The 124658-nt window shown below is 46.1% G+C and overlaps 3 protein-coding genes, 1 long non-coding RNA gene and 1 pseudogene across 6 annotated transcripts; 4 read left to right on the plus strand and 1 right to left on the minus strand.

Annotated features, from left to right (window-relative positions):
• Positions 1 to 943: 943 nt before the first annotated feature.
• LOC139048753 (ubiquitin-conjugating enzyme E2 D2-like) lies at positions 944 to 27455 on the minus strand. Its single transcript, XM_070523316.1, has 3 exons — positions 27295 to 27455; positions 16114 to 16367; positions 944 to 1729 (listed from the first exon to the last, which is right to left on the minus strand). The coding sequence occupies exons 2-3, from the start codon at positions 16330 to 16332 to the stop codon at positions 1481 to 1483; spliced, it is 468 nt and encodes a 155-aa protein (XP_070379417.1). The 5' UTR covers positions 16333 to 16367; positions 27295 to 27455; the 3' UTR covers positions 944 to 1480.
• Positions 27456 to 40657: 13202 nt separating this feature from the next.
• Positions 40658 to 50926, plus strand: LOC139048427 (ubiquitin-conjugating enzyme E2 D2-like). 3 transcript variants are annotated; one of them, XM_070522813.1, is made up of 3 exons: positions 40658 to 40850; positions 43166 to 43409; positions 50358 to 50926. In XM_070522813.1, the coding sequence occupies exons 1-3, from the start codon at positions 40813 to 40815 to the stop codon at positions 50607 to 50609; spliced, it is 534 nt and encodes a 177-aa protein (XP_070378914.1). In that variant the 5' UTR covers positions 40658 to 40812; the 3' UTR covers positions 50610 to 50926. The 3 variants fall into 3 exon arrangements, with proteins under 3 accessions (XP_070378914.1, XP_070378915.1, XP_070378913.1); XM_070522814.1 differs by having other exon boundaries at positions 40659 to 40847; XM_070522812.1 differs by lacking the exon at positions 40658 to 40850 and adding an exon at positions 40886 to 41071.
• A 4709-nt stretch (positions 50927 to 55635) lies between these two features.
• LOC139049235 (piggyBac transposable element-derived protein 4-like) lies at positions 55636 to 57849 on the plus strand (annotated as a pseudogene).
• Positions 57850 to 65171: 7322 nt separating this feature from the next.
• On the plus strand, positions 65172 to 69734 carry LOC139048428 (uncharacterized). Its single transcript, XR_011507694.1, has 4 exons — positions 65172 to 65246; positions 66453 to 66506; positions 67569 to 67759; positions 69094 to 69734. It is a non-coding gene; the product is annotated as an uncharacterized lncRNA (long non-coding RNA).
• A 47508-nt stretch (positions 69735 to 117242) lies between these two features.
• LOC139049236 (uncharacterized) lies at positions 117243 to 122993 on the plus strand. The gene is made up of 3 exons (XM_070524605.1): positions 117243 to 117338; positions 121754 to 121913; positions 122505 to 122993. Exons 1-3 carry the CDS (start codon positions 117243 to 117245, stop codon positions 122867 to 122869), a joined length of 621 nt encoding a protein of 206 aa, XP_070380706.1. The 3' UTR covers positions 122870 to 122993.
• Positions 122994 to 124658: the final 1665 nt, after the last annotated feature.

The raw sequence follows: 124658 nt of genomic DNA on the forward strand, positions 1-124658 counted from the left end.
GGAGCTTGTTGCCTTCCGAGGTGCCGTTGATTATATTAACAGCCAACCGGCTAATCAGTGTGCAATATGCTGCGATTCGAAGGCGGCCTTACAATGTCTTCTGTCATCTCTTCGTCGCGGGTCCTGTGAACAACTCGTGTCGGAGATACGAGAAATGCACCATCACATGATCACGAAAGGGCACGACGTCGTGTTTCAGTGGCTGCCTGGCCAATGCGGTATCTCCGGCAACGACCTCGCTAACGAAGCTGCTAGGAAAGCACACGAAGGAGCAACCCTTGTTTCTATACTTTTATTGCGGACAGACGCAGCCCAACACTTAGGCAAGCTAGCGCATTCTTTTGACATTGGAAAAGTGGCACACACCTGATTTCACTCAACATCGATTGCATTACCTCGATCCATCTATGCAACTGCGGCTGTTACCAGGGCTTCCGCATAATGAGGAAACAATGCTGTGCCACTTACGCTTGGGCGTCGCATTCGCGAATGCACATACGTTTTTGAATGGAATGGCTGATAGCGCCGAGTACAATGCCTGCGGTGTCGAGGAAACTATAGAACATCTACTGTGCTATTGCGCATCTTTTGAAAATGAAAGACAAGATCTCTGTACAGCTCTCAACCAGTTAGATAAAAAACCGTTCACCATGAACAAGATCTTGGGACCATGGCCTCGTATATCGCAGCTACAAAAGGCCGCAAAAGCGTTGCTGCGATATTTGAAAGCTACAGGATCGAGTCAGCGTCTGTGATCCGGACCGAGTGACTGAACGATACCCCCAGTGGACTTTCTCTTCTTCTTTTAATCTTTCCGTCCCCTTTTTCCTTTCCCCAGTGTAAGGTAGCCAACCGGGCTCAGTCCTGGTTAACCTCCCTACCTTTAATTTATCATTTGCTCTCTCTCTCTCTCGTCTTTCATCGACTTCAACGTGAGTTTGAATGGTGTTCCAGTGTTTTTCTTCTAAATTTATTTAGGACGAAGCAAAATAAAGAAGAAAACAAGCCCGGGTCAAGGGTGTGGGAAGCGGGCGGCGAGATTTAGGTAAGATTTGAGTGTTATGCCGAATGATTACGCACTCCACTACATATGTTTTTTTTTTTGAGCGCAGGAAGAGACATGCGCAACCGGAAACGATGCAATTTGCGCGTCGGCGGTCGTTATTTCTCCATTCATTTCACAGAAGGTAAGTGAGTACTTTTCGTTAGATCGCTAATGAACAAGCAAAAAAAATATATAAAATTATATATATATAGCAGCACAGGCTGCTCCATGGCTGCTGCGAGTATGTAGGTGCCTTACACAAATTTTGCGTGTGAGCCCTAAAGAATTTCGAAACTCAAGAAAATAATCTCTGAAGGAGTCCACCAAAACACTGACTATAGCACAGCCGTGCGCCATGCTTCCTGGAGTGGTGCGACGCTGGTCTGCATGCGCGATGTGAGGGCGTCGACAATGCCACCATTGTTCGCCGTCGTGTCACTCCATGGCGTATTCCTTGGTCCACTTCCGGGCAGTGGCGTTGTACTGAGCGCAGTTGTTCTTGTACACGGAGGCGACGTCCGGCACGAGTGGGTCGTCTGGGTTCGGCTCGCACATGAGCACGCAGATGGACAGCAGCACCTTGGCGATGGACAAGGCCGGCGACCACTGCGACTTGAGGATGTCCAGGCAGATGTCGCCGTGCGTGCTGATGTTCGGGTGGTAGATTTTGGTGATGAACTTCACCTGCGAGGTTGTTGGCATCGGCCGAAGGAAACGTAAAGTGAGAGAGAGAGAGACCGAAAAACAAAGCAATCCCCACTTCATGTTATGAAAGTGTATAGAGTGTCTCAGCTAACGAAGCTATTGAACGAAAAGGAGTTAAAAAATGCGTGGTGCAAGATACAATTATAAGACCTACAGTATTTGGTCGTCAGAGATCGGACGCCGTAGGTCCTGTAACTGTGGTTTGCACTGCATTTTTAAATAGTTTTGTTGTCGTTGAAGAGCTCGGGTAACGGTAGCTGAGACAAGCGGTGTAGATGTAGCAGATAACGTACACATGCGAGTGGTCCCGCATTTGCTGAATTCACGTCGAACACGAGAGGAGGGTGTCGAACCGCAACTTTCCCTTATTATTCCGGTTCTCGTTCCCGTTCAGCGAATCGGCGCTGATTCAGCAACGTAGTGGAAAATATAACAGTTCAAACCAGTTTGAACCGGTTCGTGTCCGTTTTCATAACCTACGTTTTCATAACCTAAGCGGGCAAGTTGAAAGTGATCGGTGGTGAGGTGCGCGCAAATAAACGAGGACTAAGGAAATAGCAGATGATAATATTTATATTCTCCCGTAGAACTGTTACGTTTAAAACGGTCATTATTTTTGTTAGAAGGTAGAAGCAGCGGCTCTGTTGTCTACACTGGCTTGTGGCGTTCACTGCGTTCCGTGTAGTGTTATGCGAACCTTCAATACGGACACCTTTATTAATGTCATCCATCTTGCGAGTTTAATAGGCCGCCATGATGACATTACCACATCAAGATCATTTGTGGCATATACGTTCTACATTAGATGAAACCTTCTATTATGATAGACTTGTTGATTTGTTCGCTGCGCAATGTTCCTGAGGTCTTATACAGCGTGGTTTATCTAAGTGAAGTCCTCTTATCAGACAGAAAATTGCTAAAGGCAGATGATGAAAATTATTATGCGTGGGTTTTTATGGCGGTAGGGCCAATGATGGCCAAATAGTGCCAGGAAATGGTGTGATGTAGTCGATGGTGCGGTCAGTCGAAAACGGTATTTGTGACAAGGCTGTATAGCAGCCTAAATGTATTCGCTACAAATAACGTAAAATACGCTATATCTACATTTAAACAATGACGATAATATATGAGGTGCACTATGAGCATAAATGGTAACGTATGAATGATGACAGACTAAAAGATGAGCGCCAACAGCACTACTGCCTAAGTGCCGCCCTTAAACGCAACGGCGTCGAAGCACGTGCCATATCAATTAATACTCTCGCAGCAACAGCCTCTAGTCAGAGGTCGTGCTGCGATGTCATCGGTTGATGATCGCCTATGTGCTAACATCATGTCGAAAGCTTACAGGGACTCTAAAGTCAGATACTAAGTCGATGTGGACTGTTCAAATATCATTCCAGAAACCTCGCAACACTTGTTTTCTGCCAAAAAATTCTAAGTTTACGAGAAAATTGTATCCGAAGGGTCTGAATGCCTTTTCTGAAATTCAAATCTCCCGACACCCAACCGGGGGAGCGGTGACGTTGCATGCGCCATCACCACCCTTTGCTGCCCTCGGTGAGTATAACAGCGCCCGACAGACGGCGGCACCGAGCCAAGACAGAGCGGCGGATTCGTCCCTGCAGCTCTCATTTGGTCAAGTGTCGTAAAGCGTACGAGCAGCCCGCGACATCACTTGGATGTTTAATTCTCTGCTACTTGCAGTTTCGGTGAGTTTCGCCAGCCAGGAAAACCAGCGCAGCACTACGCGATCAGGAAAGTACTGAAACATGAAAGCGTGGACGGCGCAGAGCCGAGCGAAAACAAAAAATTCCGACCCCCGCGTCGCTGTCAGCGGTAATTTTAATTAGTACTTTTTTCAAAGAAGCTTAGAATGAAATTTTTTCTTTGACTTTGACGGTTGTGATTTCCTCTTCCTTTTTCCATGGAGGACAGGAGCGAGAATAAGCAGGGTGCTCACCGTCAGAGTTTGTACAGTGGACTGGGTCGTTGTAGTTGTCCGCGGGGTGGTCATGGGACGCGCACTTTGCACAGGCGGTATGGCCTCAGCAGCTCTGAGAGCCGCGAGCGAATCTTTGGCACTTAAAACATCGTCTTGGATTTGCTATGTACGGTCTGACGTTCATTTTCATGTAGCATGTTTCAATGTTATCGGGGTGTGTGCTGGCGCAAAAAGGTGAGAATTAGGGGTGTTGTGGGATTTTCCTAATCGTCTCGACGGATCTTAATTCATTGGACATTCGTGACACCTTATTCCTTTCAGCCCTCTAAGAGCACTTTCTCAGTCAATTCTAGCAGGTCCTGTTGGGAAACTACACCTCGTGTACTGGTGAGGGAACGATGAAGGATTACTGAAATTGGGATTTCGCCAAAGGATACGAGATTTGTCAATTTGTCATGTTGGACTTTGTCAAGAACTTCAAGGAGTACGTCGTCACTGGTTGTATCCGTGGCCCACAGTATCAGTGAGGCACTTCAAAACAACAAAAGTAGATGGCGTTCTTAGTCTTTTGATGAGTTTCAGTATGGATCACGTGGAAATGTGGGAAGATTTCTTTGCTGTTGACAAAAAAATTTAATGATTCATGGGTGCGCCCTCGTTTCAAAAGAGCACGATAAACAGCTTTGGGAATTAGCTTGAAGCCATAATGATATTCAAATTTCGGCAGCTGTGCCAGCCGCCCGCCACGGAGCCCAACAAAGGGCCGCGACAACATTCTGTATATGTAAGGCCTGCCAGCGTCAGCAGTAGACGGCCACTATAACCCAATGTGATATCACATAGGTTGGCTATTTCACGCACGGTTAACCCTCCCGGCCAGGTAGATCGTAAGTGATACGGAAGTGAATAGAAGAAAGGAAACCGGGAAATCAAGAGAGAAAGACGAAGAATAGAGAGGAGGATAGGAAAAGCCAACTACCGATTTTCCCCGGGTGGGTCAGTCCGGGGGTGCAGTTTACGTGGAGCCGAGGCCAAAGGGGCGTGTTGCCTCCGCCGACGGGCCTGAAAGATCCAAACACTCATCGGCTCAACCCACAGGATGCCCTTTTGCCCGGACATGGCTAAGCCGCGTATGGTGAAACGCCGGAGAGACCAAGTCCCATGTGTTCAGGTACGTGGTGTCGCAACACACCAAACGCCTGGTGACACAGACGACCCTGAGGGGCTCTGAAGGCATCAACGCATTTGTACCGCTACTTAAACTTGAAACTACGGGACATTCGTGGATCATGGATAAACGTTTACCACGCGTTGTGCTCGAAGAACTCATTTAAGGGACTTTTTGAAAACTTCGTGAGAACATTTTTTTGAAGAGTTTGAGCGCGTGTCTGTGGGCGTATTTGTCGTTTGTCGTTCAATGCTGGACGTGGAATGAAGAACGTTGGACAAAATTAATATAGAGCCAGCGACGACACGACGATAGCGGCGAGCACAATCGGTAGTCGTCGAAATATTTCGGCGAGGGCGAGTCGTTCCGCTACTACGACACATATCAAGGTGCACTTCAGCGCAATCGCTGGTGTTCGCGTACATTCGAGAATCTGCTACACTATTGGCATCGCTGGCGTATACTGATTAGATGTCTCTTCCGGTACAGCATCGACAAGATTATTTGAAAAAAGATGTCGAATACAGTATGCATGTCTTGTGCCGAGCGTCAAATCGATAAGAGTAGCAATGCTGCGACCAACGGTCACCGTCAGGAAAAGAAAGATGCACGCGTTATATCGTAATTAATTTCACGCAACGTCTGGAGCAGCATGATAAGTTATCAGCCAGGCGAACATATCTAGCTTTTCAATAAAGAAAACACATTTCTCGCTCCTGTTTGGTCGAACGCAGTGATCCCTATGTGCTTTTATTTTGCGTCATATATAGCACAGTATTTCCTGTTTCGAGGCTTCGGAGAAGCACAGTGAATGTTGCGGTGGTTCCCGTAATGGCGAAGCGAGCTCATTCAATCGGAATGCCCGTATTGCTTGCCGCTGTGTAAACAACCTGTCATCTAGCTGTGCCATAACTGCTCTTTTAACGTGCTCCAATAGGTCCTGGGCAGGGCAGGCGGAAATTTTATTGGTGGATATCCCACTGTCCAGTGATGTGCCGACGTCCTGCCCCTAATGTAAGGGCGTCTTCAGTGGCGGAGATATTGTGGAAAGTTTTAGTCAGCTATAACTCGAAGCCGTTGGTCATAGCTGGGTGTTACTTCACACGTGCTCTATGACACCGCGGACGTAGACCGCGGTGTCCCAGGTTCCAAGGCGTCCCCGGCTCTCAGCTAACCGGGTTGCTACCTTGCCGGTTTCCAACTTGCGTGACGGGTATTTTCAGTGGCTCTGTCGGCCGCCGGTTCGGCCCACAAAACAGCAGGCAATCTGCCAGTTTTCCTATGTGGGCCCATTATAAGATGCGTTGCAAGCGCTCTGTTTGGCCTACTACTGAACTGTCGCAAACGAATTCGCCTTTCATTATTTAGCCGTTCATTGAGAAAGGTTACCTACAGCCAGCATAGCACAGTTATTTTTCTTACTGACCTTCGATACTGAGTATGAAGTTTCTGGCTAAATGACAGGCAGGAAGCGTGATTTGCTTGTTTATAGTAAGAACACAGGAATGGGAAGAAACATTTTGGCGCGGTACTCGTTTTCTTTTAAAAGCACGGTCAGAAGAGAGAGACCGACGCAAGTTCTCTGGCTGCAGTGGTGTCACACACGTGGTGTAATGCAAATGAAATGCGCACATATGGCACACATACGCGAACTGTCTACCAACTCCAAACGAAGCCATTGATGGCTCGGGATGAACTCACTTCCAGATTTCTGTCTGGCGTTTCCCCCCTCTTCCTGAAAATGTTTCTGAAATATTTTTTCTTTTCGCTGATTATGCTTATTCTTGATGTGTCTAGATTATTTACATAACAAATACACGTTTTCTAGGGTATTTCTTTGTGCTGTTATGTTTTCCTGCGTTCCTTAAAGCACTCGACATTTTTTTGTAATCTAGACTTTCATATATTTAGTGCTGTGCTGAGGTGCTATAACGTAACTATTCCAAACTTTTCTATTCTAATTCTGCAATCAGCCCTCCGCGATCGGCCAAAAACTTTTTTTGGATCACCCCAACTTCACCTGTCTGTCACGCAACGTCACGAAAACCGCGATAGCTCCCCATCTGATATGACATGTAAACACTGATTATGCCTCATTTGGCCGAACAAAAGAAAAATTGTTATGTCTGATTTGACACCTTTTCGTCATTAGCCCTCGGCTATAGGTCAAAAGTTTTCGGGCTGCACCCCCTTCACCTGTCTGGCACACGCGAAATCATAAAACCGCAAGAACTCACCGCATCAAAGTGACGTGTACGCGTCAAAGGTGCATTAATATGCCGAACAGAACTGAATTTTCTTCTGAATAGCAGCAGGCTGCCCCGTTCCGAAAGGAATAAAAGATGACTGCCGCCGATCGCTCAGGCAATGGCTACTCGCACCTGCCGAGAGCCTGGGTTTATTTGCGTAGAAAACTTTTTGCGTGGCTGTGTAACGTTTTCGAGCACTTTCGGCACGTTTACGACCTCGTTCTGCCAACTTTTCTGTGCTGAGGATCAGTTTTAGCGTCATCCATGAGCTTCTGTTGCATGCCGCCGCGATGTTGGACCAGCCACCGCAAGCTAAGTAAGGGAAAGCGGTCCAAACGCAGAAGCCGGTAACACGCTCTTCACTCGGTTATCGATTTTCAGTGCAGTGGCTCGGCCCCATCGAATCCCTCTCCACTTGAGCGTACTCCTTGCCTCTTGTCAGCCAATTAGATAAGACAAGCCGCTCAGTGTATTCAATGTTATTAGTTTTCAAAGCAAGCAAAAGTGACCTCCTATGAAGGAGGAGAGCGTTTGATTGGTCTGTTCAGACAACCCTGCGGGTCACAGCCCGATGCTTGCGTCGGCGGTTGCGCAAGTTTGACGTCAGGAGAGTGGAATAAAAACATATTGGAATAGTTTTACGTTACAGGGCCCCTGTTCACAAGCTAATAATATGCCATACGACTAAATTATTTGCAACAGAAACAATGGGACGATTTTAAAACTGCACCTAGTTTCATATGAAACTGCTGATTAAATTTCAATCATGCTAAGTCTACATTCGGCGAATCGCCAGGTTATATATATATTTTGTGATGTTTACGCATATGCATATGGTACGTTTAAAGAAAAAGGCGACCCTCTCCTTTTCGCCTCTCTAATCTCGGTGCCGTCTTTAAAGTTTTTCTGTTTCTTTTTTTTTTCGCCAAATGCGACCGCCCTACAAGCTAATGAAGGCAAAGCTTTAAGAAGAGTTATGCTGTTTACGAACGATAACAATATTGCCAAATAGTATACGTACGAAAGAAACGAACTACTGTATAACAACTACTGCATAACGTATTATTTCAACAATTTTACGAAGGGTTTCTTCTATATTTTCATTTTCACAACGAAGCCGTTGGTGCTGAAGGCCGACGTGAGACGGCGTGGGATCGATATCGCAAGTAAATGCTACACCACGTGTATCGGAGCCACCAATTTCCTTTGAAATGCAATAATAAATAATTGTAATATAAATATGATGATGATGATGTGTAGTGTTTTATGGCGCAAGGGCCAGCTTTGGCCAAACAGCGCCATGACAAGTGGTAGTGTTAACGATGTATTATGGAAGATGTGACTTGGCTGTAAAGTGGCCTAAAAATAGTCGCTGTAAAGTGCGTAAAATTTGCGTGCTATAAAATTATGGCGATGACTAATGACGGATACTATGTACATTAAAATCCATCGTATAAGAATGATGCAATATAGAAAATATATAAGATTCTAAAATTCACTAGAGCACCACTGCCTCGTTAGAGCCCTTGAGACACAAGGGCCTAGAGGCATGTGCTACACTAAAAATTTATCACAGCGGCATCCTCTGGAAAGAGGATGCGCTACGAGTTTAATGGTCTTAATATATGTAGGACAACATCATTTAAAAAGTTGAGGATTACCTTGGTGTCAAAAAGCGGTTCCTTACCAAGAAACATAGCCGGGTGTAGAGGGATGTTGTGTTGGTAAGCAAGCGGAAAATGTTTCTTTCTCTCCGTTTCGGCTTCCCGACACTCCAGGAGCACGTGGAGGACGGTAAGCCTCTCGCCGCATCTACCACAGATTGGGGGTTCACTTCCGGTAAGTAGATAATCATGGGTGCCAAATGTGTGTCCTATTCTGAGGCGACAGAATAGGACATCTATTCGCCGAGATTTTGTTGGGGAGGGCCAAGAACCTAACTGTGGTTTTATAACGTGCAGCTTATTATTTATTTCTGCGTCCCACATGCGTTGCCAGTGGTTTCGCAGTTTCTTTTGTATGTAAGGTTTCAGATCTGTGAGAGGCACCAAAGCAGTATTATTAACAGCAGGGAGTGCAATTGACGTAGCCATCTGGTCTGCCAAAACGTTACCTTCAATTCCCCTGTGGCCGGGTACCCAGCATATGATGATTTGCTGGTTAGATAGATAAGCTTTGCACATGTCGGAATAGACCTCAGTAAGCACAGGATTTTTATGTTTGTAGGGTGACATCAAGGCCTTCACCACACTTAGGGAGTCAGTATATATAACGGCCTTTTGGAGTTTTGATTTCTTTATATGCTTTACAGCCGACCATACAGCGTAGGCCTCTGCTGTAAAGATACTTGTTTCTGGATGTAGTACATCGGATTCCGAAAAAGAGGGACCGACGGCTGCATAGGATACTCCGGCACGTGACTTGGAAGCGTCTCTGTAGAACTCTGTGCATGAATGCTTGTTCTGAAGTTCTAGGAAATGCATTCGAATTTCTACCTCTGGAGCATGCTTTGAAACTTTTAGAAAGGATACGTCACATTCTGTGACCTGCCAGTCCCAAGGAGGTAATAGCTTGGTTGGGCGCATTAAGCGGTGCTCCAGGAGTGGGACATGCATATCATCGCTAAGCTCCTTCACACTCAGCGTAAAAGGCTGTCTTATAGACGGACGGTTTCGGAAAATTGTAGCACACGTTATATCAGTGACAGTATTAAAACATGGATGTGCAGGAGTAGAGTGCACTTTGAGAAAATACGTAAAGCTGATGTATAATCTCTGCAAGTGGAGCGGCCACTCATTCGATTCGGCATATAAGCTTTCGATCGGGCTTGTTCTGAAAGCGCCAGTTGCTAAGCGGATGCCCAGATGGTGGACAGGATCCAGCATCCTTAGTGCGCTCGGGGCGGCAGAGTTGTACACTACGGCACCATAATCCAATCGTTACCGAATTAGGCTCTTGTAGATATTCATTAGACACTTTCTGTCACTACCCCACGTAGTCTTAGATAGAAGTTTCATTAGGTTCATTGTTTTTAGACATTTTTCTTTCAGATATTTAATCAGTGGTATGAAAGTGAGTCTATCGTCAAGTATAATACCTAGGAATTTGTGCTCCTTGTTTACAGGTATTTGGTGTCCACACAGTTCTAAGCAAGGATCCGGGATCAGGCCTCTCTTTCGTGTAAAAAGAACAACAGAACTTTTGTTAGGATTGATTTTAAATCCATTTTTCTCTGCCCATTTTGATACTTTGTTCAAGCCATGCTGTACCTGTCTCTCGCACACTGCGAGGTTACAGGACTTAAAAGCTATTTGAATGTCGTCCACGTAGACAGAATGGAAAATGGTCGGCGGTAATGAAGCACGAAGCGTGTTCATCTTCACGATAAAGAGCGTGCAGCTAAGCACGCCTCCCTGGGGTACACCAGTTTCTTGCATGAAAGGACGTGACAGTACATTGCCGACTTTTACCCGGAATGTACGATTGGACAAGTAGTTTTTTATTATGTTTAGCATATTGCCATGAATGCCCATTTCTGACAAGTCTCTTAAGATGCCGTAGCGCCACGTTGTGTCATAGGCCTTCTCCATGTCGAGGAATATGGATAAGAAAAACTGCTTGTGTACAAATGCTTCCCGGATATTTGCTTCTACACGTACAAGATGGTCAGTTGTGGAGCGCCCTTCTCGGAAGCCGCACTGATAAGGATCAAGCATTTTGCTCTGTTCAAGGAAAAAGATGAGTCGCCCATTTATCATTTTTTCAAACACCTTACAAATGCAACTTGTGAGGGCTATTGGGCGGTAACTTGCCACTGAGGAAGGGTCTTTTCCTTGTTTCGAAACAGGGACCACAATGGCTTCCTTCCACGCGATTGGAAGGTACCCTGCATCCCAGATGGTGTTGAAAAGTGTGAGTAGTGTAACTTGCGTATCCGTGCGTAAATTTTTGAGCATTTCATACATGATTCGAATCGATCCTGCTGCGGAGCTCTTGCATGCGCTCAAGGCAGCTCTCAATTCAGCAATACTAAAAGGACGGTTGTAAGGCTCATTCTCTCGACCTTTTCTCGTTAATGGCTTACGTTCTTCTGTTTGTTTGTATTTGAGAAAGGATTGTGTATAATTTGTTGGACTTGACACGCTCTCAAAATATTCCCCAATTGAGTCTGCCTGATCTTGTAGGGTATCGCCTTCTGTGTTTACCAAAGGGAGTGCATGTGCTTGTCGCCCTCTTATCTTATTAACCCTGTTCCAGGCTTTCGCCTCATCTCTGAACGAGTTAATACTCGATAGAAACTTCTGCCAACTTTCTCGTCTGGCCTGTCGGCGGGTTCGCCTGCCTTCGGATTTTGCTTTTTTAAAGTTGACTAGATTCTCTGCAGTGGGAGAAGCGCGCAGCAACCCCCACGACCTGTTCTGTTTTTTACGAGCGATCCTACAATCGTCGTTCCACCATGGGACACGCCGTTTGCAGGCCAAGCCTTTTACTTCTGATATGCATTTAAATGCGACATCTATTATGAATGGTGTAAAAAGCTCGACTGCAGCGTCAATTCCTAACGAAGACAGGTCAGCCCATGTGATACTATGGTTAGAGATCGAAATTTCTCCCAATCAGCTGTCTCAATCTTCCACCTAGGAGCGTATGGTGGATATTCGTTTTCTTTATATGATCTTAGCAGTATAGGGAAGTGGTCGCTACCGTAAGGGTTGTCGGTAACTTCCTATTCAAGTTCAGGCAGTACAGACGGGGAGACTATACTAAGATCTATTGACGAAAAGGATCGGTTTGCAAGAGAGTAATATGTGGGTTCTTTCTTATTGAGAAGGCACGCTCCAGAAGAAAAAAGGAACTGTTCAACAAGGCGACCTCGCGCATCTATACGAGAGTCGCCCCACAGGGAGCTGTGTGCATTGAAATCGCCAAGAAGAGCATAAGGTTAATTCTGGCAATTGATCGATCAAGGAGGGAAATTCATGTTTGTTCAGTTGGTAATGCGGGGGTATGTAAAGGGAGCAAATGGGGACGAGTTTGTTTAGTAGGACAACTCGAACCGCCACTGCTTCAAGGGGCGTTTGTAGCTGTATAGCTTGACACGCAATACTTCTATGAGTAAGAATCGCAACACCACCCGATGATGCGACGGCATCATCGCGATCTTTGCGAAACGTAACATACGTACGGAGAAAGTTTGTGTGTTTAGATTTTAAGTGTGTTTGCTGTAAACACAGCACTTTTGGATTATGTTTGTGGATGAGTTCTTGCAAATCATCAAGGTTTCTAAGGAGACCTCTGATGTTCCATTGAATGATTTGTGTATCCATGTTTAAGGTAAATTGGTGCTGTGTTTACGGAAACGGAAGTGATGTCTTAGATTACAGAGCTCTTGCGAGGCCCTGTAACCGGGGTTCTGCCTTTTTTGGAGCGTTCGAGGGAGCCTCGCCGCTCCTTAGGCGCTTGGAGCGCCGTGGGGATAGGTGTTGTGTCCATTGCCTCATGTGAGGCGCCGGACACGCGCTCTTGAGAGCGAGAAGTTTTTCGAGAGAGTCTCACCTCGGAAGGCGAGACCCCTGCGCCCACCAACCCGGAGGTCGATGGGGCTCCCTGAGGGATTTGGCTGCGCCGGCTGTTGCCAGCGCTGGAAGGGGCCTGGGAGGTTGGGGCAGCCTCGGCTGCGCCCACTTTCGGGGTCGACGGCCCCGTCTGCTGTGTTGGCGTAGCAGCGTCAGCTGCAGCCGCCGGGGGGGGGGGGGCGGATGGCGTCACTGCCGCCTCACTGGATGTGAGTCGGACAGCCGCCGGAGACCGTTGTGGCGCTGCCCCCTGACGCGCCACATCGGCAAAGGTGTGCTTTGGCAGGAAGGATACCTGCCTGCGTGCTTCTTTGAAACTTATATTTTCTTTTACTTTGATCGTTACAATCTCTTTCTCTTTTTTCTAAGATGGGCACGACCGCGAGTACGCGGCGTGCTCCCCATCACAGTTCACACAGTGGAGAGTGTTTTCACACGATTCAGCGGAGTGCTCATGAGCACTGCATTTTGCACAGGTTTGGCGGCCGCGGCAGTTCGATGAGCTGTGGCCAAATCGCTGGCATTTAAAACATCTCAGAGGGTTTGGGACATATGGTCTGACCCGGAGCTTCACATATCCTGTCTCAATACTCTCAGGGAGCACACTTGTACCAAAGGTGAGAATTAGATGTTTTGTTTTGATTTCTTTTCCATCGCGCCTTAGCAGAATTCTCTTAACATTGATTACGTTTTGATCACTCCAGCCTTCTAATAGTTCAGCGTCCGTAAGTTCCATCAGGTCATCATCCGAAACTACACCACGGGTGGTGTTCATCGTGCGGTGCGGGGTAACTGTGACTGGGTCATCTCCAAATGATAGAAGGTTAGGCAGTTTCTCGTGTTGTTTTTTGTCGCGGAGCTCCAAAAGGAGATCACCGCTAGCCATCTTTGATGCTTTATATCCTGGTCCAAATGCCTGAGTTAGAGTTTTTGAAACAACAAAAGGCGAGATTGTTCTTGCTTGTTTTCCTTGTTTTTCAGAATGGATTACATGGAATCGCGGGAAAGTTTCTTTTTGGGGTCCAAAAAATTCAAAGATATCTTCGGTGCGCCCCCCTTTCAGGGAGCGATCAGATAGTGGAGGGAAAGAACTAGCCATAAGTGGGAGTGTATTTTTCGGCAGTAGCGCCAGCCACCCACCATGGAACCCAACAAGGGGACGCTGCAGGGCCTGCAAAACAGGGCCTACAAGCGCCAGCTGTACGCTACCGCTATAACCAAATATGATATAACCAAGGTTGGCTACTCACACAAGGTTAACCCTTGCTGCCAGGAAGGTCGGAAGTAATAAAGAAATGAGAAGGAGACAGGAAAGGTGGAAAGTAAGGAAAAGACGAAGGTTGTAGGGAGAGAGAGACAGGAAAAGGCAACTACCGATTTCCCCCGGGTGGGTCAGTCCGGGGGTGCCGTCTATGCCAAGCAGAGGCCAAAGGGGTGTGTTGCCTCCGCCGGGGGCTTAAAGGTCCAAACACCCAGCATCAGCTCAACCCCCAGGATCCCCCTTTCCCCAGACACGGCTAAGCCGCGCACGGCTACACGCGGGAGGGTCCAACCCTCGTGTGCTCGGGTACGTGGTGTCGCAACACACCAAACGCCTGCTTGCGCGGACGCCCCTGCGGGGCTTGTAATATAAAGGTTACCTTGCGTATATATCATTCGAATAGACAGCACATATGCGTGGCCCATTTAATCAGCAATTTGTTATCTTGATTTATCCCGTCACGTGATACAAGCTCCACGTCCGAGGTCAGCTAGGAGTTAGTACGACTCCGGCAGTGCGAGCTGGTGCCGTGGCTCAGCGACACAGGTTGCTTGGCAGCCTCCAAGAGGCCACATGGTTAGGGTTTTGGTGATGAATGACCATAAAGAACAGCGAGCAAACAGACCTTTAAAGGGCCCCTCACCAGGTCTGGCCATTTTGAGCTGACAAGCGTAGAGCGTACACAGGGCGCTCACGATCGTGTCCGTTAGGAATTACATCGCAACGCGCCGCAGAAAGAGTTGTAATTTCAAACTAAACGCCGTTTGCCCCTCCCCTCACGGGTCTCCAAGACCGGGGGGGATGACGTAGAACAGTAAATGCGCCTACTGTGAAGTCGCCCATAGCGACATGTGACACTTCGAGAATTATTCGAGGCAACATCCGTTATTTGTGTAATCTGTTGTTGCAACAGACGAATTGAAGTTTAGAATAAAACGCACAAACCGACTGTCTGCGTGTTCTTTAACTTCGCACCGCAGCAAGGGAGATGTAATTCTGTTTCTCCTGCTTGTTCCCATGTCGTGCAAACGATATCATTTTCTGCCGTGTTCCAGCGCGCGGTCATGCTCTGTGATCCGCGTGTGTCTGCCTCAGTTCACGTGTAGCAATGACATACCGCTACTCAGGTGTTCTCGTGCACAGCGCGCAAAATCGTGCGCTGCGCTCAACGGGAGAGAGAGAGAGAAGTGGTTCTTTACGAAGAAGGGATAGGTTGACACTGTCTTCTGCAGCCCTTGAGGAAACATGGCTCAGCACCAACTGGGAGGGCAGAGTGGGGGAAAAGAAGATAGGATAGGAGAGGGTGAAATTGTCGCCATGACGGGGGTGAAGCAAACCGGTAGGCCGGAGCTCAGTGGGGCTGGCCGGGGTGGGATGACTTGTCAGACAGGTCAATCGTGGATTGTCAAGGGAGGACCGCATGGTTTGGCAGGTCTGGCGAGGATGCGATGTACCAGTTGCTGAAGAGACGCCACAGTCTCGCCGAGATCCCCGTCGAGTCGAGAAGTTCGACAACGCTGAGCAGTGCCGAAAGCTAGTTGCGGTGGGAAGAGAAAAGTATGTCCTCCACTCTGGCAGCAGGAACACTCAGGCAGCCAAACTCCTGAAGGAGAAAAACCCAACAGTTCGCGCGCCTGACTACCAGGTGAAGTGCGCTGCATAGTGAAAGAACGAGAGAAAAAAAATAATAAGGCGGGGCCCGTGCCGTATGAGTCACGCGATCCTACAGCTCTGGTATGGGAGAATGCAGGGAAGGAATTTCGCTTGCAGAGGCTAGACGGGGAAAGCAAAAAAGGTGTCCTTGTTGGCGGTGACGCTCGCTTCCTGAAATCATGGGTTCGAGTACTGAAATGTTTCTATCTCGGCCATAATTTACCAATTAGATTTTTTTTTGCTTAGAAACGCCCCCAAGAGTGTAACAACTTTCCAGCGCATAGCCAAAATTTACTATGTGGCCTAGTGAGGGGCCCTTTAAGTACTTGCGACGAAGGGGGCAAAAGATCGCTCACAGAACTTCGCTGCCTTGGATGTATCAGTGGCTGAGGTAACCATATATCTGCAAAACTTTTTATTTGTTCCTGTCGGCTATCTTATTGCAAGGCGTAACGATTTTTGCAGGAATCATTGGACAGGAAAGAGCTAATGATTGCGACTGCCATGTTACCTGCGGCGGCTTGAACGGGTAGTCATTGGGGAAGAAGATGCTCAGCTTGAAGACTCCTCCCTCAAAAGGGGTCTTCTCGGGTCCCGAGATGGTGGCCTGCCAGTTGAACATGTCACCACTGTCGTTGAGTCCCGCCGAGCAGTTGGACGGCGGGTCGCTCGTCATCTCGTCGAGCTCTTTCTTGATGCGCTGCAGGGTCGCATTGGCTCCTGGAATCATCTCGCCGTGGCCCGCAGGTCTTACGCCACCATCGCCTGTGTAAGAAATACGATAATGCGTGCAGGTCCAACGGGATGGTGGAGTTTGAATGACATGAAGCTTGTGTGAGTTAACCGGATAGCAGGAGACGCGGACGACACGAACAGAACCTTGTCGCCTGTAGCTGTTAGGTGCCCGCGTGATGAGGATGAAGACAGTGTATTACGCTTGTGCAGGGAAACATGTTGATCAAAGGTGTATGCGCACAGGGCAGCAGGGCACACAACTCAATATACGCAAGGCTTCATGCCCCTTATGTCAACGCCGGCCGTCCATTAACTAAGGGGCGCTAGAAAAGAATGGGCGCATACACGTTTCTAGATATACATTTGACAAGTATAGATGTGCGGCCTTGCGTAGTGCTTCTGTATGTCATTGTAACTGTATGTAACTCGACTGTCTTCGTCTTCAATGCGCTTAAAACAATCTGAACTATATATGCAGTTCCGAAGTTGTATTTTTGAGAATATACATAGTGACACAAAATATTATCGTCATCCTCATGATCTCTCAATAAATAAATAAATAAATAAATAAATAAATAAATAAATAAATAAATAAATAAATAAATAAATAAATAAATAAATAATATGTTCATTATAGTGCCAAGGAAAAGCTACGGAGACTTCGTAGTCGGAGTCACCGAAACGTGGCTACATGACGAAATCTGCGACACAGAAATATCACCACCCGCTTCTGGTGTAGTTCGGGATGGCCGTAAATATGTAAGAAAATGCGGTCGTGTGGCACTGTTCCTGTGGTCGACCTCACCTTTTCTGTGCTTGAAGGGTACGATGAACTTGAGGCAGTTTGGTGTAAGGTTAATCTTCATAAGAAAACTCTTTTATTCGGTATTGTCGATCGCCCTCCAGGATCACCTCCTATAGACCTTTATACATTAAGAAATTTCATGATCGAACATAACGCTTTTTCTGCTAATGTTATAATAATGCACCACTTCAATGCTCTTGGTATAGACTGGCCAAGTCTATCTGTATCTGATCCCTACGTCTGACTGTACAAATGGTTGATCGACCTTTCACTTTCATTTGGTGTAAAGCAGATCATGGATTGCAGCACCCGAGGGGCAGCCGTTTCGGACCTTTTTTTGGTAAGTACGGTTTGCCGGATCACAAAGCTGTACTAGTGTTCCTTTCCTTTAGCGTCCCTGCATCTAGTTGCATTCATGCTAGTTTTTACGACTTCAATCATGCTGATGTCTCAATTATTGAAGTGTTATGTAATTTTAACAGTTCGAACAACTTAGCTAGTCCTGCGATGTTAATATATTAGTTTCGTTCTTGCAAAATGTTGTCCTTAGATGCATCCGAAGCTTTGTTCCTCTGAAAACTAAGAAACAAAACCCAAAGGTCGCTTGGATGACTAGACAATTACTACACATGTCCCATCGTATTTCCAGATTGAGACGCCTGAAGCGGGCGAGTGACATCCGTGCTACAGCAGTTTCATATTGGTAAGGATGAATATCGCGTTAAGTCAAAGGAATTTAAACATTTTTACTATAATGCTACTTTAATTTATAGCGCAGTAATCCTAGAAAATTCTGGAGCACAATTTTTCCTGAAGTAAGCTCTAGCAATACTTTTGTCGTTAACAATGCACCCTCTAGTGATTCTAAGCTAATCGCTACAGCTTTTACCGAGCATTTTTAATCTCTTTTCAGAATAGACAACCATGATATTCCTCCTTACAGCAGTGATGTGCATCCCCTTATCGAATAAGCCTATGTCTCGGAGGAAGGTGTTCTTAATACGATCCTGAACCTTGTTACGAAAAAGAGTTGCGGCCAAGATGAGAGTCCTAATACTCTTCTTCATCGTTATTCACGATTGTGTTGTCGCTGCCTAATACTCATATACAAGAAATCACTATCAACTAGTATAGTCCCTTCGTCATGGAAACAGCAGTAGTTATTCCGTTATATAAATCTGGCGACAGACTGTTTAGAATTATAGGCCGATCTCTCTAACATTCTACTCGTGCAAAATGTTGGAACACATACTACACAAGCATATTTCAGACTACCTTGTTAATAACAATATTTTATCTAACTTTCAACATGGTTTTCATCGTGGTTACAGTACTACCAGTCAACTGGTAGAATTTAGTCCCGACATTGTTAGTGCGCTTGATTTAGGTTACCAAATTCATTCGATCTTTATTGACCTCTCCAAAGCTTTTGATACAGTTACTCACTCCAAGCTTTTATGCAAGGTTCATTCAACATGTAACAATCCTTCTCTTGTTCACTGGATTGCAAGTTTTTTCAACGGCCGTTCACAAACCGTTTATTTCAGCAACACTAACTATTCTGCTGTTTGCGCACTGGAAAAAGTGCCTGATGATAAATAGCTGGCTCTTTATTTTACTCATAACATGTCCTGGTCTCATAATATCAATTACATATGTACTAAAGCACTTAAAAAGGTAAGCTACCTACGGCGTACTCTGTGCACCGCTACTTTAAAAGTTAAAGTAATCCCTCACAAAACAGTTATCCGCCCACTTTTGGAGTATGCCTGTGTGGCATGAAATCCACGTAAGAAATCAGACACCATGAAGTTAGAAATGGTTCAGAAAAATCTACCATCCATCCGACAGCAACTTTTCTCCGTCTTCTAAACTTTCAGAGTTAAATCTAATGACTCTCAGCATCCGTCTCAACATAGAATCCCTAAAGCTTTCGCACTCATTGATTAACTCACTAAGCACTTCTTCCTTTAGTACATACATACAATTTGATGAATATTCCTCATCTAAGACGTATCACCACCTTAATATTGCACTATATCGGTCCCCAACTGATACGTTTCAATATAGTTTTCCCCCTTTAACCATTGAATATTGGAACTCGTTGCCCGGTGCCATTCACTCTCTTCTGTTGGACGATTTCTTGCTTAAACTTGAATGTCATTGATCACATGTTTTTCTTTTTTCTCTCTCTAGTGCTGCTTACTTTGCACATTTTTGTACGATATACGACTGTATATTTCTCCACTCCTGCCATAGCCCTAAAAGGGCGACAGTATGTAAAAAAACTAAAGAATAAATACTGGTGGATTCAAGAATACGCGAGACAAAATGTACGAAGAAGACAAATGACGTAGACAAAACAAAGTGAGATAGAGAAACCAGGGAAATAGAAAATGAGGAGGTGGCAGTAGAAGGGAGGTATAATATAATAATATTTGGGGTTTTACGTGCCAAAACCACTTTCTGATTATGAGGCACGCCGTAGTGGAGGACTCCGGAAATTTTGACCACCTGGGGTTCTTTAACGTGCACCTAAATCTAAGCACACGGGTGTTTTCGCATTTCGCCCCCATCGAAATGCGGCCGCCGTGGCCGGGATTCGATCCCGCGACCTCGTGCTCAGCAGCCCAACACTAGAAGGGAGGTATGGTGAATAATATATGATGCATATATATATATATATATATATATATATATATATATATATATATATATATATATATATATATATATATATATATATATATATATATATATAGCGAGAGGGATATAATGAGATATAAGATATAAGATAATAAGATATAAGATATAAGAATAAGATATATAATAAGATATATAATAAGAATAAGATATAAGATATATATAAGAGGGATATAGCGAGAGGATATAATGAGCGAGAGGGAAGGGGGTTAAAACTGAGGGGCCTGATTTTTTAATAATCTTAGGAAAACATAGGGGGAATTTCCTTGTGCCTACTAATTGAATTAAAGATAGATTAATGCCAATAAAAGCGGATGAAAAAACAACTTGCCGCAGATCGCACGTCTTCGCATCAGGCGTGCGATGCTCTAACCAACCTTGCTACCGCGGCACGGCTTCCCCATCCACTTTCTTGGGTATTTATGCGTTACTGCTAGAATTAACTATCCTTGGGTGTGTTAGCCAGCACCACCACTCAGAAACCTTGGCGGAGGAAATGGAACATCCTTTCTGTTGAAGTCGTCACGAGTACGTGATCTTCCTGGGTGAAGGCAAGTGGAAAGAGAAAAAGAAGAGTCAACCGAGGGACCCAATAAAAATCGGGCCCCTCGGTTAGCCCCCTTTCTTCTCGTCCTTATATAACGAGGGTCTCGAATCCAACAACATTGATTCCTTGAGGTAGCATGTGCGGGCTTATTGATCAGTTGCGTTCACCCAGAAAGATCACGTGCTCGTGACGCCTGTGGCAGAAAGGATGATGATGATGATATGTAGTGTTTATTGGCGCAAGGGCCAAGTGTGGCCAAAGAGCGCCAAGGCAGTGTTGATAAGTTCGCAATGTAATTATGAGTTCTATGGGGTTAATGTAAAGTGGCTGTATAGGGGCCTTAAAAATAGTCGCTCTAGAGTGCGTAAAATCTATATGTAATAAGATTATGTCGATGACAAATGACGTGTTCTATGTGTAATAAAATCCATCGTGAAAGAGTGATACAATACAGAAAATATATTAGATGGTGAAATTACCTGGAGCACCACTGCCTCGCCAGAGCCCTTGAAACACAAGGGCCTAGAGGCATGTGCTATATGAAACAGACATCACAGCGGCATCCTCTAAACAGAGGAGACACTACGAGTGTGTGGGGCTAATAACATGTAATACAACATCTTTCAGGAAGCCCAGGACTGCGCTGGAGTCAAACAGCGGTTCTGGGCCTAGTAACAGTAAGAAGTAGTAAGAAGTAGTAGTAAGAAGGCCGAGGTCCTTAGTTAACTTGTTGGGACTTTCCGGGCTCTTGCCCAGACAAGGACTCACTGAGGTGTCCCAACTTATTAAAAGAATCCATACCTAGTGTTTGGCGCATGATAGCCTAAGCTGCTTATGTGCCATTAACCCCAACTCAACTCAACTCAACCCTAGTAACATTACTGGATGAAGGGGGATGTGCTGGCGGTATGCTACGGGAAAATGTTTCTTTCTTTCAGATTCGGCTTTCCGACACTCCAGAAGGACGTGGAGGACGGTGAGCCTCTCCCCGCATCTACCACAGGTTGGAGGCTCGTTTCCGGTGAGTAAAAAGTTATGTGTGCCAAATGTGTGTCCTATTCTTACACGACAGAATAGGACATCTGTCCGGCGTGATTTTGTTACGGAAGGCCAGAATCCTTACTGTGGCTTTATCACGTGGAGCTTATTATTTGTTTCCGCGTCCCATAGCCGTTGCGACTGGTTCCGTAGTTTCCTCCGTAAGAAGGGCTTCAGGTCTGTGACAGGAACTGCAGCGGTGGGATTAGCAGAATGCGATGCAACTGACGTGGCCATCTGGTCCGCAAGAACGTTACCTTCGATGCCCCTATGACCAGGCACCCAGCATATGATGACATGCTGATTACCTATAGACGCTTTACACAGAGCAGAATAAAGTTCGTTAATTACCGGATTTTTGTGGTTAGAGAATGCCATCAAGGCCTTCACAACACTAAGGGAATCCGTATATATGACTGCTTTCTGGAGTTTCGATTTCCTGATATGCTTCACAGCCGACAGTAGTGCGTAGGCCTCAGCCGTAAAGATACTAGTCTCCGCATGCAGTACATCGGTTTCCGAGAAGGATGGCCCGACGGCTGCGTAGGACACCCCGTCGTGTGACTTCGATGCGTCTCTGTAGAACTCCGTGCAGGAGTGTTTGTGCTGGAGTTCCCGGAAATGCATCTGGATTTCAATCTCTAGAGCGTTTTTTGTAACTTCCATGAAAGATGTATCGCATTGTATCAACTGCCACTCCCAAGGAGGTAGCAGCTTGGCTGGATGCATTAGGCGAAGTTCGAGGAGTGGAACATGTATTTCATGACTAAGCTCCCTCACACGCAGCGAGAAAGGTTGTCTTACGGAAGGACGATTACGAAATAGTGTAGCATATGTCATATCATTAATGGCGTTAAAGCAGAGATGTTCGGGATTAGAGTGGACTTTCAAAAAATATGTTTGGCTGATGTATGTTCTCTGGATATGAAGTGACCACTCATTCGATTCTGCATATAAACTTTGTACGGGACTCGTTCTGAAAGCTCCAGTGGCTAAACGGATACCCAGATGGTGAACAGGGTCTAGCATCTTTAGTGCGCTCGGGGCGGCAGAGTGATAAATGACGGCACCATAGTCTAGTCGCGATCGAATGAGGCTTTTATATAGATTCATTAAACACTTCCTGTCACTACCCCACGTAGTCTGGGATAGAAGTTTCATTATGTTCATTGTTTTCAGACATTTTTCTTTAAGATGTTTAATGTGGGGGACGAAAGTGAGTCTGTAGTCAAGTATGACACCTAGAAATTTGTGTTCTTTGTTTACAGGTATCTGTTGTCCACACACTTCTAAGCAGGGATCCGGAACCAGGCCTCTCTTCCTTGTAAACAAAACACAAGAACTCTTATGAGGATTGATTTTGAATCCATTTTTCTCTGCCCACCCTGACACCTTGTTCAAACCATGCTGTACCTGTCTCTCGCACACTGCGAGGTTACAGGATTTGAAACCTATTTGAATAGACGGAATACAAAATGGACGGTGGTAAGGAAGCACGAAGTGTTGTCATCTTAACAATAAAGAGTGTGCAACTGAGCACGCCACCCAGGGGTACACCGGTTTCTTGTGCAAAAGGACGTGACAGCACATTGCCTACTTTCACCCGGAAAGTACGATTGGACAAGTAGCTTTTTATTACGTTTAGCATATTACCATGAATGCCCATTTCTGACAAATCTCTCAAGATTCCATAGCGCCAGGTCGTATCGTACGCCTTCTCCATATCGAGGAATATCGATAAGAAGAACTGTTTGTGTACAAACGCGTCACGAATATGTCCTTCGATACGTACAAGATGGTCGGTTGTGTAGCGCCCTTCTCGGAAGCCACACTGAAAGGGATCAAGCATTTTGTTTTGTTCAAGGAAATGGATGAGTCGCCGATTTATCATTTTTTCAAATACCTTACACATGCAGCTTGTGAGGGCTATCGGGCGGTAACTTGCCACTGAAGAAGGGTCTTTCCCTTGTTTCAAAACAGGGACCACAATGGCTTCTTTCCATGCCGTTGGAAGGTACTCTGCGTCCCAGATAGTGTTGAAGAGTGTAAGTAGTGTTACTTGCGTGTCATTGTGTAAGTTTTTGAGCATTTCATACATGATTCTATCGGATCCCGGTGCAGAGGTCTTGCATGCGCTCAAGGCAGCTTTCCACTCGGCAGCACTGAAAGGGCAATCGTACGGTTCATTCTGTCGGCATTTATTGATGAGTGGCTTGCATTCTTGTATTTGTTTATATTTTAGGAAGGGTTGTGAATAATGATTTGAGCTTGATACACTCTCAAAGTGTTCCCCCAGTGAGTCGGCCTGATCTTTCAGTGTATCGCCCTGTGTATTTACTAGAGGGAGTGAACATGTTTGCCGCCCTCTAATTCTATTTACGCGGTTCCAGACTTTCGCCTCATCTGTAAACGTGTTAATACTTGATAAAAAGTTCTGCCAACTTTCTCTTCTTGCCTGCCTGCGGATTCTCCTGCCTTGAGATTTTACTTTCTTAAAGTTGATAAGATTCTCTGCAGTGGGGGAAGCGCGTAGCAACCCCTACGCTTTGTTCTGTTTCTTACGAGCAATCCTACATTCGTCGTTCCACCACGGGACACGCCGTCTGCATGCCAAACCACTTCCTTCAGATATGCATTTAGATGCGGCATCTATTATGAACGCTGTAAAATACTCCACAGCGGCATCGATTTCTAGAGAAGACATATCAGCCCATGAGATTCTAGATAGATTTCGAAATTTCTCCCAGTCGGCTGTATCTATCTTCCACCTAGGAACTTGTGGGGGAAATTCATTTTCTTTAGATGTTCTTAGCAGTGCGGGGAAGTGATCACTCCCGTAAGGATTGCTCGTAACTTCCCATTTGAGTTCAGGCAGTATAGACGCGGAAACTATACTAAGATCTATTGACGAAAAGGATCTGTTTGCAAGAGAGTAATATGTGGGTTCTTTCTTATTTAGAAGGCACGCTCCAGAAGAAAAAAGGAACTGTTCAACGAGACGACCTCGCGCATCGATGCGAGAGTCTCCCCACAAGGTGCTATGCGCATTGAAATCGCCAAGAACAACATAAGGTTCTGGCAATTATCTATATATGATTGAAATTCATGTTTCGTTAATTTGTAATGTGGGGGTATGTAAAGAGAGCTAATGGTGATGAGTTTGTTTAGGAGAACAGCTCGAACCGCCACTGCTTCGAGAGGCGTTTGTAGCTGTAAATGTTGACACGCAATGCTCTTATGGATAACAATGGCGACACCGCCCGATGATGCGACAGCATCATCGCGATCTTTGCGATAAGTTATGTACTGTCGGAGAAAGTTTGTATGTTTGGATTTTAGGTGTGTTTCCTGTAGACACAGCACTTTTGGATTGTATTTGTGGATTAGTTCCTGCACATCATCAAGGTTTCTAAGAAGACCTCTGACGTTCTATTGTATTATCTGTGCATCCATATTTGGAGTAAATAGGTGCTGTGTGTACGGAAACAGAACTATTATTTACAGAGATTTCAGAGATTAGATTACAGAGCTCTTTCGAGGCCCTGTAATCGGGTCTTGCCCTTTCTGGAGCGTTCGAGTGAACCTCGCCGCTCCTTAGGCGCTTGGCGCCCCTGGAGGATAGGTGTAGTGTCCATTGCCTCTTGTGAGGCGCCGGACACCTGCTCTTGCGAGCGAGAAGTTACCAGGGAGAGTCCCGCCTTGGAGGGCAAGACCCCTGCGCCCACCAGCCCGGAGGTCGATGGGGCTCCCTGGGGGATTTGGCTGCGCCGGCCGTTGCCAGCGCTGGAAGGGACCTGGGAGGTTGAGGCAGCCTCGGCTGCGCCCACCTTCAGGGTTGATGATCCCTTCTCCTCGGTTGACGGAGCAGCGCTAGCTGCAACCGCCGCGGGGCCAGATGGCGTAACTGCCGACTCTCTGCTTGAGGGTCGGACAGCCGCCGGAGGCCGTTGTGACGCTGCCCCCTGACGCGCCACATCGGCAAAGGTTTTCTTGGGCAGGTATGATACCCGCCTTCGTGCCTCTTTGAATGAAATATTGTCTTTTACTTTTATAGTTACAATTTCTTTTTCCTTTTTCCATGAGGGGCACGACGGCGAGTACGCGGCGTGATCCCCGTCACAGTTTACACAGTGGAGAGAGTTATTACATGCTTCAGTGGCGTGTTCAAGGGCACTACATTTCGCACATGTTTGGCGGCCTCGGCAGCTCTGCGAGCTGTGGCCGAAACGCTGGCATTTGAAACACCTTAGGGGATTCGGTACATGTGGTCTGACACGGAGGTTGATGTACCCGGCCTCTACAGACTCGGGCAGAATACTTGAACCGAATGTGAGTATTAGGTGCTTCGTTTGAATTTCTTTACCATCCCTTCTGATCTTAATTCTTCTGACATTGACAACCTTCTGCTCGCTGAAGCCCTCCAAGAGCTCAGCTTCTGTCAGCTGGAGCAAATCGTCATCAGACACAACGCCGCGGGTGGTGTTCAGAGTGCGGTGAGGAGTTACTGTCAATGGAACATCCCCAAATGACACTAGACTGGGCAACTTTTCGTATTGTTTCTGGTCATGTAGTTCTAACAGGAGATCGCCACTTGCCAGCCTTGATACCTTGTAGCCTGGACCAAGGACATCAGTTAAGGACTTGGAAACTAGAAAAGGGGAGATATTTCGTACTTGTTTACCGGATTTTTCAGAGTGGATGACATGGTACCGTGGGAAGTTCGGTCTTAGACGGCCAAAGAACTGGAATACATCTTCGGTGCGCCCTCTTTTTTGAGGGCGATCAGGAATTGGAGGAAAGGAACTTGCCATAGAAAAATGTAATTTTCGGCGATAACGCCAACCACCCACCGTGAAGCCCTACAAGGGGACGTTACAGGGACTGTAAAAACAGGTCCTGCAAACGCCAGCTGTACGTTATCACTATAACCAAATATGAGATAACCTAGGTTGGTTATTCACACAAGGTTAACCCTTGCTGCCTGGAAAAATTGGAAGTAAACGGAAGCTAGGAGAAGACAGGAAAGGTGGAAAGTGAGAGAAAGACGAAGGCTGGAGGGAGAGAGAGAGACAGGAAAAGGCAACTACCGATTTCCCCCGGGTGGGTCAGTCCGGGGGTGCCGTCTGCGTGAAGCCGAGGCCAAAGGGGTGTTTTGCCGCCGCCGAGGGGCCATAAAGGTCCAAACACCCGGCATGGCTCAACCCCCAGGATCTCCTTTTTCCCGGACACGGCTAAGCCGCGCATGGCTACACGCGGGAGGGTCCAACCCTCGTGTGCTCGGGTACGTGGTGTCGCAACACACCAAACGCCTGCTTACGCAGACGCCCCTGCGGGGGTGGCAGAAAGGATGTTCCCCATCCGCCGCCAAGCTTTGTGAGTGGTGGCGCTGGCTAACACTCCCAAGGATAGTTGAAAAGGGGTCTTAGGTACGCATGAAGTGTGCAGTTTATTCAGGGAGAATGCGTCACCTACCACCAATCCCAACAACGGGACACGGCAGGGTGTGTGGTTGAACAAGCCCTACCATGCCAGCCGTACGTATGTACTTAATCGCTATAACCTTATATGCTATTGCTAAGGTTGCTTATATCACACCCACCAGGTTAACCCTTGCTGCCTGGAGAATGGGAAGCGAAAGGCACTGAAGAGAGGACAGGAAAGATTGAAAATGAGAGAGAAAGACGAAGATTGAATGAACGCCTCATTGACGCATTACGGCGGTGGAAGTATGGTGTGTCGTTTCAATGCTTCAATTGTAATAACATTAACGGTGGCATTTATCGGGAGATTGATTCTGCCGGATTGCCCCCCCCCCTCGTATTTGAACTCACTACTATACACGGCTTTAACGTTAGCCACATCACCTGCTGAGCGCCTTGATCTCGTAGCCGGCCGCTGAGAAGTGCTTCCGGAGAATGGCGGAGGCCGCTCACATGGCCGTCGATGTCGAGGCCCCGACCCAGTGGACGCGTCACCGCCGCCCGCTTCCTCGTGCTGTTGTTTTGGTTGTTTTTCAAACAATCGCACTTACCCACTATGGGGCTTCGCCCAATAAGCCCGCTGTTTTAGGAGTTGATGATGACGATGATTTTTATACTATGGCGCATACTCGCAATGGTGTATTGGCCAAGAAGCAGGCAGTAGAGCTGAAATATAATTAAGAATAAATAAATAAATACGCGAATAAACGAATAGAAACAAGAGGAATCGTGCAGGAGTAACTGAAGATGAATGAAAGAAAACTCGGAATTTTCATGACATTTTCGAGACACAAGAAGGATAGTATCAAAGCAGCGCACTGTCTTTTTGTGTTGCACATGAAATTGCAAATTGTGAAGCAAACGTCCGTATGGCTCAAGTGCAGAGCCGAGGCCCATATTCAAGATATAATTAGGGACGGCAACACAAGTCGGCCGTGGCGAAATGGAGCCTAGGAACGTCTTTTTCCTTGTGGTGAGAATCGACGGAAATGAGAAAAGATATAATCCATTGTCTGAGCTTCATGACAAAGACATTATTATGAGATATTATTAGGAGGTCCCGATACAGTCTGACTATGGGACCTCCTTCTGTATATTATTCTTTATTATAACCTGTAATCTCTAATGAATAAATCAATTTCAATTTCAAAACAGAGAGGGGACTACATCAGGCCAACTCTGTGTAAGCAAGCATTTAACTGCGGAATGTGGCCTCGCACAAATGAAATAAATGAAATAATAGATGAAACTTCATATTGCCATGGTGAACAGCATTCAAAATTCAGCACCAGCAAAATCAATCAGTCTGGTAATAAACCTGGAGCCCGGAGTGCGACTGGGTCCAACTCGGCTCTCAATGAGACTGCTGAGGCACACTCTCCTCCTGTATGCCATGACACTCATGATCTTTTTGTATACATGTTCTCTAAACTGCTGATTGGGCAAAATAAGTTGGCTTGAGACATTGCTGACATCAAGTCATTTCAACTTGCAGTCGCTTGCCGTTTTGATCCTTTAGAATCGCGTGTTGGTGCATTAGAATCCTCAACTAATGACTCTTGTTCAATTTGTGAATTGCGTGCTGAACTCAACTCCGCATATTCTGAAATTACCAAGCTGGTCTTAAAAAATAATGACATAGGAAATCGTTATCGAAAAAATAATGTTATGAAACACGGTATTTTGGAAAACCCCAATGACAGCCCTGCCACACTGTTGTCCAACGTTACGTCTGCATTTAGCGAGACCTTGAAGATGAGTTGTCCCCTCAATGAACGTGCCCGTAGACTTGGTAGAGCACGCGCTGGTCACACTCGTCCTATTATTCTAAAGCTTTCTGACTTCAACGACAAAACCGTGGTTCTGAAAAACAGTTATGAACTGAATGGCTAAAATTTGTTCGTTACAGAAGTTCTCTCTGCAAGAATAATATCTATCCGGGAAAAAATCTGGAGGGGGAAGCATCAATTTCTTGGCTCAGAGCCATCAACAATGGCTCTGTCGTAATGTTAAAAAATGATCATGCGTTCATTGACAAGGTTCGTTATAACCGGGAGGACAGTTCAAACACATTAGTAAATGTAGCTGTCCAACCATTACCTTAAACGCCTGGGTCTTCGACTCCCGGCTCGTCCACTGCTTTACATCCTACTGGCCATCTCCACAACCTCATCGTTTTGGACATTACCGCTCACATTGCTGTTAAAAATGTCAGGCTTACTGTCTCTTATTTTAGTTTATTGCCCTCATGTTATAGGCATCACTTAGTCATGGCTACATAGAAATATTTTTGACTCCAACCTTACTCCACCCGGTTTTATTGCTGGGCGCCTAGACAGGATCCAGGGCACTGGCGGCGGCGTCGTGCTGCGTATCCGTTCTGATCTTCGTTTTTCTGTTTTGCCCTCGCCACCGGAAACAGAAACCATGGGTTGTAATGAAATGCAATGTTCAACCTACACGGCAGCCATACGGTGACTAATTTTTTTGGGGGGAAACACCTTCAGCGGTCAAAAACGTCACGGCACCTAGCTGTTCGACTTTTGGAACGTCCATTATGTCACGCGACCATGTTCAACCCAGTGTATGAGAGCATCAAAGAACCTTTATCGTCACACCTGCCTCTCACTTTTCTAAATAAGGGATGTCTGTCTGCTACGTGCATGAGGCCTCTCAGATAATAAACGGAACCATTATTGCGCGAGGCGGATTGGCTCACATTCATTTGGCTCGCCCTCGTATATTAGAAATGCGAAGATAAGATAGAATATACATATGCGAAGATACAGCTTGAGAAAGAGCAAAAAAGTGTCACTGGGAACAAAGTTCACTGCACGTATATACAAAAACCTTGCAACAAGATATTTAAATATACGTCTGAATCTCCAATAAATCTACGCATCTAAGAAAGAATCACTGTACATAAAGCGTCAAACAAGGCAAATAAACATGTCGCGCAATCACACACAGAGATTCACAGATCATAGAATCCTAAGCCCTCCCCTCCCCCCCTCCTCTCTCCGTTCCCCCTGATGCATCGCGCGCGACGGAAGGCGGCACTTGTGTGCGCTTTCCTGCCTTGCGCACACAAGACTGAGCCACCATCGACGGTTCACCCCATGCCCCCCCCCTCCCTCCCCACTACGCTTTCATTTGCACATACAGCGTGTGGCGCGCGGTGACGATGTTATATATGCCTTCGACATTACACGAAACAGGAGGGCGATGGCAGGAATGCGCCTGGAGTATCCATATAATTGATATTGCAATAATATAATAACAGTATCCGGCAAATGAAGCGTCCCGCTGCCCACTACTTACCGCAAAATAAAAAGTAACAAAATCGAACTTTCACCACGCGAGAATTATCTGCGGCGCAACAATGTTTTTTTTTAAGGCCGGGGCATCGAAATGAAAAAAAAAAACGAGAAGGAAAGCATGTTGGCCACAATCGAATGCCTTATATTGTTTGGGCACCTAATGTGGCTACCGAAGGAATGTCGAAGAAAACATGAGACGCTTGGTCCACAGAGAATCATACGCATACTGCCAGGTGTCCTACACCGGCGAGATAAGACTTTCTGGAGAGGTTGCGCCCAAGCAAACGCATTGCAATCCGTCGAGTCCCCACAGCGATGACGGCGAGCGACCATTGTTTCTTTTTCTTGTATCCTAGCCAGAAAGCGTCCAAAACTCTGTCAGGCGAAAATCCATTCGGTAAGAGAAAAACGAACGCTCACCGAAGAGCGCCGTACGGGGCAACACGAGAAAAACACATGCGCTCTGGCTGGCTCTGGCAGTCGGCGGGTAGCGAGAACAAGAAAATTGAAGGGGATCAATGTGTCCTCGCGAATAAAAGCCAAAGTAGAAAAATAAATACGAACGTAGTTACCTTTGCTGGCTTTAGTGTCTTGACATGCATGCTTTGGCGCAGGTGAAAAAAATGTTGATATTCTTTTCTGAGACACGGTGGCAGAAATGAACCATCACAAAGCTTCGTCTCATCGGACCTCGCTGAGTGCTTTCTCAGCTTGTGTTACAGTCTGCTGATTTGGCGTGTCTCGTTGTCTGGTCCGATGTACGTCTTTAGAAAAGTTAATGCACCTTTGGTGTCAAATGTTTATAACAACATTAAACCCACAAAGTTCCGGAATTGAAAATCTAAAGCATGACTGTGCAAATGTCAATGCACCTTGCACATCAAAAGTTCATGAGAACTTTATGCTCATAAAGTTTCCGACTTGAAATAGATGCGCCCCCTAGATTCAGCGGCCACCGCGAGATGCCGCGACGAACGCGCTGGTCATCAAAACGCCCTTGAAACTTTTTGCTCGGACGAGGCTCCTTGGATTATGTGCCTCCTGGTGCAATGGCGCTGTCGCGAAATCCAGCCCGAGTTCGCCCGAGTTCCAGCCCGAAATCCGCCGATTTCGCGCTGAAATGTCTTTTCGAGCGTAAAAAAGACATTCTAGACAAAAACCAGAATAATTTCCGGTGCCAAGGGTTGTTTTGGTCGGTGGTTCATGACCACACGAAAAAATTTCCGGGGTCGGGGAGGGACTGAAGCCCTAGAAGCTGTTGTGACAGAATGACGTCACGGCCACGCCCCCTGTTCGTACCTAGATAAACAGCGCGCGTTTGGGAATAAAGCCATTCCTATTCCTGCTATCTGAGTAGCGTCTGTATGCATGCTACAACAAGTGGCGACGAAGATGGGATCGTAAACTTAGGCCGAGATTGCGCAGGACAAGAAGAATGGCGAAGTTCTTGGATTTCGAGCCTTTGATCGATGATGGCGAAGAAGATTTCATGTCTTATGTTGAAAGATTTGACCACTACTGGAAAGTGACCCAAAACAAGGATGACAGCCTGAAGAAGTCTGCCTTTATAACGGCCATTGGGAAACGCCCCTACAAAACGCTGAAGGACCTGTTGCTACCGGCGAAGCCAGAAGACGAATCATTCGTTGAAATCGTCGCAGTCCTGAGGGAACACTACTTTACGGGAAGCAAAGTTATCGCCGAAAGGTTCAAGTTTAATCGCCACTACCAGGTGGAAGGTGAGACAATTTCTGCATTTGCCGTGGAACTACGCCATATGGCAGCAAGATGAGATTTTGGGCCGTTTCTGGACGATGCTCTTCGAGACGGGTTCGTGGCTGGCCTCAGCGACGTTTCGATTCAAGCCAGCCTTCTGACGAAAAAGGAGCTAAGCTTCGAAACTGCGTATGACCTAGCCAGAAGCGCGGAACTGGCTGCGAAAGAATCCAAAGGCTTCCGCCCAACCTCTGACAAGACTTTTCGCGACGAAGACGTCCACGTCATTCAGAAGGGTCAACAAAGACAAAAGGCGAGGACTTCGGCGGGTCTTGCAGCCGGTAACTCTTGTTACCGATGTGCAGAGCAACACGATGCGGGAGACTGTCCATATCGAAAGGCAAGGTGTCATTGCAAAATGACCGGTCATCTGGCTCGGGCGTGCAAGAAAAAAAAAACGAGAAGCGGTTAATGCATTCAACGACAACGACGAAGAAGTGGAAGAGTTACTTTTTCACGTTCAGCAAAGTGGACCGACGACTCGACCTTACCGAGTGCAGGTGCACATTGCAGGTACGCCGGTGGAGATGCAGGTCGACACAGGAGCCGCTGTCTCGATTATTAGCGAGAGCGTATTTTCGTCCCTGTCTTGTTCACAGCCACCAGTCAAAACAGGACTGCAACTTAGAACGTATGGAGGCGCACCACTGGAAATTGTAGGGCAAGCGGAAGTGCCTGTGGTCTACCGAGAACAACGCAAGACGTTGCCTGTCGTGGTTGTACCTGGAAGGAAGCCGTCGCTACTTGGACGTGACTGGCTTGCAGAACTGAAGATTGACTGGAAGAGCGTATTCACGGTGCAGACAAACGGAATGGTGGAGGAGCTGCTACGCAAGTATAGCGATGTCTTTTCTACGGAGGTAGGACTAATAAAGGGACACAAGGCACAGCTGGTCCTAAAGGAAGACGCCAGACCTGTTTTCTGCAAGGCTCGACCGGTCCCCTTTTCCCTGGGGACAGCAGTCGTAGAAGAAATTCGACAGCTCGAACGGAACGGGGTCCTGGTTCCCGTGGCACAAAGCGACTGGGCTACACCAGTGGTCGTCGTCCCCAAGGCAGACAAGAAGGTGAGGGTGTGTGGAGACTTCAAAATTGCCTTAAATCCTTGCATAATGACGGAGCATTATCCATTACCCTTAGTCGAAGACATCTTTGCAGTAATTGCGGAAGGCAAGGTTTTCACGATATTAGACCTGACCACTGCGTACCAACAAATAGAAGTGCACCCTGGCTCTCAAAAGCTGTTGACGCTTAACACGCACATCGGCTTATTTCAGTGCCTCCGCATGCCATACGGAATTTCCAGTGCCCCAGCCATATTCCAGTCGGTGATGGATCAAGTACTAAAAGACGTGAAGGGCGTTGCCTGCTATCTCGATGATGTCCTCATCACGGGAGCGTCCGAAATGGTATGTTCCCAACGCGTTGAAGCAGTCCTTGCTCGGTTTCGTGAGCATGGCGTTCGGCTCAAGCAAGAGAAATGTAAGTTTTTCAAAGACTCTGTCACATATCTGGGGCATTTTATTAGCGCAAGTGGAATTAAGCCGTGCACGGAAAAGGTTGAAGCTGTTAGGAATGCGCCAGCTCCAAGGAATGAATCGGAACTAAGAGCGTACCTTGGCATGCTATCTTTTTACTCCAAGTTCATCCCCAACATGTCCACACAGCTGAAACCCCTATATCAATTACTGAAATGAACTCGGCAGTGGCAATGGCCCAAGGACGCTGAAGAGTGTTTCCAGAGGAGCAAGCGTTGGTTGACGAGTGACAGTGTCCTAACCTATCTACAATCCGGAGAAGTCAATAGGCCTTGTAGCAGACGCGTCTGCATACGGATTGGGGGCGGTGCTCTTCCATGAAATCGACGGAAATGAAAAACCGATAGCGTACGCTTCGCGAACGCTCAGTAAAGCAGAGACTAGGTACTCCCAAATAGAAAAAGAAGCGCTTGCCGTGGTGTTCGCTATCAAACGATTTCATAAATATATTTATGGACGAGACTTCACTATATACTCTGATCACCTGCCAATAAATGGCTTACTCGGACACAACAAGCCCATTCCAGCAGTGGCGTAGCCAGAAATTTTGTTCGGGGGGGGGCTCACGTTGCAGGTGGACCCCCTCAAGAGGAAACATTAGGTCGGATGCACCTATCTAAATACATGTAAAAGGAGAATTCGTTTTTCTCGACAACCACTGCACCAAATTTGACGAGGTTTGTTGCATTTAAAAGAAAAAGCTACATTCTAGTGACTGTTTGTTTCGAATTTTCGATTTAGGTCATCAATATTTTATTAGGAAGTGGCAAAAATCGAACATTTTTAGAAAACGATACAATTAAGTTTACAACTCTGTAAATCCACAATGATAATTGATATGACAATTCTGTGAATTGCACATAATAGTACATCTACAGCGGGCAAAATTGATATATGTTACACATGAGTCTCAAAAATTAAGTATGACGGAAATACGGCTTTTGCAGAACCCATGTACATAACATAACCAATTCACGTAAGATACGAATTGACATATCGGATTTCTCCGCTTTGAATGGTGCAATGGATGCCGTTTACAGAACCACAATATCTGTTCTCGATGCAGAACTATTAAGATTTAAACATCATGCTTCCATTTTTCTCGAACTTTAAAATTTTTCAAAATATTTTAAAGAAAGTTCCGGCCCTAAATCGAAACTCCGCTTCCAACAGACACTAGAATTTAAGATACTCTCTCAAATGCAACAAATTTCATTAAAACCGATTCAGGAGTTATCTCAGAAAACCTTTTCTGCGTTTTACATGTATCTGAATAGGCCGCGTCGAAGTTGGGCCCGAGCTAAAGCTTCCTCTTAAACAATTTACCTAGGGATCAAATACACGAATAATACCTGCATTGCCATTGCCAAAGAAGCTGCAAACGAACTGTTGAACGCTACGCACTGTCAATACAAGTAAAATATGTATTTTTTCATAAAAGAATGTACTCATATGTGCCAAAAATTATGGCGCACATAACTATTTAATCAGTAAAGAAAATATCACACGAACTTTAGAACTACGTCACTTCGAAGCCAGCAAAGCAGTGCATGTCGCTGATATGAAAAATGTAAAGGCCATGAAATCAACAAGTTGAGGACAAATATGTTAATGACACTTTGTCATTCAAGATCCTTGTTTACATTTTTGTACATATGCAACGGCCAGTGAAAAATCTCTATGACGCTGCCATTTGTTCCAATGTATTTCGCAGCAGCAGCTGTCACCGGTCGTGTATCGTGAGTAATTGCACCGAAATTATAGTCGCAACAGAGACCACGTATAAAAAGCAGGAGTTCTGCAGAATATACGAGGGCGAGTCAAATGAAAATGAGCCAATTCGAATATATAACAAACGGGGTACTTTAATTAAAAGTAGCCCCCATGAGCATTTAGACATTTGTCCCATTGATTAAAGAGTCGCGCAATTCCAGTCTCATAAAGCTCCTTGGTTTGTTGCCTCAAAACGTCTGCAACTGACTTTCACGACATCGTCCGAGACGAATCGGGTTCCCTTGAGCTGTTTTATTCGGTTGCCCCAAATTGTGGAAGCCGCAAGGCGACAGGTCCGAGCTGTATGGCGGATGTTGCAGCGTTTCCCGCTTGAACTTTGCCAGTTTTGCATTAACCACGTCAGCGACGTGGGAACGGGCATTGTCGTGGAACAAGATGACCCCATTCTTCAATTTTCCACGTAGTTTGTTCTTGATTGCGACGCGCAGCCGATCCGGCATTTCACAATATCGGAAACAATTGATAGTCTCTCAAGATTCAGCAAATTCTATCGGTAATGTCCCCTGACGATCGAAAAATAAAAGTCAACAACACTTTTCTCGCGGAAATGACGGCCTTTGCTTTCTTTGGAGAAGGTGAATTTGAATGTTTCCATTGTAAGCTTTGCCGTTGTGTTTCAGGCTCTTAGTAGTGGCATGATGGTTCGTCTCCGATCACAATTGCAGACAAGAAATCGTCACCTTTATTGTGACACCGGGTCAGATGAGTAAAGGCAGCGCTGATCTTCTCCGTATTCTGGCAGTGGTTCAAAATCTTGCGCATCCATTGCGCACACAAGAGCCGATAACCGAGATGTTCATGAATTATGGCGTGAGCCAAACCGTGACTGATGTTCACACGCTCTGCCAGTTCATCGATGCTTATCCTCCGTTCTTGTTTCATCAGCTCATCAGCCTTTGCAATTTTGTTAGGGGTGATTGTACGATGGCTTCGGCCCGGTCTGGGATCGTCTTTGCAAATTTCACGTCCTTCTTTGAACCGTTTGTTCCAACGCTTCACAATGGCCAATAAAATGCAATGTTCTATGTACACGGCAGTCATACGGTGACTAATTTCTTTTTGGGAAACACCTTCAGCTGTCAAAAACATCACGGCATTACGCTGTTTCACTTCTGGGGAGTCCATTACGGCACGCAATCATGTTCAACCCAGTTTATGAGAGCATTAAAGAACATTTATCCTCACACCTGCGTGTCACTTTTGTAAATGAGAGATGCCTGTGTGCTACGCGCAGGCCTTGCAGATAATGAACAGAACCATAATTTCACGGGTGGGTAGGCTCACTTTCATTTGACTAGCCCTCGTATATTAGAAATGCGAAGATACAATGGAATATACAAATGCGAACATAGAGCTTGATAAAGAGCAAAAAAGTGCCACTGGAAATGAAGTTCACTGCACGTACACACAAAACCTCGCAACAAGATATTTGAATATACGTATAAGTCTCAAATAAATCGACGTATCTGAGAGAACGTCACGGTACATAATTCGTCAAACAAGGCAAATAAACATGCTGCGCAATCACAAATTAACAGAATCCTAGATCCTGCCCCCATTTCATCCACGCCCTCCAATGTAACGCGCGCGACGGAAGGCGGCGCACTTGCTCCTCACTTTTCTCCCTTGCGCACATAAGAGTGAGCCACTATCGTCGGCTCACCCATTCCACCCCCCCCCCCACCCCCCACACGCTTTCACTCGCACATACAGCATGCGGCGCGGGGTCACGATGTTATCGCACTTGGACTTTATACGGAACATGAGGACGACGGCGACGGCAGGAATGCGCCTAGTGTCCATATAATTGCTATCACAATATTAAAATACGAGTATCCGGCAGCTGAAGCGTCCTATGGCCCATTACTTTCCGCAAAAGAAGTAACGAAATAGCACTTTCACCATGCGACAATTCGCTGCACCGCAACAACGCTTCTTCTTTCCTTTTGTGGGGCGGGGGCACCGTAATGAAAAAAAAACGCAAAGTATGTTGGTCACAATAGAATGCCTACTTTGGGCAACTGATATAGCTATTAAAGGAGTATCGAAGAAAACACGAGACGCTCGGTCCACCAAGAACCATGCGCATACTGCTCGGTATCCTACACCGGCGAGACAAGACTTTCTGGAGAGGTTGCGCTCAAGCGAACGCACTGCAATCCGTCGAGTCCCCACAGTGATGGCGGCTAGCGACCATTGTTTCTTTTTCTCGTCTGCTAGCTAGAAAGTGTCGAAACCTTTGCCAGGCGAAAATGCACACGGCCAGAGAAAGCTGAACGCGCACCGAAGTGCGCCGTGCGGTGGTCGGGGCAACACGAGGAAAACGCATGCGCTCTGGCTGGCTCTGGTAGCGCGCGGGTAGGGGAGCGAGAACAAAAAAAATTGAAGAGGCGCAATGTGTCCTCCCGATTAAAAGTCAAAGTAGGAAAATAAATAACAACGTAGTTGCCTTGGCTGGCTTTAGTGTCTTCACTGGATGCTTTGGCGCAGGTGAAAAAAAATATTTTTTATGTGGCATGACGGCACGAATGAACCACCACAACGCTTCGTCTCATCGGGCCTCGCTGCGGGCTTTGTCAACTTGTCTGATAGCGTGTTCATTTGGCTTGTCTCGTTGTATGGCCCGATGTGCGACTTTGGAAATGTCAGTGCACCTTTGGCATCAAATATTTATGGGAGCAATAAACTTACAAAGTTCGGCAATTGAAAATCTAAAGCGCACGTTTGGAAATGTCAATGCACCTTTCACATCAAAAGTTTATGAGAACTTTATACCCATAAAGTTTCGGAATTGATATCCACGTGCTCCGTAAATTCCATGATAGTGAGTAGATTCCGCGGCCTCTACGAAATGCCGCGGCGAGCCATTTCGCCATCAAAACGTCCTTGAAACTTTGTGCACGGATGGGGCTGCTTGCGTTATGTGACTCCCGGTGCATGGGCGTTGCCGCGAAATTCAGCCTAAGTTCGCAATTCTTGCGGGGAAATGGCTTGTCGAGCGTGAAAAAGACGCTCTAGACAAAATCCAGAATCATTTCTGGCGCCGGGGGTTGCTTTTGTCTGCGGTGCATGGACAGCACGAAAAAATTTCGGGGGGGGGGCTGAAGCCCCATAAGCCCCCCCCCCCCCTGGCTACGCCCCTGCATTCCAGCACTATCAGCTGCCCGAATGCAGCGCTGGATGCTGCTACTTGCGGCCTACCGTTACAAATGGGTATATAGGAAAGGGAAGGCTCTCGCTAATGCAGACGCATTATCGCGGCTTCCGCTAAAGAACGAAGCCGACGTCAGTGATTACGTGCAGTTTTTCTCGGCAACAGACGAACTGCCCTTATCAGCTGAAGATATTCGGAAAGCAACAAAGGACCCAGTCCTATCGAAGGTCCACTTCTTCACATTAAATGGATGGCCAGCAAAAGTTGCCGATGAAAATTTAGCACCGTACTTTACTAGACGCCATGAATTATCGTTGGATCGAGACTGCGTGACCTGGGGCAATCGCGTAATTGTGCCACGTGCGCTTGTTACGCCGGTTTTAAAATTGCTGCACGAAGGACATCCAGGCGCGACTAGAATGAAAATGCTTGCGAGGAGCCATGTGTGGTGGCCTCAGCAAACGTCGGACATAGAAAACATTGTCCCGAGCTGTGCAGTCTGTCAATTTAGGCAAAACACGCTGTCCCAGGTAGACTTCACTCCTTGGGCCCGTGCACGCAAAAGATGGGAAAGAGTGCACGTGGACCTCGCTTTTGTGAACTCATGCTGGTTACTAGTCCTGATAGATGCTTATTCCAAATGGGCAGAAGTTGTGTGCATGAAAACAACTACAGCGGAAGCAACTGTGCAAGAGCTGCGAAGAATATTTGCGAGCTTCGGTCTAACGGAAATGGTCGTCACAGACAATGGTCCGCAATTCTCGTCTGCTCAGTTGTCTACATTCCTTGCCTCCAATGGCATACGCCACCTCACTTCTCCGCCTTGTCATCCCGCTTCGAATGGGGTGGCGGAACGACTTGTGCAAACCGTCAAGAAAAGCCTACTAAAGCAAATTGGAGAACACAAAAAGCATGGCAAGTCTATGCAGCATTGTGTCGATCAGTTTTTATTTTCGTACAGGAACACGCCCTGCGCATCGACAGGGATTGCGCCCGCGCAGTTGTTTTTGACGTGGGCCCCAAGAACACGTCTTAGCCTCCTGCACCCGGAGCTGAGTAACAGCTTGAAGAACGAATCGCACCAGCCCAGTTTTGTCCGCTCAAGGTCAACGTGGCGGGAGTTCACAGCAGGTGACGAGGTGCGAGTGAAAGGAACTCGTCCGGGCGACCCTCTTTGGTTAGCAGGCACGATTACGCGCCGTATTAGTGCTGTCACGTATACAGTGCGGGTGAATAACGAAGAACGTTTTGTGCATGCCGACCATGTCGTTTCAGCTAAGCGCCCGGATTACCAGCCAGCCAGAAGCTCGCATTCAGACCTACAACTTCCAGGACGGCTCGATCAAGCAGACCCCATGGCGGCCCGAGAAATGTCAGCCCTTCCAGACGGTCCACAGGGCGACGATCAGACACTGCGAAACCAATCTTCACATGAGCCCCCAGCATCGGGGCGCCTTGAAGATCGCCAGGCGATGTCCGGCCCCGAGACCTCGGAGCAGGTTGCAGTGCAGTCTCCTCCTACCTTAAGGCGTAGTACACGAACACGCAAGCAACCAGATAGATGGGGAAACAATTAAAAAGAAAAAGCTGGCAGAAGTGTTGTGACAGAATGACGTCACGGCCACGCCCCCTGTTCGTACCTAGATAAACAGCGCGCGTTTGGGAATAAAGCCATTCCTATTCCTGCTATCTGAGTAGCGTCTGTATGCATGCTACAACAGAAGCCTCCCCACCCGCCCCCTTGCTATGCCCCTGTGAGCATGTGAAAGGGCGGAAAAAGAATGGCAGAACTCTGGTTCCTGATTTCAGTAAACCTCGTCTTTATTATTTTTGTTCAGGAAAGCCGGACATCTTTCTTTATTACTGCTCTATTTTTTGGTATTATAAGCCTAATTTACATTCCATATACTGCCACTTTTTAAAATAATTTTTTTTTTGTCACAATGTGCTGCGCACTTGGTCGATCTCCTGCATGAGTGTTCCTGCAAATGTTCGTGTAAATGAGGACTTTGTATAGTGTTATAAGTTCTTAGCTTTAGCGCTTGTATTATACTTATTACTGTCGTCTCTTTCCTGCCTCTTGTCTTATCCTTATACCATTCGCATGTGGGCGATGCCTCATTGTGGGCCTATGCCACTGTATGGGATCGTCATCACCATAATCATCATCATCGTCGGCGCAAGCACGGCACGGGCGCAGCGGTTGGTGGCGACGGGTCCTTCTGACTGACCGTGCTCGGGGCGTAGCCGTCTACTAGAACGTCCCGTGACCGGTCTCCGCTCGGCGTCATCGCTGGTCAGCGACCTGACGCAGCGGGACATGGCGCGCCGCTTGGAAATCCACGAGTACAGCAGGTGGTGCGATCAGTTTACCGCGGCATAGCAGACATGATGGTCAGCAATGTCAACAACCTTTAGCTGCTTGCCTTTTGGATTTCATGTGGCCGGCGCTGAAGACTACTTTTTGAAGTGTGTTTAGTCTGCACTGAGGAGTGTAGGCGTATTATTGGTAAAAAATTTGTTATGCCCGACAACGGGAGCAAGCAAGAACCGGAGTGGACGAGAAAGAAATGTTACAGGTACCCTTCAGATGAGAATGCTTTGATCTACGTTGGCTAGTTGTCATGTTAAAATACGAAAAGTTTCTGTTAGCGCCAAAAGAGGCTGAATAAGCCAGAAAAGATGAGAAACCGGAAGGCGAGGGGCGGATGCCGTCTGGAACTTGCTGCGCCGGCTCCCCGTGAGTTCGTAGATTTGCTGCCAGGACCCAGCTAACTTGTTATTCTCAAATATGAATAATGTTTCGTTCTAAAGGAGCCAAAGGCTGCACTTAGCATGTTTTGAGTGCCTTCACTGGGATACGAAGGCCAAAATACGAAAAATATATTTTTAAATTAGTGACGTCACCCTGACAAGCCCCGTTTCAGCGCGAAATAAAGGAAATGAAAATGCCGCCTGCGGTTTTTTTCTAATAATCAGCCCACTACCTCAAATATATGCGTATGTGTAGTTTATCAGTTTAAAGTGGTTCAGTGTTTTATTAGTGTCCAGTCAGGGTTCAGCCATAAAAGTATATTGGTATAGATAATTCCACGGGGAAAGATAAAAGTTTCGATAAATCATTCCCGACACTGTCGAATCATAACTCCGATGAAATGGACGAAAAACTAATGATCGAGAAGCAGCTGCGCCAGGGGTGGTGTGGGGTTCTTGTGGAACGCTTTCGCAGCTCTCCACAACCGCACGCCGCACCCAGCAAGCCACCGCTACTGAGCCGGTGCGAAGCCGGCATCGAACGCGCCAAAATTTAGGTTCATACTCTCACCACCCTGTTCAAGAACGGAACACCGGTGTCACACGTACACTTCTGATCGCGATCGGGGCTGATCTAGCGTATCTAAATGCCACTTAGCTGTGCAGAACCAAGGTAATATTGTTTGCCTTCGCTTTTAGATATTCAGATTTTCAATGAGAGAATTGTAGAGCAATATCAAAAAGTCTTAACACAGTTTTCTTTTGTTGAATAGGTTCTACATAAAAGTATTTTCCCAGCGTGAAAGAAGCCAGCGAATTTGCGCAAAGTGCCTCGAGCACGCAGTCGCGCGGCAAATATGCGTGTATTCATGGCCTTCTTTCACGCTGGGCAAAACACTTTTCTGTAGAACATAGCGAAAAGAAAACTGCATTGGGAGTTTTTCATATTGCTCTACAATTTTCTGATTGACACTTTCGATGTAATGATGTTTGAGAAGTGTATTAATTAAGACTAAATATGCGATTAGGCGGAATGCAAAAAATTATTTGAGTGTCTCCAAGCGACAACAAACAACATTAGCTTGGTTCTGTTCAGCTACGTGGTATTTGCATTTCTTTAAAGTTTGACTAAAGTTACGTGGGACGCCCACTATATGAACGAGAGCAGGGAAACAGAGTGGTTCGATTTCTGTTAATCACGACCGCATAAACCCAACGGGCAATGAAGCCAAGGAAAGCATGGGGTTATTATGTGTGGCTGAAACTGAAATGTTGGAACTATTGAAGAAAGCGTAATGTGGACGAAACAACAGTATGTCGCCTTTGCGGGTGAAATCGAAAACCTTAGCATTACGCGTGACATGCACTACTATATATATAAATCCGAAATAAATAATTAAATAAATAAATAAATAAATAAATAAATAAATAAATAAATAAATAAATAAATAAATAAATAAATAGTGTATATTTACGTTTTACTGTGTTAGGGGGTAGTGAACGTGGAAGTGCTTTAGCTGATTAACGACTATGATAAGCACTGTAAACAACTTCGCTTTAAACAACTGGTTTCAAATGTTGCATTCGCAATTTCTTACACATAGCCAAGATGCAATAATTATATCACTTACTTGCGATTCTTTTGCCGCACAGTGGGGTGAATATTAAAACGACTCGAGGTAGGTGACCTTGGAAATGCTTCCGGAAATGTAGTAATTTCGTGGTGTAATGCGTGACGCAATGCTCCCTTACATTTCTTTTCTTTCCTCCGTCTTAGCTACGGCGATTACCAATGCGAATTTCCGGAAACCTTCCTGAATTCGGTGCTCTGGTCAGGCCCTGTTCTGTCCTTTGTGTTTGCGCTGGTTCTTGTGCTCGATCATCGTAAATTGACCCGCGCTTTCTTCCCCCCTCGCCAGCATGGGCGAGGAAGCTGCCTGCGCCTCCTCGGAGAAAAAGAGGGCCGGCGTCAAGCGCATCGCGAGCGAACTCGACGAGATCCTGGCCGACCCGCCCGCCCAGTGCACCGCGGGCCTGGTCGACCCCGCAAACCCATACCGCTGGCAGGCAACCATCGCGGGACCACAGGGCAGCCCGTACGAGGGAGGGCTGTTCAAGTTGCGCATCCAGCTGCCCAGGGACTACCCGTTCGAGGCTCCTGTGGTACGCGTCAGGACGCTTGAAAGCGTACCCCCATATTTCTCATGATACCTTGGCACTCTTTGGGCTCCTGGTCTCTAATCATTTTCAGAAGTGACGTATGGGTATATCCCATCCTCAGTATATATATATATATATATATATATATATATATATATATATATATATATATATATATATATATATATATATATATATATATATATATATACTGAGGATGGGATATACCCATACGTCACTTCTGAAAATGATTATATATATATATACATATATATATATATATATATATATATATATATATATATATATATATATATATATATATATATATGTGTAGCGTTCCTAACTAGAACGGCAACAGAAATGACATCATCTAAGTGAGACGGGTGTCGTCCGCCATTTTATTCCAACTTCTTCCTTCTCACTTCTCCCCTAGCACCTTCCTTCGTCTTCTTTCATGCGTCCAGCGCAGACCGCTTCACTCTTCCGGATTTCTTTTAATTACACCTCCTGGGGTAATACTTGAATACGTTTCCAATAGCGGCGCACTCCGTTTGGCCCGAGGCTCCGGCGTACCAGACATTCTTCAATATTCCATGCTGGCATGCAGTCTTAATAACTTGAAATGGTCCGCAATATTTTGAATTTGAGGGCACAGCTCCTTTCCTTACAAGGACATAGTCTCCAGGCTGTATGTCCGGTATCTGGCTACTGTGCCTTTTATCAAAGTTTCGCTTCATGCGGCGCTTGTAGATCTCCTGTTCTTTGACAGTTTTCCTTACTTCCGCAAGTTCGAGGTTCTCTAGGAGACCTAGCTCACGATCTGCAGGAAGTATGGGCGCTGTACCTGAAGTTACAAAATGAGGGCTGCAGCCTAAACTCGTGGTGTATGATCTGTTGTGATGCTTCACAGCGGCCTCGAGACAGCACTTCCAGCCACCGGCAAAGTCTGGATACATCTTCAGATACTGTTTGATGTCTCGTATGGCACGTTCCGCTAGGCCGTTTGCTGCCGGGTGGTATGGAGAAGAATACTTTATCATGATGCCGTGCTCCTGGGCCCACTTTGATAATTTGGCACTCCGAAAAGCCGGCCCGTTGTCGCAGACGAGCGTCTTTGTGTGTTTAAAACACTCAGCTTTGAGGAGGTCTATTACGCTGTTTGCGTCTTCTTTGCCAGCTTTAGCGGCAATCGTCCGTGTGCACTCATCTATGGAGAGCAAGAAAGCTTGCGTTCGCTTGACTCCTTCCCCCTTCTTTTTGAGCTCCGCGAAGTCCAAATGAATTACTTCGAACGGGATGCTTGAATATTCAGGGTTTGTCATAACGTCTGTCGATTGCTTGAATTTAACTTTGTTCACCTGGCAGAGGTGGCATGTGCGGATGTAATGGCTGATGTCGTTTTTCATGCCCGGCCATGTGAATCTCATGAGCAATTTCTTATAAGTGCGCCAGAAGCCATCATGTCCACCCGATTCAGGGGTGTCGTGGTATAGATGAAGAATCCTTGGAATCATAGTTGGTGGTACGTGATACCTTCCATTGATAAACTGGAGCTCTTCTGTACCTTCCCATAGCTTAATATGATTGATTGTATCTGGATTATTGCTTGATTCCTGTACAAGTAATCTTGATAGTGCGTCAGCGTCAGTGAGGAGTGGGCCAGGACGGTGCGAAATTACGAAATCAAATTGTTGCAGATAGTTCACCCATCTAGCAATGCGGCCTCTTGGCTGGGCCATGCTCAGAAGTTGAGTCAATGCTTGATGGTCCGCGAAAAGTATGAATTTGGCACCTTCCAGGTAAGTACGAAAGTACTGCACAGCTTTTAAGACGGCCAGAGCTTCCTTTTCTGTGGTACAGTAATTGATTTCGGCGGGTTTCAGGGTATAGCTGTAGTACCCCACGACGTAGTGTTTGGTTTGATCAGCTTGTTTGGATGGCTTCTGGTATAGAACTGCACCGGTAGCACAATGTGATGCGTCCGTGTTCAGCACGAAAGGCAAGGAAAAATCCGGTATTCGCAAGATGGGGTCCGACGATATTAGTTTTACAAGCTCACGATAGACAGCTTCGCACTTCTCGTCCCAATGAAAAGGCACGTCTTTCTGAGTTAAACGTGTGAGGCACCTTGTTCTCAGGGCGTAGTCTTTGATAAACGCCCGGAAGTGTCCTGCAAGGCCAAGAAAAACGCGCAGGGAGTGCACATCATAAGGCTTTACCAGCTTGGAGATTCTCTCTACCGATTCTTGCTTGGTGCTTTTAGTCTGTCCATCAAACACCCTGCCAAGAAATACTACGGTATCTTGAAAGAACGCACTTTTCTTGAAGTTGACTTTGAGTTGGGCAAGACTGAGGGCATGAAGAACTTTTGAAAGATGACTACGGTGTTCGTCCTTTGTCTTTGAGTAGATGATGATGTCGTCGATGTACACATTGCAAAATGTGCCCAGGTAAGGTTTCAGAATGTCCGTCATAATCTTCTGAAACCACGCAGGGGAGTTTTTCCAACCAAATGGTAGGCGGTTGTACTCAAACAAGTCAAATGGGGTTATGAACGCGGTGTACTTCTTCGTTTCTTCACTTAGTGGAATCTGCCAAAAGCCCTTGCAGAGATCTATTCGTGAAAACCAATGGCAACCACCGGTTTCGTCAATGATGTCGTCGATTCTCGGCATTGGATAAGGTATCAATTCAGTTTGACGATTGAGAGCCCGGTAGTCTGTGCAGAGGCGGAATGTCCCGTCTTCTTTAGGTGCAATAGTGATAGGAGAAGCAAATGGGGATACAGAAGGCCGGATGATACCTGCGTCTAACATTTCTTGCAACTCCTTTTTCAGCCACACCTTTTTATCTCTGGACATATTATAGGGGGTTCTACGAACCACTGTTTTATCTGCGAGCTCGAAAGGAACGACATGGGATTTCATTGCTGGAGGGTAGCTTCCTATGCATATAAGCTCTGGGTACTTAGTCTTGATGTCTTCGTGGTGAAAAATTAGCCTTGATACACTAGGTTCTTCACCAGGGTCTTCTGTTCTTATCGTGTCTTCGGCCATTACCTTGTCATCCCAATAGAGGTTCATCTTAAGTTTTTTCATGTCTGGACGGGACAAAAGAAAATCGTAGGTGACATTGGGAATGGCCAATACGTCACTGGTAATAGCATTTCCTTGAAATTCAATAGCCAGGGTTACCCATTCGCTATGCATGGTCACTGACCCATCGTAGGCTTGGACACGCAATGTTCTACCAGCGTGCAGACGACTGGCATCCACTCGAGTCTTGTTGATAATAGATACCGAAGCTCCACTGTCAACGAGAGCCTTCACTTCAATGCCATCTACCTTAATGGGGGCGTACAATAAGCTTGACGACACCAAATATACTGTCTCACTGAAGCTCTTTTTCTGGGGCTTGTGATGCACGGTAGACAGATTATGTGGAAGTAGGTTGCCGTGAACTGCGGTAATTGGTTCTTCACCATCCTCACAGTCATGATTTACGCTTCCCAGAGATTTGTTTATGAAGCTGTGTTCACATTCAGTTGACGGCAACGACTCTAGATTGGAATCAAGTTGCTCTGTTCTACCATCTGGCTGTCTTCTCGATGTAATTCTTGGCACTGAGGTCTGTAGAAAGTTCAGAAGGTCATCAAACGTTCTTGGACCTTTGAGCTGGACATGACAACGGATCTCGATACACAACCCTTGCGTTATCAAAGCTACAACAGCAGAAGACGACAGCTTCGGTTCTGCAGAATACAACAGGCGACGCTTCTCAAGACAGTACTCAAGCAGAGAGCCACCTGTATAACTGAACCGCAGTGCCGCATCCCATCTTTCTACTGCGTTGCCTTCGAAAGCCCCTAAAAAGTTGCTTTTCCACAGTTCCCAACATGTTGTTCCATAATCCATGAGTTGCACGTCATACCATTTTCTGGCTATACCGCCCAAATAGCGGTGCATATGCAAAATCTTTGTGTCGTCGGAATGCCACAGATTCTTGTCACAGGCGTACTCGAAAAAACACAGCCAGTAGTGTGCATTTTGCGATTTTCCTTCAAAAACATCTGGTTCAACAATACTTCGTGCTGACTGCTCTCGACTAAGCGCTTGGACGAGAGTTCTCATTATTTCGATCTGTTGTATAATGTTCCTTTGCAGTTCCATAACACTCAAGTCTAGGCTCACCTTCCCGGCAGGCATTTCCTCTTTGAGGGTGCCACGTCGTATGGGTTCGAGAACGAGTTCGCTCAGTGTCTGCAGTTGTAGATTCACTGTCACCGATCCTGTTTGCACGAGGGCTTGGCGGCTGATTGCAGCTTGTTGCAGTACCACGTTGATCAGCGCGGTAGAACTAACTTCAAGAGGAAGGTCCGTCGCTGGCTCACCGTGCACTTGGTATCGGGTGGACACAACAGACTCTGATGACGCCTGGTCGACGAAAAACGTCACCCGCATCGCTGGTCTTCGAAAACTGTCGGCTGCGCCAAAATGTAGCGTTCCTAACTAGAACGGCAACAGAAATGACATCATCTAAGTGAGACGGGTGTCGTCCGCCATTTTATTCCAACTTCTTCCTTCTCACTTCTCCCCTAGCACCTTCCTTCGTCTTCTTTCATGCGTCCAGCGCAGACCGCTTCAATATATATATATATATATATATATATAACACTGTGTATCAAGTCCATCAGTCGAGCCAAATCGAATCATTCGTCGTGAAGCGTATAATATATATATATATATATATATATATATATATATATATATATATATATATATATATATATATATATATATATATATATATATAATACTTGGGGTTTTACGTGCCAAAACCACTTTCTGATTATGAGGCACGCCGTAGTGGAGGACTCCGGAAATTTTGACCACCTGGGGTTCTTTAACGTGCACCTAAATCTAAGCACACGGGTGTTTTCGCATGTCGCCCCCATCGAAATGCGGCCGCCGTGGGCGGGATTCGATCCCGCGACCTCGTGCTCAGCAGCCCAACACCATATATATATATATATATATATATATATATATATATATATATATAATACTGTGTATCAAGTCCATCAGTCGAGCCAAATCGAAATCATTCGTCGAACCGTGCATCTTCGTTTGTGTGTGCCAATGATCAGCTGTAACTCTGGGACCTTTGCAACGCTATGCGAGCGAGCAGGACGCTCAATGATGCTCTGCTATCTTTACTAATTACGAAGTAGATATTACATAAAAAAGTTTTTGATCTAGGCCTACTAAATATTTTGCTTTAGTGCCTCTTTGAGTACTATGTTGCCGTTCGCTTCTGCGAAAATTTACACCCATGTGCTGATTACAATATAATTATTTACTCTTACGTATTTCAGCTCCCGTTAGGGCTATTTTAGGAGTAGAGATAACATAACCTATATATTGAAGAATAATCGGTCAATGACAAAGAACCAACCTCATAAGGCAAAGAATCCAGGCAAAGAATGAATGAATGAATGAATGAATGAATGAATGAATGAATGAATGAATGAAGACAAAGAATGAAAAAAGAAAAAAAATCATTTCTACCGGAATCGCGAAGTGGGCCTCCGCATTGCATTGCGACTCCATTCCGAAGAGGGGAGATCTTTCCCAATTCCACTAGTTCATCTCCTCGAATTGTTGAGTGTTGTTACATTCCTACTCCTGGAGTTTCTGAGCTGGTCCATCCCATTCCTCCAATTCCAGTAAAGGAAACGCTCGCTCTATAATTGTGCACTACTTGCGCGCCTCGTAACAAAATGTAACGGGTAAAGTTAGCTGCACTTGAGCTACACACGTGTTAGGCTGTTCCATACGAATGGCACGCTACAACGTAACCAAGGCTTGACTCCCCTCCCTCCCCCCCCAAAAAAAAGAAGAAACAATTTGTTCAGAGATTTAGCGCTTTCAAGGCTATTTCGGTTCGATTAGAGTAAAATGCAAAGTAATCTTATAGCCTTGTGGTTACCATGCATCCAGATATATTATTCTGCTGGTTTCATTACTAATGCAAAAGCGAAGCACATTGACATATTTAGAAGGAGGAATTTTTTGTTTCACACCTACAGGCACATTAACGGGCAGGCACCATTTTTTCTAGGATGCCTAATTGACCTCCGTTTATCGTACTTTCTGAGTACTCAGCCGTGTGTGAAAAAAATAAAACATGGCGTGGATGCTATCACTTAAAAGGGCATAAATTCAAGCTCATTGCTGAAAAACATCGCAAAATAAACACAGACACGGGAGGAACACAGGATGAACGCTTGATGACGCGCTCGTCCTGTGTTCCTGCCTTCTCCGCGTTTATTTTGCGCTGCTTTTCTATATCACCGTAGACTCGCGCCAGCTGCAAATATATGCGACCTCCTCCTTGTTTCCCCCCCTAGTATCGTCGGTGGCGGCGGCCCGCATGCTGCGGTTGACATACATTGACAACATGGATTGACAACATGGATTAACGTGGTTGGCTGAAGCACAGACATGGGTTCCCGGAAATGGGTGCACCAAGGAATCGAAGGTGCGGGACTGACCGTTGCACTACACAAAGAGCGATCGCGTTCACCTATCCAGCACTGCGCTCCGAGGACGCGTAGAAAAACGGGCTAAGGATATCGCCGCGTACTTCACTGACGAGCACGCGATTAGACCCAACCCAATCAAGAAGAAGCTTCATCGCATGTTCTTGCAACTCGCGCCTTGAGCTGTGGTCCGTCCGTCGAGCCACCCCTAAGCATGTGAGCGGAAGCCTAACGTTAACAGAGGCAGTGGTTGTGCAGGGAAAACGAACGTCTTCGGATCCCACAGTGACGGGTGTCTCGAACAACTTATAGATAGAATGTAGTCATCATCAGCGTATTCTTCACTGATCGCTCGTGCTGCGCGACGTTGGCAACCAATGTAGCTGTGCACTGTCTCAAACATGCAGGTGAATTTCCTCACTACGATCTACCACCCCAACATCAGCAGCACTGATGGCGTGGTCTGCCTTGACCTGCTCAAGTGCAGGTGGTCCCCTGCGCTGACCATCGGCAAGGTGCTGGCCTCCATTCGCTTTCTCATGTGCAACCCGAACCCCGATGACCCGCTCGAGTACAACGTGGCCGCCGAGTACCGGAAGAACCGCGAAGAGTACATCGCCAACGCCAAGCTGTGGACGAAGGCGTTCGCGAAGGAGTGAACCGACCACCCACGTTGCCGAAGGGGCGACTCGAGCACATCCGTTCGCGCACCCTGGATCATGCATGTCTCGATGAAGAACAAAAAATACGCAAGAAAAAAAACGCTGAATTTCTTCGCCGCCTAGGCGTACGGCCAAAAGAACTTAGAAGTACAACTTGAATTTGCCCATGCGGAACTCCACGGTGGATCCATCAGCATGAGGACGCGTGCCCGAACTGCTCGGAAAATCTGGCCGTTCATTTCACCGAACGTTTGATCGCTTCGATGATCGCGTTTGATCGCAACAATTTAGGTTTTAAATTTTATGTTAGAAAATCAGGTGTTATGGTATTCAATGAAAACAGTGAACAGACAGTGGAGATACAGGGCCAGGAAATATCTCGAGTAACAGAATATAAGTACCTTGGTATATGGATAAACGAGGGCAATAGATATATGGAAACACCGGAAAAAATAACAGTGAAGGGGAAGAGAAATGCAGCTATAGTGAAGCGCAGAGCGCTATGGGGATACAATAGGTACGAGGTCCTCCGACGTATGCGGAAAGGTGTAATGGTTCCAGGACTTAATTTTGGAAATGTGGTTGTTTGCTTTAAATCAGGGGTACAATCACGACTCGATGGGAACCAAAGGTCAGTGGTTCGCCTCGCATTGGGCGCTCACGGGAAGACTACAAATGAAGCTGTGCAGGGTGATATGGCCTGGACTAGTTTTGAAGTGAGGGAAGCTCGCAGTAAAATTGAGTATGAAGAACGCCTGAGGAATACGGAAGAAAGTAAACGGGCTGGGAGAGTGTTCAGGTATCTGTACAGGAAAAATGGCTGTGGCTTAGCTAAGGTTAAGCCCAGGATGCGAAGCATACTAGCCTTTATTTTAGTTGTTGAACCACTGTTTAGCCTGGTGAACTGCTGTTGCTTGGTTATATTTGGTTCGGCTAGACTAAGAAACAACTCATGCGTTACTCTGCTTCGCCTTCAAGAGTGGAACGCGACAGCGTTCCCGTCGACCCGCCAAGGGGTGGAAGACAATGGCCTACGGCGCAGCGACTACGCGCCCCGCATTGGACGCGGTGAGCGTCGAGCAACGCAGCGTTCGGCGCGGCAACGAAATGTGCGCCTGAGCAAGCGACGCACTCCTGAGCCTTAGAAACAGCTCGTTTCTAAGGCAACACCACATTCACTAGAGACGCTTTTGTACCGCTTTGAAGCATCGTACTCGTGGCTCAGTGGTAGCGTCTCCGTCTCACACTCCGGAGACCCTGGTTCGATTCCCACCCAGCCCATCTTGCAAGAGTTGAGCCAAAGCCACCTAGAAAATCAGTCTCTGTAGCACGCCGCAACCTTCGCTTCTCATTCCAACGAGCAGCTGTCTCCAGGAGGCATCTCACCTCGTGAGTGTCTAGCAGAGGCAAGCGCAGCTGCTTATATACCGCCGCGACGCCGCGAGCGACGGCGCGAGTTGGAGCCCCGTTTCTCCTCCGTCGTGACGTCACGGTGTCACGTGGTATTGAAGGCGACACCGCCGCGCATGAGGAGCTGGGTTGAGCTCTCGTAATATGGTTCGCATAAAACGTTGATTCACAGTGGAGGAAACGAACTAGGAAGCTTACCAGCAAGTATGTGGCCTGTAGGGTAGGCAACACAGCAACAAAGACGGTCAAGCGGAAAGTCAGAGAGGCTGAAATAATCTCATGGGTGGCGGCAATATAAAGGAAACCTGCCATGAGTAACTACTTAAGAGGAAAAAAAACGAAATCGGGAAAGAAACAATTTATGATAACTCAAAGGGAAGCTCGTTACTTTTCGAAGCGAGATTGGGATGCCTTAGAACACGTACCTATAAAGCTAGATATAAGGAGGAACAAGAAGCATGTGCTTGCTGCGGTAAAGCTAGGGAAACTATGGAGCATGTTTTATTAGAATGTGAAGACGTCTACTCAGTGGTCGATTTAGGCACCACTGGCCTCCTTGAAGCCTTTGGGTTCAGCGGGACTAGTGGAAAAATAAACAGGTCCGCAATAGGCATTAGTAAGAGGCGATTGGAGGATTGGTGGACGAAAAGTAGGGAAACGACAAAAAACAAAGACGTACAAAAGCGCAGTTAGCAATAGGGGATCAGAAAATTTGGGTGTCGGAGTTCATAGCGATCATTTTTCTATTGTTTAACTTAGGTAGGACATTAGGCAGTATAACAGCAAGAACTTAGTGGCGCAACCCACCGCCCCGTTCCAAAGTGGACGCTCATAACATCCGTCCGTCCGTCCGTCCGTCCGTCCATCCATCCATCCATCCATCCATCCATCCATCCATCCATCCATCCATCCATCCATCCATCCATCCATCCATCCATCCATCCATCCATCCATCCATCCATCCATCCATCCATCCATCCATCCATCCATCCATCCATCCATCCATCCATCCATCCATCCATCCATCCATCCATCCATCCATCCATCCATCCATCCATCCATCCATCCATCCATCCATCCATCCATCCATCCATCCATCCATCCATCCATCCATCCATCCATCCATCCATCCATCCATCCATCCATCCATCCATCCATCCATCCATCCATCCATCCATCCATCCATCCATCCATCCATCCATCCATCCATCCATCCATCCATCCATCCATCCATCCATCCATCCATCCATCCATCCATCCATCCGTCCGTCCGTCCATCCATCCATCCGTCCGTCCGTCCGTCCGTCCGTCCGTCCGTCCGTCCGTCCGTCCGTCCGTCCGTCCGTCCGTCCGTCCGTCCGTCCGTCCGTCCGTCCGTCCGTCCGTCCGTCCGTCCGTCCGTCCGTCCGTCCGTCCGTCCGTCCGTCCGTCCGTCCGTCCATCCATCCATCCATGGCGTCGGCCGTGAGGGGGGAAAGTAAAAAACTGGAAAGCTCACCTGTGTGCGTGCGCGCGTGCGTGCGTGCGTGCACTCGAATTTCGACTGTTTATGCACTCGCACAAAGCCTCGCCGTACACAGGTTCCACCTCGTTGGATCTGCTGCATTTTCTTCTTTCGCTTGCCTATAATAAATGTGCCATGTTGGAGGGCGTCGGATAGGAAGACAAGAGTTGTTGGTAATCGTGTGTGCAAGAGCTGCCCACGTTTGTTTATAGGGGAGAAGTCGGCGTAATAACTACCTAGACTTCATTGGCGACATTCGAGTTCCAAATGAAGTTGGCTTGTTTGATAATCCAGTAGATTCCGTGTGCGTATGTGTTGTAGTTTTTTGGCGAAACGGGAGCTTAAGATTACCAGTTGTGCGAAGACTAGCGCTAACTTGGGAGATGAGCCACAGGAAATGTTTGAGTATTTTATCAAAGCGGAAAGGCCTAGTTCTACTGAGTGAATGTTAATAAAAATATATTCCACAATAATTAGAGAAATTTAGAAACGTAAACTTCTTTTAGTGTGGGGTTGCTGTAAGCAATGAGCGTGTGTATGCACGAAGTTGAAGTTAAGGTTCTGGACATGTAAATGCATGTAGCGGATAATTCAGGTTGGTTGGCTGGTTGTTTGCTCAGAGAATTGGCACAACCAACTCAGGGAAGCGGCCATGAATCGAGCGGCCCAATGGGTAAATAAATTCCAGCAGAACCCATCTCTCGACGAATGTCAACGTTAACGCACTTGTCATTGAAGCAATGCAGCGATACCGTATTAGCGCACCCTATACGCGTCATGCATGATACATGTATGCAGCAGCATTCCTCTGTCGCGCCTCCCAATGAACATGCTGCTCCATCTAGCGCCACCGCCGGGAAGTTCACGTGTGGTGCGTTTGTCGGTAAAGATGCAGACACGCATGCCTGACTATATAGTGTGCGGGTTGGTTTACACCCTGCCACAGAGCATCTTTTAATGGTTTTTAATGCGTTAGCATTCTTACCCTACTTGGCGCATTTTTCAGGGGCTATCTTTGTAGCTAATCGTCTTCCGCTTACCTGGGTGACTGGGTAGCCTGTGGTCCAGTGGGTAGCACACCGGGCTGCTGCGCTGAGGGAATAGGGTCCGAAACCAACCGTTAGACCAACTTCGGTCACTGACCACATGGCGATGTGTGCAATGTTAATGAATGTGTGGTTTTTATTGGCGCAAGGACCAGATATGGTCAAAGAGCGCCACGCAAGTGTTAATAATTTCGCAATGGATTCTATGGAGTTGATGTGACGTAGCTGTAAAGGGGCCTAAAAATAGTCACTGTAAAGTATGTAAAATATACGTGTAATAAGATTATCACAAATGACGTGTACTATGAGCATTAGGGTGTATAAATTATATTTATACACCCTAACACCCTAATTTATATATGTAAGATCATGAATTCACTAGAGCACCACTGCCTCGTTAGAGCTCTTGAGACACAAGGGCTTGGAGGCATGTGCTATACAAAACAACTCCCCGCAGAGGCGTCTGCATCAGCAGGAGTTTGGTGTGCTGCGACACCACGTATCCGAGCACATGAGTATTGGACCCTCTCGCGTTTAACCATACGTGGCTTAGCCGTGTCCGGAAAAAGGGGAATTCTGGGTTGAGCTGATGCTTAGCGTCAGGACCTTTAAGGCCCCTCGGCGGAATTTTGCCACTACTTTTAATCCCTGTATATCGCTGTCTGTTTGTGCAGCAGTTGTTCAACCTAATCTCGAAAAGCTAAATGACAGCACAAGCAAGTCGAGTGCATGCTCCGACAAGGACAAAGGTACAGCAAATGACACAACACCCGACCGCCACCCTAAGCAAGCTAAGAGAATAATCATTTGGAAGAAGGCGAATCTAATGAGCGATCCGCAGACAGTTCATTTCTCCGCGCGATGTGAACTCAGAGAGTACATTTCACGACTAGAGACGCCATTCCAATACTTCAAGTTTCTCTTTCCCGGCTCGCTGATTTCGCTAATTGGAAATGAGAGCAATTTGTGTGCTCTCCATAAAGATGTGAGCTAGCCCCTTTGTACCACCGCAGAAGAGGTGGAAGTGTTTATTGGGACGTGAATGTGAATGTCGATCACCCAAATGAGGAACTCGAGGTGGTACTGCAGTGTAGAGATCAGGGTAACTAAGTGGCTAACAACCTTCCTGTGGGCTGGTTTGAAAAACTGAAGCACAACATCCACTTAATTGACAATAGTACTCTCGGCCCAAAGGACGCTCCCGGAAGAGATCGGCTTGAGAAGGTGCGGCCTTTCATTGATGCCACCAATGAACAGTTGTCGCTTGTGCCTCTGGAAGAGCATCTATCTATTGATGAACAGATAATAGCATTTAAAGTTAGAAGCTCCCTGAAGCAGTACTGTCCCAAGAAGCCCCAAAATGGGGTTACAAAGTTTTTGTGCTCCTCGGTGTAAGCGACTTCTACAAATTGGAGGTGTATACCGGACAGGAGAACTCGGCGCAAAGACTTTCAGGAGAGCCTGACTGTGGAGAGAGTGGAAATGTTCGCTTGAGTAGAATGATTCCGAGAGGCGTACACCACAAAGTGTACTTTGACAACTATTTCAACTGCCCAATTTTGCAGGTGTACCAAGAGAAAGACAGTACACTGCATTAGTACTGTCCGGACAAACCGGGGCCCGGGAGTGAGCCTGCCTAGCGAGCAGGAAATAAAAAAGGAAGAGGACATTTTGAAGAGAGGGTTGCAGTTATGGATGGAATTGAACTATCATGTACAAGGTGGCAAGATACCCGAGCAGGGACCTTGTTCTCCTCCTTCGTTAGAACACAGCCTGCTACAAGTGCATCAAGGTATAATCGTCAAAAAGAAAGAGAGTGGTGTGCGATACCATGTCCAGCAGTGATAACCATCTACAACATGCACATGGGAGGCGTCGACCTTTTGGACTGCCTTATCTCTATTTGCCGTCCCTGCCTGAGATCGACAACATTTTAACGCGATAGCGTTAAGGAGCTCGTGTCGCAGAAAAGCCGGTGTCGTCGGCGTCGGTGTCGGGTGTCGGCGTCGGCGTTTGCGGCGTTGACCGTGAGCGATAAATCATGGCAGGCGCTTCATAAATAAAAAGCAATTTCCAAGATTGGCCCGGTGGGAATCGAACCAGGGTCTCCGGAGTGTGAGACGGAGACGCTACCACTCAGCCACGAGTTCGATGCTTCCAAGCGGTGCAAACGCGCCTCTAGTGAATGCGGTGTTGCCTTCGAAACGAGCCGTGGAAAGTTATACTGCGGTGTATATCGGTAATTATGAACATGTAACGTACAGAAGTCACAATTACACGAGTTGCGAAGTGCGTTTCCGCTGCATTTCTTCTGCGCTTTCCGCACACGCAGAGCCATCTTGCGGCAAACACAGAAGACCCCCTCCTCTCAATGTACGGCGCTGCCCCGACAGGAGGCGCGCCGCGCGCGCATTGGGACCGCTGCCAGGCGCGTCGCGGGACTCCCTCTCCCCTGACGACGCTTCGCCGTGCTCCCGGTTTAGATTACTATCTATCTCTCTGCCCCGTGCCGATCACGAAGTTTGGCTGGCGTAGATCGTTTCCCCTCCGAGACACCGAGTTCTTTGGTCCGTTCCGTTCGCTCAGGCGCACGTTTCGTTGCCGCGCCGAACGCTGCGTTGCTCGACGCTCACCGCGTGATAGGTGGGCACTAAGTCCGATGCGGGGCGCATCGTAAGTGATCGCTGTGCCGTAGCGCATTGTCTTATACCCCTTGGCGGGTCGACGGGAACGCTGTCGCGTCCCACTCTTGAAGGCGAAGCTTAAGCGTCCTCCATTTTTTTTCGTGTTTTTCTGCACATCCTTGACTGGACGGCTGTAAATTCTTGGTTGCTTTACAAGAGGAACGTCATGAACAAACGTCATCAGTACATAGAAAGGCCACCTACGTTGGCTGAGTTCAAGATAGACCTGCATCACTGCTGCATCACTCTGCAAGGCTGGGAATACGGCGCTGAAAAAGCGAGGAAGGCCTATTAATGAGTCAGTACAACAAGGCTCTGAGGAGAATAAAAACGGGGACCATCAGCTCCACCTCCAACTCAGGAAGTCAGGCTAGATCAGGTATTATTTCTCATCTATGAAGGTTTGCCTCAGTGCTCATTATTTTCATTTTTTTCTTCAGATTGGTCACTGGGCGCTATGGAGCAAGAAGCGGCAGCACTGCTAGCTTCCTGGCTACACAGGAATCTGCATTAGTTACTGCGTTAAGTGCGGAGTGCATCTCTGTTCCACAAACAAGAGCACGTGCTTTTTTGTGTACTACACTACAAAATGAGCGCACCGTTTCTCATTACTTAGTGGTCACTGCTCAAGTTATAGTACCAAGCTTTTCCAGCAAGCGAGAGAAATAGCTTTCTATTGTACCACGTGTTCCACCTTGCTAAATGTTACAGTTTGAAACGCAATAAGCCGGGCATTCCTCAACTTCTTTATGTGCACGTTGTTGCAGATATGCGACGTACCCTTTTTGTGCCACTACAAACTGTAAAAGTCCGCTAAAGTATTTTCTTGTTAGTACAGCTATTCTTATGGTTCCCTGCAACAACATGAATAATATTATGCCAAAAGAAAAAATGTGCAGTAAAAGGTTAAGCTCCGTGTTGAGGAATGCGTACTAAATCCCCTCAGATGTTTCAAATGCCAGCGTTTCGGCCAGAGTTCGCAGAGCTGCCAAGGCCGCCAAACTTGTGTGAAATGTAATTCCGTAACGACACCTCTGAAGCTTGCGAGAACTCTCTCCACAGCGTAAACTGATGGGGAGCACGCCGCATACTCGCGGTCGTGCCCATCCTGGAAAAAAGAAAAGGAAATTGTAACAATTAAAGTAAAGGAAAATATAAGTTTCAAGGAGGCACGTAGGCGGGTATCCTAGCTGCCCAAGAACACTTTTGCCGATTTGACGCGTCAGGGGGGCAGCGAGAAAAGGCTTCTGGTGGCTGTCCGATCCACAAGCAGTGAGTCGGCAGTTACTCCATCTGCCCCCGCGGCGGATGCAGCAAGCGCTGCTCCGCCACCCCGGCAGAAGGGGCCATCCACCTCCGGGCAGGTGGCCTCAAAGGTGTCATCCAGCGTTCCGAGACCTTCACGTCTTACAAGCCACTTGGAAGAGCGCGCGTCGAGCGCCTCGCAAGAGGCAATGGACACAACGACCAGCAAGACGGCGCCACCAGCGCCTAAGGAGAAGCGAGGCTCTCCCGATCGCTCCAAAAAAGAAAATACAAAAATCGCGTCGCGGCGCCTCCAAAGGGCCCGTGAGCTAATCCTCGTCTCTTAAACACACAGCACGAAACACATTTAGCATGATAGATACACAAATATTACAATGGAATGTGAGAGGACTTCATAACCTTGACGATATTAGAGAACTTCTACACAAACATAATTCAAAGTTGCTGTGTGTTCAAGAGACACATCTGAAACGTACACAAACTTTCTTCGTCAGTACACCATCTTCAGAAAGGACCGTGATGAGGCTAACACCTCGAGCGGCGGTGTAGCAATCCTTGCAGACAAGTCTGCAGCTTGTTGCCACTTAGCCTTACAGACACCCCTTGAGGCAGTGTGAGTTAGAGGCGTTCTTATCAATAAGTGAGTAACCGTCTATTCTATATATATATCCCAAACTATCACCTCCAAACAACTGATTTCTATAACCTCACAAATCAGATCCCGGAACCCTACATACTCGTGGGGGATTTTAACACCCACAACCCGTTATGGGGAGACGCGCGATGTGACGCAAGAGGCCGACTCATCGAAAACTTTCTTCTGACCTCTAGTGCCTGCCTGTTTAAGAAGAAGGAGCTGACGTATTATGGCATACAACACAACTCATATTCATTGATAGATCTAGCAATGGGCACTGCTTCTCTTATGCCTCACCTGGAATGGAATGTCATCAATATTCCTTTTGGACGTGACCACTTTCCTATAACTTTAAACTTAGTAACGCAGCCTTGCAACCGTCCAAATGTTCCCATCTGGAAATTAGCATCGGCTGACTGGGAGCATATTAAAGAATCAATTTATTGCCCAATTTTATAAACAATTTTAGTATAGCTGATGCTGTCGCATATTTTACCGCTTGTATCTGTGATGCTGCTGAAAAGTTTATCCCGCAAACGAATGGTGGTTCACTTAAAAGACGTGTTCCCTGGTGGAATGATGACTGTAGAAATGCGCCATAGAGGCAGAATATGGCATAGGGAATATTGCGCAGATCGCCAAATACACAAAGTCTAGCTGAATTTAAACACAGAAAATCGCAGGGAAGACGAATACGACGTCAAGCTATGAGAGAAGGCTGGGAGAGGTTCCTTTCAGGTATAAATTCGTACACACAGGAGGCGAGAGTTTGGAATGTTGTAAGGAGGCTAAAATTCCAGCAAATATATTCGTTGCCTCTGGTGAACGATCAAGGGAATACCTTAGAAGAGCTGGCGGACTTTCTTGGGGAGCACTAAATTTGAGCGTGTGTCGAGTTCAATGCACTATTCTCAATCCTTTCTTAAACACAGAAAAATAGAAGAACGTAATCCAATTATACGTAAATGCAGACAGAATGAACCGTATAACCGGTCCTTTCAGTATTGCCGAGTTTAGAGCTGCCTTGAACACATGCAAACGCACTGCACAAGCGTAAGACAGCAGTTAATCCACAAGCGTAAGACAGCTGACATAAGGAGCTATAATATGGATAGAATTGAACATGCTCTCAGAAACCGAGGAACCCTAAAAGCAGTGAAGAAGAAACTAGGAATAGGCAAGAATCAGATGTATGCGTTAAGAGACAAAGCCGGCAATATCATTACTAATATGGATGAGATAGCTCAAGTGGCTGAGGAGTTATATAGAGTTTATACAGTACCAGTAGCACCCACGACGACAATGTGAGAGAGAATAGTCTAGAGGTATTTGAAATCGCACAAGTAACGCCGGAAGAAGTAAAGAACGTCTTGGGAGCTATGCAAAGGGGGAAGGCAGCTGGGGAGGAACAGGCAACAGTGACTTTGTTGAAGGATTGTGGGCACATTGTTCTAGAAAAACTGGCCACCCTGTATACACAATACATCATGACCTCGAGCGTACCGTAATCTTGGAAGAACGCTAACATAATCCTAATCCACAAGAAAGGGGACACGGCGGCCGCATTTAGATGGGGGCGAAATGCGAAAACACCCGTGTGCTTAGATTTAGGTGCACGTTAAAGAACCCCAGGTGGTCAAAATTTCCGGCGTCCTCCACTACGGCGTGCCTCATAATCAGAAAGTGGTTTTGGCACGTAAAACCCCAAATATTATTATTAAGAAAGGGGACGCTTAAGACTTGAAAAAATTATAGACTGATCAGCTTACTGTCCGCTGCCTACAAAGTATTTACAAAGGTAATCGCAAATTGAATCAGGAACACTTTAGACTTCTGTCAACCAAAGGACCAGGCAGGATTCCGTAAAGGTTACTCAACAACAGGCGATATTCACACTATCAATCAGGTGACAGAGATATTTGCGGAATATTACCAACCCTTATTTATAGCTTTCATTGATTACGAAAAAGCGTTTGATTCAGTCGGAACCTCAGCAGTCATGGATGCATTACGGATACGGGGTGTAGACGAGCCATATCTAAATATACTGAAAGATATCTACGGTGGCTCCACAGCCACCGTAGTCCTCCATAAAGAAAGCAACAAAATCCCAATAAAGAAAGACGTCAGGCAGGGAGATACGATCCCTCCAATGCTATTCACAGCGTGTTTACAGGAGGTATTGAGAGACCTGGAGTGGGAAGAATTGGGGATAAGAGTTAATGGAGAATACTTTTGTAACTTACGATTCACTGATGACATTGCCTTGCTTAGTAACTCAGGGGACCAATTGCAATGCATGCTCACTGGCCTGGAGAGGCAAAGCAGAAGGGTGGGTGTAAAAATTAATCTGCAGAAAATTAAGTAATGCTTAACAGTCTCGGAAGGGAACAGCAGTTTTCGATAGATAGCGAGACACTGGAGGATCGGAAGTGGTAAGGGAATACATCTACTTAGGGCAGGTAGTGACCGCGGATCGGGATCATGAGGCCGACATAATCAGAAGACTAAAAATGGGCTAGGGTGCGTTTGGCAGGCATTCTCAAATCATGAAAAGCAGGTTGCCACTATTCCTCAAGAGAAAAGTATATAACAGCTGCGTCTTACCAGTATTCACGTATGGGGAGAAACCTGGAGGCTTACGAAAAAGGTTCTGCTTAAATTGAGGATGACGCAACGAGCTATGGAAAGAAGAATGATGGGTGTAAAAAAAAGTTATCGGGTTTTACGTGCCAAAACCACTTTCTGATTATGAGGCACGCCGTAGTGGAGTACTCCGGGAATTTAGACCACCTGGGGTACACGGGTGTTTTCGTATTTCAACCCCATCTAGATGCGGCTGCCGTGGCCGGGATTCGATCCCGCGACCTCGTGCTCAGCAGCCTAACACCATAGCCACTGAGCAACCACGGCGGGTAATGATGGGTGTAACGCTAAGGGATCAGGAAAGAGCAGATTGGGTGAGGGAACAAACACGTGTTAATGATATCTTAGTTGGAATCAAGAAAAAGAAATGGGCATGGGCACTACATGTAATGAGGAGGGAAGATAACCGATGGTCGTTAAGGGTTACGGACTGGATTCCAAGGGAAGGGAAGCGTAGCAGGGGGCGGCAGAAAGTTAAATGGGCGGAAGAGATTGATAAGTTTGCAGGGACAACATGGCCACAATCAGTACATGACCGGGGTACGTGGAGAAGTATGGGAGAGGCCTTTGGACTGCAGTTGGTGTAACCAGGCTGATGATGATGATGAAATAATGAAAGGTAACCATAAGCTAAACCACAAGCGTCACCGAATTTTTTCGCTTCGAGATATCCAGGCTTAACCTTAGCTAAGTCCCGGCCAATTTTTTGAAAAAAAAAATGGTTAATCGATGACTCATACATTTCCTTGAACTCAACAATATGCTCGATCTCTATCAGTGTGGCTTCAGCGAAGGGCGGTCGACAACCGATCATCTTTTGCGTATTGAAGGAAATAACCGCAATGCATTTGTACATAAACAGTTTTTCCTATCGATATCCTTCGACATGGAGAAGGCATATGACACAGCATGGCGTTACGGGATCTTGCGAGTAATGTCGGCAATGGGTATCTGTGGAAATATGCTGAAAATAAGTGAAAGCTATTAGGTAAATCGTATCTTCCGCATGAAAATCAGCAACGTATTGTCGCAACCTTTTACGCAAGAAGCTGGCGTACACTCTAAGAAAAAAGAGAGTAAAAAGTGAGCCACGGCAACTTGACTCTCTTTTTTCTTCCGAAGACCCACTTTTGCGCGAGTAGAGTCAGAAAGAAGAGTCAACATTCCCGCATGGGTCGTTTGACTCTCTATAGCACGCTAAGAGTCATGGAAGATCGCCATTCCTCTGATATTCGAGATGAGTCTGGCGAGAGAAAGATTTTAATGCAGGAGAAGAAATACCAGATAAACTCTCCTGTTTTAGGCAGGCCCTCGGGTTCCTGTCCTGGTTGTAATGCCATGTATCATTCTTTCATCCTTGTCATGTTCTGCAATTACTTCGAACTCTATATATTGATTTTCCTTGACCATGTTTGTTGATACCTCACACGCTTAAGCGATAGCTGGATTCCCATGATAAGGAAAACTTGGATTTGTCACACTGGATTCTGACCATAAGTAAATCTAAAAAAAAGTATTGGCTACTAAAGAGAGCACAGCAAAGAGATAAATTCAGTAGGTGCAGTCAACAGTGTCGATTGTAAATGTAATTCCGCGACTTAAACTAAATTTTGAAGATTTAAGTTCCAAAATCAATATCTTGTTATGAGGCGCACGGTAATGGAAAGCTGCAGATTTATTTTTAGCAGCTCGGGTTATTTAACGTGTACGGAATGCACGGTTACGCGCGTTTTCGCATTCTGCCCCCGTTGGAATGTAACTGCCGCGGTTGTGGTTGGACCCGTCGCGTCGAGCTCAGCAGCGCAACACCAAAGCCACTGGGCTACCGCAGTGCGTTGCGTTCCGCGGCCACAAACAAATATTAGCGTACGCAACACTGCTTTGGAACCCCCTAGAAATATAAAAACAAAAATACAGCAGTTTCGCCCCAATGCTGCATGAACCACTGCACGAACTATTGCTCGAACCAAGGTTCGTTGTTTCATCGGCTGAATAAACTGCAGTAAACATTCGCTTACTCCTTAAATTAGGAAGCACTGGCTCACGCGCGTACGTGCAAACAACAGATCTCACTCAATGACGGCGAACACTCGCTGTCACAGCGTTGGCGTGACGAAGGGCGCGAACAGAGCGGACCGAACGCTTCTGCTACCTCTTCCGTCAAAGCGTCTCCACAAAATTGCGTTGTCTGAGCGCCCCCCCCCCCTCCCCCCCAGCTTTGCGTCAATCGGAAATTATCACCAAAACAGAGCGAGGGTGGCGCAAGACCGGGCTAGAGAAACGGCTAGAGGAGGAGAAGCGCGCTAAACTAGCGCATTCCCTCTCCCGGCTTGCGCGCGTTTTATCACGTGACCTCCTATTGATACTTGGGGCGCCCATCGAGCCCGGCTCAGCCTCAAAAACTTCCTTTAACGCGCACAGCCAACGGCGCGGGATAGGATCTTATCGCACTTGACTTTATACGAAAGCTCACGGTAACACCGACAGATATATTTCGACGGTTGTGTCCATATAATTGCTACCGCAAAATTCGCAATAAATAGAAATTTTCACTAAGGACCAACCACGCTGCTTCTCCATGCCGTGAGAGAGCGGTGAACGATAGTTCTAGAAAATGTGTTGCTAAATCTCCGCCAAATGACTACGCTCGCATTTGGTGACAACGGCACACAGTCGCAAGAACTTGTGGAGGAAAATACCGGAGTTCCGCCAGCTTCAGGTGCACTAGATCATTCAGTAACATGGGCGGCTTTGTAGTTTTGCCTCACATCAGAGCAAACTGCACTCGACAGAAATAAAGGGCAGCCGCACCGTTATAGCTAAGCAAATTAAGGACAATTACGCCGCGTCTTCACACTTCGAGCTTGCTCCGACAGCCCCCCGATAGATATTTCAAACGTAACCACGCTCGGACGGGCAAATTTTGCTTCTGCCAAGTGAACGTAGCGGGCATTTCAACACGCGTGTTAAATTCATGACTGTTTCATTCGTGAACATTACTTAAGTGACGTAAAATTATCAGTGAGCAAAACAGTTTTATTTCAACGCGAGGAAACAAAACCGAAACTAGCGCAACTGTTTTGCTCAGTTGTGCAGATACAAAATGATCCAAAGCCGAAGCCGTCAATAGCATGACGCCATTTTAAAGTTGCGCTGTATCACGCGCGAGTGCGTTGTCGTTGAGTGGTTCTGAAATCGCTGCGTTAGGGGCGACTGCAACCAAGCGTTGCGGCAAGTTACGGTGGGAGCTTCTGTCCGTGCTGTGTGATTGCGACGAGGGGACCGCCGCCAGCAGCAGCGTATCGCCGATTTCGTCTTTCGGTTTGCACTGCATCTTTCATTGTGATATGGGAGATCGCAACGGTTAGAGACGACCAGATGCATACGAACCACTACCAGCGGGGACCTGTGACCTGTGCCATATTTCTCTTAACGTCTCAGGTAAGCATATCAGCTTTTGTTCCGAGTTTACAAACGACGCGGACTCGGCCCTTCCGGTATGGCTACATTTTGCGCCACGTTTCTCTTGGCAGTTCACAGACGTTTCTTGGGCATGCGTGCGCGTATGTATGCGAAAATACTACTGGCAGACGGAAGCCTCAGGAGAGCATCTGAAATTATTGCAAAGCTGTACTGCCAGGAGAAACACCGTTCTTAACGACTCCGGTGACGAGTGGCCTGTCGCATCGAAAAATCCGTATAATATCAAGTACTGCGTAACTTGAAGTGTAGATACAATACTAGCACCAGTGTGACTTTCGCTGGCGAAGACAGGTAGTCGAAAAGACAGCTTGTGTATTCTGAAGATTTACTAGCGCTTTAGGTATATTACCGCGAATAAAAGCGCTACAACGCTGTATGGCAGTGTCAGGCGATGTGGCAGCACAGATATCTTAAGAGCGGTAAAGCGGCTGTATGCACAAGCGAACAGACACAGCGCTTTAAAAGCGCTGAAACAGAAAAAAATTTATGTGCATTTGGCTGTAAGTAGAAAACACAAAACACGTTAGCTGACAATCTAAGCCGATGTACAATGTTATTATTTTTTATGTAATCTTTATTTTCATGGTGGTAAATATTTAAAAGCATGAATTTGCTGCAACCTCTATATAGTAAATCCTACAAGGCGTACAAAACCTGGCTGTATTATACACAGAAGTTGTAGTATTCCTACTGGATTTTTTATTTTGAGTCCGGTGTTTTATGAAAAAGAGGGTCTTTTTGTTTGTAGTCTTATGTTAGTGCAGATATTTGGCAAGCAGAAATGAATTGATTGCAAAGTGGTACCTCCTGGTGATCTGCATATAAACCCAAGTTTATCCTGTATTGGCTATTGTAATGTGCATATAACAATTTTAAGTATATACTGCTGTAGTTGGCTTAGTCACTGTCGCGTATTTTGTAAAAGTAGAAGGCTATGATTATTTTACTGTTTTCATGCAGAAATACCTTTCTTTCTTGTACCAAGAAACGCTCACAGCATTGAATGAAATGAAGTGTGGTGTATTATTCTACTAATTTAATAAAGGAAATTTCGTCTGCACTGCATCAGAGATTAGTTTACTTTCTTTTACTAAATAATGCGTTATCTCCTCTGCTACTGCTGTTCTGTGTATTTTTGTAATTTTGAAATGTACTTTATTTTAGGTATTCAAGAAATGCCAACATCCAGAAGACGCCATCTTATCCAGCACGTTATGGGTGAGACAGATCGTAGCAGGCACTTTCGCATATCTCATTAGCATAAGATGCTATTTGTTGTAATTTTTGTGTCCACTTTCCTGGCCTTTATTCATTTCAGCATTATTGTGCAAAGGGTAATACTTTTACATCGAGATAGAGTAATCGTCCAAAGGAGAAACATGGCTGGAGGTGACGGCACACATAAGCCTCCTTTGTTCGTATCTCTATGTTGCGCAGTTACTCTGTCATTGTCTACCAACAAGCCCAAGTTCTTCATCAGCTACATTTACTAATTCTCCGTTATTACAATTTCATTGATACAACATTGAAAGTACAGAGGTGCACAGGAAGACAGAGACTTGAAATGATGAAGAGGCGTAGAACAAGGAGCATCGCTGGAGCCAATGTTTCGACAAAGAGAAGGAGATAAGTTTTCTTGTCAAAACATTAGCTCCAGTAAAATTTCTTGTTCTATCACTATTTATGATTAAAAGACAGCATTATTGCTCTTGCTGAAGTATTATGCATTATGGAATAAAAATTATCAGGGTTAAATGTCAGGAATGTGAAATTTCTTGTGTATTTTAATGCTACAGCGAAAGCCAGAAAAACAAGATGTAGAGAACCACATTGTTATTTGTCACTACCCAGTTTGGCCAGCTTCATCAGAGCATGCACTTTGTTGCATTATCGACCACTGGAATTCATTAATTGAATTGCTTCGTGATTACTTATATTTAGAGATGCTGAACTTGTTTTAATGCAGCTTAACATAGTGCGTGTAAAAAATATACAATGACATTTTAAGAGGCTTGCAGTTGACTAGCAGATCATTTGATGGTATGAGCTCGGGTTTCCACTGAGCTTCCATGCACAAATCGGATGCACATTCTTTTTTTTTCATTGCTTGGATTTTCATAAGCATAAGTACCACTTCTTCTTTGTCGATGTTCTAGTTGTGTTGTAGGACCTAACTGTTTACATTTATTTGTATTGGTATCCATGTTACACAGACAGCTGAATTTTTCTTGTAAATTGTGACATGTTAGGACTAAGAGCATTTGTGCAAATTTGCTGCAGGTACACTCTGGTGGCTCCCGCCCTTGCATCCTACCACCACTGTGTCCTGACTACGTCCACTAGAGAGTTCGAAGCCTTTGGCGGCTCCTGCCACTGCGTCCTGCCACCACCGTGTCCTGACTACGTCCACTAGGGAGTTGACAGCCTTCGTGATGATGCCAAGCAGGCTGGAAGCCGACAGAAAGATTAAGGTAAATACATGTGATTAAGTGGCAACTTTTTGAGTGAAGTGGCTTGTAGCCACTCAGCAATGAAAGAGTTAACTTCAAAGCAGTTTAGACTCCCTGCTATCTGTGCAGGGATGCTCAAGTCCACGCAGTTTGCCTTAGACGCCAAAAGGCTATGTGGATTACACGAAATGCGCTGCAAATTTTGAAACCAGTAGGAGACCACTTGTACAATTTTTTTTCTTGCTTAACAAAAAACTGCTCTGATAAAGCTTTAGCAATCTAAAAACAATACAGTGTACACTCATACATGGTAGTGGGCATAAATTTACTAGGACTGCCTCAATAGTAAGTATCCCGATAAACACACCAAAACTGACTTTTTTTGCTAGTTCATCCTCATCTCTGTGCACTGCTGCATAATTTATGTTCCTGAAACCAGCTTTTGCATGCAGCACAACTCATAAATATGTGGATTACATAAATTTGCAGCTTTTGCTGTAAGCCAGATTCATGAAAATAAAGTTAATGGGCCATTTTGTCCATTTTTAATGACCCATAGTAAACTGAGCAGTGGCTAATAAGCAGTTCAATTTTTGGTGTAAGGCCTCTCTTTATTGTCCTGAAAAATTTGGCCCCCTTAATGAAGGAACCAATTTTTCTGCAATGCCTTTTATGATGCATAGATTGGTGCATTACACAAAATCTCACTTAGTGCTTGCGCCAGTAAAAAAACTTTTTAAGTATTTCTTGAAATTAACATTTGCGCTATATTGAAGGGCCTCCAGCTTTTCAAAAAAAAATTTCAAGTGGTCGTGTGCCAGGTTGGTACAGCTCGCATGGAATAGCCTACTTACACAAATAGGGAGGGCCATGCCCTCCGTGGTTGCTCAGTGGCTGTGTTGGGCTGCTGAGCACGAGGTCGTGTGATCGAACCCCGGCCACGGCGGCCGCATTTCGATAGGGTTGAAATGCGAAAACACCCGTGTACTTAGATTTAGGTGCACATTAAAGAACACCAGGCGGTCGAACTTTCCGGAGTCCTCCACTACGGCGTGCCTCATGATCAGAAAGTGGTTTTAGCAAGTAAAACCCCATAATTTTAAGTTTTTTTAGGGAGGGCAAAGTAAACTCGACTTTATGTTAAGATACTATTATTGATCTACAAAAGACAAAATGAAACATTCCATCCTATAAGCAGCTCTTCACACTCATTTACACTTTTGCACATTTTTATACCTGAAGTCTGGTGGCTTGTGTCTGTTTTCATTATCTGCTATGTGCCGATGGTAAACTTCAGGTTTGCCCTATGGTGAAAAATATTGTGGTGCTTATAGATATCGATCTATGTTTTTCAGGTTGCCTCGAAATTTTACCAAAGCCGTACCACACACTCGGGCAAGGCCTTTTTGCAAATGGCGTATAACCAGGCTCAACGCATGAGTGTCGAGTGAGTCTGGAGATCAAGGCAACCTGCTGTGCAACCAGCATGCAACCTTTGGTGGCCCCTCTACATGTTCCACCTATTTCACAGCTGCACCTCCGCCGCAACTTATCCAAACAGCATCACCAACTGTGGTCACTCATCGAACCGTGGATGAATGTTGGGGTGGAGTGATTTGAAGAGACATTCTATTTGTCTCTTCAAATTCTTAGCAAATACTTGTGTTATTATAATTAATATGTGTCTTTAGTGCCGAGTTTTTAATGGTTCCTTTCTATTAGAATTCTTACCATCGATTCCTGGTATTATAATGTATGTCTTTATGCCCAGTTTTTCGTAGTTGTTTCGTACTTGTGTATGTAATTGATAGGTTCATACTTGTTATACAGAAGGCTAAAATGCAAACTTACAGCATTTTTTTTCTTTCTTTTGATAATCTACAGCACTGCAAAGGGTTCAAGAAATGTAACCTAACGTGGGCTCTTGTGCAGGAAAAATTTAAGAGCAATATAGAGCACTTATTTCAAACACCCATTATTCTTGGAAAAGTCAAGAATATAGGAGCACAAAAAAGAAAATATTAAACTAGAGAAACATGAGTTCCCCTCATAAGTCTGATAATAATGCAACTTCCTTTCACTGCAAAGATACCAGTAATGTACTCGCATACAAGGTTTCAAACAAGAAAGCTATGATGCCCTTGGCATTTCTCAGTGCCTATTTGCCACACTGACGAATGTCAAAGGCATCGTAGGTTTCATGCACACATTGGTTGTGCTACACTTTTGAGTATTGCATTTCAAACACAAAGGTTTACAGCAGTGCTTTAAATAGCAAGTGCATTTCCTAATTTATTAGTACAAGAGTAACAGTACAGATCATGTAAAAATTATTTTACAGACTATATGTCCATGGATGCACGCTTCTGATGACATAGCAGTGACGTGTTCGTGGGATGAATGTCTTTATTTCAGATTTAAATATTGGCTTCCAGGTCTGGGTTAGTCTCCTACACTGAGTAGTCTAGGTCAGAGCCCATTTACTAGAGAAAGTGAATTAAACTAGGAATTATAAACATGAAAAGATCTTGTTTAGGACACCAATAAGACAATCAGCAAGGTTCTTTGGTTATTCATTTCCAAATTTGTGAGGATATATTTTATGACTGGTTTCAATATTGTGAAAACAAATATTTGTTTATTGTCACACTAGAGTTGGCTGCCCCCATTTGTATACAACCCCTTTACAGGCTAAAAATTCAGTGTGTTACCTTATTTACTCGCATAATGATCGCACTTTTTTGTAAAAAAAATTGACTCAAATTCAGGGGTGCGATCATTACGCTGGTTAAATTTCCCGCAAAAAGAAAAAAAATATATTATCTGGCATTTACTACGGGATGACAACAGGTCAACAAATAGGCGGCTGCTGCTGTATGTAGTGCAGGACACGAAAAAAAAATGGTGGCCGGCAGAGCAAGCCGAACGCGCTGATTGCGTTTTTCTTCTCGTGAGTACATTACAGTGCACTCAAACAGTTTCTTCCATATTAGTAATGAATAACATCGGCGAGTTTGCGGCAATAGCATAGCCATGCCCACTTTGAGGGGACAGAGATGGGCGCGCTTAGCTCTGCCAGTGACATAGGAACACATGGTGGGCATGCTGCGGAAACTGCGGCATTTGTCTTCACCACTATCCTAATGTGGCACGTTTCCGCTAAGGGTGGGCGAATATCTTAGCTGCGTTACAAACGTCGGCGAATGAATAGGGTACACTTCTAACGTATCAGTGTAAACGTGGCTGCTATCATTGCCGCTCGCGATTTGTTGCGTGCCCACAAGTGCAGATGAGAAGAATCGAAAGACGCCTTTTTTGTTGTTTTTGTTGACCACAACCATTATAAAGCCTACACATAATAAAGGAAAGTTTGGTTGTAGCTTTTTTTTTGTCGTAGAAGTGCAGAAAGTGATGAAAGGAATGAAATGGGGCATCTGCTTAAGAAAGTTTTTTGCATGCAGTCTGCTTGGTTTGTCTTGAAGAGTCGTTCGCATAGCAGTCAACAGATGGTAAGCGTGATCATTATTAGCTAGATTTGGCACATGACACATAGCTGCGGCAAGTTCGGGGTGAAATCGTTACATGGGAAATTTAAAAAATCGAATTTTGACGACAAAATTTAGGAGTGCGATCATTACGCGAGTGCAATCATTATGCGAGTAAATACGGTAATAGGCTGTTTTTGGTTTCGTGCACTCTATGTTAAGGGATGCAAATGGTGACATACAACAGAATGCAAAAATGACTAATGAATTCAAGCAGGTCATGGGGCTTTTTAGGCAGATGCGTGCGTGTGCTATTTATAAAGCTCCCCATGGTATGCCTGAATGCATTTTCTAACACTTTGGTAGAATACACTGACACCCCCTTATTAACTCTTCGAAACAACTCTTTTATATATTTGTACTAGAGATTTGAATATACTGTCATTCATAAAGTGTTTTATTAGATTTGAATTGTCATTTATTTTTGTGTAGCTGCTGTTTTTCAGTTATGTCCTACACAGTGGCAAAATATTTTTGTGGGCACTTTCCTGTGTATAAAATTTTCAGTAATAGCTTCATGCTGTATCTTATTTAGCTACTCGTATACTGCAAAGTGGTGATACCTATCCAAATGGCTTGTACAATTACTGGAACTATGCAAAAATATATTAGGCCACATTAAATAATTTTACAGATTGCAATTTCAATTAGATATCAGCATTCTGCATATCTTGAAGAGTACGTATGCCAAATTTCGAAGTATAGGACAACTATAAGTGCATAAGGTTATTCTCATGCTATTGTGAGAAAATGTTTTTGAAGTATATTCAATAGTTTTTTTTCACAATAGCATGAGAAGTATGCAAGATTAGTAGGCAGGCCCCTCTGCCTGCCTACTAATTTTGCATACTTCTAGTAACTTTACATGCTCTTTGAATTGATATCGGCACTTTGCAGTCTACAAAGAGCTGAGGTAGCTACAGCACACTGCTTTTTGTGAAAATTTACACAAGAAAGTGCCCGCAAAGATCAGTGTATTTTCCCATTGTGTAGGACATAACTCAAGAAGCAGCTAAAGAAATACTGACATATATGACATCTGCATGAAGAACTCTACAATTTGCTCTCTTTTCAAGCCTCTAGCACGAATAATAAGACTGTTTCGAGTAATATTCAATCAGCAAAACATGCCCCTTGCTATAGTGACCTACAACCTAGAAACGCAAATTGAACGCAAGTCTTTTTGTTGAAGCGACTCTGGGCTGTCTTCCCAAGGGCTTCTGTTAAACACTGAAATTTCCTGCATTTACCAGAAGTGCAATACTCAAATGTTTGTGTATGTGCAATTGGTATTGGCAAACTAACAGAAAAAAAGACAGTTCTGTGAAATGAAGAATTGACTATAACTTTGTTCGACATTTACATTTTGACTCCATATCTTTGTTTTGTGCTTTGTACTGAGTGCTTCAGCAGTGACTGCCGCTAAAAATTGAACATAACTGCTTCATGACAATGCGACAATTTTCGCTAACAGAAATTTATAGCACTGGCAGGCATTATAATTACCGTACTCAATAACCTCTAGTTTGTAAGAACTCAGACTAGCACCAGTTCCGAGATACACAACCCAAAAAGACATGATCAGAAAGGTTTATCTTCCACACAGAATTGTCCCATAAAGCTTACAAAATGTTTTGTGGCTAAGTAATATCTGCAACAGCAAAGCATGTTCCACCAAGTATGGCGATAAATATTTGAGAGCTGTCAGTCTGAGGACTCCTACAAACTAACAATACCTTCAGCACTGACTAGCCTCAATAATAGGAGGTCAGCCATTTTGCTGAAATTAATAAAACTTCAATTATTGTGATCTTGTTTACGAAAACATTTGCAATTGTAATTCAGTTCTAGTATCTGTCACTTTTGTAAATATTTTCCAATTAGTTTTTCAGACTACAATTTTTGGTAATAGAGGTATTCATTGCAGAAAGATCTAGTACATGGCACTTAATAATAAAGGTACTGGTCATCGTAGACTTTCTGTTGCACAGCTGTTTCTTGAAATCTGAAAGGATGTACCCGCCTCCTTATGTTAGCTAGAAACGGAAATCTGTCAGTATGTTTTGTTTAAAATACAGCTGATCAACCCGATAGTTAGGCTGCTTGCCAAATATAAATTATAACGATAATAGTGAAGGACCATAATAACAGAGTGATGCTAACTCATAACTATGCCCAGCTACATCCACGCAGCTGTGCCATACAATGTGCATGTGTTCAGAAGAGCCAAATGCCCCAGAGAAAAAGCAACAGTAACTCATTGTTTGTCATCTTGTTCAAGCAGATTATGCGCTAGCTGTAATTTATGCTCAGTAAATACATAAATCAGTCATGTCAGGTGTCTTACTTTAGGTTGCAAGTTCGAAGTTCTTGTAATCTTGCTTGTTTTTATTTTGTTTTCTTTGTGAGAATGAGTCACTTGGTTGCCTTCGCACATATTCTCAAAACTGTTTCATCACTGGGAATCAGGAAATTTAATTTGCATATGAAATTCCCAGTTACTAATTTGGTAGGCTTTGAGCTTAATTCTCTTATCTTTTATATGTTTATCTACCAAGTAGTCTTATCGTTCATTGAAACATATCCATGTAATGCAGAGAGGGCACCCAAATTATAAATATCTCTTCTTGCTTTCTACCCTGCTCTGGTGTTTTCAAAACCTAGCATTGGTGCAATGGCCTGTCTGCAGAAAAGTAGTAAAGTGGCTAAATTTAAAGGTCAACAACATAATTAAGATACAAAGCAAAAATATAAGTTCGCAATTGTCCCCCATAACGAGAGTTCTGCTTAGAATAAAAAAAAATTGACATCCTGCTGTGGTGTGAGAATTGCTTTGGGTTCCAAGGGGACTACGTAGCACCTGTACTAGTGTATACAAAGCAAAAAAAAGATCATTCCAGATGGGAGCGGCAGTGGGAAGTCAAGCACAGATGCTTTATTTCACGCACCATTAATGTGGTTTATCATCTGCTCCTGTTGTATGGGAATGCATACATTGGGAAGACAATCCTTTGCGCCATTGTTACCTTAGCGGGACACCAGAGAAAGGTAGAAATCGAGAACAGGTATTCACACTTGGTTGCCCACAGTGTGTTATTTGGATGTGTTTCACTCTACAAAAGACTACTGTGGTAGGTAATCATAATGACAAAGACAAAAGAATTAAAAGAGGTATGTGTCTGTCATCCGTCCGTGACCTCCAGTGTTTATAGAAACACTTCTTTGTGTATATGTGCCAAGCCGTAGGGAGGCTTTACGTAACTCAGTCATGCTTGCTAAGCTAAAGATTGGAATAAGGAAAATCACAAGAACATTGTATGAGTGATTTATAAATGTGGCACCTAAAGTAACTTATGTATGTCCTGAGGATAGATTACAGCCAGTGCATAATGTGCTCTTACAGGATGACTTTTGATGAGTAAAAGAAGCCTTCCTCACATCTTCCTCTTTGTTTCTTTTGGATCTTTGTGCACTATGTGTATTGTTACAGCTGCGTGCATGCGGCTGGGTATAGTTTGTTTATGTGTTCTGCTTCCCCTCTTGTACTCGTCATTCATGCGCTATCTTTGCCGTAACAAAATACAGCTGCCTGTGCTACTTATTTTGTCAACGTGTTTGGATTATGGAAAGTTTTGTATTAGCGGTTATTTCTACCTCTGAAATTGTCTGTCAGCTATTTTACTTAGTCTTGCAAAAGTATGCTTCTCAACATAAATAAATGATCAGTGTAAGTGTTGCTGTATTTATTTTTGTAATTTTGTCAGTTATGAGGTTTTTATACACTGTTGCATGTTGTATGACAGAATAAAATTGATGCACAACTTTTTAATGTGGTGTTTTTCAGATCAATTTTCATCATGCTAACATGCACAAATTGTGTGGGAAAAAGTGCCAACAAGAGTACCATAAGGTAAGACAGCTGTTTTTACTATTAGACTGGATTATCAATTGCCAACCACTTGTTTTCAGCAAGCATAGCATAATGCATAGATAATGTAATCTAAGTTGGAATATTGTTTTTATTGCACTTCATTATATGGGTCTCCTTTGTACCTAAGTGCAGCCTCTCTTATTTGTTATGTGTAGCTTACTTGCTTATAATGTTAAGTCGTAAGTTAAGTCTTTTAGAACAGGGAAATAGGTTGAACTTATGAATATTTTGACATATTATAAGAGACTTGTGCGGTGGTGAATTAACCTTCTACATGAGTTACATAATATTTTGGGGTCTCATTATGGTTCTGAGTGGCATTGCAGTGTCATGCATATGCAGCTGCAGGCTACATATTGGATATTTATTTAAGACTGTTTTGCTTAGTTGGCTATTGATTCCAGTTTAATGGTAAAGAGAACTGTCTTGCTTTCATAGTGATTCTGTGCTGACTTATACATTTGAATTTTCCAGAAGACAGTAACAAAGATTGATGAAATATTAACTTTTTCTTGCTAACCTGCCATGTGCTTTTTGTCAAGTTTACTGTGGATTCTTTGTTATCCTATGTTGTCTTTTCATAGTAGTCTTCTTGAGAACTAGCCGTAGTCGTGTGTACTTACAGCAAGAGTTGTTGACACATTTTGAAAAGCGGCTCGACACTGCCATCCAAGAGTGAAACGACTTGCAAGAGGCCGCATTTGCCGCTAGCATTTGCAAGAGGCCGGCACCACGCACTAAGGGTAACTTGACACACATGGTGGAGTCATCGGGCTCGTCTAGAATAGTTACCTGAATCATTCTTGCAGTGTTCACGAGACACTTTATCTTGAGTCGTTCGACTCATTTAGAATCGTTAACGGACTCCCTCAGCACTAGTCTTGTAACCCTTTTGAGAGGGTATAGGCAACTATTACAACAGAGTATGCATGACTATTGTGTGCAGAGTCACGCGAACACCTTGTATTGAGCACAGATAGTCTCGGGACTCTCTGCCAAAAGAGTTCGGGTGTCTCCCACAAAGTGAGTCGTATACGTGACGAGTCCAGACTCTTCGAAAAGAGTAAGGGATACTCTTTTTTTTCTTAGTGTGTACCCCAGGGAGGCATGCTTAGTTGCACGCTCTTTATCGTGAAAATCAACACGCTTCATGCTTCACTGCCACCAGCCATCTTTTATTCGGTCTACGTAGACGATATACAAATACGTTTCGAATCCTGCAACCTTACAGTGTGCGACAAACAAGTACAGCAGGGCTTAAACAAGGTGTTCAAGTGGGCCGACCAAAATGGATTTAAAATCAACCCCCACAAAAGTTATTGTGTTCTCTTAAGAGACGTCTGGTCCCAGATCTTTATGTAGAACTGGGTGGACAACAAATTCCTGTCAACAAAGAGCGCAAATTTCTAGTTGTAATGCTTGACTCGAGGCTTACTTTCATTTCACACAAGAACTGTCTTAAAGCAAAATGTCTAATAACAATTAACTTGCTTTAAATCCTATCCCAATCAACCTGGGGTAGCGACAAAATGTGTTAATTAAATCTTTACAGGAGCCTAGTTCGATCACGACTGGACTATGGTGCCGTAGTGCATTACTCTGCCGCCCCGAGCGCGCTAAAGATAGCAGACCCCGTTCGCCATCTGGGTATCCGTCTGGCCACTGGCGCATTTAGAACAAGCCTTGTCGAAAGTCTATACGTCGAGTCAGATGAGTGGTCACGCCATATTCAGAGAACGTACATCAGCTTTACCAATTTTCTTAAAGTTCGCTCAAGTAAGGAACATCCGTGTTTCACAACCGCTAACGACTTGACATTTGAAACACTTTCTCGTAATAAACCCTCCATGAGAGTACCTTTGTCACTGCGTGTAAGAGAGCTCAACGAAGAAATGGATGTGCCAATTTTCGTACATAGCCTAATGCCTCCAACTAAGCCACTACCGCCCTGGGAGTGGCAAGTGATAGACTGATGTATCCGTTGTAGAAGTCGCAAAGCGAGCTCCTGACCTCGAAATGGTCATGGATTTCCGTGAACTTCAATCTAAGTACTGCTGCTGCGAATTCTACACAGACGCGTCAAAATCACATTCTGGCGTATCTTTTGCTGCTCTTGGTCCCTCATTTTCTGAATCTGACGTATTGAACCCCTTAACAAGTATCTACACTGCAGAAGCCTATGCGGTACTGTCGAGAGAGAGAGAACGAACAACTTTATTAAATATTCCTGCAGAGTCGGTTAGGCTCCCCGCACGCAGGAAGGACAAGCTTTTACCGCGACGTGGCCACTACGTCAGTCTCGTGCGTTGTGCTCCTCGAGGTCTTGGTTCCTCGCTATTTCCGCGGGTCCGAGAGGGCCACCGCCCCCTTCCTGGGAATGCTGCCCCCCTTCTCGATTTCGTGCGGTCGCTGCCTTTCTAGAGCTGCCGAGACCTGCTGGACGGCCTTAAGTTGTGTCTCTTGGTCATAGCTCCTCGTTGCAGCCTCTAGCTGCGGCGGGATCGTCTTCTCGCTGGCTTCTCGTGGATTTACGCTACAGTCCCAAAGGATGTGAGCCGTGGTGGCTCGCTCCTTCGCGCACACTCTACACACGTAACTCGCGTACATGCTCGGACACACGTGCTTAGCTAGCACCGGGGTGAGCAGGGACCCCGTCTGTAACTGTCTGTATAACACTGCCTCCTTTCGAGCAAGCCCCAGGGGATGTGGCGGTATAGTCTGTTCAGTCTGTACCACTTCACTCTTTCGTTGAAGGTGGGGATCTTGTCCTTGCCACCGCATCGCGACCAATACTGCGAGTCGGCCGTGCTTGCAGCTGCGTGGTTGGTTAGTCCTCGCGCGGCCGAGTTGGCCGTCTCGTTGTGGTTCACGTTCCGGCGTTTTGACACGTCACTGCCCATGTGGGCCGGAAACCACTTGATCACCACAGCACTTTTGCGTCCGATGTCTTCGGCCTTGCGCACTATGCGCGTGCGTCACTACATACCCTACCCTTGGCGTAGTTCTTCACTGTCGTTCTAGAGTCGCACAACACTGTAGTGCATCCGGGGTCGGAGACGGCCAAGGCGATGGCCACCTCTTCCGCCCGGTGCGCTTCTCGAGTCCGGACGCTCGCCGCGGTCTTCGTTGCACCCGTCGATGCCCCGACAGCCACCGCCGCGTATGCGTCGCTGCTCCCTCGATACACCGCCGCGTCCACATAGATGGCGCCTTCTCCGGCGTGGAGGTCCACGAGAGGACTGGCCCTCGCCAACCTCCACTCCTTGTTGTGCTCGGGGCTCACGTTCCTCGGGATCGGGCAGACCCTGAGCTTTCTGTTGATGCTATCCGGTATAGGTACGTCTCTCTGCTGCTTGCCTTCTCTCGGCTCGAGGCCATGGTCCCGCAGTATCTGTCTTCCGGTTCTCGTTTCAGAGAGACGCTCGAGTTGCGCTGTTCCCTGTGCTTCGGCTTTTTCGTCACTGTCTGCAGTAAAACACAAAGAAATTAAAACTTGACAGAGCAATAATATTCACAGACTCGTTAAGTCTTGTAGAAGCACTGATTTCTTTGCAAAAGTTTGTACCAGCCACTGGAGCGTCACCTCCAGAGGCTGGTATCCTTGATGTGGACATAACAGATCATTACCCTATCTTTGTTTTCTTCCACTCAGAGCCGCAGTCACCGACAATTTCATACTTCAGCTACGTATGGAACAAAGATGCCTTTTTGGAAGCTGACTAAAACTGACTGGTCTGCTGTCCTTGAAAATAATGATCCGCAAGAAGCCATTTCTTAGTTCTCCGCAATTTTGGTATCATTAATCGATTCACATACCGTCTAGAAAAAATGCAAGAAAATCCTCTCCCTTCCTCAAAATCATTGGTTAAATGCTAGCATGCTAGCCAATATACGTAACCGTGACAACCTATAAAAAACTAAAAGGCAACCTTTAAATGTCGCCCTCCCTGCAAGATACAAAAAATTTTGCAACGCACTGAACAGCAAGATAAAGAATGCAAGGAAGAGCTACTATGAGCGCAAACTTTGTCAGTCTGGCAGCAACTCACGACAAAAGTGGCAAGTTTTAAATTCCTTTTTGCGCAAAAATGAACAACTGACATTTATGGATACCGTCACAAACGACCACATTACATATGATCAACCATTTGAGATAGTAAGAGCGTTCAGCGATGCCTTTTTCCCGGACAAACCAGTCATCAGTAGCCATCCTTTGTCACTGAATTGTGTGCCACATTCATTTTTTCTTTGCGCTACAACTCCGCACGAGGTTCTTGATGTCATTCGCACGCTGAAAGTAACCAGTGCCGGTCTTCATAATATTCATCCTAGTAACATAAAGCTAGCTGCTCATCTCATAGGTGATGTTTTATGTTTTATTAACAATTTATTATCCAGGACCGGCATTCTTCCGTCCGAGCTGAAACGAGCAAAAGTTATTCAAGTTTTTAGGAGAGGTGATCATCCTTTACTAACAAATTAGCGCCAAATATGTATACTGCCATTCTTTAGTAAAGTGATTGAAAAGTTGACTTACTCGATTAACCAATTACCTGTCCAAATTTAATAACACTCTGCAGCGCCATCGCCATAAAATAGGTGCTCTATCCACCATGAACGTCTGTTAGGATCCATTCGCGCCGAGCCTACGCTGTGCGATCTGATTGGTCCCCCTGCCGGGTGTCGAGCATCTGCCATCGACGTTGAAGCTTCAGACAAGTCATTATCTCTCGACAGGAGGGAGGGATCTGCCGACGTGCCATGTCTAGGCCTGCATGGATAGCAAGTGCCTGCACTGTCGCACTTAGGATAACACTCAGTTTGCCGTTACTCGATTAACGTTATCCGTCTAAATTTATTATTCTTTCCAATTCTCAGTATGGTTTTCATTCTGGCTATTGGACAGACGTTGCTGTTATCTCCCTAGCGGATCGCTTAAAGGAAGCTATTGATAAAGGGTACTTTGCCGGTTCATTTTTTATTGATTTTATGAAAGCTTTGGCACTATTAGCCATCACATATTGTTTTTAAAGTTGGAAGCTATAGGCATAACTGGGCCAGCACTAATGTTACTATGATAGCAGTAACATTTGAAATTTGCAACTTTTACAACTTACGTATTCTTATATCATTTGCAATTTACAACTCCCATATGCTTATTAGCCCGTAAAGCAGCATATGGTATCAGAATATTAATCAAAGTCCGCCCCTATTTTCCTATACGTATATTAATTTCACTCTACTACGCATTTCTTCACAGCCGCATCTCTTACTGCATTTCTTCTTGGGGCAATACCTACGCAACTCACTTGGCACCCCTGCAACACACGCAAGACCAAGCTTTGAGAATAATCAATTACAGCCATTTTCACGCAGTGCTCTGCCATTACTCCGCACATATATTTTGTCAGTATTGGATTTAAATAAATGTACTCTTAGTGTCCTGAGGTATAAGTTTTGTCGGGGAGAATTACCAATTTCGTTGATAACAAAACACCGAACCCCCCATTTCACTTGCACTCGATTTCCACACCATAATAACTACCTCCTACCGAAACCAAGGACTAACTACCGCAAAATTACTGGGAACTTCTGGGCAACATCAATATGAAATTCACTACCACCCTCCATTAAATTATCTTTCATTCATTTATTTATTTATTTAAGAGGAAAATTCGTCACCACTTGTTGGGAAAGCGATTGTGTTGTACATTTTTTTACGCTTCTGTATGTCAAATACTGCTAGGATCTGCTTTTTGTGTTCATACATACTTTATTGCTAATACTATGACTCGACTTTGTTAATACTTTCTGTTCCTTGGATTGCTACTGCTGTTAACCGTGTTGAGTGTACTTCTATGTATTTATTGTTGGAGGTTCCTCCCCAGTCTGACTATGGGACCTCCTAGAGTTACTTTTTCTGCAAAACATTTGAAGCGCATCAATAAACTGAAACAACCTATCTGCAGGATAGACATAACATAGGTAACATTTCTAATGTTTTTCCAAAGCTAAGGTTACTAACCTAGGGGTGCCACAGGGTTCTATTCTCGGACCTTTATTATGAATAATTTACAATAACGATCTGCCTGACTCTAACATCCAGTGTATTGTACGCCGACGACACAACCATTATTAACTATGATAAAAATATTTCCTCCTTGGTTACTAAGCTCAATAATGACTCAGCTAACGTTAAAAAATGATCTATAAATAATCTTACTTTTCCCTCGAGAACCAAGTTTATTGTAATTGATTCCCCCCCAAACTATCTTGTTCTGTTCTATTACAGAGTCTTGATTCCCATTTAATCCCTACTAGCACTCATTGCTCATTCTTAGGGGTTGAACTAGACTAACCTCAAGTTTCATTATCATGTCTCGAATATTAAAAGGAAAGTTGCTTACAGCATTCGGTTACTGATTAAAGCCCGGCAATTATTTAACCGTTCTACACTTGTCTCGCTATACTGCGCTTTTATACACTCCCACATTTACTCGTTAATACGTTGGTGAAATACATATAACACTCACCTCAGTTCACTTCAAACTTTGGAAAACCAAGCAATTAGAATAGTCACCTCTAGTCCCTATATGCTATATACTACTGCTCTCCTATTGCTACGCTCTAATAACATTCTGTCTGTCAAAGAAACTGTTGCATTATTTGGGCATATTTATTTTTAAGCTATTGAATAATCAAGTTCCTGCATGTATAATTCCTAAAACATGCCTGATAAACACTAATGTCACTAGATTTGCTTTAAACAATCTCATTTTACCTCAGGGGCGCACCATCTATGGCAAACAATCAGTTCATTTTTCAGCTCTTTCATTTTGGAATTCCATACCACTTTGAGTCGTTCAACATCCATATTTCAAGAAAAAAATTCTAACAGAAAATATTTAACATGAACTTTTCTCTTTTTTTTCTTTCACCCTTATTACTTCAAATATTCCACTGTTCTGCTACCTTTCTTTTTAATTAATGGTCATGCATATTTCCAAGGTTTTTTGTTTCTATTGTTGCATGTATGGTCGTGTATATTTTGAAATTCTCTGTTTGTATTGCATGTTTGGAGGAAGAGGAGGAAAGAGCTTTGTGTGCCCTGCGAGTTGGTGGGGAGGGCCAAAGGCTCCGCCTAGGTGATGGCCACGAGTTCGTGGATCCTGGCGGCGTCCTCGGCCCGCTGGATGGCCCATAGTTGATCCTCAAGGGCGGGGCTTCCCAGCGCGGCTTCCCAGCACGTGCGAAGGCTGCTGCTAGAGGCCGCGATTTTTATATTGTTGTATATCTCTCGGCATTCCCATAATATATGCTCCAGAGTGGCTCTGGATTCACATGTGTTGCATTTGCCCGTTGGATATACATCCGGATATATGATGTACGAGAATGCAGGATTCGGATACGTCCTAGTTAGTAACTGCCGCCATGCGACTGACTGCTTTTTTGTCAATTTTGCGTGAGGTCACGGGAATATGCGCCTCTAACCTATAATGTTTCGTGATGTCATTATATGTTGTCATTCTGTCCTCCTGTTCCCACTCATTTACCGTACCGTCACGTCCGGAGGGTGTCGGGGCGTCACTTGCGACTGCGGCTCAGTCCTAAAATCCTCGAGCCGCGTCGTGTGCCGCCTCGTTGCTGCCGTCCTCCGCGAGGGTGTGAGCGGGTGTCCAGGTGATGTATATCTTTCTTTTGCAATTTTGGCCTCCTGCAAGAAGAATGTGTAGTGCCTCTGGGGTGATTCGGCCGTTGGCATAGTTTCTTATTGCCGTCTGGGAGTCCCTGACTATCACGGCTGCGTTGGTCTGAGCTACTGCGAGCGCTATGGCTACTTCTTCCGGTATCTCGTTATTTGTGGTGCGTATCGTCGCGCACGTCTTGCACCATTTCTCCCTATCGATTACGGCTGCCGTAAACCCCCGTCTGCGACTGCATCGAGCCGCGTCTTCAACGACTGCGTTCTTGTCGTTGCCGAATTTCTTCTGTATTTGCTTCGCTCTGTTCTCTCGTCTGTCCTTATTGTGTTCTGGTTGCATGCTCTTTGGTATGGGGGCTATTACCATTGTTTCCTTCGTCTCTCTCGGTATGCCCACCTTGACACCGTGATGTGTGTGGTAACCTATGTCTGATCACTCTAGGATGTGTCTGGCTGCTCTAGTCTTAGAGAGGCGTTCATATTGTGCCGTACATTGCGCTTCAATGAGCTCGTCTATCGTGTTGTGTAGGCCTAATTGCAGCAACTTGTCCGTGCTGGTGCTGATCGGTAGCCCTATGGTTAGTTTGTGTATTTTCCGAATGAGTTATTCTAGTTTGATCTTTTCCGCGACCTGCCATTTTAAGCATGGCGCTACGTATACTATTATACTTATTAGGACGGCCTGTGTTAACCTGATCTTTTTTTTCTCTCTCATCCCGCTATCTTTGTTATCCTTCTGTTTAGCCTCATGATTTGCGCTACAGTTCCCTCCCGTCTTCTGAGAGTTTCTCCGTTGTTGCCCTTGGCTTCAATGAGGAGCCACAATACCCTGATCCTATTGACCTTGGGTATGGGTTTCCCATCGGCCGTCTTTAACTGTATCTCCTCTATGGGTGAGATTTTCCCTGTAGTTGCCTGGTTTGCGACCTCTGCGAGTCCGTCTGTACAGCAACAGCTCCGATTTCTCTGCCGAGCATGTTAGCCCTGTCCCCTCTAGATATTTTTCGATTGTTTCGACCGCTGTTTGAAGCGTTTGTTCTATTTGCCCGTCACTTCCATTTCTCACCCATAGGGTGATATCGGCTGCGTATAAGGTATGATTGAGACCCTGGATGACTTGTAGCTTGGCTGGCAGCCTGATTAGCACCAGGTTGAATAGCATCGGTGATAAGACCGAATCCTGTGGCGTACCTGCGTTGCCTATCTCGATCTCCTCCGAAACTAGGTCCGCTATCGTGATCTTTGCCTTTCTGCCCATTAGAAAATTGCGTACATAATCGTACGTCCATTTTGCCAGCCCTAGTTCGCCTACTCTATCTAGTATCGTTGCATCTGTTAGATTATTGAAGGCTGTTTTTAGGTCCAACCCGAGAATTACCTTTGTCGATCTGCCCGAATCGTCTATGACCTGATGTTTTAGTTGTAACAGAGCGTCCTGCACTGAGAGATTTCTCCGGAATCCTATCATTGTGGGTGGGAGTGCGTCCCAGTCTTCAAGGTAGGTGGTTATCCTCACTAGGACCTCGTGCTCGATGAGTTTCCCCACGCAAGAAGTGAGAGATATGGGTGTCAAGTTCTCAATTTGCAGTCGCTTGCCCGGTTGAGTTGTTAACACGATTTGTGCCGTCTTCCATTGCTGCGGAATCTGCCCTGCCTCCCAGCATTTGTTAATATATTCGGTTAACTTAGCTATAGACCCATCGGCCAAGTTCCTTAGCGTTTTATTCGTTACCCCGTCTAATCCGGGCGCCGACTTGGTATTGAGTTTCTGTAGGGCTGCCCTGACCTCTGACTCACCGATTTTGTTGTCTAATTCGTCATTTACCTGCCCTGTGTAGTCAGAGTGTATGACGGGCAGCGCTTGCGAGATGTATCTTTGCTCGATTTCCTTGAGGAAGTCCTGCTCTGTCCCTCGGTACGTTTGTATTAGCCGACTTATATTTTGCCTATGTGCCGACTTTGTCCCATCGGGGTCTAACAAATATCGAAGGATGTTCCACGTTTTTGCCATTCCTATCTGACTGTCGATGTTGCATTTGTCCTCTCATTGTTGTCTGCATAGCTGCTGGGCGTACTGTTCTATGTCCTTGTTCAATTTGGCTATCTTTCTACGAAGCGTCCGGTTGTATTTTTGTTCCATCTCCGTTGCAACCCTGCCTTAGCTTCCCACATGTGTAGAAGCTTACTGCCTACCTTCTCTAAATGCGCCTCCGAAAGACCGTTTTCGTAGCTGCCGCCACATCTCCCTCTAGTTTTTCGGTCCATTCCTCAATACCTTATGTCGTGTCGTCGGCCTCCTCCCTTGTCCCGGTCGACAATCTTAAGTGGCCTCCCCTTTGTGTTGCGCGGTCCTGCCCTTACCGTTATATTTAGTATATTGTGATCGCTCCCAAAGTCGTGTTGCGTATTTGTCCACTGCGTGTCCCGTATGTTCTTGGTGAATGTTAAATCTGGCGTAGTATCCGCGCAAACGCTGGTACCTATTCTCGGGGGAACCGATGGGTCAGGCCTTCCTGTTGCGCGTCTAGCCATAGGTTCCTGCCTTTTTTAGTTTCGTTTTTGTAACCCCATGCCGCGTGTTAGGCATTAAAGTCGCCTCCGTTTACTACCGCTCGGCTGTCCGCTATGGCTAGGGTTTCCTTATAAAGCGATCGAAATTTATAGTGTCTGCACTTTGGACTGCTATAAATATTTAATATAAAGAGACTGTCCTTCGTTTTACGCAAGGGTACGAGTTATAGAAGAATGATCGATTGACTTAACCTCCATGTCGTATTGAACGACCGAGTGATTTCGCTTTAGCAACGTCGTTAGCACTTTCGTCTCCCTTTTGTTTGGCAGTACCAAAGTACTTGTATCCCGACAATTTTGCCAGCCCGTGCATTTCCTGCATTATTAAAATATCCGGGTTTTGTCTTTAAGGTGTTGTTGCAAAGTGCATCGTTTTCGATCGTGTCCTCTACAATTACATCGCCAAATCGCGTATCTAATTCGTCTGTCCATGGCGGCGTTACAAATTCTCCAATCCCTCCGCGGGTACCGGGGGCCTAGTGTACGGCTTAATGGCCCTTTTAACTGGTCCACCCCTACTTGTTTGCGGTCCCCATATTGCTAGTTTCGCTTCGAAGTCAGCCATCATTTGTTACACTTTCTGTAGTATCGCCTTTCCTAGCGCCTCTATCTTTGTCTCAAGCCTCACTTCCAGTTCTAGTTTGGTTTCGTTCTGTTTGATGCTGGTTGCGATTTTCTGTTAAAATTCCTCCTGTCTTCTTTGGGGCGTCGTGGCTGGCTTGGGTTTCTTTACTCCGGTTTCAGGTTTCAATCGGAGCGTTCTCGGTTTTACGTTTAATGGGGGGGGGGGGGGGGTGAGTGCTACGTCTTTTTCCACTGCTGTGTCTTTTTCCTCCCTTATAACTCGCGAGGTTTCCTCGTTGCGTGGCACTTTCCCGCTCCTCAAACGGTTGTTCTCTTCCCCGAGTTTTCCGATTTCATCCATAAATGCCACATTGCTCTGCCTGATCTGCGCCCATTCTTTCTCTAGCGCCTTAACTATATCTTGAAATGCAGTCTGCCTCCACACGCGCCCCGGAAGCCGCGTCCGCCCAGCTCACCTGTAAGGGTCCCGTGGCGCCGTTGACGTTGCTCTTTCCTTTGAGGCTCTGGAATCCTCCTCCCCCCTGTGCTCTGGGAGATCCGGTATCACTGGTCTTGGGTCTGGATCTCGATCGGGACCACGATCGCGATCTGGTTTGGTTGTTGGACGTCGAGCGGCCCCTTTCCCTTGCCTGGAGCTTGGGGAAGTCTTCCAGTCCAGATCCGTCCCTTGTCCGATGTTCCGACTGCTGTCTCCAGTCTTCCCGTCCTGGCCTGTAGAGTCTCAACTTCCCTTTCGTAGTACATCGCTTCTTCCTCTCGTCTGGCTCGCTCCTAGCGGCGCTTCTTTACCAAGTACGGTAACTTGTATATGGCATTACATCGGCGATCCACCGGAGGTTGGTCTTTGCCGCAGAGTTGGCACTTGGCTTCGCACTCGTGGTCCTGTGGCGGGTTCTCCTTCCCGCATCCTCTGCATATCCTGCTGTTCGGGTTCGGGCAGACATCGACTCTATGGCCGAGGCGTCCGCACTGGTAGCATACGTCTATTTGCTTCCGGTATAGTGAGCACTTGACCAGTGCCCTTCCGTATCTCACGTAGTTTGGAACGTGATGCCCGTCGAAAAGGATGACGTTCGTGGTGTTTCCTATCCTTTTGGCGATGAAGACCGTCAGATTCCTTGGAGTTACAAGCATCTCCACTGTTTCTCTAGGAGACACCTCGTGCTTTACTCCTCTTATCACTCCCTTAGATGTATCCTCTGGAGCCGACTCGTACGCGTTGGCTTCGAACTCCTTGTCTCCCATCCTCAGTCTAGTGATGGTCCTGTATTTTTCGGCGCGCTCTGTATTTATGGCGTGCTGATCACTAGAATGTTCTGTTTGTAGTTGGCACACACCGTGTCATCTTCCGATTCCCTCCTGGGGATTCCCGCGGCGTTGGCGACGCAGCATTCTAGGCGATCGATCCCATAATCGGTGACCTTGAAGCCGTCACGTGGCCGCGCATGTTTGGGTAAATTTTTTGTCCATTACTGTCAATTTCGTTTAGTTCATTTAGTTTTGCTGCATTCGCTCCTTGCAATTGTATAATTTCCTTCATAAAATTTATTTTAACTCCTAGTCTGGTTTTTGCATTCTCCAGTACTTACTACCTCCCATGTTTCTTATATATGATTCTAATGTAGGTGGTGGTGGTGATGTTGAAGCAGGCGGGGTTAGCCTGGCATACATAGCCGGCAATTGTTCCGCCTGATCCGCCTTCGAGTTGAGATCAGGGGTGTGTCACGAGGTGTCTATGAGCCCCGTGTCTCGCAGGAAGGCTATCAGCAGTCGTTGCGCTCTCTTCCGGAATGCCGTGGGCCCTCCGGGGAAAACAACGTCTTCAAAGGTCCTGTGCGTGAGACCACTCTTTTGTAGGTTGTCGACCATCGCTTCTTTCTGTGTCAAACTGCGGGCATAGCCAAATGAAATGTTCGATGTTGCCAATGCCACCACAGAAAACACGGAGTGGGGAAGCACGAAGCCCAGTCTTGAATAACCAAGCTGGGTATACGCGGAGTCGGTCCTGATGAGGTATAAAATCGTCGCTTGTTCGCGTGCAAATCCATGAGTCACACAGGATTCGTGTGGATTCTTGTGCATCTCTCTAAAGTGAGGGTGGATTGCACCCTTAGTGTTTTGAAAAACGTTTGGAGCTTTCACTTTTGGGACCCATGTCAGCGCTAGGCGTGCAAGGGCGTCAGCTTCCTCGTTTCTATCAATTCCTACGTGTGATGGAATCCACTGAAACCTTATGTTAAATCCTTTGCTCGTTAGGTCGTCAATCAGTGCCAGAAACTGCCTTGTAAATTTCTCTTGAGGTAGGCCCCGATGTAATCTCTGTAATGCTGACTTGGAATCCATCCGCCCCACTACATCTCGTGCAGAAAAGGCCCGTAGTTTCCGCAAAGCCGCGGTGATTGCGGCGCTTTCTACTGTTGTAGAGGAAACTACGCGATCCAGTCGGCCAGACCATGACAAATCAAGGGGTGGTATGCAGAATGCCGCTGCACAGCTATCTGTGTGCACACCGAACCGTCTGTGTACACATGTAGATGGCTTTGAAACACAGTGGTCAAGTGGTCCAGCACAATATAATTTGCTTCGGCAGTTGAAATGGTGAGTTTCGTCGGTAGGTGGGGTACATTGAGGCTGCAGTTAACGTCCGAAAAAGACCATGGCGGGTCAAGGAGACTTCGTTTAGGCCATTCCAATCCTAAATATCGGAAGGTGTTCAGCGCCGCATGGAAATGTGAGCGTGTTCTTGCTCTTAGCCGCCGGAGAAGCGCCACGCCTTCGCGTGACTCGCCCAGCCTTAATAGCTGCGTCAGCAAGGCCTGAGATGCCAAGAGGCGGAGTGGAAAAGACTGCCTCATTAGTGATATTCTTGTTTGAAGCCGCCGTTGGAACTCCCATCGCCAAGCGAAGTCCCTTTCTGTGCACTGCCTCCAAGCGCTCGAATTGACTCGATGACGGTTATATCAGAGGGAGCTGATAGAGAATGCGGTTTGTTATCAGTGCAGCATTCAGTTTAAGCATGGATATAGGATTGTCGCCCCAACGTACACCTGCCAATCGACGAAGTGCGTTGACTCTTTTCACTGATGCAGCGACAACACTTTCGACCGCACCACGTCATAGCAGCTTGTTGTCGATAATGACGACCAGGCATCGAACATGAGTTGCACGAAGAATTGAATGCCCTCTGATATTCAGCGTCAGACGTGTTGACTTGCGTCTCACTCCCGGGAAAAGCATGAAGGCAGATTTTTCTGCTGATAAAGATAGGCCAAGCGTCGATAAGTGGCGATCGATAGTGGAGATTGCCGCCTGGGCTATCCGGGTCAAACGTTTGTATTGGTACCCCGAGATCCAAATGCAGATGTCATCTGCGTAGATGGACATTTTAACTGCCATCTGACCTACTTTCAGGGCACCTGGAAGGCTGGCCATGGCAACGTTAAAAAGCAAGGGAGATGGGACACTTCCTTGTGGGACGCCGAGAGAAATTTGTCGCTTGTCACTCGTACTTCCGAGCTTAACTTGGACACAACACACCCCGCAGCATATCTGCGAACAGCTCACCAGGGGATTCATCCAACGCTTGTCTGTATGTGTTCCAGCAGGTCACAGCACAGAAGTGTCGCCCAGCAGTGTGAAATCAGGTGATGTTGGTGAAGATCGGAAAGTGGTCACTGCCCATCCTGTCTGGGGCCGTTGTTGAAGATACGACAAGGTCTGTAGATTAGATCACGAGGTCTATGGCACTCCATGAATCTGGTGGTCTGAAGAAAGTCGGTTTGCCATCGTTCGCGATACATAAGTCAGCAGCATCCATGGCTGCGACAAGTTCCTTGCCTCGGGAATCTGCAGTCTTATCTCCACAAAGCGAATGATGTGCGTTAAAGTCGCCACAGATTATTATAGGAGAGGGGCAACGAATGCAAAGGTCCTTCATGAACGCCTCCATGGAGACCTTCCTGCGCGGACTTATATACACCGACACCACACTGAGTATTCGTTTTCCTAGGCACACTTGCACAGCGGCGACTTCCAAGAAGGTAGAACAAAGGTCTTGCACTGGTAAGGTGACGTGAGGTATTTCTCGCCTGATGTATATCACCGCACTTCCATTTGCAAATGATGGTATACTCGGATTTGCATGTCTAACGTACCCTGGGATCGTCCTTCCATTTGGGAGACCAGCCTCCGAGAGGGCTAGAATTGGTATAGGTATGTCTCGAAGGAAAAGGCTGAGTTCAGAAAGACGCTGTAGAATACTGGCGCAGTTCAATTGCGTTATTAAGGGTACTTTTGGACGACGGAATGGACGAAGTAGGCGAGAAATCGCCATTATGCTACTGAGGGCATGTGGAAGTAGAGCAGAGTATTACTGACTCAAGAGCCAGCACTGCTTCCAGCATATCCTTTGAACTAGCAGGCATCTTCACGACGCGGGAACGTAGTGCCGTGAACAAAGCGCGTATCACATGCTGGCAGTTTTCTTGCTGACTGTTGCCAAGTGGTACTTGAGGTCGGTTTGCGGCTGTGACCGTTTGCGTTGGCTCAACAAGTTCGTTTATCGGTGTGAGACGCGGGAAATGAGATGCGTACTCTGTTTCCAAACCAGTTAGTTGTGGCGCTCTGGACGTCTTCGTGTTCGATGGTGCGCTTGAACTCTTTGGACCCAGAACAAACAAGTTATTTCTTCGCTGAGCAGCTGTCTGCGCAGGACATCGACCGTAGCTAGCAGGATGGTCACCGCCGCAATTTGCACATACAAAGTTGTCTTTACTTGCACACGTCTTAAATCCATGAGGTCCCCCACAGCGCTTGCGCCTGTGTTCCCCACGACAGTACTTAGCGATATGTCCGAAGCGCTGACACTTAAAACAGCGTGGTGGTGTCTCCACGTAGTCGACAAGCGCGTGTCTGGTGAAACCAAGGTTGATCTTCTCCGGGCATTTAGAATTTGGAGCAAATGTGAGAACCACCGAGTTAGTGCGCCTTGACTCCCATTCAGATGACGAGGTTTGGACCCGACGGATGATTCTTCTTGCATGGAATACTCCCTGAGGTCTCAGGTAGGTGAGCAGCTCTTCATCCGAGTACCATTTAGGGACTCCTTTAACAATGCATGTGTTTTTCATATAACTGTGTGGGACACGGGCAGATATGACTATGCCGCCGATATTCTTGGCCTCTAGAAGGACGTTGGCTTGTCCTTCTGTCTCTACATCTAAGAGCAATGCTCCCTGTGCTGTCAAGTGGCTCTTCACTGGTGCTCCACTGAGAATCATTTCAAGCTCAGAATACAGGACAATAGGGTTTACTTGCCTTAAATCATCTCTTTCGGATGCTGCAGTGATTAACACTGGAATGCCCTCCGCCCTGTCTTTACGATGACGCACAATTCGGAAACCACACTCGTCCATGTCTAGGTCTGAAGAGTTGGTCACGTTGTCGTCCTCGATGATAGTTGACTCGTCTTCAGATTTACCAGTGTCTTGTCGCTTGCAGTCAGGCTGGCTTGTACAAACCAGCTGGTGTTTCTGACCCGGTGTCAGCCCTTGGGAGGTCATGGCGGGGTGCTCGTCGGTGCCAGCTTGGTTCCTCCTAGCACCTTGTGAGGCGGCGGTTGGCGCAGCACCCGTCGGTCTCAGATACGAAAGGTACCTTTTCGAGTCGACAGACGTCTTGAACCGTTGACCAGTAATATTACCAGAAAATAACGAAAATAACGATAAATGTAGGCAGAGCTACTCAGACAGGCTAGCAGCAGGTTCGTCGTCTTCTTCCTCCCATCGATTTTAATGTAGTTCTCCTCGTCACTTTAGAAAACGCATAAGTATAAATAACAGGAGGTCCCGGTACAGTCTGACTATAGGAACCTCCTCCTGTATATTATCCCTTTCTATAGCCTGTGATCTGTAATGAGTAAATCAATTTCAATCTTTTTCATTGCAGTTTGTAAAAATAATACGAAAAGAATACTGTGATCAGAGCTATCTTTTCATTTGTCATAAGTACATTTTCGTAATTATTACATTTTCTTTACATTACGTTTATTATTGTGTCGTTAGGCTTCATAGTTCTGTAAAACACAATTTTTCTTTGTAAGTAATATGTACAAGAGTGAAATCTTTTCTTAGTGTTTAGTAGATATCCGTGCTTATTGTTTATTTTGATATTACTGTATAACGCTGTTTTTAATACAGATCTCATTGTTTTCTATTAGAACTTGTTCCCTAGGAATTGTATTTATTGACGCGTTTTTTGCTGTTTGATTTTTTTGTTAGTTCGTCCTCTACTTGCTGCTCTAATACTCTTATGCACCCAAAAACGATAGGAGGTCCCCCTGGCAGTTTCTCACTCTAGGACCTCCTGATGCTGTATATAAAATGTAAGCCCATTCCTTGTACATGAAATAACAATAAACTTGAACGGAACACACTGCTAATGTCACTGTTAACGCCCTCGGCAAACTCTTTTCTTCGACGCGCATTGAAACTCACGCCCCACAGTGTACGTATTCTTACATATAAAACGATTACTTGTCCCATGTTGTAATAAGCTGGCATATTCTGGGATCTCGTCGCAAAAACTAGTACTGCTAATGTAGAAAGAGTGCAAAGGAAAGTAGTACGGTTTATTTACAACTCATATGGTCGTACATCTGACTCATCTAATCAAAGTGGTTTGCTTCCAGTCTGATAGAAGCGGAATATGTCGTTTAAAATTTCAAATTGTCGAAGGGGAATACAATAATTACACGTCCAATATTATATCGTACTCTTCCGGATATGACAGAACACAACGACAGAGTCTCACACCGACTCCATTAAACGCAAGAACTAACTCCTATAAGTATTATTTCCCCAGAGCAATCACAGACTGGAATAGTCTAATCATGTGGTATCACAAACTTAAATGAACATGCTTCAATTGCCTTACATTTGTTTGGAACTAATATACCCACGGGTTGTGCCTGCCTTTTTTTGCATCCCATTTGTTTTTCTTGATTGCTTGATTATTGACATATACTGATGACTTTCGCTTATTTTGAAATTTGTTTCCACCAATATTTGCATTTCTATTGTATGCCAACCCTGCGAAGTTCCTGTATAAGATATTTTTTATTTATTAATACTGCTAAGTGAACGTAAATGGCAGATGTTCTACGAGATAAACAGTAGGAAATGCACTATTCATTTAAAATCACAAATTGCACGGCTGTGCCCCTCGCAAGTTCTGGAAGCGTCTGATTTGCATTTCAATGAAATAGTGTGATGTGGCTGTGGTGGATGATTGTGCCGGAGAGAAATCTATGTTGTGATATTGGCATGTTGTAAGATGGTATATATGTGGCAACCATGCGGAATAAAAATTCAATTGTTAGTAGTGCGGTGTCATCGTTCCCTTCCGTTTTGCTTTTTTACGCTATCCCTCATGGCCGTGCCCATTTGGCTCTGATGGATGAGCATTCCGAATCTCCCTCCCTTTCTTTCGGATTTATTTCTCTTGCACCCTTCCCAAACATAATTCTCAATCACTGCAGCTTCTTACGAGTAAGGTTTGCTTCTGCAACCGAATTTGCCCGTATTCGTTCTTTATTTAAGTGCTTCTCAATCCCTACCCACTTTTCCTTTGTTCTGCCACTCTGCACGTTTATGTAGCTTATTGCGTGACGAGTTTTCTTGTTTTCCTGCTTTGTTATTGACGGCGATGCTGTTCTGAGGTTCCTGATGATATGTGGTGTTTAATGGCGCAAGGGCCAGGTTTGGCCAAAGAGCGCCATGACAAGTGGTGATGTTGACGATGTATTATGGAGATGTGACTTGGCTGTAAAGTGGCCTAAAATATTCGCTGTAAAGTGCGTAAAATTAACTTGTTATAAAATTATGGCGATGACAGATGACGAATACTATGAACACTAAAATCCATCGTGAAAGAATGATGCAGAATAGAAAATATATGAGATGGTAAAAATTGCCTGGAGCACTGTTGCCTCGCCAGAGCCCTTGGAACACAAGGGCCTAGAGGCACGTGCTACACGAAAGAACTATCGCAGCGCCATCCTCTGAAGAGAGGAGACGCTACGAACATGTTGGGCTAACAACATGCAACACAACATCTTTCAGATAACTTAGGACTGCGTTAGTGTCGAAGAGCGGTTCTGGGCCGAGTAACATTACAGGATGAAGGGGAATATGCTGCCGGTATGCTAACGGAAAATGTTTCTTTCTGTCAGATTCGGCTTTCCGACACTCCAGGAGGACATGGAGGACGGTCAGCCTCTCCCCGCATCTACCGCAGGTTGGAGGATCATTTTCAGTGAGTAAGAAGTGTGTACCAAATGTGTGTCCTATTCTGAGGCGACAGAATAGGACATCTGTTCGGCGTGATTTTGTTACGGAGGGCCAAGAACCTAACTGTGGCTTTATCACGTGCAGTTTGTTATTTACTTCTGCGTCCCACTTACGTTGCCAGTGGTTTCGCAGTTTCCTTCTTAAGAAAGGCTTCAGGTCCGTGACAGGGACCGAAGCAGTAGGACTGACTGTATGCAATGAAATTGATGTGGCCATCTGGTCTGCTAGAACGTTACCCTCGATGCCCCTATGTCCAGGCACCCAGCATATAATGACATGCTGGTTAGACATATACGCTCTACAGAGGACGGAATAGAGCTCAATTATTACGGGGTTTCTGTGTTTACAGTGCGACTTCAAGGCTTTTACCACGCTTAAGGAGTCTGTAAATAAAATTGTTTTTTGAATATTTGATTTTCTGATATGTTTCACAGCCGACAGTAGTGCATGGGCCTCAGCCGTAAATATGCTTGTTTCAGGGTGCAGTACACCGGATTCCGAGAAGGATGGGCCAATGACTGCGTAGGACACCCCGGCATGTGACTTAGAAGCGTCTGTATAAAACTCTGTGCACGAGTACTTGTACTGGAGCTCCATGAAGTGCATTTTGATATGTGTCTCTGACGCATGTTTAGTGACCTGTACAAAGGATGTGTCACATTCTATCAACTGCCACTCCCAGGGTGGTACTAGCTTAGCTGGAGGCATTAGGCGTTGGTCGAGAACTGGGACATCCATTTCCGTGCTAAGTTCTCTTGCACGCAGTGAGAAAGGAAGTCTCACAGAGGGTCTGTTATGAAAAAGTGTCTCACATGTCAAGTCGTTAACGGTTGTGAAACACGGATGTTCCTTATTAGAGCGCACTTTCAGAAAATAGTTGAAGCTGATGTAAGTTCTCCGAAAATGGAGTGACCACTCATCGGACTCAACATACAAACTTTCAACAGGGCTTGTTCTAAATGCCCCAGTGGCCAGACGGATTCCCAGATGGTGTACGGGGTCTAACATCTTTAGCGCGCTCGGGGCGGCAGAGTGATATACTGCGGCTCCATAGTCTATTCGCGACCGAACTAGGCTCCTGTAAAGATTCAACAGGCACTTCCTGTCGCTACCCCATGTTGTGTATGATAGGATTTTAAGTAGGTTCATTGTTTTTAGAGATTTTTCTTTAACATGTTTTATGTGAGGAATGAAAGTGAGCCTTGAGTCAAGAATAACACCAAGGAATTTGTGTTCTTTGCTGACAGGAATTTGGTGCCCGCCCAGTTCTACACAAGGATCTAGGACCAGGCCTCTCTTTCTTGTGAAGAGAACACAAGAACTTTTGTGGGGGTTGACCTTAAATCCGTTTTCGTCTGCCCACTTGGAAACCTTGTTCAAGCCCTGCTGTACCTGTCTTTCGCATACTGTAAGGTTGCAGGATTTGAAGCCTATTTGTATATCATCTACGTATACGGAATAAAAAATGGCAGGTGGTAGTGAAGCACGTAGCGTGTTCATCTTTACGATAAAGAGAGTGCAGCTGAGCACGCCTCCCTGGGGTACACCGGTTTCTTGCGTAAAGGGACGTGAGAGTTCATTGCCGACTTTTACTCGGAAGGTACGATTTGACAAATAGCTTTCAATTGTGTTCAGCATATTTCCACGGATGCCAATTTCCGACAGGACTCGTAAGATCCCGTAACGCCATGCCGTGTCATATGCCTTCTCCATATCGAGGAATATCGATAGAAAAAACTGTTTATGGATAAAGGCATCGCGGATATTTCCTTCCATGCGCACAATATGATCGGTTGTGGACCGCCCTTCTCGGAATCCACACTGATAAGGATGGAGTATATTGTTGAGCTCAAGGAAATGGATGAGTCTGCGATTTATCATTTTTTCAAAAAGCTTACACAGGCAATTAGTTAGAGCTATCGGTCGGTAACTAGCCGCCAAGGAAGCGTCTTTTCCCTGCTTCAGGACAGGAACTACAATCGCTTCTTTCCATGTGGATGGGAGGTATCCCGAAGCCCAAATAGTATTGTATAGTGTAAGAAGTGTAACTTGTGCGTCAGTATGTAGGTGCCTGATCATGTCATACATGACTCTGTCTGGTCCCGGTGCAGTGCTTTTACAAGTGTTCAACGCAGCTCTCAACTCGACAATACCGAAAGGCCGGTTATACTGTTCATTCTGCCTGGATTTCCGTATGATTGGCTGACGTTCTATTATTTCTTTATGTTTAAGAAAGGACTGGGAATAATTGGTTGAGCTTGACACACGCTCAAAGTGCTCCCCAAGTGAGTCTGCCTGGTCTTGCAGGGTTTCGCCTTGTGTGTTTACTAAAGGGAGGGAGTATGTTTGTCGCCCTCTTATTCTACTAACCCTGTTCCAGACTTTGGCCTCATCTGTATACGAGTTGATACCTGTTAAAAAGTTCTGCCAGCTCTCTCTTCTGGCCTGTCGGCGGGTTCGCCTGCCTTGGGATTTTACTTTTTTAAAATTGATAAGATTCTCCGCAGTGGGGGAGGCACGTAGCAACCCCCACGCTTTATTTTGTTTCTTACGAGCGATCCTACAATCATCGTTCCACCAGGGGACACGCCGTTTGCCTGCCAATCCATTTACTTGTGATATACATTTAGTTGCGGCATCTAGGATGAAGGCTGTAAAGTACTCCACAGCTGCATCGATTTCTAAAGAAGACATATCAGCCAGCGAGATGTTAGTAAGTGTTCGGAATTTCTCCCAGTCGGCTGTATGTATCTTCCACCTAGGAGCTTGTGGAGGAAATTCATTTTCTTTAGATGTTCTTAGCAGTACAGGGAAGTGATCGCTCCCGTAAGGATTGCTCGTAACTTCCCATTCGAGTTCGGGCAGTATAGACGCGGAAACTATACTAAGATCTATTGACGAAAAGGTTCTGTTTGCAAGAGAGTAATATGTGGGTTCTTTCTTATTGAGAAGGCACGCTCCAGAAGAAAAAAGAAACTGCTCAACGAGACGACCTCGCGCATCAATACGAGAGTCTCCCCACAAGCTGCTGTGTGCATTGAAATCGCCAAGAACAAGATAAGGTTCTGGCAATTGATCTATCAAGGACTGAAATTCATGTTTGTTTAGTTGGTAATGCGGGGGTACGTAAATCGAACAAATAGTGATGAGTTTGTTCAGCAGGACAACTCGAACCGCCACTGCTTCGAGGGCCGTTCGTAGCTGTAAACATTGACACGCTATGCTTTTTTGAATTACAATGGCAACACCGCCAGATGATGCCATAGCATCATCGCGATCTTTGCGGAAAGTAATCTGCTGTCGAAGAAAATTAGTGTGTTTTGGTTTTAAGTGTGTTTCCTGTAGACACAGCACTTTTGGATTGTGTTTTTGAATGAGCTCTTGCACGTCATCAAGGTTTCTGAGAAGACCTCTGACGTTCCATTGAATTATTTGTGTATCCATATTGGGTGATAATATGTGCTGTGTGTACAGAAACAGAAGTAGTGTTTATGGAAATTACTGTGATTAAATTACAGAGCCCTTTCGAGGCCCTGTAACGGGAGTTTTGCCCTTTCTGGAGCGTTCGAGTGAACCTCGCCGCTCCTTAGGCGCTTGGCGCCCCTGGAGGATAGGTGTAGTGTCCATTGCCTCTTGTGAGGCGCCGGACACCTGCTCTTGCGAGCGAGAAGTCACCAGGGAGAGTCTCGCCTTGGAGGGCAAGACCCCTGCGCCCACCAGCCCGGAGGTCGATGGGGTTCCCTGGGGGATTTGGCTGCGCCGGCCGTTGCCAGCGCTGGAAGGGACCTGGGAGGTTGAGGCAGCCTCAGCTGCGCCCACCTTCGGGGTCGATGGCCCCTTTTCCTCGGTTGGCGGAGCAGCGCTAGCTGCAACCACCGTGGGGGCAGATGGCGTAACTGCCGACTCACTGCGTGTGGGTCGGACAGTCGCCGGAGGCCGTTGTGACGCTGCCCCCTGACGCGCCACATCGGCAAAGGTTTTCTTGGGCAGGTATGATACCCGCCTCCGTGCCTCCTTGAAAGTTATGTTTTCCTTTACCTTGATTGTAACGATTTCCTTTTCTTTTTTCCAAGAAGGGCACGACCGCGAGTACGCGGCGTGCTCACCATCACAATTAACACAATGTGGAGTGTTCTGGCACGTTTCAGAGGAATGTTCTTTGTCACTGCACTTGGCACAAGTCAGCCGGCCTCGACAGTTCTGTGAACTGTGGCCGAAACGTTGGCACTTAAAGCATCTGAGAGGGTTGGGAACGTATGGTCGAACCCGAAGTTTGATATAACCGGCCTCGATGGACTCGGGAAGGACACTTGAGCCGAACGTGAGTATCAGGTGTTTCGTGTTGATCTCTTTTCCATCTCGCCGTATCTTAATTCGTTTAACATTTACAACATTCTGGTCACTGAAGCCCTCCAAGAGTTCAGCCTCAGTGAGCTCCATCAAGTCATCATCAGAGACAACACCACGGGTGGTGTTCATGGTGCGGTGCGGGGTTATAATTATTTGGGTTTCCCCAAATGACACTAATGTTGACAATTTTTCATATTGTTTTTGATCGCGGAGCTCCAAGAGGAGATCACCGCTTGCCATCCTCGACGCCTTATATCCAGGACCAAAGACTTCAGTCAATGACTTAGAAACAAGGAAGGGTGAGATAGTTCTTACTGGTTTATCTGGTTTTGCGGAATGGATAACATGGAAACGCGGGAACGATTCTTTTTGGCGGCCGAAAAATTGAAAGACTTCATCGGTGCGCCCTCTTTTCTGAGGGCGATCAAGTAGTGGAGGGAAGGAAGTAGCCATGTGTGGACGTGTAGTTTTCGGCAGCAACGCCAGCCACCCACCATGGAGTCCAACAAGGGGACGCTGCAGGGTCTGAAAAACAGGGCCTGCTAACGCCAGCTGTACGTTGCCGCTATAACCCAATATGATATAACCGAGGTTGGCTACTCGCACAAGGTTAACCCTTGCTGCCAGGAAGGTCGGAAGTAATAAAGAAATGAGAAGGAGACAGGAAAGGCGGAAAGTAAGGAAAAGACGAAGGTTGTAGGGAGAGAGAGACAGGAAAAGGCAACTACCGATTTCCCCCGGGTGGGTCAGTCCGGGGGTGCCGTCTATGTGAAGCAGAGGCCAAAGGGGTGTGTTGCCTCCGCCGGGGGGCCATAAAGGTCCAATCACCCAGCATCAGCTCAACCCCCAGGATCCCCTTTTCCCCAGACACGGCTAAGCCGCGCACGGCTACACGCGGGAGGGTCCAACCCTCGTGTGCTCGGGTCCGTGGTGTCGCCACACACCAAACGCCTGCTTGCGCAGACGCCCCTGCGGGGTTCTGAGGTTCCTCTAGGGGACCTTCATTACTACTTACGCTGGCCTCCTGAGCGCCCGTAGGCCTCCTAAAGAAGCAGCCGCGCGACCATCAAGTTGCCAGCCCACTTCTAGTCCAAGCCTCTAATTGAAGCGGCGCTTGGCCAGAAAATTCCATCGATTCACCCCAAGGTGAAGTTTCAGCAAAGTTGTAAGGAATGGCGGTGGCGTCGGCTGCGGGGCCGCATGGACTCGGTATGCGAGCTCCGTAACATCCGTTCTGCTGTCTTGGCGCTATTGATAATAATTGGCTAGCCCATCATCATTTGCCAGGGGAGCCCCATCTCTCACGGAGGGTGCTTGTGCCAAAGTGTCCTGATGCCGCCATCACGTCATCACGATTTCTGCAGCATTAATCAGACTGTATTCATGCCAAGTGATTCAATAGACACTTCTATGCTGCCTTCTTAGACTTAAAGGAGGCCTCCGACTCGGTTAGTCGTCATGCGCTCCTCACATGTTCACGCGAGGGAGGGCCGAGTGACCATGTGAGGTCGATCGCCGATCAGTATTCTGGTAAGTCGTCAACCTGTTCCTACAGAGCCCGTACGGATTGGATTCGAGCACTCGTGCAGAGGGGGATTCACTTTCACGATTTTTGCTTAATTTAACACAATACAACAGATGAGATACTTGAGGCCCACCTATTAAATCAATATGCGAGATTGGCAGGAACGAAAGCGGGACGCATGGTACTGCTAAGGACCTGAATATTGGCTGTCCTTAGTGTACGGCAACAAGACAAGACATTCCGAAAGAGTGGAGGGGCAAATTCGCGACACTCCCTAAAACAGGCACCCAGAATATTATCAAGCAAGGAGGAGGGCAAGAGCCAAGAATATGGACCAGATATATTCTACATTAGAGGGAGCCTTCTTCGTGGATGCTGCGGGTCCGGTTGGATGAGTCTCCCCAATATAGGTGTTGCATCAAGGGCAGACGGTGAATGGATTTTCTGTTCGGAACGGGAAAATCGCAGAATTGGAAGAGGTGGCGATCGCCATGGCCTCTTCGCATCCTCGTTCAGAATACATCATACTGCATATAGAAATTACACGCGGGGCCGTATTGCACCACGAGCTTGCAGGATCCTCAAACAAGCTGGGGTCTTCGCTTCGCTCAAAGAGCTGATTTGGGTGCCAGGTCACGAGGGTGTAGAGGGAAATGAGTGTGCACACGCTGCCGCCCAAGCTTTTCTCCCCCGGGGTCCCTCCTCCTCCCTCCCCGAAGACTCGGACTTCCCAGTGCCATTAATAACTGATGCAGACGTATTACAGCACTTGCGCTTATCGCGACGAAAATACCCAGGTCCGACCAAGGGATTAGATAAATCAGAAAAATGTGATTTAAGAAGATTACAAACCATGTCATATAGTAACCCATGCCAGCTACATGCTACAGAGCCACAATCCTTTTTGGGCGAGTGTAAATTCTGCGGGGCGAAATCAGATTTGTACCATATGGTATGGGCCTGCCAGACTAATAGTGCCTTAGAAACTATACAATAGCCAACGTGGCAAGGATGGGAGGCAGCCCTGTCCAGCTTAACACTCGAGGACCAGCGAGCCTTCATGGAAAGGGCTAGGGTGGCGGCCTTAGCCAACGGATTTCCGGAATAAGAATCGGACCACCTTTCTCCTAACTACCCTCCCCTTTACCTTTAAATAGAATGTTTTTATCATTATTAACGCTGTATACCCTGCTCCACGACCTTAACTCATCCGGATTTGGCTACAATATAGAAGAAATGAATGTCTATAATGGCATACGCTGATGACCTAATCCTCATGGTGTCAAACCATTAGGAACTGGTGAGGAACCTAGAGTTAGTTCAACAAGAGTTCAAAAAATCGGGTTATGATGATGATGATGATGTGTGTTGTTTTGTGGCGCAAGGGCCAGGTTTGGCCAAAGAGCGCCATGACCGGTGGTAGTGTTAAGGATGTATTATGGAAGATGTGACTTGGCTGTAAAGTGGCCTAAAAATATTCGCTGTAAAGTGCGTAAAATCTACGTACTATAAAATTATGGCGATGACTAATGACGAATACTATGAACATTAAAATCCATCGTACAAGAATGATGCAAAATATAAAATGTATAAGATGGTAAAATTACTTGAAGCACTGCTGCCTCGCCAGAGCCCTTGAAAACAAGGGTCTAGAGGCATGTGCTATACCAAGGAGCTATCACAGCGGCGTCCTCTGAAGAGAGGACCCGCTATGAACATGTAGGGCTAAAAACATGCAAGACAACATCTTTCAGAAAATTTAGGACTGCGTTGGTGTCAAACAAAGGTTCTTGGCCGAGTAACATAACAGGATGAAGGGGGATGCGCTGCCGGTAGGCTAAGGGAAAATGTTTCTTTCTTTCATATTCGGCTTCCCGACACTCCAGGAGGACGTGGAGGACGGTCAGCCTCTCCCCGCATCTACCGCAGGTTGGAGGATCATTTTCAGTGAGTAAATAGTTATGCGTGCCAAATGTGTGTCCTATTCTCAGACGACAGAATAGGACATCTGTTCGGCGTGATTTTGTTACAGAGGGCCAGAATCCTAACTGTGGCTTGATCACGTGGAGCTTATTATTTGTTTCCGCGTCCCATAGGCGTTGCCAGTGGTTGCGTAGTTTCCTCCGTAAGAAGGGCTTCAGATCCGTGACAGGAACTGCAGCGGTGGGATTAGCAGAATGCCATGCAACTGACGTGGCCATCTGGTCCGCCAGAACATTACCTTCGATGGCCCTATGACCTGGCACCCAGCATATAATCACATACTGGCTAGATGCATATGCTTCACATAAGACGGAATAGAGTTCAATTATTACAGGATTTTTGTGCTTGCAGAACGATATCAAAGCCTTCACAACACTTAGGGAGTCCGTATATATAACTGATTTTTTGAGTTTTGACTTCCTTATATGCTTCACGGTCGACAATATTGCGTAGGCCTCAGCCGTGAAGATACTAGTTTCCGGATGCAGTGCGTCGGATTCCGAGAAGGATGGCCCGACGGCTGCATAGGACACCCCGTCATGTGACTTCGATGCGTCTGTGTAGAACTCCGTGCAGGAGTGTTTGTGCTGGAGTTCCCGGAAATGCATTTGGATTTCGATATCTGAAGCGTGCTTTGTAACTTGAACGAAAGATGTGTCGCATTGTATCAGCTGCCACTCCCAAGGAGGTAGCAGCTTGGCTGGATGCATTAGGGGGAGCTCGAGGAGTGGGACATGCATTTGATCACTAAGCTCCCTCACACGCAGCGAGAAAGGCTGTCTTACGGAGGGACGATTGCGAAAGAGTGTAGCATATGTCATGTCATTAATGGTATTAAAACAGGGATGTTGTGGATTTGAGTGGACTTTCAGAAAATATGTTTGGCTAATGTATGTTCTCTGCAGATGAAGTGACCACTCATTTGATTCTACATATAAACTTTGTATGGGACTCGTTCTGAAAGCGCCTGTGGCCAGTCGGATTCCTAGATGGTGGACCGGATCTAGCATCTTTAGCGCGCTCGGGGCTGCAGAATGATAGATCACGGCACCATAGTCTAGTCGTGATCGAATGAGGCTCTTATAGATATTCATTAGACACTTCCTGTCACTACCCCACGTAGTCTGGGATAGAAGTTTCATTAGATTCATTGTTTTCAGACATTTTTGTTTAAGATATTTAATGTGGGGGACGAAAGCGAGTTTGTAGTCAAGTATGACACCCAGAAATTTGTGTTCTTTGTTTACAGGTATCTGCTGTCCACGCAGTTCTATGCAAGGATCTGGGATAAGTCCTCTCTTTCTTGTAAAAAGAACACAAGAGCTTTTGTTAGGATTGATCCTAAATCCATTCCTGTCTGCCCACGTTGACACTTTGTTCAGGCCATGCTGTACCTGTCTCTCGCAGACTGCGAGGTTACAAGATTTGAAACCTATTTGAATGTCGTCCACATAGACAGAGTAAAAGACGGCGGGTGGTAGTGAAGCACGAAGCGTGTTCATCTTCACGATAAAGAGCGTGCAGCTGAGCACGCCTCCTTGGGGTACACCCGTTTCTTGCGTAAAAGGACGTGAGAGTGCATTGCCGACTTTTACCCGGAAAATACGATTTGAAAGATAGCTTTTTATTATATTAAACATATTACCGTGGATGCCCATTTCTGACAGGTCTCTTAAGATTCCGTAACGCCACGTTGTGTCATACGCCTTTTCCATATCGAGAAATATCGATAGGAAGAACTGTTTATGTATAAATGCGTCCCGGATATTCCCTTCAACACGCACGAGATGATCGGTTGTGGAGCGCCCTTCTCGGAAGCCGCACTGATAAGGATCAAGCATTTTGCTCTCTTCAAGGAAATGAATAAGTCGCCGATTTATCATTTTTTCGAACACCTTACAAATGCAGCTTGTGAGGGCTATCGGGCGGTAACTTGCCACCGAGGAAGGGTCTTTGCCTTGTTTCAGAACAGGGACTACAATGGCTTCTTTCCACGCGGTTGGAAGGTACCCTGCATCCCAGATGGTGTTGAAAAGTGTAAGTAGTGTAAGTTGCGTGTCATTGTGTACGTTTTTGAGCATTTCATATAAGATTCTATCAGATCCTGGTGCGGAACTCTTACATGCGCTCAAGGCCGCTTTCAACTCGGCAGCACTAAATGGGCAATTATAGGGTTCATTCTGTCGGCATTTATTGATGAGTGGCTTGCATTTTTCTATTTCTTTATATTTCAGGAATATTTGCGAATAATGGTTGGAGCTTGATACACTCTCGAAGTGCTCCCCAAGTGAGTCTGCTTGTTCAAGCAGGGTATCGCCTTGTGGGTTTACCAGGGGGAGTGAATGTGTTTGCCGCCCTCTAATCCTATTTACTCTGTTCCAGGCTTTGGCCTCATCCCTAAACGAGTTAATACTTGATAAAAACTTTTGCCAGCTTTCTCTTCTGGCCTGCCGGCGGGTTCGCCTGCCTTGTGATTTTACTTTTTTAAAGTTAATAAGATTCTCTGCAGTGGGGGAGGCGCGTAGCAACCCCCACGCTTTGTTCTGATTTTTACGTGCGATCCTACAATCGTCGTTCCACCACGGGACACGCCGTTTGCAGGACAGACCATTTACTTGTGATATACATTTAGATGCGGCATCTATTATGAAGGCTGTAAAATATTCGACAGCAGCGTCAATTTCTAGCGAGGACATGTCATCCCACGAAATACAAGATAGAGTTCGAAATTTTTCCCAGTCGGCAGTGTCAACTTTCCACCTAGGAGCCTGTGGTGGATATTCCTTTTCTTCGGGTGTTCTAAGCAGTATTGGGAAGTGGTCGCTTCCGTAAGGATTGTTGTTAACTTGCCATTCGAGTTCAGACAGTAGTGACGGGGAGACTAGGCTAAGATCTATTGAAGAAAATGTTCTGTTTGCAAGAGAATAGTATGTCGCTTCCTTCTTATTCAGTAGACAAGCACCAGAAGAGAAAAGGAACTGTTCAACAAGACGTCCTCGCGCATCTATACGAGGGTCGCCCCAAAGGTAGTTGTGTGCATTGAAGTCGCCTAGAACCAGATAAGGTTCTGGCAATTCATCTATAAAGGACTGAAATTCATGTTTAGTTAATTTGTAATGTGGGGGTATATAAAGCGAGCAAATAGTGATGAGTTTGTTTAGCAGAACAGCTCGCACCGCCACTGCCTCAAGGGGCGTACGTAGCTGTAAAGATTGACATGCTATACTTTTATGAGTGAGAATCGCCACACCACCCGATGATGCGACGGCATCATCGAGATCTTTGCGAAACGTAACATAGGTACGGAGAAAGTTTGTGTTTTTGGATTTTAAGTGTGTTTCCTGTAAACACAGCACTTTTGGATTGTGTTTATGGATAAGTTCTTGAACATCATCTAGATTCCTATGTAGACCTCTGACATTCCACTGAATGATTTGTGTATCCATATTTTAAATTTAATTGGTGCTGTGTTTACGGAACCGGAAGGGATGTCTTAGATTACAGAGCCCTTTCGAGGCCCTGTAACCGGGGTTTTGCTCTTTTTGAAGCGTTCGAGGGAACCTCGCCGCTCCTTAGGCGCCTGGGGCGCCTTGGGGATAGTTGTGGTGTCCATTGCCTCTTGTGAGGCGCCGGACACGTGCTCTTGCGAGCGAGAAGTTACCAGGGAAGGGCCCGCCTTGGAGGGCAGGACCCCTGCGCCCACCAGCCCGGAGGTCGGTGGGGTTCCCTGGGGGATTTGGCTGCGCCGGCCATTGCCAGCACTGGAAGGGACCTGGGAGGTTGAGGCAGCCTCGGCTGCGCCCACCTTCGGGGTCGATGGCCCCTTTTCCTCGGTTGGCGGAGCAGCGCTAGCTGCAACCACCGTGGGGGCAGATGGCGTAACTGCCGACTCACTGCGTGTGGGTCGGACAGTCGCCGGAGGCCGTTGTGACGCTGCCCCCTGACGCGCCACTTCGGCAAAGCTGGCCTTAGGAAGGTGTGCAACCCGCCTGCGTGCCTCTTTGAAAGTGATATTTTCCTTGACTTTAATTGTTACTATTTCTTTTTCTTTTTTCCAAGACGGGCATGACCGCGAGTATGCGGCATGCTCGCCATCACAATTGACACAGTGGAAAGCATTCTCACAAGCTTCAGAGGAGTGTTCGTGCGCACTGCATTTCGCACAAGTTTGGCGGCCTCGGCAGCTCTGCGAACTGTGGCCAAAACGCTGGCACTTGAAACATCGGAGGGGATTTGGCACGTATGGTCTTACACGGAGCTTGATGTACCCGGCCTCGATTGACTCGGGCAAGACACTTGAATTGAAGGTGAGTATTAAGTGTTTGGTCGCTAGTTCTTTACCATCTCGCCTTATCTTAATTCTTTTGACATTTGTAACATTCTGTTCGCTGAAGCCCTCCAAGAGCTCAGCCTCAGTGAGCTCCAGCAAATCATCGTCCGAGACAACGCCGCGGGAGGTATTCATCGTGCGGTGCGGGGTTACTACTACTTGGGTCTCCCCAAATGATACTAGCTGTGGCAGATTCTCAAATTGCTTCTGGTCGCGGAGCTCCAAGAGGAGGTCACCGCTAGCCATCCTTGACACCTTATATCCTGGGCCAAAAACTTCGGTAAGGGACTTAGATACTAGGAACGGGGATATTGTTCGTACTTGTTTAGCCGGTTTTTCTGCGTGGATTACATGAAAACGGGGAAAATTGTGGACTTGACGTCCGAAAAACTGAAAAACTTCTTCGGTGCGCCCTCGTTTATGAGGGCGATCAGGTAGTTTAGGAAAAGCATGTTCCATAAGTAATGTTGGGTTTTCGGCCGCGATGCCGACCACCCACCATGGAGCCCAACAGGGGGACGTGACAGGAGCTTCTGCTATAGAAACCCTGCCAACGCCAGCCGTACATCGCTGCTATAACCAAATACAGCATAACCAAGGCTGGCTAGCTACACAAGGTTAACCCTTGCCGCCGGGAAACTAGGAAGTGAGGAGAAGTGATGAGAAGACAGGAAAGATGAAAAAGACGGGAGAGAAAGACGAAGATTGGAGAGGAGGACAGGAAAAGGCGACTGCCGATTTCCCCCGGGTGGGTCAGTCCGGGGGTGCCGTCTATGTGAAGCAGAGGCCAAAGGGGTGTGTTGCCTCCGCCGGGGGGCCTTAAAGGTCCAAACACCCAGCATTGGCTCAACCCCCAGGATCCCCTTTTCCCCAGACACGGCTAAGCCGCGCACGGCTACACGCGGGAGGGTCCAACCCTCATGTGCTCGGGTCCGTGGTGTCGCAACACACCAAACGCCTGCTTGCGCAGACGCCCCTGCGGGGGAAAAAAAAATCGGAATACTCAAACTGAAAACGCCCAGTATACTGGCTGGAGGTAAGAGGCTCACTAGCTCAAATGGCTTATGACATTGCTCAACCTTGCCTTGGGGATGCTGTGGTCAACGCGAAGATACGGAACGACTCCACCAAATATCCAAGCGTTGACTGATTCGTGAACAAACGACCAAAGGCTTCAGTTAATTTTATTCAAAAAGAACTGGCTCTTATCAATTCGGCCAATAAAAGCATTTTCAGAAATTACATTAGATCTTGATTTTACGGGTACCCCAAATGCTACACGCTACCCCCAGCTCCCTCTCAGTATTGTCTATTGCCCCGGCACTCCACAGAAACATCAGACAAGAAATTGAGGGAATTTTGTCGCTTGCGCACTTCCTTTGCGGACTTCGTCATGTATACCCCTCATTGAGCTGAAGGCCTAGGCGTCTTGGATGTCTCTCGCGTTTCGGCGAAATCACAAGTTAAGACCATCGCGAGGTTTTAGAATCTGGGCTCTCCTATCGTGGATACATTCCCGGAGGTGAAATCCGAGACGAATTCAGGCCAGAGCAGGAGGAGAAAATGGGTGTCCACTCCGGAGCCATTGAACAATTGTGTCTAAAGGCGGCCCCTCGGTCAGCGAGGAAAACGCACCTGAAGCAGGTTAAGAAAAGCTACACGAACCAAAGTCTTAAATTGCGAGAGCGATCCAATTAGGAGTAGGTGGCATACGCATGTGGCTAAAGCATAGGTACGTATACCTAGAATTGTAATTTAAGCAGTTAGCTCGGGTCGAGTATCTGCGAAAGATCACAAGAACAACTGTTTGCACTGATTGGGCCAACATGATTTCAGCCATTTCCTCGAACGTTATGGTATAGTCTTAAGCTGCAACTATAACTTGGGCAATGAACCTGCTGTTGAGCATGTTCACAAAAAGTTCGAGCTATGACTGCCTTGGGAATCTCAACACAGAGCCGCCTGCCAAAATCGGTTTAAATGTCATGGCTCGAGCGATAGTGTGGGTGGCCGAGATAATATAGCGTTCCTAGTTAAAGGATACAATAGACGGAAAGTATTGCTATGGAGCTGGCGTCCATCTTGTCTACCATTTTATTCTCACTTCCTTCTTTTCTCCTGAACCCAGACTCCTGCGCTTCATCTTCTATTCCAAGGCTCATACCGCTTCAATAGTTTAATAAAAGATAGAGGGCCACTAAAAGATGTACTTTTTTGGAATTTTCGCATACCGCAGCGCAATTTGGGTAGTCGATTGAGAGGCGCTTGCTAGCGGGGAACGTCCCACCTCAAGTCGGCCTTTGCGTCCAGCACGCGCCTTCCCAATACATCTTTTGTGAGCGCACCTTGACAAAAGGTAGAAAAATTATGTTATGGGAATAGTTGTTCTTTGTGTGACTCCTGCTACGAAGTGACACGTCAGCGTGTTGCACAATATATTCTAGGAAAATTCGTTAGTAAGAAAAGGTGGAACACTTAGAAAAAGAACGGTTATCAACAAGTACACAAGGTGAATAATGCAGTGCATAGTAAAATACGCGAGTAAGAGTGACTAAGTCTCAAAAGTAATATTGCACCTTAGCTAGTCAGCATCAGCCTCCTGGCTCCAAACTTTCTCCTTGTGGAACCTCCTGTTGCTAACTTGCTACGAAGGACCACATATTTGGGAGGTTTCTGCCGCACTTTATGCATTAAGTCACCTATATTCACATTTCAAGCCACTGAAACATCGATGATTAACGCTTGAGTGCTCTCGACAATAAATTCAGTAATTAATGGCATTTTTTGAACTTATTAGTGCGCTGTGTTTAGTCGAAGTACTACCTTATTGAAGCTTTTTGAATTGCTCATTTTAGGTTGGATACGATATAATCAAAAGCTTTCGGAGCTATTATTTTGGGTTTACTCACTTTCACACTACCAATGACCTGCATGAAATTTATTGCATGCACGACCGCGAATACGCGGCGTGCTCTCCACAGCTTACACAGTCCAGAGCATTCTCACAAGCTTCAGAGGTGTGTTCATGGGCACTGCATTTCGGACAAGTTTGGTGGCCTCGACAGCTCTGAACTGTGGCCAAAACGCTGGCATTTGAAACAACGGAGCGGATTTTGCACGTAAGGCCTTAGACGGAGATTGACGGGCCTCGATTGACTCGGGCAAGACACTAGAACAAAAGGAAATTATTAGGTGCTTCGTCTGCATCTCTTCGTCATCCCGCCTCATCTTAATTCTTCTAACATTGATGACATTTTTCTCACCGAAGCCCTCCAGGGGTCCCGCTTCAGTCAGCTCAAGCAAATCATGATCCGGCACAACACCGCGGAAGGGTTGTGTGGGATTGTACGGTGCGGGGTTATTGGTATGTGGGTCTCTTCAAATGACACTACTTTCGGTAGTTTGATATTGTTTGTGATCGCGGAGCTCCAAGAGGTGGTCACCGCTTGCCATCCATGACGCCTTGTAACATTGACCAAAAACATCAGTCAAGGACTTTGAAACAAGGAACGGTGAAATGGTTCGCACTGGTTTGTCTGACTTTTCAGAGTGAATAACGTGGAAGCGGGGGAAATTCTGGATTTGGTGTCCAAAAACTGGCAGACACCTGTGCGATCTCGTTTCTGATGAGGATGAGGAAGGGGGTGGGGAAAGAAGTTTCCATGAAAATATATCCACATTCGGCAACAGCGCCGACCGCCCACCACGGAGCCCAACGAGGGGACGCGTCAGAGCTTGCTTAGAAGTCTGCACGACGCCAGTCGTACGCCGTCAGTATAACCAAATATGGTGTACCCAAGTTTGGATAGCCACACAGGGTTAACCCTTGCCGCCCAGGAGAAGGAAGTAAATGGAAGAGAGAAGGAGACAGGAAAGGACAAAGTGGGAGAGAAAGTCGAAGATCGGAGAGGACAGGAAAAGGCGACTGCCGATTTCCCCCTGGTGGGTCAGTCTAGAGGTACCGTCTATATGAAGCTGAGGCCGAAGAGGTGTGTTGCCTCCGCTGGGGGGGGGGGGGGGGGGGGGGGGCTTAAAGCTCCGAACACCCGGCATTGGCTCAACCACCAGGATCTCTTTTCCAAGACACGGCTAAGCCGCACACGGTTCCACGTGGGAGGGGCCAACCCTCGTGTGCTCGGGTACGTGGTGTCGCGACACACCGAACCCCTGTTGACATAGACGCCCCTGCGGGGACATCCTCGAGGAATGCAAGTCTGTTCGCCTTACACGAACTGAGTGCCCCAACTTCGTCGCTACGCAGGTGGCCCGTCTACTCAAGGGAAAGAATCCGATTATCATGGTTCCTGAAGAGCCTCGTCTGAATACTCGCGAAGGTATTGGGCTGAAACCTGATCTACTCGTTGAAAGTGACGACGATCTTCGTGTGATTGGTTGGGGGCGCTAACGAGGGGTTTGTGAAAAGTAAAGCGCACGAAAAGGTATTTAAATTTACTGCTTTAAAGAGCTGTTTCGATCCGCGTAACACCTTTTCCTCCCAGGGTGTGGTTTTTGAGGCTAGGAGCATGGTTGGCCGAGAAACTTTTGAGTTAGGTAACACCGTAGGCTTGTCTCGAGCAGATCTGGCATGGTTAGGTGCTTGTGTCCTTTGATGTCCTTGTGTCCTCTGAATAATCTTAATGGACTCAGAAAACGAGTGTAGGCCCCCTTGGAGATTCATATCGCGTTCCTTTTGGATTTTTTCATGCGTTATTTCAAGTTGTTCTCTTTTGCATTTTTCTCATATATACTGTCATTTATTTTTAACCGTAAGTGTTTATGATGAAGCTAGTTAGGAGTATGGCCACAGCGGGAAAGGCAAGTATTTTACGTATAATGCGATAGCTTGTCCCTTGATAAGTCGAATACATTCGACGTTGTGGAGAGGCCAGCATGGGTGGGATTTTCCCGCCGGTGCTTGTCCTTCCCGAATGTCCTTTACATTATAGCGAAATGCCTCGTTATCATTGGAAGCGGTGCGCAAGCACTCTACAAATTCGCACACCCCCCGTTTTGCTGCTCCTTTGCGAAATGCTGCACATTTCGCAAAGGAGCAAGGAGCCGAGGGACGACTGACTGCACTGTTTACGTCACGGAACAGAGTGGGTTCATGTGCAGACGGACCGAGATTTCATCTCGTTTGACACAGTGTCAAAACAGCCGATTCAACGGCCCGGCTTCCCCAGCTACTTGGCGCATCAGTGCACGGCCCACCAATCAGCGTTGGAGGCTCGTATCTGCTGCCTTTACAGCGGACGGCGTCACGGTCGGCGGCTCAGTTTGGCAGCGGTGCGCAAGCAGTCCGCAAGTTCGCTCACCCAACTGTTTTGCGGAAGTGAGACTTGCGTGTTGAAGTAGTAGTCACTTGTTCCACTGCTGCGCACTGCTGCCAAACTTTGTGTGCTAGTAATCTAAGAATGGCTGGCAATACTAAAGAAATTATGAGCGCTCTTGAAGGCTTCAAACGGGAAATGAGATTAGAGTTGCTTGTCTGAATAGCGTTAAATTTTGTAGTGTCAAGTGTGACGAAGCAAAGGCAATCGGTGCTCACGCGAAGGCGCTCTGACAGGAAATTGGCGAGCTGATTTAGATCAATGAAACACTGTAAAATGAAAAGATACGCTTAAGGCGCAGAGGTGAAGAGCTGGAGCTGGATACCAGGTTAAATAACTTGTAAATAAAGGTATCAAGTCAGTCTTATGTCAGTCAGTCAGCCTAATGCTTCGAATGCTTTTGCAGTACAATGCTGCCATATGCTTATTCTGGCCTATAATGGCTTCAACTGGGGCAAAGTTAGTATCTAGACCTTTATTGAGGCCTTCAGGAAATAAAGCGTTGTAGCCAACCCGAGCTACACTGTGGCTGTGGTTAATGTGTAACAATTTTCTGCATCTTATTCTCCTTTGTGTCTTGTTCTTGCTCTATTTTTATGTTGTGGCCAACTACGGCGGCTGGTACTTGAGGCAGTCGAGAACCACGATATCTGCAACCCTACATGTCTCACGAAGGAGGTACTGCTGCCCCTCTTGACGCTGGCCCTGCTGCGTCATCTTGTAATCTCGACGGACCTCTTTACCCCCTGGCCAACTAAGGGGGAAATGAAATAATGAGTACCCGGTTCGTGTAGTCCAGGTAACGAATCCTAGCGTCACGGTTCGTGAAGAGCCTCGTCTGACGACTCGCGAAGGTACGAAGGTAGATAAGGTTGAAACCTTATCTCGTCGTTTAAAATGACGACATTCTTGTAGTCGACTTCGCTGTCTTTTTGGACGCTAATGAGGGCGTTGTGAAGGATAAACTGCCTGAAAAGACCTCTAGGTGTGCTGCTCTGAACAGAACAGCTGTTTCGATGCGCGTAAGACTTCCCTCGCAGGGCGTGGTTTTTGGGTCTGCGATCATGGTCTACCGAGAAACTGAAGCTAGGTGGGACCCTAGGTTCTCTCGAGCAGATCTGTCTTGCTTAAGCGCTTGTGTCTTTCGAGGTAGTCTCATTTGTCTAAATAGATTGCGAAAACGTGTAGCTTCCGTTCACAGATTCCACATTGCATTCCTTTAACATTTCATTCTCTGATAAATGTGAATAACGGTGTGAAATTGTGCCACGAGGGCGAACGCTGTGGCTTTCTCGCAACATGAAGGACTTCGCGAGGAATGCCATAGTCCCGTATATATTCCTCATATCGCAGAACAAGCGGCTTAATCATGTTTGGTTTGTGTAGTGTAAGCGTGAGTTACACTGTGTGACAATGTTGAAGCATATGTGTTGTGGTGAGGACTGAATTCTCAGTACGTAAGAAAAAAATAGTAGCACTCTGCCCTGCTGTAAAGGAGGTTCATTACAGTCAGCATACAAACTTTGGACAGGCGTTGTTCTGTAAGCACGACTTGCCAGTCATAGTCCGAGATTATGAACTGGATCAAGTCGTCGGACGTAAGACTGACTGAATCGTATATGATGCTACCATTATCTAATGTGGTGCGCACCAAAGTACGGTAGATCCGTAGCCGGCATTCACGGTCAGAGCCCCAGCGCGTCCGGGACAGGAATTTGAGGACGTTAAGTGCATTGTTGGCTTTTATTTTAAGGCTCTTTATGTCAGCGAGAAAGTTCAACATTTTATCAAAAAGAACACCCAGAAACTTGTGTTGTTTTACTGGTAGTGTGGCTTCTTGTACCTTAAGGGTAGGATCTGGTTGTAGGCCTATTTTTTGTGTACATACAACACTAAGTGTTTTCAGTTGAGAAGCGAAAACCGTCTTGAGACGCCCACTGCATTAGTTTGGTGTGCATCCTTGTGGTACACCATTTTCCTGAATGAGCACATGTGACAGCGCCGTTCCTAAACACACTGGGAATGCTCGGTCAGCCATTAAATCGGCTAGATATTTGATCATTCTACCTCGGATTCCAAAATCTGCTAAGTTCCTCAAAATACCAAACCTCCATGTTGTGTCGTACGCCTTTTCTAAATCGAAGAAGACAGTGAGACAATATTTCTTGTGTAGAAAAGCCGCACGAATCTGGTGTTCTAGCCGGACTAGGTGGTCCATTGTCGAGCAACCTTTCTTGTACCCAGACTGATGGTTATCTAGCAGGTTCCCCGTTCGATGGACGTATGTCAATCTTATGTGTATAATGGCTTCGTAAGACTTTGGAAGACAGCTTGTGAGTGCTACATGCCTGTAGCTGGTTGCTGTTGTGGGAGGTTTTCCAGCTTTCAAGAAAGGGATAATGATGGTTTCTCCCACCCTTACGGCATTTTTCCCATTTCCCAGATTACATTAAAAAAACGAAGCAAGGTTATATCTGCATTAGGAGATAGATGAGCGAGCATTGCGTAATGTACTCTGTCCGGACCAGGTCTTGTTTTTTTGTCAGTGGTGAGTGCTCTGGATTTCTGGCAGTGTTAAGGGGGCGTTATACGATCTTTCAGAACTTCCAGTGCTCGGAAGCTTGAGTTTTTCCGTTGATTGCTTATATTTTAGAAATGCAGCTTAATAGTTCACCGAGCTTGGTATATCATGGAAATTCTGCCTTAATATGTCTGCTTGTTCTATATTTGTTTGCGTGCCTGGAGGTGATAGAGTATGGGGATAGTGTAAAAAGCGTAGTCGCCTCTAAACTTACGAACCGGATTCCACATTCTTTTGGAAGTTATCGAGCTATTAATTGATGAGACAATATTCCCAGGCCTGTCTATGGGCTTGTCTGCGTGTTTACCTGGCTTTTGCTTTTACTTTTTTGAAAGAGTAGATTATCTTGTGTTGGGTATCGCCGAAAGATACCCCACGCTCTGTTCTGTAGTTTTTTTTTGTTTGCGGACGTTCCTCCATCCACCAGGGTTTTAGGTTTTTCCAGCCAGAGGATTGTAGGATTGGTTCTGCTGCTGTAGCAAGTATACAGGCGGTGATCTTCTCATTCACTCCGTCTATGGTTAACTGATCTGATATGTTATCCAAAGTGGCCTTTTCAGTAAAGAGGCCAGTCTGCTAGACGGAGTTTCCAGTGGTATGGCATAAAAAAAAAATTATGGGGTTTTACGTGCCAAAACCACTTTCTGATTATGAGGCACGCCGTAGTGGGGGACTCCGGAAATTTCGACCACCTGGGGTTCTTTAACGTGCACCTAGGTGGTATGGCCTCAGTGGGATGGTAGGAAAAGGAGATGTTCTTATAATGATAGCAGGCATATGGTCACTACCATAGGGGTTCTCAATAACACTCCACTGAAAATCGCCAAAACGAAATGGAGAGCACAGTGCCAGATCTAGGCAACTCGTAGCTCCTGTGCTTGGGCAGTAGTAAGTCGCCGCACCGGTGTTTAAAAGGCATATATTGCTTGTTAGGATAAAATATTCAAGTGTTTGACCCCTAATGTCATTTGTTTTACTACCCCACAACATGCCATGTGCGTTAAAATTACCGCCTATTAAAAATGGTTCAGGTAGCTGGTTTAAAATTAATTCTAGATCTTTTACGGTAAAATCTGAACACGGCGGAATGCATACTGAACAAATGGTCATGGTTTTATGAGCTAAAACGGTGACAGCAACAGCTTCTATGTGACTGTTAACAGGAACTTCTATGGCTGCAATACCACCCTGCAGAACAATGGCTACACCACCTGGCAGCTGGTTCGTCTGCGTACGGTCTCGCCGTACAACGGTGAAACCTTTTAAATTTTGTGTTTTTCGTCTAGCCTTGTTTCTTGTAAGCACAAGGCCACAGGAGAGAAGTTAAATAACAGGTCTTTGTTGTTACCTAAGCTATGTAAGAGACCTCTACAATTCCAATGGATCATAAATGCCATTATAAAATTTAAAGGTAAGAAATGATATTAACGAGTGAATAGGAGATAAGGAAGATATTGGGTGATATGGAACTGAAGGCAGATAGAACGGAGCGATAAACCTTAGGATATCGCCTTCTTATTTTGGGCGGTTATTGGGAATTTGTCCCTTTTTACACGCTCGAGAGAGCGCTTGTCCTTCGGTGTCGATACCGGCGTTTTGGCGTCGACTTCCATCGCTCTCTCCGAAGCGCTGGAGGACACAGTGGGGCGCCGAGACGCGCGCCTCGGGCCTTGGGGTTTGCTTGATCTTACGGCCCTGCGGGACTGGTGTCTGCAGGGCCTCCGAAGAGGGTGGAGCAGCGCTGGCTGCTTCCACCACGGGGGTGGGAGGAGTCACTGCGGCACCACCGCGCGTGGGCTCAGAGGACTCAGGAGGCCTCTGTGACGCTGGCGCCGCCTGCGTCACATCGGCATAACTTCTTCGCGGAAGGTAAAACAGCCGCTTTCTGGCTTCAAGGAACGAAATGTTTTCTTTCACAGTTAGTGCAATTACTTCTTTTTGCTTTTTCCAGCATGGGCAAGACCGCGAGTAGGCTGGATGGTCTCCTTTGCGGTTAATACAATATGGGGAAAAGTGCAGTTTTCACATTGATGATCACTAGGAGCTGCATTTAGCACAGGTTGCTTGGCCTCGGCATGCATGTGAAGCATGTCCGAACCTTTGGCACTTGAAACACCGTCTTAGGTTCAGGATATATGGTCTGACGTTTACTTTTACGTATACTGCATCCAGAGAGGTAGGCATTGCGCTTGTTCCAAATGTAAGTATGGCACGTCTTTTTGGGATTTCTTGGTCATTTCTGCGGATGGCAATTCTTTGTACTTTTGTCACGTTTTGGTCCTGGAAACCCTCAAGGAGTTCCTCATCGCTCAGGCCATTAATGTCTTCCTTTGATATCACGCCCCGGCTTGTATTCAGTGTTCTATGTGGTGAAATTGTCACTGTGGCGTCGCCAATACTGGTAAGTTCCGACATCTTTTGCGTTTGATCTTTGTCATTTAGTACAAGGAGGAGGTCTCCGCTAGACATTTTTGAAGCTTTATATGTTGTTCCGATTTTGTGTTTCGGACACTTGGGCACCAGAAAGGGAGAGAGCTTTCTTACTGGTATGTTATTTTCACTGTGGACGACGACATAGTACTTGGGGAAAGAATGAGCATTGCTTCGAAAGGAGAAATGGAATGGTACTTCGGTGCGGCATCTTTTCCGACGCCGATCATAGACAGAAGTTTGCGCTGCCATAAGGAAATGTGTTTGTTAGGCAACAGCGCTGACCACCCACCATGGAGCGCAACGAAGGGGACGCGGAAGAGCTTGCGTGCAAGTCTGCACGACGCCAGTCGTACGCCGTCACTATAACCAAATATGGTGTGCCCAAGGTAGGCTAGCCCGCACAAGGTTAACCCTTGCCGCCAAGGACAAAGGAAGTAAATAGAAGAGAGAAGAAGACAGGAAGGGCCAGAAAGTGAGAGACAAAGACAAAGATTCGAGGAGGGAGAGACAGGAAGAGGCGACGGCCAATTTGCCCCGGATGAGTCAGTCCGGGGCTGCCGTCTTCCGGAAGCAGACACCAAAGAGGTGTGTTGCCTCCGCCAGGGGGGCCTTAAAGGTCAGAACACCCGGCATCGGCTTCACCCCCAGGATCCACGTTTCCCCGGACACGCCTAAGCCGCGCACGGCTACACGCGGGATGTTCCAACCCTCGTGTGCTCGGGTACGTGGTGTCGCAACACACACTTGTTGATGTGTACTGAGGAACAGTTTGAGGAAGCATCTCCACAGCGGTGATAAAGTTACTTCCTGGAAGGACATCGCCCTACCGTAGACCCCTTTAAGATGCTTCCTGAAGCCACATTTAAACATTATATGAATCAAATCATCACCCGATACTAAAATACCAACGCAAACTGACTGATAAGCACGCATATAATAGTGCATGCGACATGAAAACTGACTGGACTGTTCAGGTGCTAGCAGCAGCGCATATCTAGCAGCAGAAACATAGCCTCTGACGTCCGTCCACCAGAAGCCGCTTGCAGTGCCGAGTTGGGCGGAAAATAATGGACCAATTGTTCGATTCATTAAATAGTTGCGCAGAGATTATAGAGCGAATAGTTAGGTCTACAATTAGTATTTCTACACAGTATAACATACTTCATAAATTCATGTATCGCCTCAATGAATCTTGCCAACTCCATGCACTGAGGCAGCGGATGATTAAATAAACAGCTTCGACAGAGCACATGTAGGCTTTAAATTGATTCTATCAACGAAATTTTGGAACTACCAAGCGGCAAGACAGTCCATAACAATACGATATCTCCAGGCAACATAGAAAGCGATTTGTATGTTGCGTACAGATCTGCAGGAACCCTTGAACTTCAAATTTGTTCTCAATAGTCCAAATAAGGCCCTTTACAGAACCTCTTTAGGATACTTAGGCAGCAGCATGGCACTAATGAGACTCCCAAATAATTTCAGTTCACTGCTGCTATCAAGAATATTTTCGGAGCGTTCTAACAATTTAGGTTGCAGCAATCGGGAAGCAGACAACGCCACTCTTTTAATTGAGCTAAAGAAAGTAAGACTTGACCAAAACCACCCTTCCGCGACGGAGCTTTACCGGAAACGTTTTAGATTATTTTTCTTTAAGCACCGGCAAACCAGCGGAAGCGGAAATCTTGAATCTTCACTAAGCCAAATATACATAATATCCAAAGCCCAGGGTGTGTAGAACCAGCCGGCAGAATTTAGCCCTTTGAGACGCTGTATACACAATTGTGTCGGAGAGTGCATAAATCACAAAAGCACTGATGAAAGTAATAGTATGTAAAATGTGTTTTCTACAGCTTGAAACACTTATTGAAGCTGTGCTGCAATGTTGGATAACGTGCTGAATGTTTTAGCAAAATGAGTGGGAAGGTAGACGGCTGGGTGTTTATAATATTTCAGTACGTTGTATGTAGCGGGTTCACTTCTTTCATTGGTTTTCACAATGTCATGGACCAGGCATAATTCTCAAGTGGCTGGATAGGTGCTTTGAAAGCTTTTCAAAACACGAGATAGTATAGTTTTCCCATGAAGTCGAAATTTTGTAATGACACAACTCGCTTAACAATTGAAAATGGTTAATCTTTTCTCCAGCTGTACACTTTCTATGATTCTGAAGATGCAAGAGATGTGGTGAAAGGAACGTTTCAATCAACGCGACAAAGTCTCGTATGAAAGGGTTGACAGTACCTACAGAAGCAGCTTAGAATTTTGTAAGAAAATCAGGAAAATTATCTTCTGCGCGTATAGGTGCTATAGTACACTTTGAAAGGGTGTCAGATAAATGGCTTTACATGGTGATAAAGACGACAGATGGCCCATTTTACAGTGCAGATTGTCACAAATTGTCCCTGCGAATGTTTGCCCAGGTTAAGATTCCCTGGTATTGCAAATTTAAAAATAAAGAATTGCGAGTGAAGGACTTGGAAGTCTGCTGCAAAGCGAAAGCGACAAAAATTCTATTAACCGAACTGGTCTACGCTTTATTAGCTTCAATAATTCAATGATTTTGAGCGATAAGAATAAGGGATTCAGTTCTTGTTTCTGTGCTTTGTATCACGGTACTATTACTCTTGAATTTTTTTTCGTGCATGTTGGTTTAGGGCGTACTAACGCAGAGAAAGATTAAATCATATATTTCATTGTTGCCACTTGCCGCGCTGTCAAGCGGACTCTTTGCAAAACAAGATGGGACACTTCCTAGCCCATTTGTCTGGTTATAGTCTGCGGCGGTGCTCAGCAGTTGTGAAACACTGATTATCATCATTATCATCATCATCATCATCATCATCTGTACTTTATTTCTCGGCCGAGCGAGGGGAGACTGGGACTAAAGGCACGCAGGCCTGACAGAGGTCCCAGACCCCACGGCTACAACATTATGCAGATGTTCAGGAGCTAGCGCTGTCATTACAGCGGCGACAGTGTTTTCGAGCGCCTTTGCTGGCAACTGCTGACATTTTTAAGCAAAGGTTTACGTAAAAAATGATTTCAACTAAAACCATCAAATTCGGCGAGCGGCAAGCAAACGGCACATGCACTAGAAAGTAGCAGGATCTCCGTTGCCAGTAGCACTCAAACCTGCCACAAACCGAGAAACATATGGCGTCCTGTTCACCATGTGCGCATTTTGTACTATTCCACGAGTGCGAGCTCTTAGAGAATTGTGTAGTAGAAAGTGTGAAGGTGGCTTTTTGTCGCGTTCCCTTCTAATATTTGCTTTTCCTCCATACCTGAAAACAACACTAGTTGTGAAAGTCGCCACACTGTAGGGATGCAGACTTCATATTGATCATCTTAGCCTAGTTAGCGTGTGCATAAATCAAGGCATAGAAGTGCTTTTGCAGCCCATGTTGAATAGAAAGTCGCTGCTTTAGCAGTGAGTCGAACCCGCAACCTTGTGCTCTGCAACAAATCACAATAATCACGGTTGCAGGTTATGTTTCACCTTACTTCACTGCATACTCGTTGAGACGTGTTTGTACTTACGTTACACGGTGGCTTTTCCATTTGAGCGTTCATTCATTACTTTGTGGCCCTTCATTAGTATGCTAATGAGAAGAGTTTGTGAGAAAGTAGAGATGGGGCACAACCTGTAATCAAGCTGTGCTCTCTAAAGATGCCACCGTATTGGGGCACGGCCTAGCCTCGAACACTGCGCACATTTGGAGGATTTCGGAGGCTTAAAATGGATGGTTGCAGTCAAAATATGGTATTCCGCACTTTCTAACGAAACCCCATTTCTACGTCTGTTTCCTTCGCTTCATTGTCACTTGGCTTGAGAGAGATTGTTACTAAAATGTCTTACCCTCGCTCATTCATACAATCATGTATGACATAGCTTAATTACGACGAAGTAAAAGCACAGCGATCATCAGCTGAAGCAGTCCTCTGCAAAAAGTGAAATGCTTGCAATGTAGAACTTCGCATACATGATGTGAAGAAGTTGTGGGTTCATCTCCCACCGGTTGCAAATTTGCTTTCTTCTGCTTGGATTTCGCTTCAATAATGCGATTTTATTTGTTTCATCGTCAAAATTAACCCACACTTGCGAATAAATATATAGACTAGTTTCAAAAATTCGGCAGAGAGACTTAAGACTGCTTAGGTGGGGGATGTGAAAGCACTATAGTCCTTTTGCTGTAATGTTTTTCTGCACTTCCCTTGTCCACGCAAGCTCTCGCCTGCGTTTTACCTGCTCCTCAGCAAGACCAGATAAAGCGTCTCAACGCGCTCGCTTGCCAGCGAGGAATTGCTAACTCGGAGCGCCTCTCAGCGGCATTCAACTGCACATCAATGCCTTTCATGTTGTAAACACATTCTATACAATCACGACGTGGTGCGACCTCGTAGCCATTGGCTGCACTGTTGCGTGCCCAACGACGCACGCACTAGCTCACACGTGTGAGCATCCAGATGGCAGCAACGTGACGTGCGCAAGGCTCTCGTTTAGGAAATCAGAACCGTAGAGCCGCCGTGGCGTCGGGAGTGGCGTGTGCATCTCGCACCCCAGAGACCTTTGCAATTATAGCAGAATGCGGTTAATTCGACTTGCGACTCGCACGAAGGAGAACAGTGCAGAAGAGCAGTTAAATCAGCATGTCAGGTTTATCAATGCCGGAGCTGTTTAACTGCAGGTATTATGTCACCACTGAATTCCTCTGAATAGGACGCTCGACTTTCGGCAATTCTTGTGGAGTTGAAACGCTTAAACAGTTCTGGCAAAAGTTATCTCGAGGCATAGCGAGACAGTGGGAACCTCTACGCTTGCTCCACCTGGGGCCGCCAGTTTCGGCAGAACACTGCTCTCTGGCGCCACCTGTGGAGGCACAACCTGGACACACCGAACCAGCGCTACCCTTACCCCCAGTGTGGCAAAGAATTTGCCAGACTCGACTACCTCTAGGAGTACCTGGCGTCGCAGAACGAGTCGCACAAAGGCCGCTTTGTGTTCGACATCTGCAGCGTTCTTCAGAACTCAGATCTCAGCCCCCACCGGCTTACGCACAACAGTGAGGGGTACTTCCGAGTGCAGCATCTGCAAGCGAGGGTCAATTTTTCAAGCCTGAAGCAGCACAAAAAAGAGCACGATGCAGGGCGGATGACATCCTCTCCCAAGTGCGGAGCAACGTTCAAGCGCCCCTGCCAGCTAAAGGAGCACTTAGTGATACACCATGTTGATGCGACGCTTTTCAAGCTGCTCGCACCGGAAGAGCCTAATTCAGAGTGCAAGGGCACTTGGAATGGACAGAACGCAACCACCAAAAGCACTGTTACATCATACCAGCGTACTACAAAAAAGGTCATGACACTATAGGTGGTGTGCAGAGTCGAGTCGAAGCTGAAAATGATTGTCTCCTTAGCAAAAGGTTGACAGCTCGAGTTGATGTAGCACCCGCAAGTGAGCTGCATATATGCGAGAGGCCAGAAATAAACGGAAACACAAGTCGGCTTCAAGAACAGCATATGATTTGTGGCAAGACGATGGTGTCTAGTTGTAGCGGTGTACCTCTTAAAGACGGTACAACACAATCTGCGAAGCCCACCGAACAGACGCCGACCGCTCTTTGAAGTAATCAAGCTAGCTTGCCAACGCTTCAAGACCACGGCTGTAGAGAAACAGGCTTTATACGAAGCAGACATCGTTCAGCGTTCACTCAGGGTACTGCCGATAGAATGCATAGAAGGTGATCTGATCAATGATCTAGGCACGAAGCCTGAAACGATTGTGAGCCACCCTGACTTTGGAAGCCAGGTTTACTATGAATGGCTGTCGGGATGCACGCCTGCCTGCAGCCTTCTTACGCTGTCGCTCGACACGGAGATGTTCACAGAAGTCACCAAGTACGCAAGACAATGAGTGAAGTTTTCACGACAGTGTGCCGCGAGTGTATGGAAGTCTTTCTTGACATTTTTGAGGGTTCTCAAAGAGCAGTTGAAAGGCATATCAACTTTGCGCTTGAAACACTGCAACCATCGTAGTGTACATAAGTGTCACCCATAGTGCTTGTGCATCGAAACTGGCAGAGTTGCGTTATTAAGGTCTGTATATGTGCATTTCAAAGGAGAATTTGCAATGGTGCTTAAAAAACTGTTCTTGGCTATTCATATTCACTGTTACAAGCAGGGCAGATCTAATGCTGCCTTTATTTTAAAGCGAAGCTTTCTTTGCTGTTCCTTAGACTTTCCCACTGCTGCTGCTGGGGCTGCTACTGTGGCTGTTGCTCTCCGGCACACGACTTGGGGGGGGGGGGGTGTCCAGAGAGTGTATATACATAAAAAAAGCGTGGCAGCGAAGAGACGCAAGGAACTCCTCTGGACAGCACCACGTCGAATGTGCACAACGCCCTCTTGAGCTCCCGTGTCGTCGCACTTCAGGAGCTTGACAGCTGAAGTGTTCCGCAACACCCGCAAGCGCTTACCTCTTTACCAACGTGCTAGTCCAGAGGCAAGTTAGAAAGGAAGGAAGGAGGAGGAGGGGGGCATTGAATGGACAGAACTGACGCAGTCGCAAAACGAGTGAACAGCCTCGCCTTTCTTCACTCAGTTGCCACACAAATACAAGGGGGGGGGATATGGAAGAGGTTGCGTGAAAAGGCAAGGAAACGTTGGATAAACTGAAGTTCAAGGAAGGGGTAGGCGGATTTCTGCCACTTCTGGCAGAAACTTACGCAGGGCGTGCAGGAGAGCCGCATTATTTAAAGCGCACCATGGGGTCTAGGCGACACAACGGAAGCGGTCGCACGTCAAATCAACACTTCAGTCCACACCGTGATAGCTTTGCGGCTATGGCTTTGCTCGAGGTCGCGGATTTGACCGATGCAGCCGCATTTTGATGGGGGCGAAAGAAAAAAAACGGTTATGCACTTTATTTAGGGACACCGTAAAGAAACACCACGGTGCCATAGTTAATCCGCAGTGCGCCACTTCGGCCTGCCTAATAAACCGGTTTTAGTTTTTGCACGTAACGCCCAATACTCCAATTCAAGTGTAATGCTTCTGCCACGATGCCATGTCAGGCAATGACACTGACCCTCTCAGAGGTTATCAAATATGGCGCAGAAAAACGCATCAAGCAAACACCTCTCCCTTTGTATACTACGCGAACAAACACTTATGGTGCACGCAAGGTAACGTTTAACATCAACTCACCCCTCTTGTGTTGGACAAAATGTTGCAGAAATTAAACATTCACCGTCAAAATCATCGCTAATTGTCGCAAGTCAAAGCAAACGGCACAAAGAGCTTCGCTTACATCGATTCCAACAGTGCGTGAGATACTCATTTTCCAAACGCTTACACTCATCCTATAAGCTGAAATCCCAACATGCGCCCTTCAAGCTTCGATTATGCCTTTGTATCTGTAAAATAGGTCTTCGCGCATCTACCGCTTTATCAATGCCACACAGAGCAAAATGTACAGACTTTGGAAGAGAGCTTTCATTCCTTTGACCTCATGATGCAAGCAAAAATGAAATCGAAAATTTATTAGCTGTGAGATGCCAACCTAGCAAGTGTGATCTGTCGTTCGTGTGGTAGCTATGCGCTGCTATAAATGGCATTGACAGCTCAGGAGTCTGCCGGTCTATTCATGTTCGTGTATGGTAAATTGTATATAATTGGCGAAATCGTGACATCATAGGACAGCT

This window comes from Dermacentor albipictus, chromosome 8 (genome assembly GCF_038994185.2).
Source record: "Dermacentor albipictus isolate Rhodes 1998 colony chromosome 8, USDA_Dalb.pri_finalv2, whole genome shotgun sequence".
NCBI classification, from domain to species: domain Eukaryota; kingdom Metazoa; phylum Arthropoda; class Arachnida; order Ixodida; family Ixodidae; genus Dermacentor; species Dermacentor albipictus.

Excerpts from the sequence above, each read along its gene's own strand:
- LOC139048753 (XM_070523316.1), bottom strand. The coding sequence starts at position 16,332 with ATGATTCCAGGAGCCAATGCGACCCTGCAGCGCATCAAGAAAGAGCTC. Across the intron at positions 1,730-16,113 it reads ACCCGTTCAAGCCGCCGCAG|GTGAAGTTCATCACCAAAAT; the intron begins GTAACATGGCAG and ends ACAACCTCGCAG.
- LOC139048427 (XM_070522812.1), top strand. The coding sequence starts at position 41,016 with ATGCCCGACAACGGGAGCAAGCAAGAACCGGAGTGGACGAGAAAGAAA. Across the intron at positions 41,072-43,165 it reads ACGAGAAAGAAATGTTACAG|CATGGGCGAGGAAGCTGCCT; the intron begins GTACCCTTCAGA and ends CCCCCTCGCCAG. Across the intron at positions 43,410-50,357 it reads ACCCGTTCGAGGCTCCTGTG|GTGAATTTCCTCACTACGAT; the intron begins GTACGCGTCAGG and ends TCAAACATGCAG.
- LOC139049236 (XM_070524605.1), top strand. The coding sequence starts at position 117,243 with ATGGAGCGCAACGAAGGGGACGCGGAAGAGCTTGCGTGCAAGTCTGCA. Across the intron at positions 117,339-121,753 it reads CCAAATATGGTGTGCCCAAG|CGAGACAGTGGGAACCTCTA; the intron begins GTAGGCTAGCCC and ends CTCGAGGCATAG. Across the intron at positions 121,914-122,504 it reads TGCCAGACTCGACTACCTCT|TTGTAGCGGTGTACCTCTTA; the intron begins AGGAGTACCTGG and ends GATGGTGTCTAG.